The following is a 109,593-nucleotide window of genomic DNA, read 5'->3' on the forward strand; positions in this document are numbered from 1 at the left end:
CTCAGTTTCCCCATCCTCCCCCAGTGGGGTGGGGGGTACAGAGGAGTTTGCTTTGTTCCCCAAATCTGTGCTGGCCACCCCCTGAGCTGTTTCCAGCACTTTTTATTCAGCCCCAAATCCCTCCTGGTCCCTTCAGAGCCGTGGCCAGGCAGGAGAAGGACAAACCCCCCATTCCCAAGCAGCCTCTGTTTGCTGCTTCCCACCCAAATTTCAGTCAAATCTGCCCCAGCTCCTGCGTTTTGCATGAGGGACACCGAGCAGCCTTTGCCTCAACCAAAACAGCCCCAACAGCTCCTGGAGCCCTTGGCTGCTCCTCTGTGGGCTTGGAAACCTCCCCCAGAGCCTGGGGCACTCCTGGGGAGCCTTTGGGGTGCAGCTGAGGGATCAGGGCAGGACAAGGCACCAAAATCCCCATTCCCAGCCCAACGGAGCCCTCGGAGAGTGCGATGGATGAGTGGGATCTCCCACAATGGAAAAAAGAGGTGGAAAGTCTCAAGTACCAGCTGGCCTACAAGAGGGAGATGTCGTCCAAGACCATCCCTGAGTGAGTGGGAACTTTGCTTTCCCTTCCCTGTGCCCCCAAGAGCAGAACCCACCCCCAAATTCCCCCCTCAACTCCCTGGGGGTTCCCAGATGAGATTTCCTTTTTCTGGATCTCCAAGGCACAGGGTCAGAGCCCCCCGTGGTGTACCCAACCCTTTCCAGCTGCCCAAGCACCAGCACCATGGGACCCTCCTGACCCCGGGGTGCCCCCTGGGAGCCCCCCCAGGTGAAGATTCCCCCCTTTCCAGAGCTTAAAATACTTGAAATTATGGCTGCCTCTGTTCCCTCCGTGTTTGTCCCAGAGCTGGGGACACCCCTATGTCCCCCCCCCCGTGCATCAGGGGATCCCCCCAGCAGAGCAGAATTTACCCCACAGCCTGAGCCCCCCTAAATCCCCAAATTTTGCTGTCCTGACCCCCCTGGGGCTGTGCGCACCCCTCCCTCCCCTCTCTGCAGGTTTGTGAAGTGGATTGAGGATGGAATTCCTGAAGATCCCTTCCTGAACCCAGAGCTGATGAAGAACAACCCCTGGGTGGAGAAAGGCAAATGCATCATCCTCTGAGCATGGAGTTTCCAGGAGTTTGTTCCACTTCCAACATGAGAACCTGAACAAAAACCCTGAACAAAAATCCTGCCCTCAGCTCCTTTCTTCTCCTGTAGTTGTAGAAGGGGTTTTAGAAATGGGGGGACACAGGGAAATGCCCCAGGAGGGGGGCAGGTGCAGCAAAGGCTTCTCCAGGGGTTTGCTGCAGCTTCATCTCACCCTTCTGCCACCCAGGAAAGGCAGAGTTTGCAACTTGTAAAGAAGCTTTTTATAAAACCCCCCAGTTTTAGTGATTTTAGATATTTTTGTAGGATACCAGCAACCCAGGAAGAATCTGGCACCTGAAGGTTTATGACCAAAATAAACAGAGCAATAACTCCATACTGATTTTTTTTTAGATACATTTATTTCTTTTTTTAAACAAAACAAGTAGGTAATAAAAAACACTACCCCAAGATCATGGCCACACACCCATGGAAGGGTCAGAGAAGCAAAACCCAGGTGCTGCCCCAGCTGCAGCCCCAGGATTGCTTAGAGCAGGTCCCTGATGTAAAGGTTCCTCCTGACAGCGTTGGAGAAACCCTCATTGAAGCGGAACCAGACATCACTCCTGCCCACAGCCTTTCCCATCTGCACCTCCAGGGCCTCCTCCTTGCAAATCTGAGGGGCTGCAGCAGCAAAACCCACTTTTAAAACCTGCAAATGCTCAGCTGTGCCCTGCCTGGAGAGGGGAGGAGATCCCTGGGCTCTGGGATGGGGGGAGGGCAGTGCTGATGTTCCCCCAACAGCCCAAATTCCCTCTGGATGGGGCCACAACCCCTGGGTTTGCACCAGGAGCTCCCTGCCAGCTGCACTGGGGTCTGTTTGTCCCTGCTGCTGTCCCCTGGGGACGGGGCTGAGGGACAGGAGCCCCTCTTGGGTGCTGGCATTGGGAGGGGGGAGAGCCCCCAGGGGCACTGTGACACACCCAGGGCTCAGGGACACTTTGTCCCTGTGCCACCCACCTGGGGCTGGAGCCACTCTGTCCCTGTGCCACAGAGCTCAGGACCACCCTGTCCCTGTGCCACTCACCCAGAGCTTAGGGACGCTTTGTCCTTGTTCCATCCAGCCAGTTCTGAGGCCACCCTATCTCTGTCACTCACTTTGTCCCTGTGACACTCACCTGGGGCTGGAGCCACCTTGTCCCTGTGACACCCCCCTGGGGTTGGAGCCTCCCTGTGCCACCCACCCAGGGCTCAGGGCCACTCCATCCCTGTGCCACCCACCCAGAGCTCAGGGCCATCCTTGTCCCCATGTCACCCACCCAGTTCTGAGGCCACCCCACCCTGTGTCACCAACCCAGGGCTCAGGGTCACCTCACCCTGTGTCACCCACCCGGGGCCGTGGCCGCCTCTTTCCGCTGCAGTGGCCTCCCAAAAAAATCCGTCTCGGGCTGTGGGAAGCAAAAATCAGGGATGGAGCTGGGGCTGGAGCAGCTGCAGCTGCTGCTCAGAGAGGGACAGAAGCACAGCAGGATCCTCCCTGGGCAAGGCTCAGCCACCCCAGAGCAGAGCAGGAGCCAAATGCAAATCCTGCAGGAAGGGCCTGGGAATGCAAACAGCATCCAAATTTGGGGGAAAGACAAAATGTGAGGCTCAGGTGGGGTTTTACAGCCAGCAAAGGGAGAGGGGCAGTGATCCCAGCTCCTCTTGGAGCCCAAGGGTGTCCAGGGTGGATCATTCCAGAGCAGCTTTTCCAAGCCCAAATTCAGCAATTTCAGCCCAAACTCCCAAAGCTCTTCCCTCCCCCAGCCCTGAAAACTTCCTGGGACACATCAAAATGTCACCCAGATCCAATTCATGCCAATCCCAGCAATGCCTTTACAGGACACACGAAGCTGAGCTGGGCTATTAAAGGAAACTGGACTAAAACACCAAATTCCAGTGGAGCCAGGGAGTGTGTGGCAGCCCAGGAAAGGGGAATTGGGGCAGGAATGGAGCCTGACCTTGTCCTGCACTGCTGCTCTCCTCACAATGTGCTCCAGGCGCTGCTGGTGGCTGGGGGGCTCTGCTGGCTCCTCCCCCAGCCCATTCCCGGGCTCCTGTGGGGAGGACAGACCTGGGTCAGGCTCCCCTGGGGGTGGCTGAGCTCCAGCTTTGGGCACTGAGCACCTGCCACCCCCTTGTCCCCCATCCCAGTCACCCCCTGCAATATCCCAAAGATTTTTTCCATCATTTCCTGCCTTGTGGGATCAGCCCCAGCTGAAGTTTCTTTCCATGGGATTTCACATCCACACCAGGTAAACAAGGAGCCTTCAGTGATGTTTTTGAAGCCTCTCTTTGTCCCACACATCCCCTCAGGAGCCCTTCCCCTGCTCCAAGGGGCTCCCCAGGGATTAATTATCCTGCTGGCAGCAGGGCAGGGCAGGCATTGGCTACACCCAGGATGTTTCTCCACCTTTTCCACCCCTTCCCATCTTTTTCTGCCTCCAGGAGAGTGGGCAGAGCCACTCAGGCAGCTCTGGGACCTTTGGAAGTGCAGCAGCCAGGGGAAGAGTTCACCTCCCACAAACAGCAGCCCAAAAACTCCCACCTCAAATTCCCACCTCCTCCCTGCAGAGTGGAACTGTTCAAAGCTTGAACTCCCCCCACAATTCCTGCAAAAAGCTGAGCCCTCCATCCCAGCCCAGCCCAGCTGTGCAGTGAAACATCTGCAGCTGGGGGAGGTTAATCCTGGATTTCCACTCCTGCAGCTAAATCCAGTGGCTGCTTTGGGGAAAACACATCCCCAGGGATTTTCTCCACATGGCCAGCCCTGGCAGCCCTTTGGGAATGCCAACCTGGGCCAGGTTTCGTGCCTCTGCCCTCCTCATCTTCTCCAGCTCAATCTCCCTGGCAATGAGCTGCTTGGCCTGGTAGCTGAGCTGCCTCCGGGCTGGCAGAGCTGGGAAACGACACACAGCCTCCACATTCCTGCAAAAGAGAAAAACAGGGAATTAATCCCAAAAACACTCAGTTCTGCACAACCTGCAGCACAGAAAAGCAGGGGATTAATCTCAAAAAATCCCAGCTCCATACAGCATGCAGCACAGAAAAACAGGGAACTAATCCCAAAAAATCCCAGCTCTGCACAGCCTGCAGCACAGAAAAACAGGGAATATAACCCCAAAAAGCAGCCAGGGGTCCCAGAGCCCCTCCCCAGCCCTGGCACTCACGGGTCCAGCTTGAAGACGTACTGGCCCTCGGGCAGGCGCTCCTGCAGGTAGGTCAGGTTGTAGGTGAGCATGGTGCTGATGAGCTCAGCCAGCTGCTGCTTCTCCCTCAGGCTGTAGAGCTGGGTGTTCACCTGGACAGAGACAGCAGAGAACTGGGAAAACCCAACCAGCCCAAGCACAGGGTTTGTTTCAGGGTGAGGAAGGACCCAGATGGAGTTTAGCTTCTTTGGGACACACTGTTGGATTTTGTCCTTTTCTGATCCAGAATTGGAGTTTTTAAAAACTTCCATTTTTCAGTCTCATATGAAAAGTGAGACAATACAGATGTTTTAATTCACGCCATCACAATCACAAGCCAACTATTTCCTAATTACAATAAATGTTTCTTGGCCTATCAGCTTTTGTCACATCATGCTGTGAAATGCCTTAAAGCCAATCATTAAAAATTACCCCTCGTGGGTTCTATTACAATGCATCTTTCATAGTTCTATTTCTCCAAAGTATCTAGTTTTATTTGCAAGGCCATCCTTTGAAACCTTTCTTCTGGCTCTCAGCAATATTTGCCCTATTTCATGGCATTTCTAAGTCAGCATTTCTTATCTCCAAGATAAGATACAAATCCATTTCTCACCACACACACCCTTCCCAGAGCAGGGACAGATCCTCTCCTGGCTGGGGGTGACTCTGAGAGCTCCCCAAAGCCCAGCCCAGGTGCCCTCCCCCAGCTTCCCTCCAGGCACGCATTTGGGACAAACACAGGACAGCTCAGCAGGGATGGGTCTGCAGAGGGGTGCCAGCAGGGCCAGGGGCTGGGGACAGGCTGGGGACACTCACAGGTCGCAGCCTGGGGGCGATGATGTCCAGCAGCAGGCACAGCACGTCCAGCACCAGCGCCTGCTGCCCCGCGCGGCTGCGCGCGCCCGGCGCGATCCCCGACACCATGGACAGCACCACGTTCTGCATCTGGCTCAGCTTGGCCACGGCCTGGGGACAGCACAGGCACCTCAGAGAGCTGTCCCTGCAGGGCCACAGCTGTGCCACCGGGCCCGGCTGCACTTGCCTCGGGCTGGCTGCTGGGGTAGGCCAGGCGGGGGATGGAGGCGGCGGCGAAGAGCAGGTGGAAAGCCACGGGCAGGAAGGGCAGGTAGCGCAGCAGCTGGAAGCTCTGGCCCTGCAGCACGGCCCTGCCCAGCAGGTCAGAGAAGCTCAGCCACTCCAGGGCCAGGCACACGGAGCCCAGGCTGGAATCTCGCACCTTCATCTTCAGGAAGTTCTCAAACAGGCCCTGGAAGAGGCTGTGGCATCAGAGGGAACCCGCCTGGCTCGTCCCACCGAGCTCCAGCCCCCTTGGCTGCTCTCACCTGGGCCAGCTTCTCCTGCTCCCCCGAGGAGATGGAGAGCTGCAGGATGTGGTGGAAGCGCTGGGAGGAGGAGCTGAAGCCCCCTGAGCCCCCAGGGTGGGACAGCTCCTCGTCCCCCAGCAGGAGCTGGGCTGGCAAAGAGGGATCCATTCCTATCCTGTGCCTGGGAGAGCCCAAAGGGAAGAGCTGAGGGTTTCCCAGGCCTGGAGGGGCCAGCGAGGAATATTTGGATGCTTGGGAACTGGAGTGGAGGCAATGCCAATGCTGAATTATTGGGAGCTAAGTGGAGTGGTAAGAAAACATCTGGAATGGCTTCAAACTGAGAGAGGAAATGTTTAGAGGGAATATTGGGAAGGAACATCCCGTGGGAGGGTGGAAGGCCCTGGAATAGAATTTCCAGAGAAGCTGTGGCTGCCCCTGGATCCCTGGCAGTGTCCAAGGCCAGGTTGGATGGATTTGGGGCAGCCTGGCACAGTGGGAGGTGTCCCTGCCATGGCAGGGATGGCACTGGATGGGCTTTGAGGTTCTTCCAACCCAAACCATTCCAGGATTCCATGATAGACAAATCCCCTCAAGACCCTGCAGCTCATGGAATCACAGAACACTACTCCAAACCCCATCCCTTGAACACTTCCAGGGATCCAGGGGGAGCCACAGCTTCTCTGGGAAATGGGAACATCACCCTCCAAACACCCACCAGGTCTAAAATCTCCCTCCTCCTACCTCTGGAGCCTGGGCAGCTGGAAGATCTCCTGCCAGATGGAGAAGAGCCCCTTGTTCTGGTCCTTCAGGCCAATCCTCATGGTCTGCACCAGCTGCACACTGAGCTCCTTCTGCCCTCGGCCGTGCAGGAACTGCAGCAGGAGTGAGGGATGGAGGGGATGGAGGGGATGGGGACCCCAAACCCCTGAACAGCTGGACACAGCCACTCCCCTCCCTGCACACGTAAGGACAAAAACAGCCCAGGGGACTGGGTGATGTTCCAGGGATCTGCCTGGAAGGGACTTTTGTCCCCTCTGTCCCAGTGTGAACATGGAGCTGCAGCAGGAGTGTGTCCCCAGGCCATACCTGTGACCCCAGGCCATCCCTGTGACCCCAGGGCCATCTCCACTTCCTTAGGGACAGCCCCACATCCTCAGGGTCACTGCAGTGTCCCCAGAGCCATCTCTGTGTCCCCAGGGCCATCCCCATGTCCCCAGAGCCATGCCCATGTCCCCACAACCATCCCTGTGTCCCCAGTGCCCTGGCAGTGTTCCCAGGGCCGTGCCCACGTCCCCAGGGTCCTCCTTGTGTCCCCAGAGCCATCCCTGCATCCCCAGGGTCATCCCCATGTCCCCAGTCCCCGGCAGTGTCCCCAGCCCCAAGCAGTGTCCCCCAGAGCCCTGGCAGTGTCCCCAGCCCCCGGCAGTGTCCCCAGCCCCCAGCAGTGTCCCCAGAGCCCTGGCAGTGTCCCCAGCCCCCAGCAGTGTCCCCCAGAGCCCTGGCAGTGTCCCTAGAACCCTGGCAGTGTCCCTAGAACCCTGGCAGTGTCCCCCAGAGCCCTGGCAGTGTCCCCAGCCCCCGGCAGTGTCCCCAGCCCCCAGCAGTGTCCCCAGCCCCCAGCAGTGTCCCCCAGAGCCCTGGCAGTGTCCCCAGCCCCCAGCAGTGTCCCCAGCCCCCAGCAGTGTCCCCACACCTGCAGGGTGTTGATGCAGGAGCGGATGTCGCTGTCGGTTTTCTCGCACAGCGCCAGCAGCGCTCCCGTGTCCGCCCGCATTCCCTGCTGGACAGCGATCTGAGGGAGCAGGACAGGGCTCAGGGCCAGGGAGGGGACACAGCCAGGGGACAGGGGGGCCCTGGCTGTCCCCAGACCTCGCTGAGCCGCTGGGCGAGCCGGGAGGGAGCGGTGCGGGGGAAGCTGAGCAGGAAGGATTGCTGCCGGAGCGGGCGGAGCGCGGGCACGAACCTGGGGAGGGAACAGGGGTGAGATGCAGCAGGGAGCTCCCTTTTATCCTGGAACTAAATATTCCCAAGTAGGCTGGGAAGGACCTCTCAGAGCAATGAGTCCAACTGTTCCCCCAGTACTGCCAAGCCACCATGAAATGATGTCCCCAGCTTTTAAATCCCCTCAGGGATGGGGACTCCACCACTGCCCTGAGCAGCTTGGACCAATGAATACTTGACTGCCCTTTCCATGAAGGAATGTTCCTAAAATCCCACCCAAACCTCCCCTGCCCAGCCTGAGGCCATTCCCTCTTCTCCTGCCCCTGCTCCCTGGGAGCAGAACCCGACTCCCTCAGCTGTCCCCTCCTGTCAGGGAGTTGTGCAGAACCAGAAGTTCCCTCTGTTCCCCCTTTTCTCCAGGCTGAGCCCCTTTCCCAACTCTCTCTGGAATTCTCCATTCCCTTCCCTGGACACACTCCAGCCCCTCAATGTCCCTCTTGTGAGGAGCCCAAACCAAGCCCAGGACTTGAGAAGCTGCACTCCAACACAGACCCCAGCTGCTGTCTGGGGGCAGGGTGTGGTGTCCCTGTCCCCCCAGGGCTGGTGACACTCACTGGTCGTTGCAGATGCAGATGATGGGCCGGAGCAGGAGCCCCCCCTCGCGCCGCCGCCGCCCCGCGCCCGCCTCACCCTCCCCATCCTTCCTCTGGATGATGGCCAGCAGCACATTGATGGAGGCCTGGGGGGACAGAAGGATGCCAGAGATGGATTCTTGCTGGTGGAGCAGTGGAGAAGTCAGCAGGGTGATGGAGATGTCAGCAGGGTGATTGAGATGTTAGGGGGGTGATGGAGATGTTAGAGGAGTGATGGAGATGTTTGATGGAGATGTTAAATGGAGATGTTTGATGTTGCTGTTTAATGTTAGATGGAGATGTCTGATGGTTGATGGTGCTGTTTGATGGTTGATGGTGCATGGTGATGTTTGATGGAGATGTTTGATGGTGCTGTTTGATGTCTGATGGTGAGGGTGGAGCAGCCCCACTCACCGCGGGCGCGCCGTCGATCTCGTCAATGATGAGACAGTTGGGTCTCTCGTGGGTCCCCAGCACTGACCTCATCTGGGTGGCAGCTTCAATGCGGGTCCTGAACACCTCAGGGCTGCGGTCATCACTGCAGGGGACATGGAGACAGGTGAGCTTGGGCATGGGGACACGGCCAGCATCGTCACCGGGACAGTGTCACCTCCCAACAGCAGCACCTCCCAACAGCACCATCACCTCCAGCACAGCATCATCTCCACCATCACCTCCACAGCACCACCACCTCCAGCATCACCCTTAGGACACTGTCACTTCCCAGCATCACCTCCAGAACATCCCCACCTCTGGGACACCATCCTTCCCAGGATACCATCACCATCACAACAGCATCACTTCAAGCATTACCCCCACACCACCATCACCTCCAGCATCACCTCCAGAACAGCATCATCTCCAGCAACACCTGCCCCTGGTTTTGGGGGAGGGCATGGGCTCACCTGGCACCCAGGGCTCACTCAGGGCTCACTCAGGGCTCACCTGGCATTCATCTCCACAGCGTTGTACCCCGCGTGCCTGGCAATGACGTGAGCCAACGTGGTCTTGCCCAGGCCAGGGGGCCCACAGAGCAGGGCCACCTGTGGCACAGAGAGAGGGGAGGTGACCTCTGGAGGACTTCCTCCATGGAGGGGACACTGCTGCTCCTCAGCTGGTGGCAGCCACAGTGACCCACAGCCACGTCCCTTCCTGCTCACCTTGTACTTGGGTCTCTTGTGCTGGTCCAGCTCAGCCTCCAGGATCTCCTCAGTGAGCTGGACCTTGGTTTTCCACTTGTTGGGATGTTCCTTGGCATGGCTGAGTGGGGGATGAGCTGCAGGGCTGGGCTTGGGCTTCTTGCCAGCCTTGTCCTTGCCAAACACCACCGTGTCCCACAGCTTGAGCCACTTGAGCAGGCAGCGGTTGGTGTACTGCAGGGGGAGGAGAGCAGGGAATCCATGGAGCCTGGCAAAAATCCAGCTGAGGGAGAGGAAGGTTCTTCTCCATGAGAGGATGCTCAGGGCATCTCCCTGGGACAAGGTGGGAATGCCTCCCTTCCCAGCTCAGCCCCCATCCCTCAGGGAACTCCTGGAAAAGTCACATCAACCTCATCCCTGCTGGCCCTGCTCTGTCTTGGCTCAACTCAGAACTTCCCACACTCTACCAGCACATTCAAAACTTCCAATATTCCCCAAAAAATTCAAAATAGCCAACAACTCCTGACTAAAATCCTCCTAAGCTTTTTTTTTTGTCTTATTTTGGTCACTTCCCATAGTTTCTTCTGCCAGAACATCCCCAGTCTCCAATAAAAACCTGCCATCCCAAACTCTCAGGGACTCAGCACTGCTCCCAGCACAGACACACTGCTTCCAAAGGCAGCTCCTGATCCCATGGCACTAAGGAAGAGCTGCAGAAGTGCTGCCCCACCCATGCCAAGCACCCCTCTTGTCCCAGCACCTCACATCATCACTGAGCAGCTCCATGTAGCGCCGGGGTGTGAACTTGTCCACCCAGAGGCAGTGGGATGCAGATTCCTCCTCAGCTGCTGCATCTGTATCCATGCTGGGATCTGGGCTCTCAGCACTGGGCTCGCTCCCCAGGCAACTGCAGGATGGAATTAATTCACCCCAAAGCCCCCCAGGAGTCAGGGCAGGGTGGGAATTCCACCCAGACTCCCCAAGCTGGGGGTGATGAGGGCAAAAAGGCTCCTCTGCTTGAGGATCCTGAAACAGCAATGTGGCAGTGACTGGGGAGGGATTCCATCCTGAAATCTCACCTGTTGATGATCTCTGTCAGCTGCTGGGAGGCCTCCAGAACCTGCCTGCGACGCTTGAGCACAAACACAGAGAGGGGTCAGAGACATCTCCCAAATCTACAGCTGGGGAATAGGAATTTGGGAGCAGCAGGAGGGGCAGGTGTGGGGGATGTGGTACCTCCTCATCCACCTGCTCCTTCAGGTAGGAGAAGGGCACTCCCAGCAAGTGGAGTGGCCTGCGAGCGTTCCAGCCCAGGGAATCGGGGAGCTGCAAGGACACAACACAACCAGCTCTCCTGAAGCACTGCAGCCCACAGAGGAGCAAAGCTGACCCTCAGAGCCCTGCTCACCTCCAGCCCTGTCCCACAGGGATCATCCCTCAGCACCAGGAACACCCTGGTGCCCTGGGTGGATGTCACATTGATGTAATCCTCCAGGACTGGGGGTCTCCTCAGGACCCTCTTCTTTCCCACGGGTGGTGTGGTCTGCAGGGGGATCATCCCACTCATCTCCAGGTGGTTCGAGCTGGAAAACACCAAATCCCTTCAGTGGGGGAAGAACCCTTTCCCTCTCTCCTGTTAAAAACGGGGTTCAGCGTGGCCGACCTGGTATCGTGGGGAGCCAGAGGTGCCTCTGGGCCACCATCCCAGGAAACATCGGGAGCCAACTCCTCATCCGCACCGAAATCCAGCTTCTTCACAGCTTCCAGGCGCTGCCGCTTCGGCTTCGGGGCTGCAGCGAGGGGAGAGCATCACTGACCGCCGCTGGTACCCGGGGGACAGGGGTCAGCAGCACCCGGGAACCGGGTCAAACCTACTGCGGGGCTCGGCTGCTGCCGGGGACACGGCGGGGACACAGTCCCGGTCCCTGTCATCGCCGCTGGTGCCCCCGGGAGAATCCCCCGGTGGGTCGGGCTTCTCCGGCCGCTGCCTCTTGCTCCGGAACCGGGAGGTTTTGGGGCCATCGGCTGGGGATGGCTCATCTGTAACAGGGGTGGCACCACGGGGCCGGTCAGCGGAGGGGACCCGCGGTGGGGCGGGCGCGCCAAGCACGGTCCCGCCCGCTCCCTCCGTCCCTCCCGGTGCCGCAGCAGCGCCCACCTCCCAGCTCGGCCAGCACCTCCAGCTCGGCGGCGAAGCGCTCGTAGAAGCTATCCTCGGGGCCATCACCGAGCCCACCCTCGGAGCCATCACCGAGCCCACCCTCGGGGCCGCTCCCGGCGCCCGCCATCCGCCGCGCCCGCCCCGCCGCCGCCACCGGCCCCGCTTCCGCCCGCGCACGCCGCGCAGCTGGCGCTGATTGGGCGCGGCGCGCGCGGGCGGAGGCGGGGCCGGCTCTGATTGGGCGCGGTGCGAGCGCTGCCGGGAGCGCTGCGGGAGTGGGCGGGGCCCGGGTGGCGGGGGCGCTTTGCGGCTCCCCTCAGCCCTGCCCCGAGCCCCTCAGCCCGGTCCGGAGCCCCTCAGCCCTGCCCCGAGCCCCTCAGCCCTTCCTGGGTCCCCTCAGCCCTGCCCGGGTCCCCTCAGCCCTGCCCCGAGCCCCTCAGCCCGGTCCGGAGCCCCTCAGCCCTTCCTGGGTCCCCTCAGCCCTGCCCCGAGCCCCTCAGCCCGGTCCGGAGCCCCTCAGCCCTTCCTGGGTCCCCTCAGCCCGGTCCGGAGCCCCTCAGCCCTTCCTGGGTCCCCTCAGCCCTTCCTGGGTCCCCTCAGCCCTGCCCCGAGCCCCTCAGCCCTGCCCCGAGCCCCTCAGCCCTGCCCCGAGCCCCTCAGCCCGGTCCGGAGCCCCTCAGCCCTTCCTGGGTCCCCTCAGCCCTGCCCCGAGCCCCTCAGCCCTGCCCCGAGCCCCTCAGCCTTTCCTGGGTCCCCTCAGCCCTGCCCCGAGCCCCTCAGCCCTGCCCCGAGCCCCTCAGCCCTTCCTGGGTCCCCTCAGCCCTGCCCGGGTCCCCTCAGCCCTGCTCGGCTCCTCTCCGCCGATCGTGTCCGCGCCCCGCGTCTCCTTGTCCCATCCCCTCCGCCGCGGAGCCTCCACGCGTGACAGCGCGGCGGGGATGCGCCATCCCCATGGCGGGACAGCGGCGGAGCCGTGCGCTGTGACACGGGCATGGCGGCGGCTGGAGCGCTGCTGTAGCGGCCGTGCCGCTGTGGGACCTGCATCGCGTGTGACTGCGGTGAGGCTGGGGACAGGCAGGGGGACAGCGGTGAGGCTGGGGACAGGCAGGGGGACAGCGGTGAGGCTGGGGACAGGCAGGGGGACAGCGGTGTTGCGGGTACCTCTGCAGCAGTGTGACATCTCTATTCCTTACTGGGGTATCCCACCCTTACTGGCGTATCCCATCCCTATTAGAGTATCCTATCCCTATTAGCGTATCCCAGCTCTACTGGGGTGTCCCATCCCTACTAATATATCTCATTCCTACTGGGGCATCCCATGCCTACTGGAGTATCCCATCCCTATTAAGGTATCTCATCCCTGCTGGAGTATCCCACCTCCAGGCTCTGCTCCCTGGCTGTCCCGGGCTGCTGTGCCCATCCTGGGCAGTTCCTCCTGTCCTGCTCATCCCTCTTCCCCCTCTCTCTCTCTCCCCCAGGGCACTGGCCATGGAGCCGGGCACCATTGACAACCTGTCCATCCTGTACCAGAGCTCCGACTTCATCGTGGTGAACAAGCACTGGGACCTGCGCATCGACAGCAAGATGTGGTACGAGACGCTGACCCTGCAGAGCCAGCTCAAGCACCGCTTCCCCGAGCTGGCCGACCCCGACACCTACTACGGCTTCAGGTGAGCACCTGGGCCCCAGCCTGGCTCTGCCCTCAGCTGGGGACACTCCTGAGATGCCCAGGGTGCTCCTTTGCCCCCTGTGTCCTTGCCAGGTTCTGCCACCAGCTGGATTTCTCCACCAGCGGGGCCCTGTGTGTGGCACTCAACAAAGCAGCAGCAGGCAGTGCCTACAAGTGCTTCAAGGAGCGCCTGGTGACCAAAGCCTACCTGGCCCTGGTGAGTCCTCCCTGCCACCTCCTGGTGTTCCTGAACACCTCTGCCCTGAGGGAAAGCTGAGGGAGTTGGGGGTGTTCAGCTGGAGAAGAGAAAGATTCTGAGTTGGAGCCTAAAGGCACTCCAGGAGAGCTGGAGAGGGATTTGGACAAGGCCATGGAGGGACAGGATACAGGGAATGGCTTCCACTGCCAGAGGGTGGCGTTAGGTTGGATATTAGGATGGAATTCTGGCACAGGGTGCCCAGAGAAGCTGTGACTGCCCCATTGGTAATGTCCAAGGCCAGCTTGGATGGGGCTGGGAGCAACCTGGGACAGTGGAAGGTGTCACTGCCCCCAGCAAGTACTTGGGCTTGGGGAAATGGATGGGCTTTAAGGTCCTTCCAAGGCCAGCCTTTGTGTGATTCCATGATTGCTGTCATGGAGGGGTGGGTGAGGAGCAGAGGCTCAGTTTGCACATTCCTGCCCCCAGGTGAGGGGCCACGTGAGCCAGAGCCGGATGACAATCAGCTTTGCCATCGGGAAGAACACCAGGGAGGGCATGACCCACATGATGTGCATCGAGGGCACAGAGGGTGAGCAGCCCCTTCCCTGCCCTGCCCACACCCCCAGGGCTGAGCTGGGCCATCACAAACCCCCTCTGGATCTCCTTGCAGGCTGTGAGAATCCCAAGCCATGCCAGTCAGAGCTGGTGGTGCTGGAGCATGGATCCTACAGTGGAGACCCTGTCACCAAAGTGCTGCTGCAGCCACTGACAGGTGGGGACAGGGACAGGACAGCTCTGTCTGGGAGCAGAGCCTGGAAAGGGAGCAGGGAAGCTGAGAACTGCCGTGCTCAGAGGGACAAATGCCATTCGGTGTATTGTCACCATGCCCTGAAGAAAGGATTCAGGAATTTCCTGTCCCTGATTCCCATTCTCCCCTCAGGCAGGACTCACCAGCTCCGGGTTCACTGCAGCGCCATCGGCCACCCCATCGTGGGGGACTTCACCTACAGCCAGCGGCAGGACAGCAATCCCTACAGGATGATGCTCCACGCCTACTACCTGCGCATCCCCACCGGCAAGGAGCTGATCGAGGTGTGCGCCCCCGACCCCTTCGTCACCACCATGGACAGCAACTGGCTGCCCCAGCGCGTCACCCGGCGGCTGCAGGACGTCATCCAGGAGCTCAAGGACAAGGACACGCACGAGGAGGGGGAGGAGAGCCGGGAGGCTGCCGGAGAGGAGGAAGCGGGGAGAGAAGGCAGGAGGGAGGAGACAGAGGAGCAGCGGGCGCGGTGCGAGCAGTGGTTGGCTGAGTGGGCTCTGGAGTGAGCACAAAGCACGTCCCTGCATTTCCAGCTCCATCCCCACTGTGCCCAGCGCTGCCTCCACACCTGCACTCCCTGTACGGCTTCCCTCGCTCCTGGGGCTGGCTTCAGGTGGATTTTAGGAGTGGTTGAGGTGGGGTTATTGTGTAATGTCCAGTATCTATCTGGTCATGGGATGTCCCTTGCCAAACCCTGGGCCTCAGCAGCAGAGTCAGTGTCACATTCCAGCTTCCAGTGACCCCAAAGCTTTCCATCCCTGTCCTGGGGCTTGGGCACATCTGGACACTGCCATGGACATTCTCCCTGCTTGGATGTGGAATTGCAGCCCAGCACAGGGCAGGGAGAACCTCCAGTGTCCCTCATTGCCATTCCCTCACTCCAGCTGCTGTGTTGTGTAGGAGGTGGGAGATTGGGGGCTGGAGCACATTCTGGGGACACTGGTAGCCCCCCAGTCCTGGGGTGTCCTGTGAAACTGGACTGGAATGGGCATGAAGAGGTTCCTGCCCCTCGTGCCCTCCCTCCCTCAGCCCACCTAGGGTTTTTTAAAGGTTTGGTGGAGGTGAAGGAGTTGATACCAATGGATTTTAAACTTTTTTCAATTTTCTAGGAAGAGAATCTAGTCTTTTAGGGTTTGTACAATACGGGTGGTCTCAGGAATGAGGTATTTTTAATATTTCTGTGGTCAGAAAGCCAGCAGCCCAAAGCTTTTTTAATGGATTTTATTATTCCTTCTACTAGCACTACTTTTATCCCTGCTGAGACAGGTCAGAGGACACAAATCCCTTTCTGCCCACCCACATGAGGAGGGATCAGTGTCCTGTGTGGATCCCATGGGGTGGCTCCTGCCTGGCAGGTTTCCAGAGGGTCCTGCAGGCAGGTCCTTCAGCTGGGCACTTTGGGAAAGCTCTGGACCAGCAGGAAAAGGATAAAGCTGGAAAAACAGGCTGAGAACTGATAGGAAGAGCAGGCAGGAGCTCAGCTTTGACTGAGCCAAGAAAATTCCCTTGGAAGTACCCTTGCTTTGCTGGTCATCCTGCTTTGCTTTCCCCTTCCCTGCTCATCCTCTGCAGCCCTTGGGGGACATTTGGGAATGAAAACAGGACACCTGGGGAGGGACAGAGGGGCTGGAGCCACACAGCCCCATCCATCCCAGGGCTGTCTAGGACCACATCAGCACGTGCCCAGAGTTGTCACCTCACCTGCCCCATCCCATTGGAAGCACACCCGATGGGCTCACACAGCTGGTATTCACAGCCCTCTCCTTGTGGATAAACACACCCTGCACATCACCAAAATGCCCGGGGTGGGGGGAATTGGATCCTGTCCCGTGTGTCCCTTTTGTGGCTCGGTGCCACCACTGCAGGGTGGGACTGGCACTCCGCTGTTCGCCAAAGGTGCGGGGCGGGAGGGGCTGGAAATCCAGCGGGGATTCGCGCGTCACGGGGGGGACAGGGAATGCGGGGTGGGGACATGGGGACAAGGATGGGGCTGGCACCCCCAGCCCACCGTGTTTGCAACCCCGCCCAGCCTCTGCGAGCTGCTTTTCCCGACGCCGCAGGTGAAAAGGAATTTCCTGACCCTGCAGAAGGAGATTTCCAGGCGCCCATCGCGGCTGCATTCCAGAGCCCTGTCCCCGTCCTGTCCCCTCCTCTCGTGGCCTGGGTTGTGGTGTGGCTGTGATGTCCTGTGCACTCTGCAGTTCCAGTTTTGGTGTATTTGCTCTATTAAAACGTGTCTCTGCCCTTCACTCTCTGCTTTTTTTCTTTGATCCATTCCGTTCTCCCGGGGGTTTCCAGGAATGAGGCTGGACCGGACCCGAGGGAGCGGCCCCGGGGCTCCCCCCCGGCCAAGCTGTGGTGAGAGTGGCAGAATTATTGTGAGAGCCCCAGGATTGCTGTGACAGCCCCAGGATTGCTGTGTGAGCCCCAGGATTGCTGTGTGAGCCCCAGGATTGCTGTAAGAGCCCCAGGATTGCTGTGTGAGCCCCAGGATTGCTGTGTGAGCCCCAGGATTGCTGTGTGAGCCCCAGGATTGCTGTGTGAGCCCCAGGATTGCTGTGTGAGCCCCAGGATTGCTGTGTGACAGCCCCAGGATTGCTGTGAGAGCCCCAGGATTGCTGTGACAGCCCCAGGATTGCTGTGAGAGCCCCAGGATTGCTGTGACAGCCCCAGGATTGCTGTGAGAGCCCCAGGATTGCTGTGTGACAGCCCCAGGATTGCAGAGGAAAAAACTGATTGAAGACCTAAAGGATTATTGCAGTCTTTAAGACTGAGAGATTTGCTTTTTTAGATTATGAGCCAGACACGGGCAGAGAGCACCTGGTTAAGGGAGAGGAGCATTCCCAGCCCTCCTGGCACAGGGAAATGCAGTCAGAGCTCACAGCTGGCCTTGGAATGTTCCCAGGAACAGCCTGGGGCAGATGTTCCTCCACATGTTTAAGTTCAGGGTGGATCCTCCTGTGGCAGCTCCTGAGGGGGTTTCAGGGTCAGCTTTGATCCCCACAGGGACACGGTGACCCCCAGAGTGACCCTGATGTGTCCCTGCCCTCCTGTTGCAGCCACCTCTGTCCAGCCAGCCCGGGGCAGGGGCTGTCCCTGCAGCATCCTCATAGCAAACAAGTCTCTGTCATTTTACTGCCCCAACAGGAGCTATTTTTACAGTAAATCCTTCCAAAATAGAAACCAGCAACGCCCATGGGCGTCGACCCAGCCCTGGGGCTGCAAGACCGGTTGGGGGACGGGGCTGGGGACAGGATATGGCTGAGGGGTGACAAACCCCTCTTGGCACCGTGCCAGCAGCTCCAGGAACCCCCAGAGAGGGCTGGGACCCCCAAACCTGGCCGAGAGGGGGGTGCAGCCCTGCTCCAGCCCAGCCCACCTTCCCTTTTCCTGGGATAAACACTCAGATAATGTTTGTGCTCCAGGTTGTCATCTCGGAGCCTCAGGAGTTATTTTATTCCTTTGGTTTTGGGCTCCTTCATAGCACATTTTGGAATGTAAAAAAAGGGGAATGGGATCAGCTGTGATCCAGGGGAAAAGTAGAGGCACAGAAGAAGCAGCTCCCAGAGGGTGCTGAGCCCATCACTGAGCTCTCTCTGCCCTATAAAACAATCCCCTGAGCAGCTCTCCAGCTTCTCCCCTCACCAGGAGCACCTTGATCCCCCTCAGGAGCACAGAAACTCCCAACCCAGAGCCTTGAACTGCTTCTGGATTCCCTTAGGGTTCAGCTGAACCCAGAGCTCAAAGTGACCCTTTACCGAGAAGTACCAAGAAAACATTTTACCAAGAGCAAAACCAGGGAGAAGGAAAGGAGCCTGACAAAAGAGAGTTGAGAAACTGCCCTGTCACACCCCGTGTGCGGAGCAGCATCCCCACCCCGCACAGATAAAGTGCCGAGCACTCCTGGGCAGCCCAGCCCCGGGGGAGCCTTCCCACCCTTCCCATCCCTCAGCCAAATCCCCCTGCACAAGGAGGAGGAGAACGGCTGGGCACTGCCACGGTAGGATTTGGGGGGAAAAAATTATGTTTAAGCGGGGAAAATTCTTTGCCTGGCCATAGGGATGGCTGTGGGCAGCCCCGAGGGGATTTAGGGAGCAGGGATTGGTTTTTTAGCAGGATATCCCTCCTGAGGGGTGGGGAAGGGTGGGGAACACCTGCTGGGCTCCCCCACTGCCTTACACTGGATTTCTCCCAGTCTGTGCAGGTGAGGAGCTGGGGGATGGAGTGAGGCCCAGTCCCTGCGGGAAAATTGTGGGATTTCTTTTAATAGCAAGTGGGAAAAATCTTGTTTTCTGTTATGTAGGATTTAAAATCTCTCCCATGGTCAAGGGGGGTGTGTACAGCATAACAGCGATGGGGTGGGCACAGTGAGACCCCTGAGCCCACAGCTCCAGCCCCAGAGTGACAGAATCAGCTCCAGGACCTGCAGTGCTGTCCCCAAGCACTGACCCCGAGTGTGGAACAGCTCCAGCCCCAGAGTGACAGAATCAGCCCCAGGACCTGCAGCACCTCCCAGCAATTCCAAGGGTGGGACACAGCTCTCCAGCCCACTCCAAGGACGAGCCCCACCATGGTGTGGGCAGTGCCAGCCCTGGCAGCTGCCACCCTCTGCCTCCGTGAGTCACACCCTGTCCCCAAAATCTGCCCCGGGACCCCCAGCCACCCCCTGGCACCAGGGGTGCTCCAGCTGTGCTGCTCCTCATCCCAATCCTGCTCTCAGGGCTCCTCCTGCTTCCCTCTGCATCCTCAGGCTTTTCCCAGGGACAGATCTTCCCTGATTTCCAGGGATAGATTTATCCCTTTTTGTCTTCCACAGCCTCCTGGAGGGTGCTGTGGGTGCTCAGGGTGGGGGCTGCTCTCTTAATAGTGACCCACAGCATTTCCTAAATGTTAAATTAGCAAAGGAAAGGCTCTTTCCAGCCTTTAAACCTGGAACTAAAGCTTGGAACAAGCTGTTCATAGTCCATGGATGTTCCCTAACCTGCTCCTGCTTCCTTGCAGGTGTCTCCGCAGACCTGGTGAAAGTCACAGTGGTGAGTCCCTGCCAGTTCTGCTGGCTTCCCCAAAACTCCCCCAGTGCTCAGCCACCAGCTCCCTGCTGTCCCCCTGTGCAGAGTGTGGCCCTGTCCTTGTCCCATCCCTCACCTCCATGTCCTGCTCCAGGGACACCCAAGTGTCCCCACTCCTGGGAATGGCTGTGATGGTTTTTGTCCCCCCGAGTAACCCAGGGGCTGCTGCAGCTCCTGGCTGTTCCCCTGGAGTTCCTGCTCCTGTTCCCAGCTGGATCAGATCCCATTCCCTGCATCTCAATCCCTTTCCTTACCGAGGCTGAGCATCCCCCATCCTCTCCCCAGGCTGCCCTGGTTATTGGAGCCGTCCTGTCCAAGGCTGAGCATCCCCAGTAAGTATTTGGGGCTCTGGGGATTGGGGGGTCCCGGAGTGATGTGTGAATTTCTATTAATCCCACACCTGCTGCCGTGCCGGGTCGTGGGGTGAGGAGGATTTACAGCCCTGTGCAGCCGGTTCCGTGCAGGGTTGGGCTTGTGCAGAAACACAAACACTCCGAGAATTCTCCTTCCTCCGCGCGGCTGCAGAGGGAGCCTCGCCCCGGCTGAAACCCAGGCTCTGCCCTTTCCTCCTGCACCCAAATCCCGGGACAAGAGGCACCCACCCGGCCGTGGGGATGGCAGCAGCCTGGCACCGATTTTAGGGCACCACCACCCCTCGTGTGCAGGCTCGGGGCGCTGCTGTGTGACCTGCACTGATTTTAGGGGATATTTTCATGACACCCCGTGTGTGCAGGCTCGGGGTGTGTGACCTGGAGCCGGGCACCATCGGGTCGGATCCCAGCACCCTGGACCAGCTGAAGCTCTGCCCGGCGCTGACGGGGGCACAGCAGGATGCCCTCAATGCCCTGCTCCTCTCGGGGCGCTCCGAGTACGGGTGAGGAGCCCTCCTGCTCCTGCAGGGCTGGGGATCCACGGGGATGCTGAGCTGCTCCTTCTGCTGCCGCAGGGATCCTTCGAGCTGGGATTTACACACCCTGCAAGATTTGGGGCCGCTGGTGCTGGCACTGAACGAGACCACGCTGAGTTTGGTGACCCAGGTAAGGTCCCTCCTCGGGGGGAGGTGACCATCAGGCAGGTCAGCTCCGAGGCTGGGGGACCAGGATCCTGTGCCCTGCGGTGCCACCACCCTCTGTCCCTGTCCCCTCCGGACCCAGCAACCCCTGTCCTGTCCCTCTCCCTGTCCCTATCCCTGTCCCTCTCCCTGTCGCTGTCCCCCCGGTGCCACTCCGCTGTGCCCCTCAGGCAGCCCGGGAGGGTTTCAGGAGCCTCGCAGCCTCCTCCATCACCCAGGACCATTCCCAGCGGGACAAACCCCTGCTGCTCCCCGGGGCAGCCGCTGCCTCCCGTCCCAGGCTGAAGCGCAACTCGGACCGTGAGTTTCCCTTCCCTCCGGCCACTCCAGAGCTCTGCGAGGGGAAAATGCCCCGGGGCTGGCATCAGGGAGTTCCCGGATGGACCAGCAGAAATCTGGGATTCCCATAAACTGGGGAAATGTCCTTGGAGCACAGCGGGTGCTCTTCTCTGGGAGCAGGGGTGTGGTGGCAGCACCCAGGGGGACAGGGACACTGCCAGGGCAGAGGATGCTTCTGTAGGGGACATGGGGCAGTCTGAGCTGCCTTGAACAGGACAAAGCACCATCAGGCTGCAAAGCAGCACCAGGTTCTTCAGGAATGACTTTAGGGAATGGCAGCAAAAGAGGCACCTCTGTGGATTGGGGACCGAGGGTGGGAGCAGCATCCACGGGGGCTTGAGCCACGTTTTTATGATTCCCTGTCCTTCATCAGGGCTCCTCCGAGGGGCTGAGCCCTGTGGCAGGAGCAGGGCCGGGTGGGAAGGGGGCACACGGGACACACCCTCTGCTTGGCACAATTCCTTCCCCTCAGGCTGCCAGTTCAACCCCATCACCAACACCACCATCGATGAAATCATGATCCTCAGCCTTGAGCAGCTGGACCTGTGCCTGAGCAATGATGTGCTGATACAAAACCTGGAGGATGTGCTGGTTCTGCCAATCACTTTAGAGATGTCCCAGGTCCTGAAAAAAAAGGTGGATGAGGTAAGGGGTGCCAGCGGGCAGGAGCCCCCCAGCAGCCCGGGAGGGGCAGGACACGCTCTGGGAACAGGGATGAAGGTGCCTGAGTGGCTCTTTGCACCCATCCCTGCCCTGTCTTCCCTCTTTCCTCCCGCAGGTTTTCCCCTCGGGGCTCCCCGAGCAGCAGCTGAGGCGCCTGGGGACGCTGTCCCGCCTCTACACGGAGCAGGAGATCAGCCAGTGGCCGGTGACAACCGGTGACACCCTGTCAGCCCTGCTCAGCCCCTCGGGAGGACCGTGGGACGACTCCCAGGTAAATCCACGGCAGCAGAAGGGATGGGGGATGAGGAACCCAAACTTGGGCCAGCCCTGATCAGGGTGGAGGCACTGTGGGTTTTGGGGGGGCTTGGCAGCACTGCCATCCTTACCAGGAGCATCTCCCTTCCCTGCCTGTGCCCCCCTCAGGTGCAGCAGCTCATCAGCAGGTACTTGGCCCTGGAGGGCTCCTGGTCTGGGCCCCTGCTGCAGGAAATGGGAGGCAAACAGCTGTGCCAGCTGCAGGAGGAGCAGATCCAGCAGATCCCTGCTGCAGCCTTCGGGTGAGCTGCTTTTTGGGAATGCTGCCCAGCCCTGAGAGCCCCCAGGGCTGTGGGGAGGTGGGTGAGGGGGTGGAAGAGCCCCAGCTCTGCTGTGCATCTCCCCATTCCCCATCAGCACGGTGGGATCGCTGTGTCCCCATCCCAGATCCCACCTGAGCCCCAGGACCACGGGCAGGGACATCCTGCTCATCCCTCCAGAACAATTTATCTGCAGTTTGGGGTGCTGCTGACCTGTCCCCCCTTCCAGGACTGCTGGGCAGCTGGACATCTCTACCTGCTCCCCAGCCAAGAAGGAGCAGCTCTATGGGAAGGCTCGGGAGGCCTTTGCCAGCCTGGGCAGCTCCCCCAGCTCCTATTACTGCAGGATCCGGCCCTACCTGGGTAGGTGCTCCCCCTCCACCCTCCCTTCTCAGCCACAGGCACCTCTGGCAGTCCCCAGAACCTCCCAAATCCTCTCAGAAGGACTTGCAGGTATCCCCTGTGCTCTCTTCAAGGTGGAGCTCCAGCAGAGGATCTGAAGGACTTGGCTAATGCTGGTGTGGCCATAAACATGGATCTGCACACCTTCCTCGCCCTAAATCCTGAGGAATTGCAGGTACAGCCCTGGATGCTGCTGTCCCCCTCCCCAGGGCTGGCTGAGGGCTGTGAGGTCACCAAATCACCAATTCTCCACTTTCTCACCGTTATAAATGTTCTTCAGGAAGTTTTAGTTGGGGCTGTGATGGTGAAGGAAGGGCTGGGGTGTTTTTGTGTTGCAGAAACTCAGCGTCATGGATGTGAAACATTTGCTGGGGGAAAACCTCCCTGAGCTGAAGAAAGCCGAGCACAAGCCCTCGGTGGAGAGCTGGGTGCAGAAACAATCCCAGCAGGAGCTGGACTGCGTGCTGGGCATCGGCCTGCAGGGAGGGCAGCCAGGGCCCATGGGGACAGCCAGCCCTGCCCCGGCCACTGCCACCAGCCCTGTGCCCACCACCCCACCCACTGCCACCTCTGGGGCCACTGCCACCACCCCTGAGCCCACCACCCCAGCCATTGTCACCTCTGGGGCCACTGCCACCACCCCTGAGCCCACCACCCCAGCCATTGCCACCTCTGGGGCCACTGCCACCTCTGGGGCCACTGCCACCAGCCCTGAGCCCACCACCCCACCCACTGCCACCTCTGGGGCCACTGCCACCACCCCTGAGCCCACCACCCCAGCCATTGCCACCTCTGGGGCCACTGCCACCACCCCTGAGCCCACCACCCCAGCCACTGCCACCTCTGGGGCCACTGCCACCAGCCCTGAGCCCACCACCCCAGCCACTGTCACCTCTGGGGCCACTGCCACCACCCTTGAGCCCACCACCCCACCCACTGCCACCTCTGGGCCACTGCCACCTCTGGGGCCAGTGCCACCAGCCCTGAGCCCACCACCCCTGAGCCCACCACTCCAGCCACTGCCACCTCTGTGGTCACTGCCACCAGCCCTGAGCCCACCACCCCAGCCATTGTCACCTCTGGGGCCACTGCCACCACCCCTGAGCCCACCACCCCAGCCATTGTCACCTCTGGGGCCACTGCCACCACCCCTAAGCCCACCACCCCAGCCATTGTCACCTCTGGGGCCACTGCCACCACCCCTGAGCCCACCACCCCAGCCATTGCCACCTCTGGGGCCACTGCCACCTCTGGGGCCAGTGCCACCAGCCCTGAGCCCACCACCCCAGCCACTGCCACCTCTGGGGCCACTGTCACCAGCCCTGTGCCCACCACCCCTGAGCCCACCACTCCAGCCACTGCCACCTCTGGGGCCAGTGCCACCAGCCCTGAGCCCACCACCCCAGCCATTGTCACCTCTGGGGCCACTGCCACCACCCCTGAGCCCACCACCCCAGCCATTGCCACCTCTGGGGCCACTGCCACCTCTGGGGCCAGTGCCACCAGCCCTGAGCCCACCACCCCAGCCACTGCCACCTCTGGGGCCGCTGTCACCAGCCCTGTGCCCACCACCCCTGAGCCCACCACTCCAGCCACTGCCACCTCTGGGGTCACTGCCACCAGCCCTGAGCCCACCACCCCAGCCACTGTCACCTCCACACCCGCTGTCCCCACCTCTCCTCACCCTGCCACCTCAGCCAATGTCACCCCTCCACCCACTGTCCCCAGCACCTCGGCCAGTGTCACCTCCATGGCCACCAACCCTGTGCCTACCACCCTCCCCACTGTCCCCACCCCTCCTCACCCCTCGGCCAGTGTCACTGTCCCCACCCCCAGTGCCATTAGCAGCCACTCGACGCCTCAGCCGAGCACGGTGTCTCCCAGACCCCCCACCCCCAGCACCCCAACCTCCCCTGACACCCCCCCCACACACCGGGGGTCCCCCTGTCCCCCCTGTCCCCTCTGCCACCCCCTCTGCCCGTCCTGCTGTGACCAGCGCACCCCCCTGCCCCACCCAGCAGACAGACAGAGCCACCTCCCCCGCTGTCCCCGCCAGCAGCCCCAGTGCCACCCCAGTCCCTGCTGTCACCTCCGGGGCCACCATCGGTGCTGGTGCTGGCACTGACCTGGCTGGTGCCACCCACAGCACTGTCACCCCTGTCCCCAACCCTTCCTCTGCCCCCACTGTCACCCACAGCACTGTCACCCCTGTCCCCAACCCTTCCTCTGCCCCCACTGCCACCCACAGCACTGTCACCCCTGTCCCCAACCCTTCCTCTGCCCCCACTGCCACCCACAGCACTGTCACCCCTGTCCCCAACCCTTCCTCTGCCCCCACTGCCACCCACAGCACTGTCACCCCTGTCCCCAACCCTTCCTCTGCCCCCACTGTCACCCACAGCACTGCCACCCCTGTCCCCAACCCCTCCTCTGCCCCCACTGTCACCCACAGCACTGTCACCACTGTCCCTAATCCCAGCTCTTCTCCCACTGCCACCCCTGTCCCCAATCCCACTTCTGTCCCCACTGTCACCCCTGTCCCTCACTCCCCCTCTGCCCCAGCTGCCACCGCAGCCCCCCACACTCCCAGCCCCATTCCCACCTCCACCCAAAACCCCCTCGGCTCCTCCCCCCCCGTGCCGTGCCAGCCCAGCTCCCCTCCGGGATCCCCCAGCCCCAAACCAACACCTGGGAATGTTCCAGAGCCACCACGGACAACATCCAACGGCTACATCAACCTGCAGCCCCAGCCTGGTGAGCTGGGAAAGCCTGGGCAATGTGGGGAGAGCCTTGGGAATGTTGGGGAAAGAGTTGGGAATGTGGGGAAAGCTTTGGGAATGTGGGAAAAGCTTGGGAATGTTGGGGAAAGAGTTGGGAATGTTGGGGAAAGCCTTGGGAATGTGGGGAAAGCCTGAGGAATATTGGGGAAAGCTTTGGAAATGTTGGGAAAGCCTTGGGAAGGTGGGAAAAGCCTTGGGAAGATGGGGAAAGCCTGGGGAGTGTGGGGAAAGCCTTGGGAATGTTGGGAAAAGCCTTGGGAATGTGGGGAAAGGGTTGGGAATATTGGGGAAAACCTCGGGAATGTTGGGAAAAGCCTTGGGAAGGTGGGGAAAGCCTGGGGAATGTGGGGAAATCATTGGGAATATTGGGGAATGCTTTGGGAAGGTGGGAAAAGCCTTTTCCTTGCTTGTCAGTGTAGTGCTATGTATTGGATGGTAACAAATATAAATTAAGTGAGACATTCCCTGGAGAACAAGCTGGGGAATGCCCTTGCTGTGCTGTCCCTGCAGGATCAGGACCCGGGCTCTGCTCCTGCCCCCTGCCCCTGCTGGCAGCCACCACCACGAGCCTTCTGCTGTGGGGGCTGCTCTGAGCCCAGCCCCTGCACCCCCTCCCTGCACCTGCACCCAGACCGAGCCTGGAAATCCCTGCTGAGCCCAGCAAAGGGAGCAGAACCCCTCCAGCACAGGGTTGGGTTATTTCTGAGGCTGGGCAGTGAAGGAGGAGAGATTTTTGCAGCCCAGAGAAGCCCCAGAGGTTTTTAGTGATTTACTAGTGATCTAGTGATTTACTCCCAGCAGCGATGCTGAGTGCTCTGCCAAGGCAAGAACACCAGGCCCAGCTCTTCCAGGGATTTCCTGTCCTTCCCATCCCACTGGGATCTGTTAAACAGTGGGAAAACTCAGGGATTTGAGTCACACCACAGCTGAAAGATCCCCAAAAATCTTATTTAACTTTTTTTTTTCATGAGCTGCTTTTTGATCAATGTTTGTTCAAACCACACACACAGACTCTCAAGGGATGATTAGCTGGAGACAATTTATCTTGATTACTGTTCAGTGCTATACAATAAAACATCAATCTGCTGGTTTTTCCTAATCCAATGTGTTCTTTGAGGTTTTTAGTGCTTTGTGGGGAAGCTTTTCCAGCATACATCCAAAGTCTGCAGTAAAGGACAAACCTGCTCCCTCTCTACAAAGCTCAGACAATGAAGATTTATAAGATATAAAATATATAAATCCCTTTTTCCCTGCCAGACTCTCCTCCTGGAGGAAAGGGGGATGGCAGGAGCTGGACACAGGTTTCACTGAGGAGTTGAGGGTTTTTTTGACAGATATTTCCAAAGAGTGGGACAAAAATATGGAAAACCTTGTACAAAATTCTTTTCCCTCCACATGAGGAAGCTGAGAACAGTCTCAGCTCCTAAATGTTGAGCAGCCAAGCCTAAGGAACAGGAATAGGCAGATCCTGGGATTCTGAGCACTGAATTTGGGGGAATTCCTGCAGACAGGAAGGTGAGGGCAGCCTCAAGGAAGAGCAGACACTCATCAGTTTGCTTCTGGCATTTTTACTCACTTCCAGGATTTATTTACAAGCAGCTGGAAAACTTCACTCCCACCCTGAGGTCTTGGCAGTGTCATGAGGTCAGGCTCTGAGAAATATCATTTTTAACCTGCAGAACTCACCCTTAAACCCAGCAGTAAGAATAGGTTTAGCAGTGGTTTGGGGCTGAGCTGGGTTTGGGCTATCCCAAAGGCAAAGATCCTGCTCCAAAGAGTCTGGAATCTTCCTTTCAGACACAACTGGGGATTTTTTCCAAGCGATTTGAAAGCCAAAAGTACCTAAAAGTGAGTTCCTGGGCTGATCCCAGCTGCCTGGAGCTCTGGGCACTCCTCATGGCTCACTCTGAGCCAGGTCTGAGAGCAGGTCACAGCCTGGCCCCCCTTGGTTCCTCCTGGGAGGAGATGGTCAAGACAAGCTGGACACCACGAGGAAGCTGAGGAGCAGGGCAGGCAGGAGGGGCAGTGCCTTGGCCACGGTCCCCACAGGGGCTGAGGATGGTGCTGGGGGACAAAGAGAGGATTGGAACAAAGAAATCAGTGACTGAACCTCATTTGAGCTCAGGTTATATTATAACACTTTGAGAGACAAATTGGAAATCCAAAATATTGAGATTTTTGGGGTTTCCTCCATGGGGAAAACATCCCTCTGTGCCCCTCCAGGGATTCTCTTTGTCTGCCCAGCCAGGGACAGGGATCTTTATCTTTTCCACAGCCCATACTTCCTCCAGGAGCTATCTCCTGTTAATGGGTTAATTTTCGTTTTCCTAGTAAAGAACTGTTATTCCTATTCCCATATCTTTGCCAGAAAACCCCTTAATTTCAAAATTATTATAATTTGGAAGGAAGGGCTTTACATTTTCCATTTCAAAGACAGGCTCCTGCAAACACCTGTCTTTCAAAACAAGACACGTGGCAAACACCAAGCTGAGTCTGGGGGTTGCAATGGAGGATATTCAAGATTTCTTTAACCCAAACCACTCAGATTTTGCCTCTACACCCAAATCCCTGAGGAGGAAGTGCTCACTCAGTGGGGATGTTCATCAAGGATGCTCCCAGTGGGATTCCAGGCTTGCTCCTCACACTGCACCCAGAATTTGCCCTGTCTTCTTAAATGAGCTTTAACCCTTGCTGCAACCCGAAAATTTACCATTAAACCCCAACCACCAGGAGCCCAAAACTACCTGGGAATTTGGGGGTGACGAGGTTGATGTAGCCCTCCTGTGTGCCCCCCGTGAGCCCGATGTGGAGCTTGTCCAGCTCTGATTGCTTCTGCAGCAGGATCCAGTCCCGCACTGGGGCCCTGCCCTGCCACTGGGCCAGCTCAGGGAGGTTCAACCCCAGCAGCCCCTGGACCTCACGGGGTGTCAGGAGCTGGGAAAAGAATCACACAGCAGTCCAAAAAGCTTTGATCATCTTCAACCTGGTCAGTTTTCCCATGTTCTGGGTGTTTTCCTGGGATTCTCTGCACAGCACAGGAAAAATCCCAGAGCAGGGGTTGGATTTGACAGAATTGCTCCTGATTTCCATCAGCAGACAGCACAACCAGAGCCAAGCACTCAACACAACAAAATGCAGGGAATTAAAGGATTCCAAGGTGCAGCTCACCATCAGAGAGTCTCTCCTCAAAGCCACAAATGTGCTCACGTTCATGTTCACGTTGTTCTTGCTGAGAGCCTTGAGATCCACAGCAGGAGCCCCCTCTGCCACCAAAACAAGAATATCAAAGGATGGGAGACCCCAAAGGAGCTGAGCTGGGTCTCTGCACAAAATGAGCATTTCTCCAAAATCCATTAGGCTGGGGCTGATAACACAGTGAGGTGCAAAATATGTGGGTGCTCCTCCTTTTTTTATTGGGAGTTATTTTGTTGGGTATTAAAAATCTGGGGTGATGCCAGACAGTGGAAAGTAGAATTTGGAAATATTATTCTCTTAACAGGGGAAAAAAAAAAAAAATCAATTTTGTGACATGGAAAAGGGCTGTGAGATAAATCCTGAGTTTGGTTTTCCCTGTGATGGTCTGGCAACAGATTTGGGCAACTTAAAGCAGGCACAGAATCCTTCAACAATATTTGATGCTATTTGATGTTGGAAAAACAAATTTTTAACAACTTGACTTTGAAAATTCCCGAATCTTAGATGGACTGTGATACTCATTTAGTTTGTGGCTAAGAGTTCCCTTTCCCCACAACATTCTGTTTTTTTACATACCCAGGTAAGGTAAAATCAGCTCATAGTAGGCAGGTAAATGGTGCTGGTCAGAAAAAGCTTTTTTGGCTTTCTGGTACAAGATGTTCTTCGTCTCCTGTGAACAGGCTGAAGGATCCAGAGATACCAGCCTGCAGAAAAATAGAGATTTAGGATGAAAAAAGCTTTTATTATCTCCAACATGTTCAATTTTCCCACATTTTGAGTGTTTTTTGGGGATTCTCTGCACAGCACAGGTGATCCTTAATTCCCTACTTTGTGGAGAGAAGCTGAGAGGAGAATTTGTCCTTCAAGTGTTCATGGCTCTGATGGTGCCGAATCAATTTGTCTGTTTGCCAAGCGGTAATTAATTATTTGATTAATTAATTAATTAAATTTACCAGTCTTTCAGAGGAATTCAACCTGGAAATGCTTAAAAACTATAAGGATGTGGCACTTGAGGACATGGTTTGGTGGTGACTGTCGTGCTGGGTGATGACCTTTTCCAACCTTAACGACTCTGTAATTCTGTGAAATTTAATTTAATTAACTCTTGTGCAGATGAAAGCAGGCACCAAGTCAGATTTGCAAATAAAGAGAGTTAGATTGGAAATCTGAGCCCTGCCTGGCAGGATGGGCACCAACAGGTTTGAAACCCCAGAACAGAGCAGGTTCTGAGGTGCTTCCTAAATCCCTTTTCCTTGAGAGCAGAAAAAAGGAAAAGAATGGAAAAGGGCTTTTGGAAGAAGGGAAATTGGGAGTTTTTGAATTTTTTGTGCTGTCAAGCACTGACCCCCAAGAAAACACTGCTTTTGACCTGAAGCCTTGGAGAAGGCTTCCAAAATTAAATGTAGAATTAAGATCACGGGTGTGATCTTAGTAGAAGTGTGTAATATCACAACATGAAGAATTCAGAATTTAGGGTTTTGGAATGTAGCAATCTATAGAGAGCAAAATGGAAGTTTTAGGGTGGAGGTTTCTTTATTCTTCACCTTCTTCTTCATGGGTTTGGGTGGTATTTTGTAATTGGATAGAAAATTCCACATTGCAGGCCACAGGTGATTGGTTATTGGGTAAAAGTAAAAATTATTTAGGTGTTAGTTCTTAATTGGACCATTTAAAAGACCATGTAGAGAGAGAAATACATCTCCATTTTTAGCTTGTTAGCTTGAAGTGCTGTAGAAGTCACTGTAACATAGATGAGAATTAATAAACATCTGAATCCAAATAAGAAATTCTGTCCTATACATTTAATCCCAACCCTGGCAAAGAAAAAATATTTAAAAAGTCATTTAAATTTGTGACTCACCTGAGGCTTTGGGGGTCGATGGCTTCCAGCTCAGTGTCATTCAGCAGGCACAGGTATCTCGTGCCAATGGCCCTCAGGGCTGTGGCATTCAGGGCATTGCCCAGCTCCACGTAACGTTTAATTGCTGCTGAGGCCTGGAAACACAATTAATTAGATGAACTTAATTGAATTGAAGGCGTGGTTTCAACTCCATAATTATAAAATATAAAAATGGAGCCATGTCAAAGCTGTTGGTGTTGCTATGAATTCTGTGTTGGAGATAGAAATGAGATATTTGGGGTTTTGTGCAGAGTAGTTGATTTTTTACTGTGCACAGTTCCTTTTTATATGGTATTAGAAGGTATTGTGGTTGAATTTAATTGGCTAGTAATCCAGTGAAACTTAGTTCATTGATTGGTAAGGGTTATTTACATGTTTAATTAACTTTTTTAAAGATATATTTATATATTTTTATATATTTTTCTGGGATAGACTTCTTGTTTTTATAGGCGTAAATGGCTTTTTTACAATAATATTCTTATGATTTTTATTATTATGATTTTTAATGGCAATTTAATGGGTTAGCTTAGTCAGAAGAGAAAGCCCTGATTTTATAAAGCCTTTCTTTTATAAACTTTTAGGTAAATGCAATGTGTTCATTGGGCCACCCAAAATTATGGCACCAAAGATGCTTCAACCATCTCAGAACCCACTCAGTTAATCCCAAACCAGCTCCTAAAAACTGGAAAGCAAAGCTAAGCCCCTACCAGGGAATTGGAGGGTTCATTTTTCAGGAAGGCAGCCAACATGTCAGCTGAGCTCATCTTCCAGGTGGAAACATCCTCTGGGGTGATGAGGAGAAGGAGATCTCCCAGGTTGGAGAGCAGATTTTCAGGATAACCATTGGGATACCTCTGTGGAGACACCGTGGTTATGGGAACTGAGCAGGGCAGTGGGGCTGGGGGAAAGATGAAATGATGATTTCAGTGCTGTCTGCAAGTCCCCAATAGGGAACAGAGGGAGGATGGAGCCATGTTCCTCTCAGAGGTGCCCAGTGAAAGGCTGAGGGCCAACAGGTCAAGAAAAGTCTGATTAGACATAGAAATGAGAAATAACTATTTTCCCAGTAAAGGTGGTCAAGCCCTGAGAGAGGAGCTGAGAGACAGTGGAGTCAGACCCTTGGAGACCCTAAATTCACCAGCATGAGGTCCTGAGTGGTTCCATCAGTGGAAATTTGAGTCAGATCCTTACAGATCCTAAATTCCCCAGGACATGGCTCTGAGCAATCCCATCAGTGGAAACTTGACATTTTTGGAGATCCTTAATTCCCCAAGACAAGACCCTGAGTGATTCTATCAGTGGAAATTTGGCGTCCTTGGAGATCCTAAATTCCCCAGGAACAAGGTCCTGAGCAACCCCATCAGTGGAAATTTGAGTCAGATCCTTGGAAAACCTAAATTAACCAAGACAAGACACTGAGTGATTCCATCAGTTCAAGTTTCACATCCTTGGAGATCCTAAATTTCCCAGGACAAGGTCCTGAGTGGTTCCATCAGTAGAAATTTGAGTCAGATCCTTGGAGATCCTAAATTCCCCAGGAGAAGGCCCTGAGCGATCCCATCAGTGTAAAGTGGCTGTTTTGGGGCTGGAATTACCTCGTCCAGGTACTCCTTCAGCACAGCCAGCTGTGGGTTGCTGAAGGGGTAGGTGGTGATTTGGGAGAAGTGGCTTTCCAGGGAGGCGTTGCGGAGGCAGGCGCGCAGCTCCTCGGGGGTGTAGTCTGTGGGCATCAGCTCATTGTCCAGAACTGCCTCTGTTATCACCTTATCAGCTGGGCAACCTGCAGGAGTCGTGGCAAACTCAGGGTTAAATCCCTCCAAGAATCCCAGAATTGTTTTGGTTGGAGAAAGCGCCGAGGTTGACCGTGCCTGATTCCCACCTTGTCACCTGGCTGAGCGCCAGTCTGCCGTGTTGTATTGCACTGTTATGACTCTGCACTCTTATTGTTTTATATTGCACTGAGAAAAATGGTTTGTTCTGTACTGCTCTGAAGTTCTGTGAAGTTTGTTCAGCCCTCCCTTAGCCCCTCCCTGCCAGGGTAACCCACTGGCTGCAGCTCCGTTTCTCCTCCCCTCACCCTAGGTTTGAAATTCCCCACCACTCCTTCCTTCTCTCTCTTTTTCCCCTGGAAGCCTTCAAGAATAAACCCTTGGATTATCCCAGGAAAAAGAGTCTCCTTGGTCTTTGTCCATGCCCATCTCCCTCCATCTCTGACCCAGAGACAGCAGTTGGCGCCCAATGTAGGGCCTTGCATACGGTGAGACCCCACACAGCTGGATTATAAACCTTCTGCAGGAGTTCCTCCCAGGATGGGGACTCCAAATCTCCCTGGGACCCCTCCCAAGGCCTGAGGAGCTGCAGGGTGAGCAGGAATTCCCAGTGGGAATTGTAAGAGCCAAAGCGAGGGATGAGGGACTTCAGACTGGCTCTTTAAATGCTGATTATTTTACCCAGATAATAGAGTAATTATTTAAAATGCTGTTTATTGTATCCAAATAGTACAGCAATTTATTTATTTATTATTTTAAATGCTGTCTATTGTACCCAGATAATACAGCAATTTATTTATTTATTTATTTATTTATTATTTTAAATGCTGTTTATTGTACCCAGATAATACAGCAATTTATGGTTTGTGGGTGACAAGAGCCCAGCCCACAGCTGTAGGTTTGTCTGAAACCAACTCTGGTTCTGGTTACAATGCATTATAAACTTTTCTTTTAATACATAACAACCAATCAACACCTTTACTCTTACCTATAGCCTATCATACCTAACATTACCATATTCATGTGACTATTCTCCAATCACAAGAAGTTAGGATGCTACAGTTTAAGCTTGAAGTTGTTTTTCAGTTTTCTTGCAGTGGAATATTCTGAGACCTTTTTTCTATTTGCCACATCCTTGTTTGCCTGTGAAATCTCTTTGCTTGGTAAAACATCTTTTGTTTGAGCTGAGTTTATCCTTTTCTCTTCCAACTCATTTTACCCTTTGCCTTCTTAGTTACCCAGTACGACTGGCTCAGCAATCCTTCTATATCAAAACTCACTTGCATTTTTATTCCTTCTTCAGATTCTACATTCAAAGATCTTTCTGCTGAACACAGATATCTGTGAGACCTTCCTGTCAAACCCCATCCATCCCAAAAGGGAATATCTCTGGTTTAGGGGTCCTCCCTACCATCCTGTCTCTTGTGCCTGCGGGGCAGCAGCTCCTCCACGATGGTGGCCAGCTCCTTCCTGGACAGGGGAGAATCCCAGGCAAAGTTCCTCAGCCAGGTGCTTAAAGCCTTCTGCAAGGAAAAAGGATCATCAGGGACATTTGGGAATCCTGGATGTGCCTCTCCAGCACAACCCCTGCTCCTCACACAGCGGGCTCTGAGCCTGCAGGTGCTGGACCAAAAGAAATTCCTTAAATGTTTTAATTCTCCTTTTTCGTCCAGTCCATCAGTGCCTGGAGCTCCTCATAGAGCACAGGGAGAGTTATTCCTGCTGTCCCCATAGATCCCCATAGGGACCTGGATTTGCAGTTCCAGCTTTCATATTTCCCAGATTCTGCACTGCATTAGCATTTAACTCTGAACTCCATATAAAGTGTTACTGACTTCTCCTCACAGTCAGTCACACAAAACAATCCTTTTCCAGCCACCTTTACAACTTCAGGCCCAAAAACTGCAAACAACATAAATTGAAGAGAGCAATCTGGGAGGATGGGACTGCAGAACCTGGAGGTGGAATTGGACAATGAACCCCAAGATGGAAATGGACCAAAACTTATAAAAGTGTGAAAACTCGTGACTCTGAGTCCATCTTGGGTCCATCTTGGGTGTAGCCTTGACCAGGCTGTTATACTGCCCAAGGCCTTTTAAATGAATTTAATAAATTGAATAAATTTAATAAATTTAATAAATTTAATAAATTTAAACTTTGAAGGCCTTTTTAATAAATCCCTACTTCATTGCTTTAACTCTGCTCCAGCTCAGCCTCTCACAGCCCTGTCAACCCTCACCTCTCACAAGCCATCCCTGTGTCTCCAGGCTGCTTTCCAAAGGAGGAACTGCTGGAAGGAGGCTGGATGCACAACCCCCAGCAGATTCCAGCCCCATTCCCAAATTCCCAAACTCCCATCCCATTCCCAGCCCACCTTGGGGATGTGCTGCAGGATGCTGTGATCCAGCACGGGGATCAGCCCACTGAGCTCCCTCAGGGTGAAGGCTGACCATGCTGCAGGAGGCCTGCAGACAAATATAAATTAAAAAAAAAAAAGACCTTATAAAACATAATTTCAACCTTATTGTTCTATCTAAGCTAACATATTAAATTCCCATAAGAATTATAAAAATAAAAATCAATTTACGCAGCAATCTATTCTTGTAAGAGAGGTTTGCACCTACAAAAACAAAAAGTTTATCCCATGAAAATCCATAAATAAAAAAGATATGTTATCTAGAAAGAAAAAAGTTTAACAAACATATACAGTAACCATTATATAACATATATCATGATATGACATATACACAAAACCTATGCATAGCCAATCAACTGAGTCTCAATAATTTACTAACCTATTAAATTAAACCACAGCACCTTCTAATATCATATAAAAATGAGCTGTATACACTAAAAGTTCAGCTATTCTACACAAAAAACCAAGTGTCTCATTCATCTTATTTCTAACACAAAGCTACAACAAAAATGAGCAGGAATCAGCTCTCAAGGAAGAACAAAACTGAAAAAAACACCTTTAAATCCCCCAGGATTATATTCTTGTAACATGTAATGTTAAGAAAACAAAGGGTTTAAACCCTGAAACACCCCCATCGCTTCCTGGTGCACAAAACTTAATTGCAGCAGAGCAGGAGAAGTTGTCAGGGAATGAATCAGGGCAGCTGGGTGGGAAAATAGCCTTGAACAAATCATTCTATTCTCAGGGTTCTTTCTGGAACCCAAAGAATTTCTGTTGCTCACTGTGGCTCAATTCAGTGCTAAGATCTCAGGGAAACTGATACAGGAAGAAAAATATTTTTCTTCCTTCTGTGATAGAATTGGGGATTTAGCAAACATCTCACTGGACAGGTAGAGGCAGAATATTTCCTGGAAGTCTGTGTCTGACAAAAGCTTGAACTCACCTGTGATCACCAGGCCAGGCAGAGAAATTTGATTAATTAAAAACAGAGCAGAGGAAAAGCAGAGCAAGAGACACAGAAGTGAGCACTTATTATTCAGGAGAATTTCACCCAGGCCTTTCAGCTGAAATAATTTTAATTAACAACATAAAACACCCAATGTAAAGCTCAACAACAATAAATTTTGGGGGTTTTTGATCAAGCTGCTTGGCTGGAGCTCACTCAGGCCTTGGCAGGAACATGGGTTTGATGAAGGGAACAGTCCAGTGTGAGGTTAATGACCTCCAGTGCTCTGGGCACCAACTTCATTGGGTTATCTTCTTAAATGAACAAAGCAGCTGACAGTTCCTAAAAGGTCATTTAATGCAGAAGCACATCAGTCTCCAAAGGCACAGTCACAGACATCAGAATTCAGCTAAGTTTTGCTATAAAGTCTCAAAGAGAAGCAGAAGCTGCTCCTGTCAGGGTCCTGGGAAGCTGATGCTGCTGTGGCAGCTCCTGCCTTCTTCTTGGCTGTTGATGATGACAAAGAGAGCAAAGCAAAGCAAATGGCAAAAAGCAAAAAGCACCAGCTCTCCCCAGTGATTGCTCTTATGTAGAATCTTCCCAACAAGCTGAGACACAAACTTGGACCAGCACTCCTTAACCTGTTAGAATTCTAATTTCTTAACACCAGGTTATGTATAAACCACACAACCAACCTGTCTTGTTCTATCTGAAAAATGAAAGCAATATTCTTACTATTGCTCTATTAAGTCTAAAACTACGTTCCTGGAGCCTCCACTAAAATCATCAGTATGTTTTTCAGCCTTCACTAGAACTCACACTTTGGTATCTAAACCTTTTACTAACTAAAAGCATTAGAGCTCAGACTTACTTATCCTAAAATTTAGACTTACACTGAAACTTGAACTTCTACTTTATGTGTGAATGGCTTAATATCCTTCAATCCATCCAAAGCTTTTAATTCAATCCCTGAACTCTGATTTCTCCCTGAAGAATTCAATGAATCCCCCAAGTCACTGACTCCAACAGTCCAGGAGAAAACCCCATACCCAAAGGTGGTGTTGCCACTGCTGAGGACGTCCCTGATGGCCTCTTGTTGCTCAGGCAGGAAAGATGCACAGTGGCTCAAACCCTTCAGCAAGCTGCCCCCAGAGCTCCTGATGTACTCCCCCCCCAGATCACACAGCAGCCAGCCCAGAACCTCGGCGTCCTCCTCCCCTATTTGTGTGCCAGGAACCTTCTGGAATAAAGGCAGAGGTGTTAGCTGGGATGGAGCATCCCTGGGTCCCAAAAGCCCTGCAGGATCCCAAAAGCCCTGCACCATCCCCAAAACCCTGCAGGATTCCCAAAATCCTTCAGCACCCCCAAACCCTGCAGCATCCCCAAAAGCCCTCCAGGATCCCAAAACACTGCAGGATTCCCCCAAGCCCTGCAGCACCCCAAAAACCCTGCAGCATCCCAAAAGCCCTGCAGGATTCCCAAAAGCCCTGCAGCACCCTAAAAGCCCTGCAGCATCCCAAAAAGCCCTTCAGCACCCCAATATCTGTAGGACCCCAAAACCCTGCAGGATTCCCAAAAGCCCTCCAGGATCCCAAAACCCTGTAGCACCCCAAAAGCCCTGCAGCATCCCAATGCCTGCAGGACTCCCAAAAGCCCTACAGCACCCCCAAAAGCCCTGCAGCATCCCAATGCCTGTAGGACCCCAAAAGACCTGCAGAATTCCCAAAAGCCCTGCAGGATCCCAATGCCTGCAGCACCCCTAAAAGCCCTGCACCATCCCAAAATCCTGCAGGATTCCCAAAACCCTGCAGCATCCCAATACCTGCAGCACCCCTAAAAGCTCTGCAGCATCCCAATGCCTGTAGGACCCCAAAAGCCCTGCACCATCCCAAAAGCCCTGCACCATCCCAAAATCCTGCAGGATTCCCAAAACCCTGCAGCATCCCAATACCTGCAGCACCCCCAAAAGCCCTGCAGCATCCCAATGCCTATAGGACCCCAAAACCCTGTAGGACCCCAAAAGCCCTGCAGGATCCCAAAATCCTGCAGGATTCCCAAAAGCCCTGCAGCACCCCAGTCCCTCTCCTCTACCAGACAGGCCAGAGCCTCCAGGAGCAGCTGCTGCCTCCGAGGGGCCTCTCTGGGCAGAACATCCTCGTTTGCCTTCCCAACAGTGCTGAAGAACTGCCTGCAGCTCCCCGTGGCTGCATAGTCTGAGGGGCTGCAAAGGAATTCCGTGGATTTTAGGGAATGAGGTCCAGCTCAGCACACCCCATGTGTGATAAAACATCTTCCACTCTCAGCTCCAGAGGAGTTGTTCTTTCCCCAGTTTTCTTCCATGGCATTAAATTTGTTAAAAATGCCTTCAGTTTTAAAATGGTTCTTTAAAAATCAATTTTCCCCTTAAGGCATCTCTTGTGTGATTGTTCAAGGTTTGGGTACAGAACCACAGTAGGGGGTAGTGGAATGAGGGAATTCATTTTATTCCCTGTTTTCTTTGATGTTCTAATGCACATTCAGAGGCTTGGGAATGTCAAAATTTGGCCTTGGGCACTGCCTGGGCTGGGGCAGCCTCAGCTTCTCTGGGAATTCCCACCCTTACAAGGATTATTTATTCCAATATCTCATAAATCTACCCTTCCTCAGCTTTCTGCAATCCCATTTTTTATTCCCTGGAAAGAGGCCTAAAGAGCTCTGAAATATAAATCAAATTAGTTAACCAGGTTGTAAACTAATCCTTATTTTTCCCACGAAGTACTAAAGCAACACCATGAAAACCACAGCACAGTTACCTTAAAAACAGCAACAGGTCTTTGGGATAACTGTCCAAATCCTCAGGAATCCCGTGCAGTGTCACCATCTTCAGCAAGCAGCTCAGCTGGAGGGACACCAGGGATTGCATCAAAGAGAGGAACCACCACAAACACAAGGAAGAGATAAAATAATGCAAGGATTTTAGGGAAAAAAATAAAATAAAATAAAGGGGAAGGAAATTATGGAAGTCAGAGGGTTTGGATTTTCCTGTCTTCAGGGAAATTCTGAGCTGTGGGAGGGACATTTGCTCACAGGAAGGGACCCAGTGCAGCCCCTGACACCCCAAAACCTCCCCCTGTGCCTGGGTCACCCTCTGGGGGAAGAACCGTTCCCCAAACCCCATCCTAACCCCAAAAACATCCCTCCCCTGAACTCCAGGGGTGGTTCTGGCTGAACAATCCCCTCTGGTACCTCCAGGACAGCCCCAAACCCTCAGGAATGTGGGGATTACCTGGTCCTGGCCCAGCCTGACCTTCTTGCTCCTCATCACCTTGGCCAGCTCCTGGAACCTTTCAGCCCCCACAGCACTGGCAGCTGCACAGGTGAATCCCTGCAGGACAGACTGGGAGAGCCTGGGAATTCCCAGCAGCAAAATCAGCAGGGAAAAACCTTCAGGAAGCTGCATCCTCTGCTGAGCCCACTATATAAATCTTATTTTCATCATTTTTATCTCAGATATTTCAAAGGACGCATCAACCCCTCTGAATTAATCCCTGGAATTGTCCTCTGGAAAGCTTGGAAATGCATTCCCTGCTTGGAAATGCATTCCAGAGGCAATCTGGAGCAAGATTCCAGGTGCAGCCTGAGCCAGCAGTATAATTTTAGGAAGAAAATGTGGCCTCTGGATTTATTTTACAGCTGAGCCCTGGTAAATCTCAGTGTTCCAAGCCAGTGTTTGGGTTCACATTCCATTTCCCATCTGCTCCTGTGGATTCCACGGGGTGGATGTGCCACAGGAAACGTGGGAATTGCCAGGAAAACTGTGGGAACTGTCAGGAAAACAAACAGAAAATGGAAGGAGAGGAGGGAAATCTTTACCTGCTGAAGTCAGGCTCTGCCTTCACCACATCAGCAAAAAACATTGCAGCCTGGGAAACAAAGGAAGAGGTTTTCCAGGAGAAACTGCTCAGTTTCCAGGGGATTTGTGGAATTCATGGCCCCACAGAGTGCAGGGAGGGGAGGAGGAGCCCACCCCCCTTACCTGGTCTCTGGTCCAGGGCTTATTGTTGAGATCCTGCACATTTGGCTTCTCTTCCCCAAAAACAAGCAGGGGTTTTGGGATGTAGCTGGCCAGAGCATTGGGAATGAGTTTAACCAGCTCAGCAGGGTGGCCAACCCTGGAGGAAACCTTGGAAAAAACCCAACAGAACAAACCATGGCAATCCCACCCAGTTTTAATCCAAATCATGGCAATATCAGAGACAGGGAATTGTCCAGGTTGGAAAAGACCCCCAGGATCAAATCCAACCTTGAATTAATTCTGCTCCATTTATATTCTTCCCTGGGAATACCAACTTGGGAATTAGTTTCTGTGACCACCCCATAAAAGAAATGACCCTGCCCTTGTCCCCAGGAGGCCAAGGGCATGGACACAGACCCAGGGACAGTGACCCTGCCTGGCTGTGACAAATCCCACAGGGAATGCTGGCTGGCTGTGCCCAGGTGAGCAGTGCTCCCAGCCCTGCTCCTCTGAGGAGGTCAAACAAGGTCACCTTTTCCACCAGGATGGTTTTCAGAGCAGAGGGCAGAGGGTCAATGTGCTGGGCAAAGGCTGGCAGCTGGATGGCCTCCAGGACAACATCTGGGGACAGACTCTGCAGGGTGCTGCTGTTGAGGCCACCCACCAGAGTGCCCAGCTCTGCCAGGCTCTGCCCATCCAGGATCTGCAAGGGAATGCCAGAAAAAATCCAGTTGGAAAAGAGCTTTGAGATCCTCGAGTCCCAGCTGTGCCTGATCCCCATCCCAGAGCTCTGAGCAATTCCCTGGACACCTCCAGGGATGGGCACCCCAAACCTCCCTGGGCACTTCCAATGCCTGAAACCCTTCCCAGAGGAAACCCCTGGGTTTGTGGCTCTGTACCTGGTAGCCAGAGCTCAGCAGCTTGTTGACAATGGCTCTGGACTGCTCAGCACTCCAGCCATGGACACTGGCCAGGGCAGGCAGAGCTGCTCCCAGGCTCTCCCCAGGGATGCTGCTCTGGATTCTGGACACTGGGAGCCCCAGGGCAGCCTGGCCCAGAGCTCCCAGCACTGCTGGGGACAAATCCTCCAAACTGCTCACCAGGGAGGATGCCACCTGCAAAGATCCCAGCGAGACAGGGCAGAGTCAGAGAGCAGCACTGGATCCCACAGCCCTGGGATGGCTGCAATTCTGGATTTCTGCCCCAGGATATCCTGCTGAAGGCTGTGCATGGACCACAATTTACACAATGAAAGCCTGGGCCGGGGTTTTACCCCAGCAAACCCAGATAAAATGTTCTGAATAGACATCAGCCACAAAGTGCTTAAATGCAAGCAAAGCCTAGTGCAGGAGAAACAGGATTTCAGGACAGCAAACTAATATGATTATGCAGAAGCTGATTTATTGTTTGCTTTTCAGCTTTAGTTATACATTTTAAGACTACTGTCTACGTGATCACACATTTTTGGATTGCTGCTTCTATGCTACTCACGTGCCTTGCACGAGTTTCTCAGGTAATGATGATTGGTGTTGTTTAAAATGTTATTGCTAACTTTTATCTTGAGTCTTTTAATCTTGGTATTTTGTTTTCAGCTCTTTCTTTTTCGATTTAGCACAATTTATGTTTTAGTGGCTTTGAAGGGTTTCAACAAATTGCAGAAAAACACTTAAAAAGGGCTCATTTCATGCACCTGTTATAAACATTGGTTTAAACTAAGAAATACACAGAAAAACAGCTAAATATGTGAAAGTTGTATGTTGAAAGCTTTCCAATTACTTTAAGGTTTTAATAAAAATTACTCAGAAGAGATAAAGACCAATTAGAACCCAGCAGGTTTTGGGAGAATCCCCAGGGCTCACCTGCAGCTGCTGGGATGCCAGAGGGGAGGGAGGAGCTTTCCCTGCAGCCCTGCCCTTGCTCCAGGCACAGCCCTTCCCCAGCCTCTGGGACACTCCCAAAACCTCCTCCCTGCTCAGCTTTCTCACTGCCCTGGGGCTCAGGTAACAGATCAATCTGTCTGGGAGGCTGCAGGGAGAAAAAAGAAAAAAAAAAAAAAAAAAAAAAAGAGATGCTGCTGGTCACAGAGGGGCTCCAGAAGAATTTTCCCTCTTTTTCAGGCATATTTCCCCCAGCATTTTAGCTCTGCTGATGCCAAAGTTCCAGCTCAGAGAGCTGAAAAAACCCTGGAAGCACTGCTGGCCATCAGCTGGAGCTGGCACTGCAGGGAAATCATCTGTCAGGAAAAAGAACTTGGGATCTGGCCCTCCTCAAGACCAAGGGCAGTGGGATTATATATCTTATTATATATATAAAATATTATCATGGTATTCTATTATTCTATTATTATATTTTATTATTATATTATATTTTATTATTATATTATTCTATTTCATTATTACATTACTATATTTTATTATTAATATAGTATTATATCTTATTGTTAATATTTTATTATAATTTTTATTATTGTTATATCTTTTAGTGGGATTATTCGAAAATGAAACTTTTCAAGAGAAAAGCAATGGAACCATTCAAGAGGTCTAAATGAAATCCCCCCTCAAGCCCTTGTTGTGTCTCAGCCAATCCAGGAAATGAGATCCCATCAGATCTTTGGCCAAAATTCTTTATCTGAAAAAAACCCCAAATTTTTGCCAAAATTTCCAAAAAATTTGATCTAACTACATACCTGGAGAGAGGAAGAGCAGGAGCAGAGGTCAGGAGCAGGGTGTAGTACAGGGCAGTCTCCCTGAGCAAGGTGAGGTTCCCAACCATCTCCATGTTCACTGGATCCCTGGCAAATTTTTGAAGCTGAGGGGCAATAAAAATAAAAAGGGAAAAGGGATTCAGAGGGATCCTTCAATCCTGAACCGACCTCAGGGGCTGCAAGTTGTGCTGAGGTTTATTTTGTTTTGTTGTTTTTGGGTAAACATTGTTCAAAAAATTGATCAGGTTTGGGGTTACTCCCTGTAGAATTGATACCAACTTCTGTCCAAGTCCCTCTTATCACATGATGGGGGAAATAATTGCAGTGTTCACCTCAAATAAACTGGAGAAATATTCCTGCTGGCAGGAATTCCAGGAATTCCAATTGGTTGGACACCCTGGGATAGTGGGAGGTGTCCCTGCCCATGGGATGGGAGGGGATGGGATGGGATGGGATGGGATGGGATGGGATGGGATGGGATGGGATGGGATGGGATGGGATGGGATGGGATGGGATGGGATGGGATGGGATGGGATGGGATGGGATGGGATGGGATGGGATGGATGAATCTTCAATCCTTCCAACCCAACCATCCTGGGTTTCTGATTTCACTCAGGGCAGGGCTGGCACCTCCCAGGGCTCTCCACTTACTGTTGGCTCATCCCAAAAATGCTGCAGGTCCTCCACAGTGGCATGCTCCAGAAAGGATCCCAGATAATTCCTGAACCAGGCAGTGGAATTCAGGCTGGGAATGGCCTCACTGTAACATTTCTGGCTGGATTCTGCAGTGAGACAGGCAGGAAAAACAAACCCTGCAGCTCCAGCCCAGCACAGGGGCAGATATCAGTGGGAATTGGGGATTTCTCAGGGTGGAAGAGCTCCCTGCTCACACCTTCCACTCCAATCCACCACAAATTCCCATGGGACAGGACAAAAAGAATCCCAGCCCTCCAAATATCCCATCCCCAGCATTGTTCTTCCTCCCTCTAATTGCACCAGAAGCTTTTTGCAGGATTTTCAGTCAGGGAATAGAAGCTCTGCCTGGGTCCCTTTTGAGCTGGATTCTCCTCTCTCAGAACCAAACCCTGCACAAGCAGCAAATGCAGTGAATTTAAACCAGCATAATGACTAATTATTAATTAAACCAGCATGATTTAAATCAGCATAGCCCTGACTGTGCTGATTTATAAAAGTCCTGGTTAATAAAGCCTTCAGGCAGGGAAATGATTCCTGAATCCACTAATTACTGACATTCCCAGCCTGGTTCCATTGGAGAGTCACAAAATCCCTGTGAAAATTCAGATCCCAGGAAAATCAGCTCCTTTACCATCCTGGGTGAGGAAATGTTTGATCCCAGTGTAAATATTCCTCTGCTCCTCCAGGGAAAGCTGGGAATAGATTCCATCCAGGGCAGCCACTCTGGAAAAGGAAGGAAAAACAGGTTGGTTCAGGGTTGGGCTTTCATTAAAAAAAAAAAAAAAAAAAAATATATATATATATATATATATATATATATACTCAATCCCATCCTTTTCCAAAGGGATTTTCCCCAGGGTGTGGCTCTGGTGGCACAGAGGGGACACCCCACACTCACAGCAGCTGGAATTCCTCACAGGACACATCCTTGGCACGGAGGCAGCCAAAGACCTTGGGATCCACCAGGAATGGCTGAAGCCCCTCATGGAGCCACTGGAACAGCACTGGGGGGGTCTCAATTCCAGGCACTCTGAGCATCCTCTCCCACAAACCATTCATGAAAATCAGGCTCCACTCCAGGGAAAGGGGAACGTGGGAAAACTGGGAGTAGGAGAGGAGAAAAAAGCTGTGAATTCCAAGGAATTCTAAGCAGACATTGACAAAAATCCAAGGAAATCAATGTTAGGAAAAGAATTTGTTGTTTGGAATGGGGTTCTGTCCAAAATAAGGTGAAAAAAATTGAAATAAAGCATTTTCCAGGAGTGCAAACAGCAAAAATTTTATTTGAGGGAATTCCATTAGAGGGAATATTCACCCGCTGGCTGAACAGGGTCAGGGAGGCCAAAAGCTTCCTGGCATCATATTTGGAAAAGAACAGGATGGAATATTCTGGATCCAGAGCTCTGGGGGGTTTAGAGGCCAGGCAGGAATAGAAGGATATGAGGAAATCATCCTGAAGGTCCTGGAGCCAAGTTCCCTGGAAAAGAAAAGGGAAATGGAGTTAAAGATGATCATGGATGGGTCGTGTTTAAAGAAGAAATCACCCTCAGGGCATTTGGGAAGGGATTCCTACCATTTGGGGAGGCAAAACACTGGCACAGGTTTGAAAAAGTTTATCCAAAATAAAAAACCCCAAAATTTGGCCAAAATTTCCGATAAATTTGATCTAACTAGAAATTTTAATTTCCAAACAATTTTTCAGGCAAACAGCTTACAAACAGTGCAAGACAAAAACAAAACCAAGAAAAAAACCCAAAAAAATCTCCAAAACCCCACTGACAAATATTTGCAGAAATGCCAACATTTTATTAGAGCTATTTACTGAAAAACACAAACTGCTGTCGATTTAATTGCAATTACTGGCAGCAACTTAGGAGATAATGACAAAAGCAGGGAAGAAAGCAAACCTGGAATAGTCCAAGTGGCATTTTCCACACTGCAATCACTTCTAATCCTGCTTTTACCCTTTTTAGTTGTGGTTTTATCCCTTTTAATAGTGTCTTTACCCCTTTTTAATTGTGTTTTACCCTTTTAATTGTGTTTTTACCCCTCCTAGTTGTGTTTTATCCCCATGGCCCAGGATGACCCTCCCAATGAGAGACAATTTAATGCTATGATGCCAATTTTGAAGAGCAAATTTGATTTGGAAAGTCCCTTTGTCCCACCTTCCTTCTCACTGGAGAGGCTTGGAGCAGGAAATCCCCAATTCCCAAAGGTCTCTCTGTTGGTTTGGCACAGAGCAGGTGTCCCCTGGAAGGTGGCACTGCCACAGCTCAGGATTGGGGTGGATGAAAACCCAGGCAAAGCTTTGGCTGCTCCACCCACAGCAGCACCAGGGCTGCTTTTAAGGCAGAAATTAAAGAATTCCCAAGGAAATCAAATCCCAGGGGGATTTTTGCAGGGGTTGTCCTCACCTGGGCACAGGCGAGTTGGCCAAAGGTGAGGCTGCACGGGGACCTCTGGCCTTGGGTCACCTCCAGGAGCTGCTCCTGGCTGGCACTGGGGACAACAGGGACAGAGCTGGGGACAGCAGGGACAGGGGACAGAGCTGGGGACAGCAGGGACAGAGCTGGGGACAGCAGGGACAGGGGACAGCACTGGGGACAGCAGGGACAGAGCTGGGGACAGCAGGGACAGGGGACAGCACTGGGAGAACAGGGACAGAGCTGGGGACAGCAGGGACAGAGCTGGGGACAACAGGGACAGGGGACAGCACTGGGAAAGGGGCAGCAGCTGGGGCAGGGTGGGCTGGGAATGGGGGAAACTGGGTGGGGAGTGGGAGAGGATGGGCTGGGAAAGGCAGAAATTGCACGGGGAACTGGGGAAAACTGGACAGGGAACTGGGAGAAGATGAGCTGGGAATTGGCGAGAACTGGGCTAGGAACTGGGAGAGAACTGGATGTGCTGGGAATGGGGGAAAACTGGGTTGGGAACTGGGATAGGATGGACTGGGAATGGGGGAAACTGCATGGGCAAATGGGGAAAACTGGACAGGGAACTTGGAGAGGATGGGCTGGGAACTGGGGAGAACTGGGGCCAGAACTGGATGAGGAACAACTGGATGGGGGTAAAACTGGAAGGGAGCTGGGGCAGAACTGGGTGGGCAGATGAGAGCAGGACTGGCTGGGGACAGATCCAGCTGTGACCTGGCACCCCCCAGCTGCAAACCAGCCCAGAGCACATCTGGGCAAACAACCCAAAGGCACCTGAGTGCCCCTGAGCAATTTTTGGCTCCTGGCTGTCCCCCCAGGCAGGGCCAGAGCCCGGGGGGATCCAGCCCTCCCAGAGCAGGGCAGAGCTCTGTCCCACAGAGGGACAGCCCAGGCTGAGAGCCCTGGCAGCAGGACAGGGGAGGCTGCCCTGGGCACCCTCAGGTGGAAATCAGGTTGAATAAAGGTCTGGCCTGGAGCTGTTTGACCCTACTCAGAGCCAAGATAAGCTCAGCACCAGTGCCAAGGCTCTTGGCTGCCTCCCCAGGATTGGCCCTGCCTTTCTTTGTCCTGCACAGACAAAACCCCAGCAAGGCACTTTCCCTTCACTGTTTGAACAAGTGCAACCGGAGCCCTCCCTGCCCACAGGCAACCCTGGGGCTTTTCAGGGGAAAAAGTCACAAAATCTGGGTTCACAGGGATCTTGTTACCCCAAGAAACCAGAATCCCTCCCAAGGAAATGCTGCCAGAGTCACTGGGGGTGGCTCACCTACCTCTGCACTGAGGCACACACAGCAGACTCTGATCCCCAAAACAAAACAAAAAAGGGACAAAGATAAGGAATCGTGAGAGGAATTGGCACACAGACCCCTGTCTATGTTTTGCTGATATTTGGAAAGAAACTCACCATTGACAGGGAAGCTGGAGCACTGCAGCAGGAGGGAGAGAAAAGAGCTGAGTTAAATTCAGTTCTGACATTGTCTGTGATCACTGCAGACACACAGGAGGGAGCTGCAGCCCTTTGGGTTGGGATGGGACCTGGACACACCCAAATCCCAAACCCAGAGCTCCAGGACACGTCACTGGCTCTGTATCTCAAGAACCAGCTCATCCCATTCCACGAGGAGGGAATTCTCCTGGGGCTCTGAGCATGGGCTGAGCGTGATTCCAGATGAAGAGGGGTTGGAATGGATGATCTTTAAGGCCCTCCAACCCAAATCACTCTGGAAGGTTTTAAACACACAAATTTCAATTTTTTTAAAGTGAAAAAAGATCCTTACCAGCTGTGTCCCAGCAGCAGCTCCCTGCCACCCTGCAAGGCAAGTACAGGACAAGGTTGTAGAGCAAGCCCGGCCCAAGACTCAAGCCCTCCCTCAGCTCCCTGCAGCTTCCACAGCTCTTTTTGGGGGTTTCCAGAGCTCCTTTGGGCCGTGGTCCCTTAGGGGTGACAGCCACAAGGTCACCCCCCAGCTCAGCCTGGCTGTGTCCAGGTGATGTCCTGTGTGTGTCCCCAGAAAGGGACAGCAGGGGAAGGGCAGGAACCACCCTGGGGCTGCTCCTCTCTGGAACTTTCCTGCTCCACAAGCAGGATCAGCCCAGGAATCACCACAATTGTCCATCTGCTTTTTTAGCTGCTTGTTCCTTCCAGAATTGGAGCCTGGGATGGGATGAATTTCAGTGATTTCCCTTGTTAAGTCCCAAATAGATCCAAACCCCAGTGCTGGGGTGGGAACCAGCTCTGAGCCCAGCCCTGCCCCAGAACCTGGCAGGGATTTATGGGGAAAAGATCAAAATGCTCCTTCCTGGCAGCTCTGCACACCCATCCATTCCTGATTTCCCAATTTCCAGAGGGATCCTGGTGGTAGCTGGGGCTGGGAAGGTGGGAAAGGCAAAGGTGGGAGCCCAGGGGCAGCAAACTCGGGATGGAGTCAGCAGGAGGGAGGATTCCTGAGCTCAGCATCCCTCAGCACAGAAAAAAAGGGAAAGGTGGAGATCCCAAATGTTCCTGGAGGGACAGGAACATGGAATGAGGGCAGGGGAAGGGAGGGGACACCATGATGGGCTCTGCAGCCACAGTTTGGTGGCAAAGGAGAAGGGCAGTGCCTTTCCTGCTGTGGATGAGTTCCTTATCCCAAAAATCTGCTTAAGAAGAGAATTCTAAAGCAGCTTGGATGAGAATTCATTAGCACAACACCTTTCTTCATCACTGATTTTTAATGATTTTAATGTCACTAATTACCAGAACCTTCCCCTAATGGGGTGCAGGAGAGGGACTTTGAGGGATGGAGGAAGAGAGGGAATGGATTCAAACTGCCCCAGGGCAGGGCTGGATATTGGGAAGGAATTATTCCCTGTGAGGGTGGGGGGCTCCCGAATGGATTTCCCAGATTCCCCATCCCTGGAAGTGTCCAGGGCAGGCTGGATGGGGCTTGGAGGAACCTGGGATTGTGGAAGGTGTCCCTGCCCATGGCAGAGGATGAGATTTAAGGTCCCTCCCAACCCAAATTACTCTGGGATTTTTAAATCAATTAATACAGAGTTAATCAGATTAATGAATATTCCTTCAGTGCTTTCCCAGAGACACCAGGATAGTCCAGCAAGAGGAACAGGGAGCAGACAGGAGGAGAATCAATCTCAGTGGGACCTTCCCACCCTGTTTGTCACCAGAACTAAAATATTTCCCTCACAGACCCAACAACAAACAGGACAACAAGAGGCTGGGGATTTAGAGCAACCACCAAAGTGACATTCCGTGGTGTGGCAGCACAATTTCCCCTTTGGAGGATGGAAATCCCTCCTGGGACAGACTCACCCAGCAGGAGGAGGAATCCCAGCCCTGGGAGCAGAGGAGGCATTTCTGGAAAGCCACAGGAATCACCTTAGTTCAGCCAGGAAAAACCAAATAGGAATAAATTAACACCAACCCCAAACCCAGAGGAGAAAAATTAAAAGTTGTGTGGAAATCTGGACGCTCCAACACCTTCCACAAATCCCAAAACGAGCCCCAAAGCACAGGAAAAAACCCCTGGGGCTCTGAGAGAATTTGGATTTAACGAAGGCAGCTCCTTGCTGGCCACACCCTGAGCTGGCTCTGGTGGCAGAGGGACAGGAGGGGACCCTGCGACACTCACCCGTGCCTGCTGCTGCTGCTGGGCAGGCTCTGGGCATCGCAGCTCCTTTTGAGGCAGGCAGGCGGGCGTGGCGCTGGCACTGCCCGCATCCCGGGATGGAGCGGCAGCCCCGGCACACCCTGGAGCACAAAGGGGCTGCGGGACAAACAGCGCAGCCCGTGGGACACGCCCGCTCTGCCAGCACGGGACAGGCGCGTCCCTCCCCCCCTGCACGGGGAAAAGGCAATTTGTGCTCCCAGTGTCAGGAAAATTAATCCACAAAATTGATCCACGGTTATGTCCAAAAAGGAGACAGGAGTCCTTTTATTTTATTCGAATAAAGAGAGGCCGTGGGGAATTCCCCTGGGATCTCTCAGATTTTTGGAGGAAGCAGACTCCTTTTTATCCCAATTTCCCATTTGCGTTTCCTTCTCTTTTTCTCCACTGGCTGAGGTACTTGTGAGTTTCAGACTTCTGATACCTGAGATTCCCCTCTAATGTATAGCAGGACCCACAGCTGCTCTGTGGGTTAGAGAGGGTTAATGAATGAGGTTTGTTTTGAGAAGTTTTCCCTGACCAAGGTTGTTGGCCTGGAGACCAAGAAGAGAAGAAGAAGAAGATAAGCAAGAAGAAACCTGCAGCTGTGAAAAGTATTTTCAGAAAAGTCTTGTCAAGACTCATGCCTCAAAAGAGGCATGGAAGGGTTTTACACCAATGACTGTTAATGGTTTTATTATGAATGTTACTGGAGCCACTGATCTCAGTGCAAATCCAAGTAATGGATTGTAAAAAGCAATGGACTGTCTTGGGTTGCAGTTCAAGATGTGCCCAGAAAAGTGAATTCTGTCCCCATCTGTTGCAGCTGGGTGGGGCAGTGACCCTGAACTCCATGGTACACATTATCTGCTAATGGGCCAGCTTTAAACCAGCTGGGCAATCATCTTTATCTTTCTCATGACCCACCCTTCAGGAGGTATCACCTGTTAATGGGCCATTGTTAAGAACTGGGTGTGGCAGCAATTCTTATCCCTGTGGGAGATATCTCCTGTTAATGGGCTACTGAGTCCCAAACATTTCCCACCCAGATAAAAACTGGGATTTAGAACACCAAAGCAGCCTTTTCCAATGGATTCCAGAGGAAAACTGGACCTTTCTACATCATCCCTGGACCTTCAGAGGAAATTGCTTCAACTGAACCACATCTGCCACTGCAGGAGGATGCAGCCACCATTGAATGGGGCTGCTGCCAGCACCCTGACTGACTGATGGAGTGTCAGGTTGGATTCTGACTCTGGCAGTGTTTGGGATTGTTCTTTGTAATACTGCATTTCTATTTTAATTTTCCTAGAAAAGAACTGTTATTCCTAATTCCCATATCTTTGCCCAAGGACCCCTTAATTTCAAAATTATAATAATTTGGAGGGAGGGGTTCTCCATTTCAAAGAGAAGCTCCTGTCTTTCTTAGCAGACACCTGTCCTTCAAACCAGGACATGGACCTACCACTAGTCCTAAATACATTTGTATTACTAACCCCAGCAGCCTTTCCACCCCAATCACCTTCCCACTGCTCTCAGGCAAAAGGCTAATTAATATCTGTTTATTACAACATCACACTGTCTTTTATACCCTCTGCACAGTTCACACTTTGCTCATTGGCCACAATCAACCAACACAACATTTATTGGTGTAATATAAATATTAATTTAATATAAATGTTAAATATTAATATATAAAAATACTTTTCACAGCTGCAGGTTTCTTCTTGCTCTTCTTCTTCTGCTGCTTCTGCTTCTCTTCTTGGTACAACTAAAAAGAAACTTCTCAAAACCCTCTCAGTACAACTAAAAAGAAACTTTCATAACCTTGTCGTTTATTAACTACCTTGAGTTTCACAGCTTTACTATAATAAATTTATCTACTTATTACTTACTCAAAGCATCTTGTTTTGCTCACATTAAGTGTTACAACACAGCATTCTTTTTCCCAAAAAAACCCATCCCAATTCTGCACCAGAGCCACCACTCCAGCCCTGCACGGGTCTGCCAGGGGAATTACAGAATTGGATTTGGAATTGGAATTAGAATTGGAATTGGAGCTCACCTGTAATGAACCCTTTAGCTCCATGACACGCTTGTCTCTGCCTCCTGTAATTCTTCTGTTTTTACTCCAAGTCAGGATTAAAAACACAGGACTTGAATTTTCTCTTGTCTGGGCTTGGTTGTTTATTAAATCTTATCTAAAATACAGAAAGTTCAGCAGCACAACTAGCTAGAAGTGAGGAAAACGGAGAATAGAGAAAGATTCAGCTGCTTCAAGGCCTTTTTAAAGCGAAACAGCCCAATAAAGAACTAACAAGTATATTATTTGTGCTTTTGACCCAATAACTGAACTCCTGTGACCCTCAGTGCAGCACCAACTGTCCATGAAACTACCTGAAATCATGAAGAAGGAAGATGAACCCTGAAAAGAAACAACACCCCAAATCCTCCATCTTGTCCCATATCTATTAATATATTATAAAAACCTCAAATCTAAAACCCTTCACCATGTGAAATCACACACTTCTGTTTAACTACACACCAGTGATTTTAACTCCATCACTCAAACCTGGAAGCTTTCTCCAAGGCCTCAGGTTAAAAGCAGTGTTCATTTAGGGGTCAGTGCCAGAAAGCACAGACAGCCTAAAAACCCCAGGTTTCTGGGATCCAACACCTCCCTTTTCCCAAAAATCCCATCCCAGTTCTGCACAGGGCCACCACCCCAGCCCTGCAAGAGGAATTGTGGAGCTCACCTGGAATGAACCAGCCCCTTGAGCTCCATGGCACACCTGCCTCTGCCTCCCTCCCTTTTCCCAAAAATCCCACCCCAGCCCTGCCTGGGAGCAGAGGGTGAGACAAAAATGAGTCAGAGCCAGGCTGGGGTGGCCCCGAGCTGGGCAGGGACTGTCCTGGCTCAGCCAGGTGTGACAGGGACAGTAAATCACAATAAATCCTCCCTGTCCCACCTGCAGCAGCAGGACACGCCCTAGAGCCAGGACAAAGGGACTTTGTGTCACCAAAGCCGGGTCTAAGCCTGGCTCAGCAGCCTAAGGTGAGACCCAAGGCTCGGTTTTTAAATTTTGTACAAGTTTAACTAGGGATAAAAGGGATATTCAGCAATGGTGTGCCAAAAGCACAGCAATTAGCTGGAACAACTTTCCCTTTCTACTTTTTAATTGCACTGTTTAAATGCATATTAATGAACATTATTATTATTATTATTATTATTATTATTATTATTATTATTATTATTATTATTATTATTATTATATTGAATATATAATATATATTAAATATAATTATTTATATTATATTATATTATATTATATTATATTATATTATATTATATTATATTATATTATATTATATTATATTATATTATATTATATTATATTATATTATATTATACATAATTGTAGTACATAGTACATAGTATACATATATATACATATATAATACATATATTACTTTTACATTTTATAGAAATAAATATGAATATAAATATAAATATAAATATAAATATAAATATAAATATAAATATAAATATAAAGTTGTTATAGATAACTGGTGTACCTTAACCAACACCCCAGCACTGGACATTGTCCCTTTATCCTTTATTAAACTTTTTAAAATGTCAAAAAGTAAGCTTTGCTCCTCACAGAGTGAATCAGGCTCTCAGCCCCTCCCTGGAGCTGCTGGCTTTGGGCACCAGAGGAATTTTTGGGAAAACTCATCCAGGATTTTCCTGCTGAACCCCTTGGAGGACAGGGATGTTCCCAGCACTCAGGGCTGCTCCTTTCCCAGGTCCAGGAATGCTGAGCCTGGCACAGACCTGGAGCAGCTCCGTGACCTCGGGGGTGACGCAGCCACTCTTCAAATGTCACCACGGGGAGATTTGGATAAACAGGACAATATTTGCTTCACCAAGGAGCTTGTGTCACTCTGTTTGCTCAACCCTCCAATATGGGAAAAGGAACAATTTTGGCTCCAAGGCTGAGCCCACACCCAAAAATGCCAGAGGGGTCAGCAGAGGCTGACACTGAGGGTTTGTGCTTTAAAACTCTGTTTGTGCTTTACAGCTCATGCACAGCCGTCTGTGCCAGAGAATGAGGGACAGCACAGCAGGAAATGCCCTCCACTTGCACCAGGGGAAGTTTAATTTGGAGATTAATCAGGATTTCCTCAGCCAGAGGGGTGGCCAGTCCCAGAGTCACAGCCCTGGAGGATTTCAGAGCTGGATTTGGGGATGGGGGTTAGTGCTGGCCCTGCTCGTGCTGGGGGAATGTTGGGGTTTGAAGGTCCTTTGGAACCTCAGTGGGTCTGTGATCCCATCCTCAGCTGTGCCAGGGGAGGCAACAGGAGGGGTTTAAACAGGAGAGAGGGGAGCCAGGGGTGTCAGAGATCTTTTCTACCACCAACACCCCAACCCCTCTAAACCCAAGCCTGTTTTATCCTCTGGTGTGAGAACTGCAGAGCAAAACCACAAACACTCCAACCCCTCTAAACCAAATCTTGATTTATCTCCTGGTGTGGGAACTGCAGAGCAAAACCAACACTCTAAACCCAATCCCAGTTTATCTCTTGCTCTGGGACCTGCAGAACAAAACCACAAACTCTCCAGCCCCTTTAAACTTAATCCTGGTTTATCCCCTTCTCTGGGAATTGCAGAGCAAAACCAACACTCCAACCTTTCTAAACCCAGTCCTGGTTTATCTCCTGCTGTGGGAACTGCAGAGCAAAACCACAAAATCTCTAACCTTTCTAAACCCAGTCCTGTTTATCTCCTGCTCTGGGAATTGCAGAGCAAAACCAACACTTCAACCCTTCTAAACTCAATTCTCCTGGTGTGGGAACTGCAGAAAACAACCACAAACTCTCCAACACCTCTAAACCAAATCTTGGTTCACCTCCTGCTCTGGGAACTGCAGAACAAAACCAACACTCCAACCCTTCTAAACCCAGTTTTGATTTATCTCCTGCTCTGGGAGCTGCAGAGCAAAACCAACACCCCAAACCCTCTGAACCCTGTCCTGGTTTATCTCCTGGTGTGGGAAGTGCACAAAATCTCCAACCCCTCTAAACCAAATCCTGCTTCACCTCGTGCTCTGGGACCTGCAGAGCAAAACCAACACTCCAACCCCTCTGAACCCAGCTCTGATTTATCTCCTAGTGTGGGAACTGCAGAAAATAACCACAAACTCTCCAACCCCTCTGAACCCAGCTCTGATTGATCTCCTGGTGTGGGAGCTGAGATCAAACCCTGCCCTTGCCATGTACCCGTCCCACAGCCCCTCCTGTGTCCCAGGGACAATGGGGACATCACAAACATCACCAAACATCATCAAATATCACCAAACATCACCAAACATCACCAAACATCATCAAATATCACCAAACATCACAAACATCACCAAACATCACCAAACATCACCAAACATCACAAACATCACCAAACATCATCAAACATCACCAAACATCACCAAACATCACCAAACATCACAAACATCACCAAACATCATCAAACATCATCAAACATCACCAAACATCACAAACATCACCAAACATCACAAACATCATCAAACATCACAAACATCACAAACATCACCAAACATCACCAAACATCACAAACATCACAAACATCACCAAACATCACCAAACATCACAAACATCACAAACATCACCAAACATCACCAAACATCACAAACATCATCAACTATCATCAAACATCACCAAACATCACAAACATCATCAAACATCACCAAACATCACCAAACATCACAAACATCATCAAACATCACCAAACATCACCAAACATCCCCCTGTGGCTGCCACCAAGCCCCGGCCATCCCGCTGCACCTGCCTGCAGGTTTACACAAGAGATTTTCCTCCCTCTCCCCTCTGCAATGTTTGCATTGCACAAGAACCACCTCCAGGCCATTCTCCAAGCCCTGCAATACAAACAAGCTAAAAAAGGAAAGGTGGAAAAGGAAAAGGGATTTTTTTTTTTCTGACGTCTGCTGTCCCTCTGTGCCCAGCTTTGGTGACGCAGCTATTTACATAGCTCGTATTTATAGGAATATTATACTGTGTTGAGTTTAATTGGTTAACAACCCTTTGAAACTTAGTTTATTGGTTGGTAAATGGTTAGTGTTTGTGTTTGTTAAACTTTTTTTCTTTTGAGATAGTTTATGTATTTCTTTTACGGATTTTTATGGGATAGATTTCTTGCTTTTATAGATGTGAACTGTTTGGGGTTTTTTTAACCGATGTAAACTGATTCTTATTTTTATGATTTTTTCAAAATTTCCTAGTGCTGACACCTTTATATTTGCTTAGAACGCCAAAAGCCTTTATACAATATTAGTTTATTCCAAAAAGTTGATATCTGCAGGGCAAAAATTCAAAACGCGATATTAGAATTGCAGCGGGCGCTTTTACGACAGTGCTGCCATTCGCTTTGCGGCGGTGTGGCTGTCCCGTTGTACGACAGCGTGGCGCCCTGCTTTGCGGCTGTGTTGTAGTCCCGTTTTACGACGCGGCGCGTCGCTTGGCGGCGGTGTTGTAGTCCCGTTTTACGACGCGGCGCGTCGCTTGACGGCAGCCATGGCGGCGCGGTTCAGCGGGGTGCTGCAGCTCACGGACCTCGACGATTTCATCGCTCCCTCGCAGGTGGGGCCACCACCGGGGGTGACAGGGCTGGGGACTCCCGGGGCAGCGGCTCACGGGGCTGCCAGACCCTGCCCGTGCCCCGGGAGCCGCGGGGAGAGCGCGGACACGGCCCTGAGGGCGGGCGGGGGGTGCCACCCTCACGCTCTGGCCCATCGCTGTCGCCGCCCTCAGACCTCCTCCCGCTGCTCTCGGGGATGGAAAAAGGATAAATGGAGGATAAATGGGGAGATGGGGCAGGGCGAGACTCTGGGACACTGTGGGGACACTGCAGGGTCAGGTCCGCGGGATCTGAGGCTTCAGGCACTGCAAAAATGCAAAATATTCGTCCTGGATGTGTTTGAGAAGCACGGCAGGAAAACCGAGCTGAGATCGGTGGGAAGGGAAAAAACAAACCCTGTTAATTCTCCTGTGGGGTTTGGGCTTGGGAGGGAATTCTGCTTCTGTGTTTCGAGTGAAGAATCAGAGTGAGTCGTTCCTGCACAAATGGATTCATTTCAGGGGAAAAGCTCAAACTTCTCAGAGAAGTAGGACAAGGAGTCACGGGGTGGTAGAACAAGAAAAAAGTGAATAAAACCCGCGGGGCTTGTGCTGGACCAGCAGAGCTGAGCTCAGAGCTGTCCCAAACTCCAGGCTGGGCTGGGACCTGCAGTCGGGATTCGGATTTTGGGGAGGAGGAGGAGGAGGAGGAGGAAGGGGCTGGCCAGGCTCTGCCCCTGCCGGAGCTCCAGAAGCAGAGCTGAGCTCTTCAGAAGGAGCAGCATCCTCCTGAGGGGTGGCATGATGCTGGAGAAATGTTCTTCCTGTTCAGCAGCGGTGAGGAGCCTCTGCTCTGCCAAATTTCTTACAGTGCTGAAAGAATCTCAGAGCAATTCCAGCCTGGTTTGAGGGGGAGGATCCAGAGTCACTCCAGCTCTTTATTTTTTATTTAACCCTCCTCTATTTATTTTTTCTTTAACCCCCCCCCCTCTATTTTTTATTTAACCCTCCTCTATTTATTTTTTATTTAACCCCCCTCTATTTATTTTTTCTTTAACCCCTCCCTCTATTTATTTTTTATTTAACCCCCCTCTATTTATTTTTCATTTAAACCCTCTCCATTTATTTGTTTTTTAATCCCCTCCATTTATTTTTTATTTCACCCCCTCTTCCTTGCTCAGCTCCTCAATTCCAGGCTCTGCTGCTCTTTCAGGAATGCATCAAACCTGTAAAAGTGGATAAAAAGCCTGGAAAAGCAGCAGCCAAGATCAGAATTGAAGCTGATGGAAGCTATTTCCAGGTCAATCAGGTATGTGGGGTCTTTTGTTCAGTGTAAAAAACCCAGGAAAATTAATGTATTTTAAGTGTTTTAATTTTCTACATCCATTTATTGTCTCAAAGAGATGCTGACAGCATTTTTGAGTATTTTTTCTTTTTAATTTATAGTCAATAATTCCAGTTTTGTGCCACTTTTATGCTCTGAAGCACTGACATCAATTACTGATTATTAATATAAGAACAGATAAGTTGAGATTGTGTTCAACTTTAATTTATCAGCATTTTAATTTAGAAATTAATTTCTAAGCAGTCATTTTATAATCAGTAATTCTAATTTATTCCAGTTGTTTATGCTCTGAAACTCTGCCATTAATTGGTGATGATTTTCATAAGAGAGCAGATAAAATGAAAAGTTTATTAATTTTATCAGTATTTAAGGATTGACAATTCCAGGTTGGTTGTGACAATGTCCTTGTGCTCACTCAGAGATTTAATAAAGAAATTTTTAATGAATCCTGCTGGATTTCCTTAAAATAGCATTTCAAATTATTTCTTTAAAACCTTGAGGAATTCAGAAGCTTCCAAAATTCAGGCTGAGTTTTTCCTGTTTTCACCAAAAAAAGTTGGCATTGATCAGTTAACCAAGCTGGGAATTCCTCTAGAAATGAAACTTGGAACTTTAGGCAGATTTTAATTTTAAAAAAGGAGGATACAGCACTTCCAAAAGAGTCTGGTTCCTTATTTTCAGACTTTAATAGTGCCTCATTCCTTGGTCTATTCCTGGCATTATTGAGGAGTGATCAAATTATTCAGGGCACATAGAAGGGAAAATATTCCCTTCCAGTGTCTGGGATGAAACCCCTCAGCAAATTCCCCTTCCTGTGCCAAATAATCCCAAATTCAAAGCAGCCAACTTCAGGTGGCTTTGTCCTTACCTTATTAAAAATAAAGATTTTTTTTTTAAATTATAAACCAAGAGCATCAAAAGAGCAATATCATCATTATTTGTATCAAAGTGAGAAGCTGCACTTTAAATTCTGGGATGACAGCTGAGCCTGTTGTGGGGTTTTTTGGTGGTTTTTTTTGTAGGATGGGGAAGCACAAAAGCTGGAAAAGGCCAAGATCAGTCTGAATGATTGCCTGGCCTGCAGTGGCTGCATCACCTCAGCTGAGAGTGTCCTGGTGAGCCAGCAGAGCCACGAGGAGCTCTGCAAGCTGCTGGCTCTCAACAAGGTGAGTCCCCCTCCTCCCTGCAGAAAAAAGGGGGAAATCCACAGAAAAATAGGAATTTCAGAGCTCAGGCTGTTGCTGCTGCACTGTTGTGGTTTATTCTCATTTTTTAAGAGTTTGGAAGGGTTTGGTGTCAATTCCTGCCTCGGGGTGGGTGTGAGGAGCTCTGTGCTGCTGCCAGCTCTGCCTGTGCCACAATTTGGGGTTGTTGGGTTTTATTTTCCAGGCTGCTGCTGCCCATGAGCAGAAACTGGTGGTGGTTTCTGTGTCCCCCCAGTCCAGAGCCTCCCTGGCTGCAAGGTGCAAGCTGGGGCTGCTGGAGACAGCACAGAAGCTGACCATGTTCCTCAAGAGTTTAGGCAAGTGGGGAGTGGTGTTCTGATCTCTGGGGTTCACAGAAGCTGATGGGATTTAACCCCCCCATGGATCCCAAAGTGTCCAAAACTTCAGTCATGTGATGAGCTTGCAATGAGGGAAGGGGAGCTTGGGAAAAGGAGGGTGAGGGATTTTTTATAATGGCAAAGGAAAGGATTTAAACTGCCAGAGGGCAGGGATGGATGGGAGACTGGGGAGGAACTCCTGGCAAAGATTCCCAAAATCAGCTGCAAGTCTCCATGGCCAGCTTGGAGCACCCTGGGATAGTGGGAGATGTCCCTGCCCATGGAGCTGGCTGAGCTTCAAGGTCCTTTCCAACCCAAACCTGTAAAAAACCACTGAAGAAAACTACCTTTTAAATTTCCACCTCTCCTGTCACTTCTACCATGCTCAAAAACATTCCCTGCCAACTGCAGAGCTCAGCACATGTGACTGAGTTTGCCTCTGGTTGGAGGGAAGGTTTTTTGTTGGATTTTGCTGTACCCTGAGGGTTTTAACCCAGCTGCTGTCCTGGCCAGGTGTGCACCACGTGTTGGACACAACTTTCTCCAGGAACTTCAGCCTCCTGGAGAGCCAGCAGGAGTTTGTGAGACGCTTCCACAAACAAGCAGATGACAAAAAAGCTCTGCCCATGCTGGCCTCTGCCTGCCCAGGTATGGCTTCAGTTCCAGCCTCAATCAAAAATCCAGCAGCTGCTCAGAAATGGGTGGTTTTATTGCAGGATTTTTCTCACAGCACAGATCTTGGTGTTAAAGCAGCAGTGAGACATCAAAATGAATCTGGTCTTCCACTTGCTTTGCTTTTTGGGCTGAACTGAGGCTGGAAATGGTTATTAATGAGCACTAAACCTGGGGTTTGGGGAGAATGGGTAGACTGAAGGTCTGCTTCTTAATTTTTAATTTCATTTGTTAATTTTGTTCCTTGCAGGTTGGATCTGCTATGCAGAGAAAACTCATGGCAGCTTCATCATTCCCCACATCAGCACCACCAAATCCCCCCAGCAGGTCATGGGCTCCTTGGTCAAGGGCTACTTTGCAGAGCAGAAGGTAAAGCTCTAAAAATGCTCTTCTTACTGCAGAACTCCTCTAATTCAATCCTTTAGGCTGATTTTTAAAAATTTTGCTGTGTTAAACACATTGAAGGGTCTCTATTGCCTTGCAGAAGGCAGCAAATCTTCCTCACTTCTGTCTTAGTTGATAAGTGTAATTAGGGTAGAACATTTAAGCATGGGCTAATTAAATTAAAGCCTCTGGATTATTTGAGAAAGTTAGGGAACTTTATTTTCAGTGTCTCTGTGCTCCAGTTGTTTAAAGCTGGTGAATAATTCCAAATAAGTGACCCCAGCCAAGGCTGCAGTCGGTGCTTACGTGCAGATTTTGGTTTCTCTGAAAATGATCCCTCATTCCCATCTTGATGCTCTGCTGCTGCCCTCAGCCTGGGACCTCTGGAATGTTCCAGCTGGGGGCTGGATATCCCCAGGCTGCAGTTTGAACAAACAGCCTGGACTGGGCCAGGAAGGGGCTGCAGCACCCAGTGGGATTCACTGTGTGTTTATTGGCCCCTAACAAGCAGTGAGTGACACTTGCATGAGGCAGCTGCAGATTTGGGACAAAATTTGGCAACTTCTGGGAATATTTGGCACAGGAGACTGAAACAGTGGCCTGGGGTCAGTGACCTGTTTGTTATTGCTGGGATGATCCCCAGGTTTTTGTGGGAATCCAGATCATGTCCTGAGGGGCTGAGCTTTGGGAGCAGGGAGGAAGTTTATTCCCTCATGGCTTAATTAGGGATTGACTTCTCTGCCTGACCTTGGATCATTGCACAGAGTGAGGGAAACTTGCAGAAGCTTCAGAAAGTCTCAAAAAAGATGGAAGGAGATTTTTTCCTATAGGCCTGGAGTGCCAGGACACAGGGAATGGCTTCCCCCTGCCAGAGAGCAGGGTTAGATGGGATATGGGGAAAGGAATTCCCAGAGAAGCTGTGGCTGCTCCATCCCTGAAAGTGTCCAAGGCCAGGCTGGAGCAGCCTGGGACAGTGGAAGGTGTTTGGGTTGGAACTGGATGAGCTTTAAGGTCCCTCCCAACCCAAACCATTCCAGGATTCCTGTGGAGAATCCTAGAAAATAATCCTTTTTTTCTTTTGTGAGCCTGGGAAGGACCTGCTGCCCCTGACTGCAGCTGGAATTGGCTTCTAGGAGAGAAACCATTTCATTTATGCATCAACATATAACCATTCAAATACTCAGTAATGGTGGGGATTATTCCAGGGGCACTGTGGCATTATTTCCCCACTCTCCTTTGCTCCTGGAATGCTCTCCCTGAGCTCAGGGGGATTTTGCTGCCCCAGCCTTGTCTCTCTTGCAGCACCTGCCCCCTGACAGGATCTATCATGTCACAGTCATGCCCTGCTATGACAAAAAGCTGGAGGCCTCTAGGCCAGACTTTTTCAACCAGGAATACCAGACCAGGGATGTGGATTGTGTCATCACCACAGGTAAGTAGAGGGATCCCCACAGGGGATTCCCAATTCCAGCTAATTCTGGGAGCTTTAATAACCCTTTGTCTCTGACAGAGCTTGGATATTGATCTATATTCCCATTTAATAGTGCAAGTCATGCCCTGGTAAAATGCAGGTGCAGTTTAGGGACTGCTCTGTGGGGTTTGTTTTCCTGTATCCCAACAATAAGAACTCTTTGTGCCTGGTTCTGCTCTAGGAGAAGTGCTAAAGCTGCTGGAGCAAGAAGGAGTGTCCCTGGCAGATGTAGATCCTGCTCCCCTGGACACCTTGTAAGAGCAAAATCCCATTTCAGTCATGTTCCCTTTCCTCCAGGATTTAGAGTTCAGAATTTCCCTATTCCCTTTCCTCCAGGATCCAGAGTCCAAAATTCCTCTTTTCCTGCTGTTTTACACAAGTGTGTTTGCCCTTGCTTTGGTTTCTTGTGTCACTTGAACCAGAACAATTGGGAGTTAAAATATTTAATGCACAGAATGTGGTGAATTTCCACTGGACAATCACTCCAGCTCCTTTCATCCCACAAAAAGCTGCTGCAGGCTTTGGGAAGGACAAGATTCTGTCCCAGTGATAAAAATTTCCTGAAGCAGAAGCTGTTGCTCCTCCTTATCAGAGCCACTGCAGAGATCCCAGAACTAAAGCAGAAATAACAAATATTCAGGTCACTCAGTTAATCTGCAGAAGACTTGGTGAAAAATGGCATTGAAGTCGTGTCAGATGGGACTGGGGTTGTTGAACTGAGGAACTTCTGCTCCAGCTGCACACATTGGGGTGGGTGGGATCACATTTTGGGGTCAGAGGTTCTGCACTGAGCTCCCAGAGCTGCCTTTGCTTCAGGGCAAGGGGAACATCCCCAGGCACACCAAAAAGCTCCAGCAGCACCTCCCTGATTTACACAGGGTGATTAATTAGAGATTAATTAGAGAATCACAGAATCCTGGAATGGTTTTGGGTAGGAAGGACTTGAAAATCATCCAACCCCGGCAGCTTCCAGCATCCCAGGGATCCAGGGACAGCCACACCCTGTGCCTGGTGACAATTCCCTGGAGCTCTCAGCTATCCCAGGACAAAGGAAGAGCTGTTTGGCTGCTCCCATTGTCCTGAGCTTTGTTTGACCCCAAAGCCCCTGAAGCTGCTGCTGTGCCCTCCCCAGGCTCGGCGGGGCTGCAGAGGAGCCCAGCACCCACCCCGGGGGGGGCTCGGGGGGGTACCTGGAGCACATCTTCAGACACTCAGCCCAGCAGCTCTTCGGGATCCACGTGGACTCCATCCACTACAAACCTCTCAAGTAAGAAACTGAAATCCCACAGAAAACTCCGAAATTCTCTCCTTGCCAAGGGGCTGAATTTTTTTTTTTTTGTTAAATGTTAAACTTCACTTCCAGGCTGAGTTGGCTGCTCCCTCCCTGCTGAGCAATAAATCAGCCAATTCCATGCAGCCAGGGAGAATTCCTGGGAGGATTTCCCTGGGAGAATTCCAGCCCCTTCCCCAGCCACACCCTGGAGTTTGGCCTGATGGATTTGCCCACTGATAATTTTTAGAATAATTATAAAATATTAGAGTAATTGAGAATGCAGAGCTGTAGTGGAAATGGATTCCTCACCTTGTATCAGGCCAAGCAAGGAGATTTGGCACTATTATTCATCCCTGATTTGCCACTAATTATTGTGAGAGGGCATTGGGGCTCTGTTTAACTCTAGTGAAGCAAAAAATAAATCACCTGAGTTTGGACATTGAGGCTCAATCCACTGAGATTCCTTCTGGCTTCTCACTTCTAATTTAATGTATCCTTTGGAATTAATTTTATCCCTGATGAGCAGTTTCTATGTTTAGGATTCCCTGGTTTAGGAAGCAGAAAAAAGTCTCAGAAACTTGATAAAAATCATATTTCTTACTCTTTTATCAGGACCAAGTATTCCCACTAACCTTAGAAATTTGGAATCCTCAATCAGGGTTTGTTTCTATATTTTATGATCCAGTAGAAGTTTAAAATCCCCTCAGGGGCTCCATTAATGTTGGCTGAAGGAACTCAGGCTGAGCTTTTCAGGCTTTACCCAGCACAGACACCCTTCAGCAAACTGCTCAGGTGGCTCCAGCAATCCTGGAAGGTTCTGGAAGGAATTCCTTCCCATTTCCCTTGGATGGCACAGACAGAACTAGGGCAGCTCTTCAATGAGATTCATAAAGAATTTGGGTTTTGCACTTTGAAGCTGAAAATAGAAACTGATTTGGAGAAGCCATTTGCTGTGCTCTGCTCCCTCAGGAACAAGGACTTCCAGGAGGTGACCCTGGAGAGGGATGGAGAGGTGCTGCTCCACTTTGCTCTGGCCTATGGCTTCAGGAACATCCAGAACCTGGTGCAGAAGCTGAAACGAGGGAAGTGCCCCTATCACTATGTGGAGGTCATGGCCTGTCCCTCAGGTGAGCAGATCCAGCCTGGCAGCAGCTCCAGGCAATTCCAGACTGGAGATTTCTCACACCTTTGGAGAGATTTTCCTACCTCTGAGCCAGCAATTTCTCAGGGTTTAAGGAATTGTAGCTGAATTCCATCACACAAAGTTTCCATAATTATTAATTAATTGCTTTTAAAGAGGATTTCCTGAGCTCTTTGGTATCTGAGGGGATTTTCCCCCTGAAATTGCCCAAACCTGACAATTACAGAAAATGCTGCTGTGGCTGGTGGAGAAAGTCACATCCTGAATATTTTATTTCATTTTCCTTCTCCTGCCTGCTGGCTCCCCTGGGAGGTGCTGGGGGCAGCCTGAACTCCCCTCCTGCCCCCTTGCCAAGGATCCCCAGAGCTCTGGGAGCCTCCCAGTGTTCAGCCCAGCTCCCAGAGCACATCCCAGGCACTTGTGCCTTTCCTCCAAGGCTGGGCTGGGCTCTGGCTCTGTTCTGGGGGCAGGAGATAAGAGCTGGCAGATCCCCAGCCCCTCCCTGCTGCTGGCAGATAACTGGGAGTGAACCTCCACTCCTGAGCTGTTTTCATTGCTGCAGCTGTTTGCAGGAGCAGAATACATGAACTGACATTTTTTAGGATGTTTTCCCTACTGAAGTTCTTCATCCCTTTTTATCCCCACCAGGCTGTTTGAATGGAGGAGGGCAGATCAAACTGGAGGGGGAATCCAGCAAGGAGGAGCTGCAGAAGGTGGAGAGGTTGTATGAATCCCTGAGGGCTGAGATGCCAGAGGAGAACCAGGCTGTGAGGGAGCTGTACCAGCACTGGCTGGGGGGCTGGGGCTCAGAGAGGGCCCTGCAGGTGCTGCACACACAGTACCACGCTGTGGAGAGAGCAAACTCTGCCCTCAACATCAAGTGGTGAGGGCTGGCCAGCCCAGGAGATCCTCAGTGCCTTCTGAACTCTGACCCTGCAAGGACTCTGTGCCATTCCTGCCTCTGGGAACGTGCCTGCACTGCTCATTCCTTCAGCTGGAGGATGAGGTGATGGGAATGAACCCCAAAGTCTGACAGGAGGCACAGCAAGAGAGGCAGAACTGCACCCCAGGCTGGTGGGACAGACCCTGCCCTGCTGCAGCAGCCCCATTCCTGCCAGAACTGAGGAAACAAGGATTGAGAGCTCAGCTCCAGGCTGAGCTTTGTGCCACACCCCCAGATTCCTCCCCCAGGCCTTGCTGGATGGTCACAGCACTCAGTGCTGTGCCTGCCTCTGCTGGAGCATCCTCATTCCATCAGCAATGGTCTCACAAGGCCTGGAGTCCTCCCACCTCCCTGCCCTGCAGGCTCTGTGCCCCTGGAGAGGGGGATCCACACCTGGGATCAGCCCAGGGACTGCACTGAATGCTGGGCAAAACCTTGGGATTCCTTTTCCTTAAATTATAAATAATTTATACCCACGGTGATGACTTCTCTCTCTTTTCTTCCTAAACACACAGCAGGAACTCAGAGAATTGTCACATTCAGCCACCCCCAGCAGCCACTTAGTGAGGGACAAAACAGGCACTTACTGATGGCTAACATACCAAAATTACCACAAAATAATTCCTGACCTCAGGGCTGCCAGGAACCAAAGCCTCCTCTGCACTTCATTCCAATGAGTCCACAGAGCAAAATGTGATTTTCATGTTTTTAATTAAAAGCTTTCCATTTTTTCAGCTGCTGCTGATCATTAATGACCTCACAGTGTTCTAAGGCACCAACCTCCCCATGCTGCCCCCTCCCCACCCTCCTGAGGAGCAAATTGGTGCTTCCAGTGAACTCCCTTTTCCATGCAGGGATTTGGCTAAACCAGGAAATCTGGGCAGGGAGAGGCTCCAGCCTGGAATCAGTGCAGAACAGAGTCAGCCCAGAAATGCACAATCAATGAAGCTAAATTAGCTGGAAAGCAAATTACCAGGGCTCTGCACTTGGTCACTTCCCCAGTTCCCAGACACAGAGGTCACTGAAGCCACCCAGGACACCCTGGCATCCCTGCTCTGGCACCAGGAATTTGTCCCAGCTGGAATTTGTCCCAGCTTTGAGGTGTGGAGCAGTCTCAGGGCTGGTTCAAACCCACATCCCTGCTCCAGGATAAATAAAATTCCAAAGGAACACACAGGGGACACCCACAGCTCCAGCATTTCATGGAAACAGGAATTCAGGCCATGGTACCAAGGGAGGTTGGCAGCTGGAGAAATCCTTCCCCTTCATGCAAGGGAAGAAATCCAAAGTATAACTTAATAACAGGTAAAAAGAAAACCTTGGTCCAGTTTGTAGCACAGGAAAAAGCCCCAAACAAGACTCCAGTGGCAACAAAGAAGTTCACAGTCCACAAAGGCAAAATCCCTGAAATTAAATCTATCCCAGTGCTGGGAGCTACCATCAAACCCTCATGTTCTCCACAAAAAAAACAAACAAAAAAAATAGTAATTACTTCACTGGTGTAAAGTGCTTCCCCACACCTGCAAATAAAGCTCTGCTCCCTTCTCAGAGTTAAAAATAAATGAAACACAGCCCTGATTTTGCAGAAAGTGAAGGCTGGGGAGGCCTGGGAGCCCCAGCTGCTCCCTGGCTCTTGAGGACAGACAAGGCAATGCCCATGGAATTGGCACCAAGAGTTCTCCAGTTTTTATCTTGGGAAAAGCAAAAAGCAAGAGATGCCTGACAGCACTTTGTTCTAAACTCTGTCCCACCTTAGGAAATCCCTCCTGGGGCAGACCCTGGGCTCCACCTGGATACCCCTGGGTCACAAATCCCTACACAAATCCCTGTGGGACCCACTGGAAAAACTGGGAAAAAGGGGGAAAACCCCACCCAAGCCCTGCTGTGATGAGAGGGCTGGAGTTGGGTGAGTACTGGTGATACCAGTGCCACCAGTGCCCTCCCAGTTTCCTGTGGAGATCCAAGTGTCCATCCCCACCCGAGAGGGGCCCAGGGTGGCTGGGCAGGACAGCAGGGCCAGGAGGGCTCCCAAAGGCACCATCACACAAACCCTGGCATTGGTGGCTCCATGGGGCACAGCACCACAACCCCTGAGCATCCCACTTCTCCCTGGCTCCTTTCAGCCACAGGGGCATCCATGGACATCCATCCCATGGGCAGCTCCTGCACTCACCCCAGAACTGCTCCACGCCACATCCTGACCCTCTGCCAGCACCCAGGGGTGTCCCCAAGGCCGGGGGTCCCCAGAGGGATCCAGGTGCTGCTCCCCAGGGAAGCCCAGGAGCCAGAGGGGGAGCAGAGCAGAGCAGCCTCACACAAGCAGGTTAAAGACAGAACACAGGCCCCAGCTGGGGGTGAATCCGAGCTGGGCACAGCCAGGAGGGAGCCCTGGCACCAGGGGGGTCACTCAGTCCTTCTTCTCCAGGAAGGGCGCGAAGAGCCCCCAGTCGAAGGCCAGCACGGCCTGGGGGTTGGGCCTCTCCTTGGGCTTCTTGAAGCTGTCCCTCTGGGAGCGCAGCACCCTCAGCACCTCCACAGGCTCCGTCCTGCCCGTGAACCTCTGCACAGGCTCCTCCCTGCAGGGGACAGCCCCGCTGTGCCCGGGACAGGACGGGACCCCCAGCCCCTGCCACGCACTGGGCTGGGGCACCCCAGGGCCAGCAGCCTGCCCCGCTGCAGGCTGGCATTCCCAGCAGTTCACTGGGAAAAGGGGAGGGGAAAGGAGCGGGTTTGGGGCAGCAGAGCTCACGTGAGGCGCAGGAAGGGGTTGTAGAGGAACTCCTCCTGCAGCGTGGAGGGCACCGTGGGCAGGTCCTCATCATCGCGCCGCTGCGAGGGAGCAGAGCTGTGCAAACCCTGCTGCCACCCCACAGCCCAGCCCCACCCCAGACAGGGCACAGCCACTCACCTTAGCCCACAGCAGCTTCTCCTTCACCACTTCATTCTCTGGCTCCACCTTCAAGGCGAATTTGAGGTTTTTGACGGTGCATTCGTGGCCACAGAAAACCTTCTGCAGGAGGCACCTGGTGTCAAACCCGCTCCCACTGCCAGGTCCCACCCGGGACCCTGCCCCGAGCCCAGGCTGGCAGCTGAGGGACACTCACCGTGTCCTTGGGCAGAGTGCCCAGGATTTGGGTGAGGTTGGTGTGCATCTGCTCTGCTGTCCCCTCAAAGAACTGCCCGCAGCCCCCCACGAACAGGGTGTCACCTGTGGGAAAGGGGTGCTGGGTTCACCCAGTGTGGGGGACAGGCAGCACATGGGGACTGTGTCCCCAAAGCCATGGGGGCACATGGGCAGGGTGAGTACCTGAGAAAAGAGCTGGAGCGTCCGGGGAATTGTCCTCCCACATGAAGTAGCACATGTGGCCTGAGGTGTGGCACGGGGTGAAGAGACACCTCACCCTGATGGCCCCGAACTGCAGGGACAGAGCAGAGGGTCAGGGTCCCACTGAGGGGGACAAACAGACCCCCCCCAGACCCTGCCTGGGGCCCTGCAGGTCACAGATCTGGTGGGGTTTGGGGTGGGTCCAGCTGTGCCTGCCCCGATGGCATTTGGGACCCTCCAGCATAACCCCAACCAGGCTGGGATGGGGATGAGGCTTCTCCTCCATCCCAGCCTTAAATCTGTGGGGTCAGCCCCAGGACATAAAGAGCTGAGCACGGCCCAGCAGCATCAACCCTGCTGGGGACCACTGGGGACAGTGTGACCACCCCACTGGCCATTCCACTGGGAACAGTGGGACCATCCCACTGGGGACAGTGGGACCACCCCACTGGGGACAGTGGGACCACCCCACTCTGCTCCCCATGGGGACCCCAGCAGCACTCAGCCCAGCAGGTGGGTGGGCTCTGAGCCCCCCGTGCCCCCAGGCACGCACCGTGAGCTCCTGGCCGTGGGTGACCTTGTGCGTGAGGGCCCCGATGCGCTGGTCAGCGCCGAACACCTGCAGGCCTGGCAGCAGCTGGGCCAGCTCCTCATTGCCCCTGGCGTGGTCCCTGAGGGCACAGCAGCGCTTGGGAACAGCCCCGACCCTCAGGGGACACGGCCACCACCCCCCGGCCCGAGCTGGCCACACTCACCAGTGGTGGTGGGTGGTGAGGATGGCCCTGAGCACCACGTCCTCCTTCCTGATGATCTCCAGCAGCTGGAAGGGACCCAGAGCACGGGGAGAGGACACAGGAGGTGACACACACACACACAGTGTGACCTGTCCCCTGTGGAACCTGGCAGGGGACAAAACCCCAAAACCAGGTGCTGGGGAGCCCAGGCTGAGGGTGGGACAAAGGTGTGACCCCGAGTGGAGCAGGGGGATGGCACCATGGGGATGGGACAATGATGTGACCCCGAGCAGAGCAGGGGGATGGCACCATGGGGATGGGACAATGATGTGACCCCAAGTGGAGCAGGGGGATGGCACCATGGGGATGGGACAATGATGTGACCCCGAGCGGAGCAGGGGGATGGCACCATGGGGATGCCATGGAGATGGTGGCATTTTTGGCCGGTGCTCTCTCAGGAAAGGCACAGCAGGGACACGTTGTCCCTTGTGCCACCCACCCTGGCCACAGCGAGGGCCACATGGCACTGCCAAGCCCGGCACGGCTGCCAGGAGGCTCCGGATGCCAAATTAACATTCAGGAACAAACCCTGGGCTGCTCCCAGGACTGCGCCGCTCCGAGAGGAAGGAAATGCCCGAGGCGGCACCGAACGCCCAAAAGCCGCGACAGCGCCAGGGGGTGGCACAAGGGACACCGGGCACAGAGACAGCGCCAGGGGGTGGCACAAGGGACACCGGGCACAGGGACAGCGCCAGGGGGTGGCACAAGGGACACCGGGAACAGGGACAGCGCCAGGGGGTGGCACAAGGGACACGGGGCCATCCCGGCTCCGGGAAACGGGACTGGGCTGCAGATCGGTGCGGGGTTATCTGCGCCGGTGTAGGGTGTGCGGGGACAGGGAGTGCGCACCCCGAAACCCATCGGGATGAAAGGCTTGAATCCCGCACCCCAAGGGGATGGAGGGTCTGGACCCCGCACCCCGCGGGGATGGAGGGTCTGAACCCCGCACCCCAAGGGGATGGAGGGTCTGAATCCCGCACCCCGCGGGGATGGAGGGTCTGAACCCCGCACCCCAAGGGGATGGAGGGTCTGAACCCCGCACCCCAAGGGGATGGAGGGCTCTGTCTGCCTGGGGGATGCTCCAGGTGCGCACGGATCCCATCTCCCCCCACCCTGGGGACCCGCTCACCCTCTTAGGGACAGCGGCGTCCACGGCCACGGCCTCGCGGGTGCTCTCCTCGATCACCAGGTACATGTAATTGTCCTCCAGCACCGAGATCACCTTCACCTTCATGGCCCCGGCGGGGACAGGGCGGGGACACGCGGGGAGGGGGTGCGGGACCCCGGCGTGTCCCCAGCACCACCCCCGGGGCGGCGCCGCCGTGTGCGGGGCGGGTCACGCAGCGAGGGGCGGGGAGAGCCCGCACGGCCCGGCCCGCGGGGACAGGGACAGTCCCTGTGCCACCCTGTGTCACTGTGACACCCACAGCCAGCCCTGCCCCGGCCCGCGGGGACAGGGACAGTCCCTGTGCCACCCTGTGTCACTGTGACACCCACAGCCCGCACGGCCCGGCCCGCGGGGACAGGGACAGTCCCTGTGCCACCCTGTGTCACACTGTGTCACTGTGACACCCACAGCAACCCTGCCCCGGCCCGCGGGGACAGGGACAGTCCCTGTGCCACCCCGTGTCACTGTGACACCCACTGCAACCCTGCCCCGGCCCGCGGGGACAGGAACAGTCCCTGTGCCACCCCCTGTCACACTGTGTCACCCTGACACCCCACAGCCAGCCCTGCCCCGGCCCGCGGGGGACAGGGACAGTCCCTGTGCCACCCTGTGTCACTGTGACACCCACAGCAACCCTGCCCGGCCCGCGGGGACAGGGACAGTCCCTGTGCCACCCTGTGTCACACTGTGTCACCCCACAGCCAGCCCTGTCCCCAGTGCCAGCAGGTACAAGGGAGGGATGAGGGGGTGCTGGCACTGGTGGCACTGGGGGAGAAGGCACAGAGTGGTGCTGGACACTGGAATTGCTGATGAGGGGTCTGGGAGGGTCTCTGCTCCAGGACAGGACCCAGGAAGCCCCCAAGGCACAGGGGGAAGAGCAGAGCTGAGCTCTCCCAGCCAGACACCAGGGCTGGGGCAGGGCTGGCCATGCTCCTCACATGGAATTGCTGAGGGTGGAAAAATGCTCTGAGATAGAATCCAACCGTTCCCCCCAAAAGCCAGAGCCACCACTGAACTGCCACATGCATAGAGCTGGTAAATCCCCCCAGGGATGGGGACTCCAGCTGTACCAGGGCTCCTTCCCAGGAGGAAATTCTCCCAAAATCCACCCTGAGTTGGCCCAGCCTGAGGCCATTCCCTCTCCTCCTGCCCCTGTCCCCCCTGCTCCCCATTTTCTCCAGGCTGAGCCCCTTTTCAGCTCCCTCAGGAATTCTCCAGCCCCTTCCCTGGACACCCCAGCCCCTCAATGTCCCTCTTGTGAGGAGGGAATGGCACCCACAGGCAGCAAAACCAGGACTGAACCCTCTCTGCTATTCTTTCACAAAAATACAGCTGCCACTAAAACCCACAGGGTCCCCAAAATGCCACCCACTCACCCCAGGATTAGGCAGAGAGACACTTCCAGTTGGTTGACTTCAGTCTCTGGTCCAAAACCAATAAAATAATTTATCTTAATTTCCCAATAAATTAATCAGTTAAAGAACCTCTGTTTCCATCTCTTCTTTATTTCCCCTCTGCCCAGCCCTCAGTACAATCACTCTGGTGTGGCAACACAGCATTCCAGGAGGCACCACAGCTTTAGGCACCACTTCTTTCTGAACTCCACAAAATTCAGCATTTGAAAGCAAATCCAGACCTGGTGCCACCCACCCCACCTCCCTGCTCACCTGGGGACAGTCACTCACCAGGAGTGGCTGCTGCTGCACCCTGAGGCACCAAACAAATCCCTGGCTGGTTTGGGGCTGGCACAGGTCACACACAGGGCACAGGGAGAGCAGCTTCATGCAACAGGACTCAAAGGGTGCAAGCACAGCAATGCCTGGGGATGTCCCTGCTGCCCATGCCAGGGACAGCAGAGAAGCTGGAGGGGCCCCAGAGCCACTGGCAGAGCCAGAGCAGCCCAAATGCCACCCTGAAGCAGCACTGGCACAGCTGGGCTGGCCCTGGAACTGCTTTCAGTGGAGCCAGAAGAGACACTCAGAATGTTGAAGTAGCAGCATGGAAGAAACATTGACATTTTCAGCTCCTGCATTTGGTCTCTGCTTTAAATAAAGACATCTCAGTCCCACCTCCTGCATCCACAGCAGGCTCCAAATGACAAAAAGGACAGGAGCTTCTTCCTAAACCTCCAGGTTTGATCCTGCCCACACCAACACTTGCACAATGATCTGCAGGTGACACGTGACAGCTTGAGAGACAGCAAGAGGAGAATAAATATTCTTCATCATCATATAAATATGCTGTAGAACATCTCAACAAGGGCAAAGTGCTTTTTTTTTTTTCTTAATTAAGACAAAATAAAACCCTAAATAAAACCTGTTTCAACCACAATAGAAGATTTGACTCCTAAAACATCTGAATGGTCTAAATGACACTTGAAGTGACATTAAAGTGGTGCAGGCAGTGCTCAGTCCTTGGGCACTCTGAAGTTGTCCTTCTCCTTCCTGATGGCCCCCATGGTCTGGACGGGGTCAGTCTCCCCAGCGTGGTCCTGGACTGACTTCTCCCTGCCAGAAGAGAAGAGCAGGGTCAGGATGGAACCCCAGGGTCAGGATGGAATCCCAGTGTGTTCCAGGATGGAACCCCAGCTGTGGAGGCACCAGGATCAGGTTTCAAGGCTGCACTTCAGCACCAAAGACTGGGCTTTGGCACAGCTCATCAGGTCTGGTTTGAAGGCTCAGAGGTGAAGGAGGAAATTGCACTTTTGTGCCCCAACAGCATCTTCTGCTGGATGAAGGATCAGGACACAGCAAAGCCTGTTCTGTCTCCTGAGACAGGGAATGATGCTCAGCACAACCCTCAAACCCAGCAACTTTCTGCCAGTGAGAGTCTTGGAGGCATCCAAACAGGAATGAGGGAGGCAGAAGAGCAATTCCCACTGGGAATTCCCACCTCCTCCTCCCCACAGCCCCTCCCAGCAGGGCCCCTCCCTACCTCACTCTCATGAAGGGGTTGTAGGTGAACTCCTCAGCAATAGTGGAGGGGATGGTGGGCTCTCCTCTGTCATACTGTTCCTGCAGTGAGGGACACAGTGCTGAATCCTGCACCACACAGACTTTCCAGGTAGGGAATGTCTCCCCCACACAGAAAACTGCTTTTTTTGCCAAACCCTATTCACTGGAACACAGCATCCTGCAGCTCCTGCCTCTTAACTCCCCCCCGTTTCTGCCCAGCATTTCCTCCTCTGCTCCATCTCCTCAGCAAGGCTCTGTGCCCAGGAAAGGATGAACAGCTCACCTTGGCCCAGGCCAGTTTCTTCTGGATGCTGGGGTTACTGGGCTCCACGTGCCGAGCAAACTTGAGATTGTTGATGGTGTACTCGTGGCCACAGTAAACTCTCTGGGAAGAGGAAGGGACAGTGACACTGGGGGGACTCCAAAGGTGCCACCAGCACAGCAGGGACAGCACACTCAACCCAACACCCCCCACTGGAGACAGGCACAAGTGGCAGGGCTTAGTAGGCAGGACAAGCTGCCAGTTTAAGAGATGAGAGAGCCCCATGTCCCAGCTCAGCAGCCTTTAACTCCCAGCCCCTGCTCTTCCCCCACAAAGCACAAACACATTTGGGGCAGGCAAACTGTGCAATCACTCATTCCCTGCACACACCAGAGTCTGCCCAGCAGCACTGCCAGGGAGTTTGTGTGCTGTGTGTGCTGCTTTGGGATGGCTCACTCACACAAAAGGAGAGCTCTGTACCGTTTGGGGGTCCAGGCTGCCCAAAATCTCAATCAGTGCCTTGTACATCTCGTCCGGGGTGCCCTCGAAGAACTTGCCACAGCCAGCCACAAACAGGGTGTCACCTGCAGGGGTGACACTGCATCAGGATCCCACAGCCAGCCTGAGGCTCAGCCCTGCAACTGCCCCCTCAGCACAGCAGCAGGAGCACAGGGACAGCCAGCCTGTGCCACACCAACGTGGCTGCTGGGGCAGGAAACTGCAGAGCCTCACCCTGCCAGCACCTCCTACCTGTGGGCAGCCCCTGTCACCTGCTGTCCCTCCTGGAGGGGACAAGGAACATTTGTTCTTTGCTGTGAAACTGAACAAAGATGAGTTGACTCTGTTTTCTCCTCAGTGCTCCCTAAAATCTTGTTTAAGCCTCTTTCCATGCAGGAGCTTCTGTGAGCTCTGGAGAGCACAGGGATGAAGCACAGCCCAAGGAAGGGGAATCCTTCTCCCCAAACCAGGATCCAGGCCCTGGCCATCAGCAGTGGAGCACCAGCCCTCTCTGACTCTCCTATTCTCTCCTCTCTCTGCTGTCAGATGTGAGCACATATGAGGAAAAGCAACAGGGTTTGGGATCAGCCAGTTTGGTCTGAGACAGGAAACCAACAGCTCTTTTTTCCAGGAAAAAAAATGCTCAATGTAGGACTCATCCAGGGCTCACTCTTGATGCTTCCTGCAGGGTGTGCAGCCCTGGCTTACAAACCCAGAGGAGTTCCCCCAGCTCCACCTCCAATTCCTGCTTGCAAAGGTGAGCAAGAGGTGGATGTTAAGCAGCTGCCCTGGCAGGAATGGACAGATGCCCATCCAGAGGCACTCAGGCAGAGGGGGAGTTTCTGTTTTGGCAAGGGAACCTCCCAACTCCTCACCTGTAAAAACTGCAGGTGGCTCGGAGCTATTTGGCTTAGTCACATAATAACAGATGTGGCCCGAGGTGTGACACGGCGTACTGAGGCATTTCACACTTAGAGATCCCACCTGGGAAAAAGGCAGAACACTACAGCTGAAGCTGCTGTTTGCTGGCAATGGCATGGTTAGAAAAGAATTGCTACTCTTAGAGTTCTAATGCTCCTTAATTTGTCCCAGTCTGGCCAGGAAATACCAGCTCTGCTCCTGGGAGAGCCCAGCAAGGGAGGTCTGTGGCTCCAAGCAGGTGTCCTGACAAAGGGAACTGCCAGATCCTTTCATTTCCATGCACAAGGACTCAAAGCCTGGCTGGCAGCAAGAGCCAACAGATCCAGAGCAACAGAGAATCCTAAACAAAGCTAATGGAGCGTGGAAAAAAGCTCCAAACAAAAATGGAGCAAAGGGGAGAAGTGAACAACACTGAGGAAAAGGCAAGGACTAAACACAGCCTCATCTGCCCACCTTCCTCCTCTGCTGCTGCCCCTCCAAGGCTGCACCCGAGGCCAGCAGTGCTGTTCACACCTGCCTGCACTTTTCCCAGCCCTCTGTGTCACCTGCCAGCTCTCCTGCAAACAAACAGGCTGCTCCCAGGCAGCACAGAGCCACACAGGCAGCTGGCACTGCTCTGCTCACCCCACATTCCAGCTGGCATTCCCACAGGAACACCTGGATCTGTTCAGTGCTCACCATGCTCCCGGCAGAGCACAGCCCCTGCCCTGTCACACAGCCCCTGTCACAGTCTCTGTCCCCACAGCTGCACAGGGACACCCAGCACATCCCATGTGCTCAGTGCTGTCCTCACACAATGACCCAAACAAGGCAGAGCTGTTGCAGTTCCCAGAGCTGGAAAATGGGGAAAGCTTCATTTCAAGCACCCACCACATCCCAGGGGTGCTCAGAGGCAGCAGAGCTGCCCAGCTCAGGTGGGAACACACCTGTGCAGCTGTGACACAAAGAGGGGATGGCCAGAGTCCTGCAGGTGCCTCCCTTTACCTTGAGGGCTGTCAGGTGGGACACTCTCTGTGTCAGGGCCCCCACCCTGCTGTCCCCCCCGTACACGTGCAGCCCTGGCTCCATCTTCACCAGCTTCTCATTGCCTCCAGCATGGTCCCTGGAAAAAAAAAAAAAAAAAAAAAAAAGCATTTGGGGAGGAAAGAACACAGATTTATGGTCATTGGTAGTGCAGTGGTGATAATTTCTGATCCACTCCTCTCCCAGGATCTGTCACTCCTCATATCCAAGGATAAGCCACAGCAACAGGAGTGGAGATCATTTCTCCAGTAATTAGGGCAGTGAGAGGAGGAATCAATCCCTGACAAGTCCATCCCCAGTTAGGAAACAGCAGCCTTAGGGGCTCCCAGTAAGCTCTCCAGTAACTGGGGCAGGGAGGGAATGGGGTGAGTGGAAAATGTGCAATCCAGCATCCCTGTGCTGCTGGTTTGTCCAGCTCAGGCCTGATTGTTTCACTCTCCAGCCACAGAGGCTGCTCCACTCTGACCCATGGACAGGTTAAACATCCATTTTACACTCCTGGCAGAGCTGATTTGTACCTGGGGTGATCCTCCCACAGTGCTGACTGCAGGATGCCTCATGGGCTTGTCCTGACACCTCAGCAAAATGTGCTCCCTCCCACACCCCAGAGCTGCCTCCACACCCAGTTATTGCACTGGCTCCCTGGAAAAACCAGGATTTTAAAGGTGAAAGGCACTGGCACACAGCTCATGCTCTGCACAAGGCCAAAGGAATGAGCTCTGATCCTTCTCCTCAGCCTCAGCTGCTGCTCAGACATCAGCTGGAAGCAGGAGAGCAGCAACCCTGGCTGTGTTTGTGGGAGGGATGCAGGGCAGGGTGGTTACCAGTGGTGGTGGGTGGTCAGGACAGTGGTCAGCTTCACACCGTGCTTTTTGACTGCATCCAAAACCTGCAGGGACACAGAAGGAGAGTCACACCTGCCATGGAAGGAGTGGCAGCACCCCTGGTGTCACCTGGACATGAGCATGAGAGCCACTCCACTGCAGGGGGCTCATCCCCATCCAGGCTGGGTTAGAGAGAAGCACATGATCCAGCCAAGCCCCAAACCCCATTTCTTCCTTGCTGCCCTACATCAAATTAAGGGCAAAATACCAAACCAGGTCAGCAATCCCTGGAGTAAGGGAGAGACACAGCAACCCCTGGAATTAAGGACACAGCTGAGGCAGTGTGTGGCTCCTTCCCCCTGGCCACAGCAAGCTGGCAGCCCATCCCAGAGCCAGGGGAGTGTTACCTTCTGGGGCTGCACAGGGTCAACAATGGCAGCCTCCCTGGTGTCCTGGTCGATCAGCAGGTACATGTAGTTGTCAGTGAGGGCTGGCAGGATTTCCACCTTCATGTCTGCCTGGCTCACTGTCTTGGCCTCCCTCAGCTCGTGCTCCGTGTGCAGGAATTTAGCTTGCAGCTGTGCTGGACCTGGGCACCCAAAAACAGCCAAAGCTGAGCCCTGGGAGGGGGACAGGTGGGACAGGGCATGGCAGGGACCCCCCAGCTCACAGGACAGCCCAACCTGCCTCCTTCACACAAGAGGAGTGAGGCCAGCACAGGATAAAACCTTGTGGCCCTCAAGGTGCTCCACAGCAGCCCCAAGAAGGAGAGGAGGCTTTGCTTTCCATGCAGGAAAAAATCTGTACTTGGAGCAGAGAGAAGATTTCAAGGGGCAGGAAAGCAAAATGGAGCTGGCCAAAGGTCAGTCTGGAACAGTGACTTTGCAAAAAAGGCACAAAGGGCACATTAGGGCCAAAAAAAAAAAAAAACCCCAAAAAAAGGAAGGAAAGAAAAAAGAGAAATACAGAAATATACACACTGCTCTGACAGAAATATCCAGTTCCTTACAGGAGAAATGTCATCCTGCACAGCACAGGGAGAGAAGCCAGGCTGTCCAAGGGAGGAAGGCTCCCTGCCTGGCCAGGTAACAGGCACACACAGGGCTTTTGCTCATGCCTGCCCTGATGCAACAGCACTGCTTCCATGTTTGCTTTTGGTTCAATGTTTAATCAGATCCAAGAAGCAAATTCCAGATGCAAACAGCCTGGGCTCCACTGCTCAGTGCACAGGCAGCTCTTGAAGAAATAACCAACCAGTTCAGAGCTGAGCTCAACCACTGGCAGGGAAAGAGGTGCCAGTCCCTGCAGGTCAGGAATTGCTGTCAGAGCAGCCCTGAGGTGTGTGCACACCCCAGAGGTGCCTGTGCTGGCTCAGACCCATTTTATTCTGCACCACTGACTCTCCCAAAGGCTCCTGACTTTCCTGCTTGGCCACCTCCCTCCGTGCCACAGGGAGGGGTCTCTGTGCTGGTGATCACCCTGTCCCACTGTCCCCAGCCTGATAACAGCAGTCCCCACATCCAGCAGATCTGCTCCTGCTGAGCTGGCAGAGCCCTCTGGCACAACCATCCTGTCCACAGCTTCTTCCACTTCTACCTCCACCATCCCAGTAAAATTAAACACAGTGCTCAAAAAAAAAAACCCCAAATAAAAAATCCCAAGGCAGAACAAAACAGGCATGCACTGGGTATTTACAGAACTGGGAGAAGCATCCATACCTGCAGAGTGTTCCTCTGGAGAAGACTCCTTTCAAAAAACAGAACAAAAAAAAAAAAGCCCTTACTATTCTTTGATGGGGAAAAAAAATGCCCAGAAAACAACTGCTCACCAACAGGGAGAACTTTTGGATGCTGTCAGTCACAAGAGTTATCTATACTAGGTGTTGAAAAAAAAAACACAACCAAAAAGAAAACAACCCAACCTTAACTTCAACTTAAAGGAATTATTAACGTGATTCTAATGTTTCTTTCCTATGAACCATCTCTAACCTGGCCCGGATCCCACAGTCTCTTTGCGTGTGTAATTCACAATTCCTACCAAACAAACAAACAAGCCGCACCACATAAGGAAATGTTTTCAAACATGTAATTTCAACAGAGGAATGAGAAAACATCCACCAAGAATGAAACTCACGTGCTGCGAGCTGCCATCTGCAGCTCAGCTGCACCTCGGGAGCAGAGCAGGGAGAGCAGGGAGCTTCTCACGCACTGCTCAACCCAAAGCAGCTCCCTGGATGTTCAGCCCCTGCCCCGGAATTATCACCCAGTGCCTTCATTCTCAGCTTTGTCCCTGCTGCCTGGGGCAGAGGGGTGGGAGAGCAGAGCTCTGAATCACTCACTCGGGCTCTGGAATGGTTGGAGAGCACAGCTGGGAAAGGCTTTGCAGCTGCAGGTGTCAGTGTCAGCACAGACACGCGGCCGGGCTGCTTCCCGCACTGCCTCCGCAACCATCGGGGTGACGCTCTTTATTACATAAAGGAGTGGAAAATTCCCGTTTCCAGCAGGGCTGTCACTCAGAAGTGACGGCAGGCCCTCACAAGAGCCGTGCTCAGTCTCTGCACTCTGCAGGGATTTTCTGGATACCCAGCGAGTTCACGGCTCCCAGAAATGTGTTGGAAGCTGGGCAGATCCCGGGATCGCTCTGACATTCCCACCCTGAGCCGAGCAGCGCTCCCGGCTCCGGCACAGAGCCCCCGGCCCTTCTCCCTCATTACAGCCGCGTCTCAAACCCGAGCGGTGCAAAACCACCTGGGGAGACTTCCCAGAGAGCCGGGCTAGCCTTGGAGGAGTTAGGCCCGAAATGCAAGCGCAAAGCTGGGGCGGTGTGCGGCCGGCTCCCGCCGCAGGAGCAGCTGTCACCCGCCGAACGCAGCCCGGCCCCGCATCCTCCTCCCGAGCACTGACCGGGGCTCCGCGGGGCTCCGCTCCGCAGCCCGGCCCTGCTGCCCTGCCCGGGCCGCGGGTCAGCCCGGAGCCCGCAGCCTCAGCCCCAGAGCCCCAGCGCGGCTCCGGCAGCAGCGCGCGGGCCGCAGGCCCTGCCGGGCGCACCCGCCGCACGTACCGGCTCGGAGAGCGGCCCCGAGGACAGCCCCGGCTGCCAGGGCGGTGCCGAGCGCTCGCCAGCCCCCGCCGAGCATGGTGCACCCCGCCCGGCCCGGTTACCTTGGCTGCCCGGCCCGGGAGGGGCCCGGCCCGGCCCGGCGTGCGCGGGGGCGGCGCTGAGCCCGCCCGGCCCCGGCCCGGCCCTCAGCCCGCGGGGGAGGAGCCGCAGGAGCGGCGGCGCCGCGCAAGGACGCGGCAAGGGCGGTCATGGCCGGCTCCGCGCAGCTGTCCCGATTTTGGGAGTGGGGCAGGAACATCGTGTGCGTGGGGCGCAACTACGCGGAGCACGCCAAGGAGATGGGCAGCGCCCTGCCCGCCGAGCCGCTCTTCTTCCTCAAGCCTTCCTCGGCCTACGTGCGGGAGGGATCGCCCATCGTGCGGCCCTACTACTGCCGGAGCCTGCACCACGAGGTGGAGCTGGGGGTGGTGATCGGCCGCAGGGCCCGCGCCGTGCCGCAGGACGCGGCCATGCAGCACGTGGCGGGCTATGCCCTGTGCCTGGACATGACGGCCCGCGACACGCAGGAGCGCTGCAAAAAGAACGGGCTGCCATGGACTTTGGCCAAGGGGTTCGGCTCGTCCTGCCCCGTCAGTGACTTCGTGCCCAAGGAGAAGATCCCGGACCCGCACAAGCTGCAGATATGGCTGAAGGTGAACGGGCAGCTGAGGCAGGAGGGGGACACCTCCTCCATGATCTTCTCCATCCCTTACCTGATCAGCTACATCAGCCACATATTCCCCTTGGAAGAAGGGGACTTGATCCTCACGGGGACTCCCAAAGGAGTCGGGGCCGTGGAGGCCAACGATGAGATCGAGGCAGGGATCAGGGACGTGGTGACCATGAAGTTCACGGTGACACAGGGCACGGAGCCCGGGAGCCCAAAAGGGGTTTGATTGCCATTTCCTCCATTTCCATGAAGCAAACCCGGAGTCCGGCCCAGCCAGAAGCTCCAGATTGCAGAATTTACTCCCAAAACCAGACCTGGCAGTGGAGACACTGGGGAGGGGAATGTCCTTCTGTGTGTGCTTCTCTTCTGCTGATGCTTTGAGTTTTGCCAATGTATTGCCTTAAAATAAAAACCACTGATCAAAACAATTCAAAGGATGACATAGGAGCTAAGACTCAGCCATGCTGTGGGAAATCAAAGGTGTATGTGTAGATAGATGTGCAACCCTAAATCAAGAATTGCAGCTTCACAAAGAGTTTCCTCTGTAAGAGAAAGATGTTTGATTTTTTCGATTAGTTTTGTGATTCCTCCCTGCTTTTTTCAAACATACAAATTAAAGGAGGATGGCTTTTCCTCCCACTCCAAGGGGTGAAGTGTGCCAGATGTTTTGCAGATTGGTTTTTCCTAAACTGAGCTTTAAATATGTTCAAAAAGTGAAATAATGCAAAAGGATCAAGAATAAAGAAGCATATGTGTAAAGATCTCCATCAAACTTGTCTTTTGAGTGATTTCAGTGTATTTTTAGTAAAACTGTAACTGCAGCAGTTGGAGTTGTAAGTATTTCCAGCTGCTAAAAGCCATGCTGGGTAACTTTCCCCAGTTCCCAACTCCAGCTGATCCAGCACTCCCCAGTTTGCATGACAGTGAGTTCTCTTTCAACAGAACAACTTGTAAAATATAATTTAAAAAATCCTCCCCATGCAAACATCAAAACTTAAGATGTTCAAAGGTTGCACAGAACTGGCTCATTGCTAACAAAAACAGATGGATTTTTAAGGTTTATTTTTTTACACAGATGCAAAGTACCAAAGTTAAACACTTCCATTTATCAGAGCCAGATCCTAATAACTGCTAGGAAAAGCTTTGGTTTTAAAAGCTGGGAGTTTCACAGAGAAAAATCCTTCCAAAGAGAAGCAGCTCTGTGAGAGCAACATGGTCCAGGGTGCTGCACACCACACTGGGAGAAGAAATTAAAGGATTTTTTTAGAATTTCTTCAGAATGAAAATACGTTAGGGTGAACAGATCTGGAAGAGGAAGGATGGAATTGAAGTGTCTGTACATTTTGCATTTCCTCCTGCCTGTCAAACATTCTCTGGCAGCAGCAGCAGGGCATCATTTGCAGTTTGTTCTCCAGCCCTGGGTATTGACAGAGTTGGGATTAAGTTATTGGAAACATTCCCTTCAGAATGGGAATTGTTATGGCTGGAAAATGTTGAATTGTTTATTGCTACAAGAGGGATGTCGTGACCCAGCCCTGGCAGCATTTCTGGGATCTTTTATTCCCACCCATGAGTCAGGGATGCAATCTGGGATTGCTGGTCAGGATTTCCTGTCTGTGCTGCTTTTCTCTGTGCCATGTTGCTTTAAGGGGTAGGGGGATCCACTTCTGGCCTAACAGATTCTGACCTAACAAAACCTTAGCCAGAGCAGGGCTGGGGATCTCCCTCTGTTTGAAACAGTCCCAGAGTGCTCAGAAAGAGAGAATGTGATAAATACACCAGCAGGAGAGGAAGATAAGGACAGGAATCTGTTAAAGAAAGGGGAAAAGTAAATGGAGAAAGGCACAATATACATACCTGGGTTCTGTAAATCCAGCTTTGGTGAACAGAGTCCTGCTTACAGCCTCAGCTTGGTTTTTGCTTGTCAGAAGTCACTGCTAATTGATTACTCTGCTCTAATTAGACTCAGTCTGCCCAAAGAGAATCAGCCTTGCTGTTGCCCACAGTTCCATGTTTAGCACAAACCCAGGCAGTGTTTCAAGAGGAGTTTTTATTTCTTTAACACAAAAGCAGCAAAACAGTTAAAACCACAGCAGTTCAACAGATCTCTTGTGACCTATTTGTTATTTCTGATTTTTTCAAAGATCTCAGCTGAGTGAGGAAACCTTCCAGCCTCCTTAAATGGTGTTGAATTCGGTAGGATTAAAACTTTTAAGCTGAGGCTCAAGTACACTTTTTAAAGTACAATCCCCCCAAAATATGAACTCGAAGGCCACTTAGAGGGCTTTGTAATGCACTGTAAAGTGCACTCCTTTACCATTTACCATTGGCAAAATCCAAGAACAGCAGAATTCCATCTCTTACAGCAGAGTGAAGGAAATCTTTCCTAGCATTTATTAATAATTCCAGTCTCTTCCCAATAAGCTCTGACTTGCCTCTACAGGATCTGCCAGTTTGCAGGAAAGAAGATTCACTTTTAATCCAGTTCTCCAATTGGGTGATGAAGTGACCTGGAAAAATTATTAAGGATCTTTGTTATCACAGCACCTTGACAGAGAGTATGTTCAGATATCACACAGCATGTTTGACAGATTTATTTGCATTATTTCCTGTGTGAGTACACATTTATGTCACTGCTGAAGTCAAACACTTCCATTTTGTCCTGGAAATAGGTACAAAGAAAGGGGAGATAGGAGATTAAGAAGAGTTTTGCCCAAAAGAACAAGTTTAAAAGTGAAAATCAGCCACTGTTTTGAATTAAACATGAAATACTAACTTTGAAGTAAATCTTGCTGCGTTCCAAGAGGAGCTGCCATTTCAGTGCAGTCTTCTGGTCTTCTTCCAGCATGAGGAATTCCTGCACCTGTTATCAGGACACACAGAACACTTCAGCACGTAGTTAAAACATCTCCACAACAGAATGATGCTGACAAGAACATCTTACATGTTTTTATACATTTCTAAGCTGTATTTTTTTATTTTAACATAGAGCTTGGTGTGATATGTGCCCCAAGACAGTCACATTAACCTGATAAATTGCAGGGTGTTTGAAAATCAGAGTTAGGGGTTTCCAGCCAGTTTCTCAGAAAAGCAGTGTTTTGAATTGGGGTCACTCGTACACTGAATACAATTCCTGTTGGCATCTGCTGACTTCCAACTTGTCAAACAGTGTGTCTGTCCATCCATCCATCCATCCATCCATCCATCCATCCATCCATCCATCCATCCATCCATCCATCCATCCATCCATCCCTCCATCCATCCATCCATCCATCCATCCATCCATCCATCCATCCATCCATCCATCCATCCATCCATCCATCCATCCATCCATCCATCCATCCATGCCATTTCTGTCACTCTTGCACACACACACAGAACATTTACAGATATTTGTCATTCTCATCAGGCTCCAGAGCTGAGCTCAGTAAGAACAGCCCAATTCCCTCCTCACTGTGCAGCCCAGGGTTTCCTCAGCGACACAGTCAGACAGGTAACAGGAGTGCAGGGTGCCTGTGTGATCTGTCACATCCACCAGGATGTCAAAGCTGGCAAAGGTGGACTTGGCCTCTGGGGAGACATCACTGCAGAAGGTGCAGGTGTTGGACACTTCACTCACGATGAACCGACAGATTGAGCTGAAACACAAGGAGAGAATTCGTGCAGATGTGCAATTTTTTCTTCCTGAAACATTTTTCTAGACTGAGATTCCCCAAGAGACTTTGTCTTTAAAAAAAAATTTCATCTCCTAAACTCTTGAGTCTCTCTGAGACAAAGTGACCTCTATTTTTCACTCTAGCTCCACAAAGAGCCTTTGCAGAGCCCACAACAAAAACCCACGTGGCTTCCTCCAGAGGAGTTTTATTTCTTCTCTGGGATGGGACTAAAATCTTGCTCCATCTCTCTGGCTGTGGGGAAGAGGGACGGGCAGGTTTCAGCAGCCACTCCAAGCAGGCAGTTGCTCACCATCTGTTGCGCAGGACTCTGGACACGTTCTCGTCGATGTCCAGGGTGGAAATGTAGCCATAAATAATTCCATGGAGAGGCTCCAGCTTCCCATCACTCTGCAGAGCTTTTTCTTTCAGCTGTTCCACTGTGTAGACATTCACTACAGCCTCCACTACAAGTTTAAAAGACAAGCTAAGTGTGTCTGAGCCAGAAATTATTCTAAGATCAACAGCAAAAATGGATCTTAAGGCAATAAAAATGAGATTTAAAGCAGCAGGAAAGCCCCTCCTCCCCCAGAAAGTAAAACAAAAGGGAACTCAGATCAGGAATATATCTATTATTTAATCTTTGTGTCCTCCAAAAGGAGATTTTGAAAAAAGCTTTCCCACACTGGTTCCATACACAAAGAGCATACTGGACAGGCACTGAAGATACATAAAGGTAAAATAAGGGGCAGCCCCAAGGAACCATCCAAACTTTCCATATTCAGCCAGGCTGGAGCTGAGTTTTGTTTCTCTGAGCACACAGAGCAGAAGTTTCAGCTGCACTATGAAATGGCACTGTCCAGGTAAAGAAAATCAAATGCTCACAGTTAATGGTTTCATTTGCCAGCTCCTTCACTGGGCCGGGCAGAGCTCCTGCCTGGGCACTCTCCTTGATGAAGCTGAAGAGAACATTTGCTTCTGCTGTTTCTGAAGATGCATTTTTAAAAGTTATCAGTAGATGTTGCAAGTAAAAATCACAGCATTTTTATATTTTACAAGTTTTTATGCTGGTAGGACAAGCACGTTGGAATTAGCCAAGATTTGCTTTTCTCTTTTTTATTTTAACTGTTAGTCCTGCATGGAATAAACATATGAAGGCTGCTAAAATAAAATAAAAGAATATAAAAATAAAGTAAAATAAAATGCCAGAGACACTGGCCATCACAAAGCAGACAAAAAGCAGGGAGCTTTGTAAGAAGCTTTGTAACCCAGCTCTTACCTGGGTTAGTTGTAATGATGGTTTTGGATATCACAGTTGCAGTCATGCAGTTCCTAAATTTGTCAAAATTGATTCTCACATCTGATGCAAATATAACTGTGCACAAAAACACATGAATAAATGAGAATAAATGTCACATGAAGAACTACAGTAAAACCATACACCAGAACTGTTATACCTGTTTCTTGAGGGATCCAAGTCTGTGCCAGCTGGATGGATTCATTATCCCAGCTAAATTAAACAAAAGTGGATGTATCAAAACATTTTTGAAACAGCACTCCAACTGTTTAGTACTAACCTACTAAATAATGGAGTTGTAATAAAATTTCAAAGGGGACATGACTCCTTTGTGACACACTGAAATTCCACGTGCCTGTTTGATCCCAAACAGAATAAAATAAAGATGGGTTTAAATGCAGAATGTACCTGGGAAAATGCTGTTTTTCAGCTTTTATTTCTAAGTAAAGCAAATGCCAGTGAGAGGAGCTGTTTGTGCTGAGCTGTCATTGCTCAGATCCCCAGCACAGATGTTCAGCCACTTCCAACACTGGGGTCATTGTGGCTGGGGATGATGAGACTGGAGTGAGGTCAGAAGTATCCCTCAGAAATGGTAATTTCATGGTCTCTTGATAAAATCTCATTCAGCTCCTCCTAAATTTGGCCGGCAAGAGCACAGCCAAAGCACAGATGTGTTCTGCTGGGTTTTTTCCTTAATCCTTGGAAAAGGATTGAAGATAGTTCCTTTTCATCTGATGTTGCTCAGCCACCTCTTCACTTGGGCTCTGAAACCCCCTGACAGTGCCCAGGTCTCAGCCCTGCTGGAGGGGAAGCTCCAAAATGAGCCCTGGGCTGGAAGGGCTCCCCCCAGGCATGTTGCTTTTGGGTTTGTGGGTGTGAATTGCGTTATACATCCCATGATAAACACCCCTGGTGATAACACAGCTCAGTGCAGGGCTGGCTGCCTCCTTCCCCTGAGGGAACAAAGGTCACTGAAGTAATTTTTTAACCACCAAACAACAGTCCCAGCACAAGGGAATACCCATACCCCCACATGGCCCTGCACGTGGAAAAGCCACAAGTTTATTGAACAAACTCTGGGCAAAATGCAAAGTTCTTCTGTGAACAAAGCAGTGTTTACAGCAGGGATGGGGTGGGTGCAGTTGTGTTTGTCACAGGACAGAGCTTGAAAATCCAGCCAAAGTCGTATCAAAATTTTTCTGTATTATTTTAAATATTTTAAAACTATTTTGAAACTATTTCAACCTATATCCACTCCACCTGCAATTCTGCTTGGCTTTAAAAATAGATCATGCTCCTCATTTTCCTGCCCTCCTGTTTGTGGAAGAGACACAACAGCCTTTGCAGCTGGTTTTAAATGCCATTTCCTGAATTAGCTCAAATGTCACATTAAAAAAGAAGGAATTATTTGGATCTGAGCTTTATTTTGCCATCCATGAGCCAGCAAGCTGTCAGCAAGCCATAAAACTACACAAGATATATAAGGCCACTCTAATGAATCTCTTTTTTAAAGTCTCTTTTCAGTGTACATTGCTGCCTCATCTCAGTTGCCTGCTAAATAACAACATATTTAAATTAAAAGACAGGCTTACAGTTAATTAGTTTGTGTTATAGCTAATTGCTCTACTTGTGTTTGCATTAATTTGTTTTTTTTAGTGAATTAAAGAACATTTTACCATACTATTGGGAAAGACCTCTCTGTCTCATCATACAGCTTTACTTCACACCTCTGGCCTTTCCTTTTGTCTGAAGTCATAAAATACTTTGGTTCCCCAACCTGTAAGAAGAAAGAGAAGAAGTCACTTGTCCTCTATTCAGTGTTTAGGAGAAAAAAACCTCATAACCTAGAAAATAAAAGGGTTAGAAAAGGGAAGAAAGATTGTAGTCTACTAAAAATGGGATAACTTTATTTTTTTCTTCATTTTGTTGAAAAAAAACCTCATCAAAAGGTGTGTGGTTATTGTCACTCAGCTGCCAAGCTGAACAGAGTCCTGGCCACTGTGAGGCCAAAAAATCCACATTCACACAGATTTACAATGAAATTACTGATGGTAGAACAGAGAAATCTCCTCACTCAATGACATCCCAGCCCAAAATCCACATTTCCACAGATTTACAATGAAGTTACTGATGGTAGAGCACAGCAATGTTCCTCTCTTAATGCCATCCCAGCCCAAAATCCACATTTGCCCAGATTTACAGGGAGGTTACTCACTGCCATCACAGCTGCCAGCACGTTGAGGACTCTCCCATGGAGGCTTTGTCCATTTGCCACAATGTCCCCCAAGGAATAATAATCCTGAGGGTCCTTGACAGGCAGGTGCAGCAGGGACAGGAGCTTGGTGTCTGTCTCGTAGCAGGAAGAGGTTTTAACCACAGAGTGATTTTCACTCAGCAATAATTTGTAACCACTAGAACAGAACAAATCCCTTGGATCAGCACTGCACTCACTCAGGTATCAACAGTGTGTAAAATGTTCATTCAATTCATGTGAAAAAGCAACTTGAGTCCATTATAGTTTTTCCTAAAGGTACAAAAAGTTCCTATATATTTCACTCAAAGAATGAAATTTGCTCTGTTAAGTAATAAAGAACATTATGATTTTCTATTTATTAAATATATTCTCCTTTGAGATTTAACCAGACATTGTTAAGCACAGGAGGAAGGTACAGCTACACAAGAAGGAAACACCAAATATTTCTACCAATTTCATGTTGCTGGAAATTAAAGCAAGTATCAAGTTTGATTTTTCTAGAAAGAGCTACCACTCCATGCTTTACATTTACCTAGGAGTTACAGGGTTGAATTTTTCTTCTCTTTCTGCTTCCTTTGACTGGATTAAAGGATTTTCAATTGTAACTAAAATAAAGCATGAATAAATAATGTTAGAAATTGATTGTAGATATTTTTGTTTAAAACTCACAAGTTTTACCCAAACAACCACGGGCAACAAAATCCTTCTATGAACTTAAAAAGATAAAAGCACATCCTGTAAAGAAATACAGGATTTTTGTTGTGGTTTTATCAGCAATCACAGCCACATCTATAACTGAGGGAACACAAGCACCAAACTGCTTTACAGTTTATTTTTCATCGTTTTTAAGAGCTCAGTATAATGCAAGATTTGACATTGATTAACTGCAGGCCAGTTCTGAGCTGCTGCACTCAGTGGGTTTCTTTTGTTGACATATTTACTGGGCTTGAGTTAAAATCCTTGGAATCTTGCTCCTTTCCTCTTTAAACTGAACAGAACTGAACAATTTGTTTCCAATTAAGCTGTTTGTGAGTCCTCAGAGCAAAACACAGCAGAGCCACCAACTCAACCCTGATTTCCATGCAAACAGAAATGTGGTGAGAATAAATAAAATAAATAAACTTACCACAGTCACCAACCCTGAAGCTTTCTGAGAGGGATTTGATGTACTCTTCTCTGCCCCAGGACTGGACATTAATGAAATAACTTGGGGAATCACGAATGGTAAAACTGAAAGTGTATCTTTCAGTGCCAATGTCTGCAAAAAAGAAACAGGGCTGGAGCAATTGCTCAGCACAGCTTGATTTCTAACTGGAATAAGTGCATAAAAATGACTGTTTTGAGGTTTTCCTGGTGTGAAAAACAAAGTTCACTTTCTTGGTAAAATTTAAAAAGTTTCATAAAAGACAATAGGAGACAAAGATAATAAAGCAAAGGGTTAATGGCCAGGTGCTTGGCATTCAGCCATGAGCACACTTATTATCTTTGGAGTTATTCTTTAAATACTTTATTTATTACATCAGCTTGTTGCATATTCATAAACTATTATGGATATTTAAACTTTTTTACAAACTAGTTTGCATAATCTAGGAATTGTTTAGCATGGCTACTTCTTGGGCCCACCTTGTTAGAGCATGTGTGTTTTTTGGCAGTGGTTTTAGTCCTTTATTATCATTAAATATTAAACTTTTAATATTTCATTTACTTTAATATTATTAAGCTTCCTTATTATTTAAGTTTGGGCCTTGGTTTATACTTTTTTTAGACAGCAGGTGCTGATAGTTGGTGCATCAGTAGCAGGGTCTTCATCATGTGTTCACTGGATGTTATCCCAATCAATCAGGTTAATCAAGCATAATTATATATTAGCTATCCCACTACCATGTCTAAGTTTTGTTAATAGCAGCAATAAAAACTGTATTTTTACAGCAAAGTTATTTTAACATTATACATATAGTATTTTATATTTGAAAAGCTAATTTTCTATTTATTGTATATATATAATATATATATATTTAATTTATAGATAAATATTTATATGTTTAGAATATTACTATTAATCTATTTCTATTTTGTATTTATAATCCTGGATTTTGACAGGGATTTGCTCCCACTAGAGGCCAGCAGGTGGTGTAGGAACACTCTGGGTCACTGCCCAGGGGGGTTAATTGGATAAAGCAAAGTGTTCCCAGTGCTGTGGAACATGCAGGATATCAGTGGCTGTAGCCCTGCTTTACCTCATCCAATTAATTCGAAAAGCTTTCCAGGGATCCCAGCACCATGCAATAGGTTGGAAAATGCAGAATACCCGTGTCTGTGGCCCTTTCCAGGGATCCCAGCACGATGCAAGAGTGTTACTAAATTCTCAAGGAAAACTGCAGTGATCCCTCAGAGTCCCCTGATGCAGGTCCATGGAGCACACACCATCACCCCACCTGCAGACCCTGCACTAGGGGGGCACTTTGGGGTGACAGTGATGACTTTCCCCTAAAATCTCAGCCCTCCAGCAGCTCAGCAGGAGCCAGTGGCAGCAGAATTTCTCCTGGAGCTGGAAGGGCTCTGCAGGGCTGGAGGTGCTTCCTGGCAGTGTCTGTACCAACCCTGACTGTAAATTTGTTATTTCAATTTCCAATTAATGCTGTATCAACAACATACAATTCCCATTTTGTACCACATGAAGCTGTTGCTACTCAGGCCAGAAATTACTTGTGTCACTTCACAAGACATATCCTCAACATTTCTGTTTTAAGAGAGAACAAATATGAAGGCACCAGCTCCATTCCAGCAGTATTTATGGAAGAGTGGATTCATATTGGTTCCATCTTCAGAGCATGAAACACTCCCATGACAGAGTTTTTCCAATTTCTAATTGATATGGTTTAGCCAAACCAATGCTGTTCTTTCATCTTGGTTCTCCAACAGACACAATTTTTTTTGGGTGCATTTTTATTCTATCCATTTGACACTGAGAAGTCTGTTTATCATTCACATCTTGATTTCAGTCATCTCTGCCAAATTGCATCTTGAAGAAAATGAAGGAAAAAGAGTTTAAAGGGACTGTACTTTTTCGGTCTGGAAAGCTTCTGACATCTGTTTTCCCAATAACCACCCCGATTACATTCTGAAAAATAAAAAGATTATAGAGTACAAATATTAAACCCATATGTAGATGATGAATTAGATTTCATGGAATTATACTATGCTGATGATAATAAACATATTTCTGACTGGTAATCATTTTAATCTATTTATTCCATAGTACTGTATGAGCTGAAGAGTAAAACATAAACACACACGTTTACTTTAGGAAAAAATTGTGACTAATAAAAATATTAAAATAAATACATCTGTTTCTGTTTGTGAAGAAAATGAGAGGACAAAAGTTCACCCCAAACCCTCACGATTTTGGCTGTTTTACAGCAATCTCTCCTCAGGTAGGCAGCAATGTTGTTGTTTCATGCTCTGTGCACAGGTCTCACATCTCCTCAAATGCTCCATGGAAAGTCTGGACAGGATTTATTTTACAGTCAAGTGTCCAAGGTTTTCCTGGCTGTCAGCACCACGAGCCACACGTGTGCAGCCACAGGAGCTTATCCTGGCCTCAGCCAAGCAGCCTCACTTTCTACAGGTGCCTCTCTCTTGCTTTCAGTCTTTCAACTGACTCCAAGTGAGCTGAGGCAAGGAGCTTTCCTGTTAATTCAGACCAAAATGAATCCTATTCTGCTTTGCTAAACCTGTGTTTATGATGTGAAAACATCCTGTTCTCAATTGTCAAACACAACTACTGGGAGCAAACACACACATGTAGATAGAGATATATTATTTATCTATATGTAACATAATGTAACAGCTGTGTGGTGGGTTGTGGTTGGTCTTTAGGTGGTCCTTGGTGTCAGAGAAGAGTTTTGCACTTTCTTTGGGATTTAAGAGGCCAGCAAGGAAAGTCAGAGTGGGCCAAGGGGTAAAGAACAGACTGACAGTGCAATACCTCCAGGATCCTTCAAAACATGAAGCATTGGGTATTAATTCCACTTCACAGAATCCTGGAATGGTTTGGGGGGATCTTAAAGCCCATCCAATGCCACCCCTGCCATATTTAGGGACACTTTCCAGGATGCTCTGAGCCCTGTCCAGCCTGGCCTGGGACCCTCCCAGGGATGTGGGAGCCGCAGCTCCTTCCCACGAGCCCTTCTGGCAGTCCTGACTGCAGGGTTACAACTCAATAACCCAGCCAGGATGCATTTTGTGAATATTCACAAAGCAGCGTGATCTGCCTGAGTTCACTGCAGCGATCTCGACACGCGCTCAAAAATCAGCTCTGTAATTTCCTTGGGATCGCTAGAGGGAGCACAGGAACTGCCTTATCCTACAGGGAAAGCAACACCCAGGGGAGGAAACACTTGTGCACAGCAGTGGAATATCCCCCTTCCAGACTAACTGAATGCTTTATGTCCACTGCATGCAGTGTTCCTGATTAGGATTTTGTTCTTCTATTTTGAGTTTTACTTCTTAACTTAAAAAAACCCTATTAAATTAGAGAGCAATGTTGCCTGTCTCTCACCACCAAATGTCAAAAGAACTGACATTTAGGATGAGTGCCTGCAGAAATTGGGCTGATTGTGCCTAATTTCTGATGTAAATATCCAGTTTCCCACAGAAATCTGCCCCAGCCCTGCTGTAAATGTGTTCACCTCTGTGTCTCCAACACCAAGCCTGCACGGGGAGCTGGCAGAAGGAAGTGATCTGGCTGGAAACTATTTTGGACTGAGGAAGGGAGAAAAACTTCCAGAGATCATTTCCTTGATCAGCTCATTGTGCAACTGCCCAAGCACTCATTTCCCCAAAAAAAAAAAAAAGGATGGGAACACCCCCTCCACCCCCCACTCTACGGTGCCTGTTTTGGCAGAGCACTGCTTGAGGCTGCTCAACCAACTCATGAACACACTGCAAGTGTTTACACTTGAATCTCTTTCACTTTTTAAAATAAACAGCAAACTCATAAACTGTGCCATTTTGATACTTCAAGCTGTGTGTTCAGCTGTTTTAACGTCCTAGCACAACACACACTGATCATTCTCTCATAAATTATTATTTTAGAAAAATACTTTCATTGCTGTGTGTCGCTAACTGCAATACTCAAGAACAGTTTTATTTGTAAAATAAAAGTTTTTATTTTTAAAATAAAAGCTTTTGTTTGTAACAGAAAAGCTTTTAACTGGGTTAGTGGATCATTATTTGGGAAGAACTGTGAATGACAGGTTAAATTAGCATTGATGAATATCAGTTTGGATCAATGTGGCTCTAAGGGGATAGAAAACTTCTCTTAGATCATCCCTTTTCTGTGATTCCTTTTTCATTTGTTTAAAGTAAATGAGAAAAAAAATTAAATTGTGCCATCCCAAATAAAAAGCTGTGGGAATGGGAACACTCCATGTTTTCACTCTTCAGGAGCATCAGGAGTTCCCTGGGGCAGGGGAGGGGGGATTCTCTGCTCAGGTGAGACCCCCCCACCTCCAGCCCTGGGATCCCTGCACAGGAAGGATGTGGAGATGTTGGGGTGAGTCCAAAAGAGGCTCCAAGGTGATTGGAAAGACTGAAAGAATTGGGATTGCTCATCCTAGAAAAAAGAAGCTTTGGGGTCACCTAATTGTGACCTTCCAGTGGCTGAAGGAGCTGACAAGAAACATGGAGACACTCTTTACAAAGGATGGAGTGACAGGGGACAATGGCTTCAAACTGAGAGTGGGTTTAGGATATGGGGGAGAAATCCTTCCCTGGAGGGTGGGGAGATTCCCAGAGAAGCTGTGGCTGCCCCTGGATCCCTGGAAGTGTTCCAGGCCAGGTGGAACAGGGCTTGGAGCACCTTGGGATGGTGGAAGGTGTCCCTGCCCATGGCACTGGATGGTATTTAAGCTCCCTTCCAACCCAAACCAGTCTGATTCTATACAGATCTATTTTTTATCCCAAAGAACCAGAACCAATCCTGCCATAGAATTGTGAGATTTTTACCCTGCCTTCCTAGCATGCAGTGAGAGACTGCTGAGGTCCCAGATTATTGTGGCTGCATAATGCTGACTCTGTAATGTCTTTAATAATGTCTTCACTAATTCAGCATCCATTTAAAGTGCTACAAAGGAGCCTCTGATACATTGAATTGTCCAGTCAATATCTGTGCCTGTGGTACCCACAGGCTGTGGACAACAACAGCATCAATTTTCATTTTGCTGCTTTGCACACAAAGAAGGGAAGGTGCTTTCTACCCAACAATTGCACTAATGCTATCAGTACCTAAATACACATCAATTACATAATTTTGCAGTAATATAAGACAGTCAGATACAATTTCATCAGGGAACAAAAGGCTGTGAGACTTACAGGACGAGCAAGGTTTGGATGCAGATCTGAAAGTGCAACAAAGTCCCGTGCTGAACGAGAATGAGCCATTCTTTATCTGAAACTTGAGGAAACTCACTTAGATTTTGTAAAAATCCAAACAAATCACTTAAGACCATTCACACTGAGAATAACAAGTTATTTTTTAACATAAATGTTTTGACCTAATAGCATCTGTTTTCAATAAGAGGCATTTCAAGCCATCTGAAGTAGACAATTCTTTATTGTTTGGATTTGGCGATGGAAGTTGTGAATTTTACTGTGACAGCTCTACCTAAGCTTCTCAAATAAAGGCCTGTAATTTTTATTTATTATTCATCATTAAATGACTCCATTAGCACTAGGCTTTGAAAAATATTTACCCTCCTTCTCTCTGGGAAGCCCAACTGAATTTAATGAGGCAGCTCATATATAAAAGGCAATTTATATGTGAGGAAAGAGAAGTGTTGGGTTGCAAAGCACCTTTAATTGAGGTTTTGGACTAAATATTAAACTACTTTAAAATGTGAGTGTACTCTTTCCACAAAATAGAAAAGTTCTGAATTTATTAAAGAAAAATTTGTGAAAACTAGTTCTTTTCAGGCTGCCAACATGGTATTTACTGCCCAGCCCTGAGAGCACCCAGGTTCTCTCTAAAGATGCCAAAGTGGGGCCATGGATGCTTTGTTAGACCCTCTGAATGCCTCTTATTATTTCATGGTTCCTCAGAGACATTTAGATACTTAACAAATAGTTGTCAGATTTTAGTTTTTGTAGTCAAAGGAACCATCACATTGTCCAAATCTTAATAACCTTTAATAGGAGAGAAGTGCTGACATTTTTCAGAGGATGTCTGTTGAATCTTTAGAACAAAATCCTGAATGGCTTTCACAGTCTTTATACCTGGTGTGAGAATTGTTAACCATTTCATCAAGCATTAGGATAAAGGTCTGTTGAACTAGAGAATAAATAAGCTTACATTTTAAACAAAAATAAGTAGTTGTCTGAGAACCAAGTGATTTTTGTAAAAGGGCATTTCAAGCTACACTCTCACAGAGTGACAGCCCAAATTTGCCTTACAGAAACCATTGAACAATGGGGCCTTCCAACCTGTTCCCATCCCATTAGATGGAAGAGCTTAAGTTTCTTTCTGTAGGAAAGTCACCTCAGCATCCCTCCAAGGCAGGGTAATATGCTCACCTCGGAAGAAGTTAAATATTGTTACCTGCTGTGCCTCACACCAGGTTGTGTCAAATGAACCAGCACTGGAATGCCTTGATCAGAGGAAGACTAAAATGGTAATTTAGGATTTGAAATGCTCTGGGTTTTGACAGCAGAGCAGAGCTGCCCCACCCAGGGACCCCTTGGGAACTCCTCAACCCCATCAGGTGCTCCTCAACCCCATCAGGTGCTCCTCAACCACCCCTCAGCCCATCATGGATCCCTCAGCCCTCACACACCCGCCATTCCCCTCAGGGACCCCTCAGCCCATCATGGACCCCTCAGCCCATCATGGATTCCTCAGCCCTCACACACCCGCCATTCCCCTCAGGGACCCCTCAGCCCATCATGGACCCCTCGGCTCTCACACACCCACCATTCCCCTCAGATGTTCCCTCAGGAACCCTTCAACCCCCTCAGGTGCTCCTCAACCACCCTTTAGCCCATCATGGACCCCTCAGCTCTCCTCACACACCCGCCATTCCCCTCAAGAACCCCTCAGCCTCCTAAGGTGCTCCTCAACCACCCTTTAGCCCATCATGGATCCCTCAACTCTCACAAACCCACCATTCCCCTCAGGAACCCCTCAGGAACCCCTCAGCCCATCATGGATCCCTCACCTCTCATACACCTGCCATTCCCCTCAGGGACCCCTCAACCCCCTCAGGTGCTCTTCAACCACCCCTCAGCCCATCATGGACCCCTCAGCTCTCCTCACACACCCGCCATTCCCCTCAGGAACCCCTCAGCCCATCATGGACCCCTCAGCTCTCCTCACACACCCGCCATTCCCCTCAGGGACCCCTCAGCCCATCATGGACCCCTCAGCCCTCCTCACACACCCGCCATTCCCCTCAGGGACCCCTCAGCCCATCATGGACCCCTCAGCTATCCTCACACACCCGCCATTCCCCTCAGGGACCCCTCAGCCCATCATGGACCCCTCAGCTCTCCTCACACACCCGCCATTCCCCTCAGGAACCCCTCAGCCCATCATGGACCCCTCAGCTCTCCTCACACACCCACCATTCCCCTCAGGTGCCCCTTACTGACCTTTCCCTTGCTCCTGGACTCTTTGGCCCCTCAGGTGCGGCTCAAGCCCCTCACAGGCGCTCTGTTTGTGAAGGACACAAAATGGCGCCGGCGCAGTGGCGGGAAAAGGCTCCGGCTCCCTCCTCCCTCAGGGCAGACATTGCCCATCCCAGCTCGTTCTGTGGCATCTCCAGCAGTCCCTGACGAGCAACAACAGGATTAGATGGGATTTTGGGGTGGAATTGTGCCCTGGGAGGGTGAGGAGGCCTGACATATGAATGGCTAGCTTCTTTTTCTTTTTAAATCTGCCTTCAGTCAGGGTTGGGATTGAAGCACAAGAGACAGGATTTTTGTGTTCAGAGCCAATTGTTTATTAATTCTTATCTACAGTACAGTGAGTTCTACAGCACTTCTAGCTAACAAGCTAAAAGCGAGAAAATGGATCTTGCTCGTTGCAAGGTCTTTTAAGGCCTAACTATGCAATTAAAAAGTAACATCTATATTATTTATATTTTTGACCCAATGACCAAACTCCTGTGACCCGCACTGCGGGATTTTCTATCCAACCAAAAACTGCTACTTAAAACTAAGAAGAAAAAGGAGCAAGAAGGAAGAAGAGACAACACCCAAGAACCTCCATCTTGTCCCATACCCGTTACTATATTTTGAAACTTCGAATTTCAAACTATTTACTGTGTGATATTACACACTTCTGTTCCAACTACACACCAGTGATTTTAGCTCCATCACTCAAATTTGGAAGCCTCTCCAAGGCCTCAAGTCACAAGCAGTGTTCTTTTGGGGGTCAGTTCAGAAAGCACAGAAAGTTCAAAATTCCCAGGATTGAGGGTTCCAACACCTGGAAGTGCCCAAGGCCAGGTTGGAGCACCCTGGGATAGTGGAAGGTGTCTCTGCCCATGGAATTGGATGAGTTTTAACCTCCCAACCCAACAATCTTGTGATTCTTTGACTTACCAGATCAGCAATTTCAAGTCAGGTTCATTCTACAAGTATAAACACACTAGCAAGACAATGCAAATTGCAGAAATCTCTGGAGAAAACATTCTCTACTTCCTTTTTTTTTTTTTTTTAAATGTTGGCTACATTAATCAAAATTTCTGGTTTAAAGATATTATTTGTATTGATTCGCACCCAATACTCCTATATTTTCAGGCTCTGCAGAAGGCTGGCTTGAGTTGTTCTCTCCATTTATATAGAATATAAAATTATATTTTATAAAATCAATACCCTTCACTTCTGCATCATAAAAAATTTTACTCCTGATGGGTAATTTTATAACCCCAAGGTCGTCTATTGGAAGTTTTTAGCATAGCCTGACAAATTCTCTCTGTTGATTCTGTATTACAGGATCTTTCATTTCTTCAATTAAACAGCTGAAAATGGATCCCACCTGTGCTCTCATATTTATTGTGTCACAAAAATCCACGATAATTATCCTGTGCTGATGACAAATGGGATGCCAGGGAGCTGACAGCCTGGGTGGGTCACCTTTTATACAGTATGATCCATGGATCTAACTTTGTTTCATGGGTTTGAATCTCCACTAAACTGAATATGGCTTTTTTTTTTTCCTCTCAGTTCTGTTGTTTTCTTTATCTCAAGCTAATGAACAAGCAGAAGATAATGAGCCTGGTGATAGGATCCTAATGGAATGGGAAGGAGAACCTGGACACTGGCTGGGAAATGCTGGCAAAGGCACAAGTCTCATTTTTACAGCCATGACTGCAATGCAAAACAGGAAAAAATCATCCCTGAAATGAGACCTGTGGGGTGTCCACTGCTGCAGAAGGTGACAGATCAGGAGCACAGCCCAGGGGCTTGCAGGAGCTGAGCTGGCCCAGTATCTCAGCAAGGTTTTGGTGGGACACAAGCACTTGCTGCAGCAGAGGCTTGCAGAACCCACCTTGTGCATGGGTTTTGTCCAGGTGGATCTGCTTTTCTCCCACAGGCACCAAAGGCAGGTGAAACCCGACTCTGCCGTGTCCCCTCCAGGCCTTTTGTTGCATTTCAAAGCCACCAGAACAAGGGTGCTCTTGTGCCTCCCCATAATCACCGGCAGGGTTTGCTTTGTGGTCTGCTCCCACTCCTATTTTCAATGTACATTTGGGGGGAAAAAAAGCTGCTTTTTGCTTTCCCAGGATAGCTCCTGCTGGGAAGACGTTATCAGGGCCATCGTGACAGGATGCACAAAGGCAGGGAACAAAGTGAGACCACGATTCTTTCCCTCTGAGATGCCTGATTAGATGCTGAATTTCTGACTTGCAGATACTGAGCCAAGGACTTGTTTGATGTCACCTGTCTCAGGTGACACTGTGAATTCTGCCTTTCATACAGCACATGGCACCTCGGGGACAGCCAGGGGCTTCTGCGGTTACTGCAAACAAATAACACCTTTTTGGTGTTTATAACCAACAAATGTCTAACCTGCCTTTATCCCACTGATTTTATGGTGCCAGCTGATTCTCCCAGTCAGGAATTTTTAACACAAACACTGGAGAGCGTCAGCAAAAACAAATGTTACTCAACTTGTATCTCACTTTACAGAATCTTTCCTCCTCAGCTGACCTCAAAGTGGTCTCAAAAAGCAATCAGCATCCTTATCTCCTTTTGACAACTGGGAAAACAGAGGTGAGAGAAAGGCCAGAAGAGGTTTCCTAAAATCCATGTGGCACACAGAACCAACTCCCCTCTCCAGCCCCGCGGGAGAGCAACAGTGTTGATTCAGTGTTTTTCTGATCTAGTGTTTGATCCCTGAAAGCTCCAAGTGATTTTAACTCTCCAGCACTTCAGCAGCACTTAACACTCAGCCTGTGATTGGCAGAGCCTTCCCATACGGCTGCAAATTGCCCAGTCCCTGCTAATTAGGCCTTCATGAATAGATTTATTTAAATTACACTCATTGGCATGGTCAAGGAGTGCAAATGCCATTTGGTAATTCACGTTAGCAATTTGTTACGTGACCACTTTGCCTTCAGGGGAAGAAAGTCCAGCACTAGCAGGGACATTTCAGAAATCACTTCCAAAACCAGAGTAATAGAAAAATATTTGCTCTGTGCATTTTCCGCTGCCCGCAGCGTTTACTGAGAGAGCTCATTGAATATTTATACATCCTTAGGATCCAAAGAACTGGTAAAAGGGAGAGGCCAGACGTGTAATTTTATGTAATTGGTCTGGCTGAATGCATTAAAAGCAGCAAATTATTAAAGGTGCTCATTGCTCAGTGGTTTTGGCTGATACCTGAACTGGCAGAGCCTTGGGAGTGTTGATGGGGTAACAATGGACATCTTCAGCAGCAATGCAGGTGCTGATGCAGCCAACAGGTGCTCAGTGTGTGTTTAGGGATATTTAATCTAAATTTCTCTGAGCTTTTGTTCTGCTCTCACTCCAGTCTGGCTCTCCCCCATCCTGGTCCCCAGCACTGGAACCATCCCAGTGCTGTTTCAGTGGGATTTCCTTGCTCTGAGCACCACCACCACCTGAAGCATGGAAAAACACAACAACACAACAGAGCCTTGTTGCAAAATTAACATGACCCATGGTTCCCACATCATCTGGGCAAATTCTGCCTTCTTGGGGCCAGGGAAGATGCCAAGACCTGAGGCTGGTGCGTGCACGTGGCAGCAGCACGAGCCTGCAGGGAGTTCAGACTCCAACATGGGCGTGAGCAAACAGAACCAGTGCCAAGGGCTCTGCTGGGAATGCCAACAGCTCCCTCTGCACAAGAAAAACTCCATTTCTGGCAAAGACAAAAAAAAAATTTTAAAAAGAAGCTTTTTTTTTTTTTTTTTTTTTTTTTTTTAAGGTGTAAATCTCTGTGGCATGTAGCTGCTCTTCCCATGAGCAGGGAGGGATTGGCATTCCCAGGGCTGCAGCCTGGCACGGCATTGCTCCTCTCCCTCCCAGGCAGAGTCTGGGTGCCTGCTCATCAGCAAACTCAGTTCCTCGTGATTCCATCACTAATTAATCCCCTCTGCAGCACTGGTGGAGCAGAAATGTCACGAGAAGGATGTGGCACAACCCAAAGAGGAACAGGAGCCATTGACGCCAGCCCCTGCACCAAAATCAGCTCCCTCAGGTGCCAGGGCAGAGTCACAGCCAGTGGAAACATCACAGCTGAAATCTGAGACCTCCTGGATCATCACTAAGCAGTCAGTTTATTTTCAGTGAATAATTACCAAATAAACTTACCCCAGAACTAACCTGTGTATTTTTCCTATCAAAAAAGGCAGAGTGAGATGCCTGTGTAGGAACTCACTGCTCCAAAGCATTGACACAAGGCTTTTTTCTTCAACTTTCTCTCTTGTTTGAAGCACAGGCTTTGACTGTCCAGGATTTAAAGCCCTCAGTCTGCTGTTTAACTTGACTGAGACTACAGAAATTCAAAATTCTTCTTTTTAGAGCCTTCAGGCTATGGAGAATAACTTTTCCTGCACATAATTCCAAAATAATGTGAACTCAATGAAATGACTTGGATTTTCATCACTTTCCCCAAGACCAGAATTTCCTCCTCCCTCTCTGAGCAAACAAGTGATGAATATTTTCCAACAAAACATCATGAATTAAAGCACACAACAATTAAAAATAGTTTTAGTGACAGCTCCCTGACACAGAGGAAGAATGCGTTGAGGGGGGAAGAAAAGAAGATATTTAGCATTGTTGGCTGCTATTCAGACACTTCCAGCTATTCAAATCCATGAAACCAAGCCCAAATTATATCTGGATTTCGGCTGGGGACACTTGAGACTAAGCAGGACCAATTAGGACACATGGGATGAGCATCTCCCAGTGACAATACTGGAAAAAACTCTTCCAACCTCCAGTTGCTCCAGTGTCCAACCAAGCCTAAATCTTGATCCCTGCACGAGCACTTCACAAGGAGGAAAACTTAGGATATGATTCCCAAAGATGTATGAGGGCTGTAAAAGAAAACTGGGATCTTAGAGTAAATCAAAATTTTCCCTCACCACAGAATTCAGTGAAGGGAGCACCAGAGAAATCCAAAGGGCCCATCCAAGCTAAACTTTCCAGTACAAATCCACCTTTGATCTCCTGGCTGAGGGTTTGGCCCTGGCCTGGTGGTGGCAGGGCTCCCACTGCCTCCGAGAGCCAGGACTGCATCCAGCCCTTCCCAGGGAATCGTGTGTCAACATTTCCACAGCCCTCCTGGCTGCCTGTCAGGCAGCTCGTTAGAAAACTCCTGCAGACCCACACTGACATTTGGAGGGTTTATCCATTAGAAAAACAAAACCTCCCCTCAAAGCCTGTTCAAAGTGCAAAGGTACGAGACTTGATCAAAACAGGACTGGATTGTGGAATTCTCCCTTAAGAAAATGAACACTAGAGGTCAATCTAACAACTTGTCCCGGAAATATATATCCCTGGAATAAAATATTACAGACTGCTGTGTGCTGCACAGCTCTAACTACCTCCAGACCCCCTGGCTGGTCCTGATCTAACAAGGGTTTCCTCTGTTCTTTTGGATTTGCTCTTGTCTTGCTCTCCATTAGCGTTTCCTTTCTGGAGCTCTCCTGTATGGTCACTGTCCCGAGTCACAGAGCTCCCTAAAGCACTGAACTCCCTGTTTGTGGGAGCAAAGGGGCAATTGGCCTTGTGTGAGGAGGCTGGAGGATAAATGTGGAGCTGGAGCTCCACTGCAGCTGGAGTTCCATTAAGGAGCAGGGCAGGAGCAGACATGCAGGTGGAAACCCCTCCAGCTCAGCATCCCAGCTCATGGATAAATCCTGGAATGGTTTGGGTTGGAAGGGATCTTAAAGCTCACAAAATTCCACCCCTCCTATCATGCAGGGACACCTTCCACTCTCCTAGGTTGCTCCAAGCCTTGTCCAGCCCAGCCTTGGACACTTGCAGGAACGGGCAGCCACAAACCCAGGGAACAGGGCTGGGATGGGTTTGGGACTTCCAGACTTCAAGTCTGGTTCCATTCCAATGCATCTCCCATCTAACAGCAGCAGAGTGACTTCATTCCTCATGCTTTCCTCAACTCATCTGCCATACTCAGATACTGGAGAACCTTGAGACTACAAACTCCCACAGACTAGCTATGCTTAAAATCAGTTTTGGATGGGCTTTTTTTCCTTTGCCATTCTGAAATGCCCAATATTCCAATTCCAGTGAGTTTCTTCCTCCTCCTTCCCTGCTCTTATCACCAGAAATGAGACACAACCCTGCCAGCCTGTATCAGCCTCCCCACTGCCACCTTCCTCAGCAAATCCCAAATTCTCCTCCACAAACCTCCTGCACAGGAGGCTGCCTCCACTGGGAAAGCCAAGGGTGATCCAAGGCACAAAAATCAAGCCAGATGAAAGCTCAGCCCCAGCAGAGAGCGAGTTTAAGCACAAGATTTCTGCCGGGGACTCACTCGTGTGCGAGCACTCTGCTGAAACGAGGCCAAATCCCGGCTCTTGCTGCCTGCAGCCGGATCCTGCAAGCCGAGTAACACCGCGAGTAACATTGATTCCCACCCGGGGGCTCTGCAGCGGGGCTGCCAAGCCCTGGCCCCGGCTGAGCTTTTCGTGAGGAGCAGCTCCATATGGCAGCGCCGGCTCCTCACTCAGCGGCTCGCCCGCTGCCAGCTCCTCTCGGCCCAGCGCAGCAGAAATGTTCCAGCTCCACCTTCGCATTACAATTACCTTTCCAAACCTGCCAGATGAATTCCTTAAAATTCTTCCAGGGTGTTTCTTGCTGCCTGAGTGAGCGCAGCGGTTCTGGCTGCAGCCAAGTCGTTCCCAGGTGGAAGTGTCTGCCAAGCCATATCCAAAGGGTGTCCAGCCTTAGTGCCCAGATCCTCAGAGCCCAGGTGCACCCAGAGGCTGTCACAGAGGTCATGGAAATGTCTCATTTTAAAGCAAATCAGCCCTAACACAGAGCTGAAGCTTCTGCAGGGACACATCTCTGAGCTCTACCCAGATAATGCAGGCACAGGAGAGATTTGGGATCTGGGCTGGGATAGCAAAGGATGCCTCGTGCCACTGGTGTGCATGAACACCTCAAGGCATAGAAGCTGGGCAGAAATGAACAGGAAATCTCCATTTTTGGGGCAGTAGATGCCTCACCTTCAGTTTTTCATTTATTAAAATGCACAAGCTGCAAATCCTTGGCCACAGGAGCTGCCCTTCCCAATAGCCCCATTCACCCCATCTCCTTGGAGGTGGTTCCCCCAAATTACAGAGGCCCTTCCAAGGGAAGGCAGCACAGCCCTCAGTGCCACCACCCAATGGCTCTGGGCATATGGCAGAGCCATCAGGGACACCTGAAAGGTGAAAACCACACAAGTACCTCAAATGATGTGGCCTTAGCCCAGGCAGGGCTTCACACACAGCCCCGGGTTAGCAGGGAGCCCAATTTCAGCCTCAGCCCTGCCATGGCACGTGCAGTCCCTGCCAAATCAATATCTGTGTCTTCCTGGTGAATCATTGTGTCAGTGGGATGTTAATGGGGCACAGTGCTCGTCGTGGTGTCGAGGATTTTTTAAAATTTTTTTTGTCAACGAAGCAAAGTCATTCATTTTCCTTTCCCTTCCCCCCCACCGCCAGCCTTCCCAAATGCACAAAATGGGCTCCAGACCCACCTCCTACAAGGAAATGAGAACCAGCCCCAGAGGATCACCCAGCAAGAAGCCTCTGTTCGGAGATCTGACGCCTCTTCAAAGCCAGGGGAGCAAATGTGCTCCTACCTCCGCTGATTTATGAGGAACGGCTGCGTCACCGATGCGGGGGAAACGCTTAAACGCTACCAGAGGGAAGGGAAGGCAGCCCTGGCTGCCTGCTCTGAGCAACCCCGCTCTTCAGGAGAGTTTGTTTTCATCTAATTCGATCTCTATTGCATTTTAAAGGAAAACAAACAACCTGGAGACTGCAGCACATGCTGCTGGATGTTTCCCTCGCTAGGAAAATAAACACCGGGGTGGCAGCGCCGATGGCAGGGGGGATGTGCCAAGGGGGGCTCTCCAGTGACACCAGCCAGCCTGAGACCGTGCCCCCACACATGAGGGGATGTGGGCAAAGCAGGTGGCTTCCCAGAAACCTCCAATATCCCCTCAGCTGGAGACAGGAGCAAAGCCAGAGGCAGCAGCACTCCAGGAAAGGCAGGAGCAAGGTTTAAGTGAGGGGCACAGCCCTGAGGTGGTTTTTTTCCCTTCCTTTCTGTGTTGAAAAATTCTGGGTGTAAATCGTTCTGTGTGTTTGGTTTTAATTTCTGCTGCTGCCCCACTGTTATTTATGCTCTTGAAATATAACAGCAGGCACACGGAGAGTGTGGTGTTCATGAAATACAGCCCCGTGCCCAGAGTGTTTATCGACCAGTGCAGTAAATAATTCCAACAAGCACAACTCATCCAAGAGAGCAGGGCCATGGCTGAAGGCTGCCCATCTGCCAGGGCCCTTCCATGCCTGCCAGATCTGCCCCAGAAATGCTCTTTTCCATCTAAAATGAAGCCAAGAAAGCCAAGTGCAGCTCCCAAGTGGGTCCTGGTGGCAGCTGTGCCCTGGGCTGGCAGGATCCTGGGGACACCTTTGCCCACCATGGGATGCTCCCAGTTCATGCCAGAAGGAATTTAACAGAAAGCAACTGCTTGACTGCATCCAAGCTGGAGCAGAGGCAGCCAAGGGACACAGCCACACCAGGAGCTGGACCTCCACAGCATCCCCAGCACTCCAGGACAGCCAGGAGGTCACTGCTTGAAATAAAAGCTCTCTGCAAGGACCAGATTTGGTTTGATGGTTGAGGAAAAGGCAGCAGTAACAGCCCTGGATAAACAGTCACACAATTAGCATAGGTAATGTCTGTGGAATTTATTCAACAAATGAATTCTTGCTTTTTTTTCCAGGGGACAGGCCAGAGGGGACTGTGCATGATGCTTTCATACAGAGCTGGGTCTCTCAGCCGTCCCAAGGATTTCCCTGGAATCTTTCCCTGTCCTGGAGCACAGAGAGCCCTGCAAAGCCCAGCACAAGGCTGAATAGATTTAGTGCTGCTGCACTGGGACTCATTTATCTTCCCTCCGAGGTGAGCCCACACTGTCCTCAAGGACGGGAGCTTAACAAGCAGAGAGGAAGATCTGAACCAGATCTTGACCTGATCTCAATCACACAGCTGTGCTGAACTGAACAGGGCTGATTTATGCCAATGTCCTGGCTCCAGCTCATTCCCAGCTCCCTCTGCCACCCCAGGCAGAGCTCACCCAGCAGCACCAGCTCTGCCAGCAGCCCAGTGCAGAGCCATGAAGGGACAGCAACACTCAGATTCCATCCTGGGACACTCACACCAGGCATGGCACCACTGACATTGGCAGCATGAAGACCTTCAGGGTACACTTAAGGTGCTGCAGCAAACCCTGCCCTGGGTGTCCAAGGGCTGCCCATCCCTGCAAGGCACCAGTGTTTAGGGGAGATCTCCACACCACAGGGTACCTGTGGGACTGATGGAACTCACAGCCAGCTCCTCTGGGCTTTGCTGCCAAAATATCACTGCTCAGAGGGGATAACCTTGCATCAAACTCATGTGTCAGCCACGAAGCCAGGCTGGGAGAAAGCCCCTGATCAGGGGCTGCAGGAACACCCCCAGTGCTGCTGAGAGCTCTGCTTCTGCTGGTCCCAGTTCATCTCAGGGCAGCATTTGCCAGCAGGGTGGTGCCCAGCACACAGCACAAAGGACACTTTCAGCACTTTTACCCGTGGGCAATCCCGATATCCCAACGGCCTCTCAGCAGGGAACAGCTCCTTCAGTTTAGCTGGAGTCTGAGACACCCTGGAAACCCGGAATCCTCAAGCTGGAATCCCCAAATCCAGGCAGCATGAGGGGCAGGGGCTCTGCCTCATTTTGCAGCACTGCCTGCACACACCAGAGCCTTTTCCCATCCCAGACTCCTCTTGCTCCACAGGGAGACAGCAGCAGACACCCACTGACCCCATTTCCAGCTCAGCACCTGCTCCTACCCACACCCAGGAGACTCTCCCAGCCACAAAGAGCTGCAGCACCTTCCACTCCCTGCAAAACATCCCAGCACAAGTCACCCCCACACTCCTGGAGCTGGCAGGATTGGGGGGGACCAGCACTGCAGCACTCCCCAGCACCCCAAGCTTCACAGATCCCAAGCACAGCCACTCCACCTTGGCTCTCTCCCCACGCAGGAGCCGCTTGCCAAGTCCAGACTTGGATCTAGCAACAGACTTTTGTGCTTTGGCTGATGGATCCTGCAAACAAGAGCTTTAATCACTGCTTGCTTTTATGCACCGAGAGCCAAAATTGTCTTGTTAAGTACAGTAAGTGATCGGTACTCTCAGCACAGAGCGTTTCAATGGCTGCTTGTGTGGGTAATTATTCCAGGCTTGCCTCTCTTCCCCTCTTGAGAAAAATTACGGAATGTGGAAATTATTGCGAAGCCTCTCTGGACTTGGAATGTTTTCCGCTGGTTACTTCAGCCTGTGCCTGGGTTTTGCTGCCTGGTTGTGCCCCTTGCTGAGGGATGCCCAGCCCTGGGCAGGCTGCTCCAGGATCTCCAGGATCACACCTTCCACAGGCAGGTTCACACCTGGGCCTTCCTCACACAGAATAATCCCAATACCTGTCCTAAAGGTAACAGGAGGCTCAGTTTTGGCTCCCCCTCCCACCCAGAGCACAGCACTCATCAGCCAAGCCTAGCAAACATTGATTTAATTTGTTTTTTCCCCATTTTCCCCATGCATCCCTAAATGGAAGCGTGGATCTGTGCTTGGGACCCCAGCTGTGCCACAGCCCCAGGCAGGAGCCTTTCTCTCCCAGCCCTCTCTAATATTACACTATTAAAGTTGCCTTTTGGCTTTTATTAGGATTTTTTCCAGAGATAAAAGCAGGCTGTGGGAGCAGAGGGAGCCCCAGCAATATCCATGTCCTTGGAGCTGGCAGAGTGGGGAACCTCAGGCTGGGAATGCTGTGGTGAGGCTGGGACATGCAGAGGAGGAGGAAGAAGAGGAGGATGGTGCTCAGCTCTGCATCCCTCAGCCCCAAATTGGATGAAGGGAGCAGGAGAGCAAACTGCAGGGATGCTCCCTGCTCCAGTGGCCAGAGGATGCTTTTCTGGAAAAAGGAGAACAAAACACTCTCAGCACACTTGGAGCTGGCTTTGCATCACCTTCTCCTCTGCAAATGCAGCTGGAGGCTCAAACCTCAGCAGGTTTCAGCACCAATAAATCTGGTGAAACAGGGACAGAACCCCAGAGTCCCCATCCCATTCTCACAGCCCATGGGCAGCTCTGCTCTTGTCTCCAAGAAAATTTTGTAAAGGGCAATTCCAGCATGGGGTGGAAGCAGGAAAGGCTCTGGGAGGATTAGGGCAAGCAGATAAAGCCATAAGAGAAGGGATAAATCCCCAGGAAGTTTCAGCAGTAACACCTCAGTGCAGGTTTATGTGCATAGCAAAGCCTGGCCCCAGCTGGCAGGAGGGAAATGCTGCCACTCCCAAGCTCCTTTCTGCAGCTTCATTCCAGCAGGAGAAACAGGACAGAAGCTCCAGAGGAGCTCTGGGTGCCCCATGGCACCCCCAGCCTGTCCCAGGAGCCCACAGCTGCCAACACCTGCACTGCAGGTGAAGCTTTGCCTCAGAGCTGCTCACAGCCCAGGGCTGGTTCCTGTCACCGATCTCCACCCCAGGGCTGGGTCAGGCATTCCCAGAGCAGGGTTTGGGTGCTGGGTGACACTCACTGTCCCCACAGGGACTGCCAAAGCCACACACCCCCCTCCAACTGCTACTTTAAAGATATTTAGGTGTAGCAACTAGCATAGAAAAAAGAGCTTCTCCCCTGGGAGGGTGGAGAGCTCTCCTTGTCCTCTCCAGCAAGGCATGAACCCGTTTTTCTCTGCCCCATTTTTCCAAAGGGGGTGAGGCCCATCTCACACGCACAGGGCTGACAGGAAGGGAGTCACTCCCGAGGAGCATTGCTTCTAAACCACTGCAATATGGCAAGGCAATGTTAACCAGCTGGGAAAGCTCTTTAAAGACCCTTAATTAAAGGCTGGCTGTTGCACAGGCCCCTTTCCCATCCCCACCAGGAGTGTTTCCCAGTTTCCCGGCCTCTCTCCCGCTGCCCTCCATCCCTCACACTTTCCTTCCCTCTGGCATCTGCCAGCAGCGTGCTGTGGCTGCCAGGGGGGGTCTTCAGCAATCAGCCATCCGATGGGAGTTTAAACTCAGAGGAAAAGGGAAAAAAAAGGGGGGAAATTCCCTCGTTGTTGATTTCCAGGCGTGGCTGCCAGTGCTGGGGCAGAGCTGGCTGGGCCAGCCTGGCTCAGTGAGCTGCACCAGCACTCCCACCCACATAAACTGGGGAAAATGGGGCTGGATCAGCCCTTACAGCTCCATTCTCTCCTTTAATACCAGTTGTGGCATCACCATGAGTCACAAACGCTGCAGCTGTGCCCTTTCCCCCTTCCCATTCCATGTGTGCCCATTCCCTGGGGAAGGAGCAGTGGTGGCAATGCCCCATCCCCTGTGCCCCCTCCACCCCTTACCCATGAGGGGCTCACAGTTAGGGCCTGGGCTCACCTCCTGCCAGAAAGACATCAATATATTCTTTTGTGTGATGTGAATTAAATGAGGCAACACCTTGTGGAGCATTTGCACATGATGGCTGCACACAACCACACTGCTGCAACCCCAAACTCCACCCTGGCCCTACAGCCCCCCAAAACAGCAGCCAGGATGCCCAACATCCCTGGCAGCAGCCCCTGCACCCTGCAGAGCTCAGGGAAATCCTGCAGGGAGCCTCCAGTGCCTCCTCCCAGCTTTGAGAACCCACAGGTGCCTCAGCTGAGTAATGTGGTGTGGAACAGGTGCCACACACGTGGCAGCCGGGAATGGGGATGGAGATGGATGGGCATTTCCAGGGAAGAGCTTGCCTTCCCCTGTTACAGGTTCTAAATACTCAAGATGAAATGTGGGACTGAAAATCAGCCCTGCTGCTCTCCTCATCTCCAGACCCACGCAAAAGCAGGAAAGTTTTAACTTCTTGCTTTTGGAGCTTTTTTTTTTCCTTCTTCCCTATTTTTGTTCTTTCCCTTCTGTCCTCCTAAATCTGGTATAACAGAAAAAGGAGTAAATAAAAAAATTTGGAAAGCTTTTCCAGCCCTGCTCTTCCTGGCTTATGGAGAGGAATGGAGAGCGAGGCCCAGAGCACAGGAACCACAAAACTTTGGAGAGCTGGATTTTCAAAACAAAATTAGGTCTAGAAATGGAAACTTTGGTTAACTGAGATGGGGATGAAAACTTCATTTCATACTTGGCTGCAAAGCTGGATCTTCATCATCCTCTTGCTCTGGCACTTCCCCAACTAACCTGGTGCTCCAGAGACATTTTTCCAGCTCCATGAGCTCAGAGTGTTTTGCCATCATCCCCTGAGCAAGCAGCTGCCCAAACTCCCTCTGTCCCAGAAAACACCAGCACAACTCAGCATCCTCTTCTTATAACTTTATTCCCAGAAGTTTTGAGCAGGAAGATCCAGCAGTGACACCTGTCCCCGAGCTTCTGTGGGAATTTCAGAGCAATTCCTCCCAGAGAAGCTGTGGCTGCCCCTGGATCCCTGGAAATGTCCCAGGCCAGGTTGGAGCACTCTGGGACAGTGGGAGGTGGCCCTGCCCTGGCAGGGGTGGCACTGGATGAGTTTAAAGGTCCCTCCAACCCAAACCATTCCAGGATTCCATGACCCTCGAGAATGAAAAGTCCCAGTGGAAAGTGCTCAGTGAGCACTCGGAATTCCAAGGAATCTCTGCTTGAGCTGAACCCTCCACGACAGCCCGAGTAGGACAGGGCTGCTGTCACCATCCTGCACTGAAACACTTTTTTTTAGGAAACACATCGCTCCACTGGAGCCCTTGAAAGCACCACAAACTGCACCGAGGTGGACTTAAGCCTGTGCTTGGCTCAGAGCAGGAGCCGGCAGATTTCATCCCCTTCCTACCAAAGCTGCTTTTATTGTCTTGATCTAATGAAGTGCAGACTTCACCTGGACAG

The 109,593-nt window shown here is 51.1% G+C and overlaps 9 protein-coding genes across 18 annotated transcripts in view; 4 read left to right on the forward strand and 5 right to left on the reverse strand.

The window, feature by feature from the left end:
* The window catches only part of GNG13 (G protein subunit gamma 13), a 1,491-nt gene extending 326 nt beyond the window's left edge, over positions 1 to 1,165 (forward strand). The window contains exons 2-3 of the mRNA XM_079321228.1: positions 422 to 544; positions 1,000 to 1,165. Coding sequence (XP_079177354.1) covers positions 447 to 544; positions 1,000 to 1,105 — 204 coding nt within the window. The 5' untranslated portion in view covers positions 422 to 446 and the 3' untranslated portion in view covers positions 1,106 to 1,165. The remainder of the gene's footprint in view (positions 1 to 421; positions 545 to 999) is intronic.
* Positions 1,166 to 1,477: 312 nt separating this feature from the next.
* On the reverse strand, positions 1,478 to 11,674 carry CHTF18 (chromosome transmission fidelity factor 18). The gene is made up of 22 exons (XM_079320861.1): positions 11,494 to 11,674; positions 11,211 to 11,375; positions 10,999 to 11,125; positions 10,744 to 10,918; positions 10,572 to 10,661; positions 10,415 to 10,467; positions 10,101 to 10,242; positions 9,357 to 9,569; positions 9,142 to 9,239; positions 8,611 to 8,734; positions 8,179 to 8,303; positions 7,493 to 7,586; positions 7,317 to 7,415; positions 6,365 to 6,495; positions 5,642 to 5,804; positions 5,341 to 5,565; positions 5,115 to 5,264; positions 4,281 to 4,411; positions 3,906 to 4,038; positions 3,072 to 3,167; positions 2,462 to 2,519; positions 1,478 to 1,755 (listed from the first exon to the last, which is right to left on the reverse strand). Exons 1-22 carry the CDS (start codon positions 11,621 to 11,623, stop codon positions 1,619 to 1,621), a joined length of 2,859 nt encoding a protein of 952 aa, XP_079176987.1. The 5' UTR covers positions 11,624 to 11,674; the 3' UTR covers positions 1,478 to 1,618.
* A 724-nt stretch (positions 11,675 to 12,398) lies between these two features.
* On the forward strand, positions 12,399 to 16,060 carry RPUSD1 (RNA pseudouridine synthase domain containing 1). Its single transcript, XM_079320862.1, has 6 exons — positions 12,399 to 12,554; positions 12,975 to 13,166; positions 13,259 to 13,382; positions 13,851 to 13,953; positions 14,035 to 14,136; positions 14,305 to 16,060. The coding sequence occupies exons 2-6, from the start codon at positions 12,985 to 12,987 to the stop codon at positions 14,691 to 14,693; spliced, it is 900 nt and encodes a 299-aa protein (XP_079176988.1). The 5' UTR covers positions 12,399 to 12,554; positions 12,975 to 12,984; the 3' UTR covers positions 14,694 to 16,060.
* A 10,224-nt stretch (positions 16,061 to 26,284) lies between these two features.
* MSLN (mesothelin) lies at positions 26,285 to 46,433 on the reverse strand. Its single transcript, XM_079320893.1, has 25 exons — positions 46,411 to 46,433; positions 45,122 to 45,206; positions 44,023 to 44,184; positions 43,606 to 43,808; positions 43,339 to 43,430; positions 42,663 to 42,793; positions 41,994 to 42,115; positions 41,167 to 41,332; positions 40,207 to 40,422; positions 39,840 to 40,010; positions 39,329 to 39,475; positions 39,166 to 39,215; positions 38,579 to 38,699; positions 38,106 to 38,191; positions 37,405 to 37,534; positions 36,363 to 36,553; positions 34,326 to 34,416; positions 33,363 to 33,474; positions 31,778 to 31,962; positions 30,890 to 31,036; positions 30,144 to 30,277; positions 28,859 to 28,986; positions 28,256 to 28,350; positions 27,832 to 28,021; positions 26,285 to 27,151 (listed from the first exon to the last, which is right to left on the reverse strand). Exons 4-25 carry the CDS (start codon positions 43,764 to 43,766, stop codon positions 27,057 to 27,059), a joined length of 2,961 nt encoding a protein of 986 aa, XP_079177019.1. The 5' UTR covers positions 43,767 to 43,808; positions 44,023 to 44,184; positions 45,122 to 45,206; positions 46,411 to 46,433; the 3' UTR covers positions 26,285 to 27,056.
* Positions 46,434 to 55,297: 8,864 nt separating this feature from the next.
* Positions 55,298 to 64,679, forward strand: CIAO3 (cytosolic iron-sulfur assembly component 3). The gene is made up of 11 exons (XM_079320633.1): positions 55,298 to 55,455; positions 56,645 to 56,740; positions 57,799 to 57,942; positions 58,166 to 58,298; positions 58,833 to 58,967; positions 59,242 to 59,360; positions 60,678 to 60,807; positions 61,028 to 61,100; positions 61,979 to 62,113; positions 63,089 to 63,246; positions 63,909 to 64,679. The coding sequence occupies exons 1-11, from the start codon at positions 55,390 to 55,392 to the stop codon at positions 64,145 to 64,147; spliced, it is 1,428 nt and encodes a 475-aa protein (XP_079176759.1). The 5' UTR covers positions 55,298 to 55,389; the 3' UTR covers positions 64,148 to 64,679.
* A 1,422-nt stretch (positions 64,680 to 66,101) lies between these two features.
* HAGHL (hydroxyacylglutathione hydrolase like) lies at positions 66,102 to 69,664 on the reverse strand. Of its 2 annotated transcripts, none has more exons than XM_079320630.1 (8): positions 69,452 to 69,664; positions 68,284 to 68,348; positions 68,082 to 68,199; positions 67,511 to 67,619; positions 67,308 to 67,411; positions 67,112 to 67,159; positions 66,953 to 67,032; positions 66,102 to 66,779 (listed from the first exon to the last, which is right to left on the reverse strand). In XM_079320630.1, exons 1-8 carry the CDS (start codon positions 69,554 to 69,556, stop codon positions 66,611 to 66,613), a joined length of 798 nt encoding a protein of 265 aa, XP_079176756.1. In that variant the 5' UTR covers positions 69,557 to 69,664; the 3' UTR covers positions 66,102 to 66,610. The 2 variants fall into 2 exon arrangements, with proteins under 2 accessions (XP_079176756.1, XP_079176755.1); XM_079320629.1 differs by having other exon boundaries at positions 67,112 to 67,213; positions 69,452 to 69,661.
* A 1,311-nt stretch (positions 69,665 to 70,975) lies between these two features.
* LOC306809276 (hydroxyacylglutathione hydrolase, mitochondrial) lies at positions 70,976 to 79,173 on the reverse strand. Of its 7 annotated transcripts, none has more exons than XM_079320617.1 (9): positions 79,134 to 79,173; positions 76,380 to 76,561; positions 75,973 to 76,037; positions 75,110 to 75,227; positions 74,080 to 74,188; positions 73,187 to 73,290; positions 72,728 to 72,829; positions 72,425 to 72,504; positions 70,976 to 71,997 (listed from the first exon to the last, which is right to left on the reverse strand). In XM_079320617.1, the coding sequence occupies exons 2-9, from the start codon at positions 76,482 to 76,484 to the stop codon at positions 71,898 to 71,900; spliced, it is 783 nt and encodes a 260-aa protein (XP_079176743.1). In that variant the 5' UTR covers positions 76,485 to 76,561; positions 79,134 to 79,173; the 3' UTR covers positions 70,976 to 71,897. The 7 variants fall into 7 exon arrangements, with proteins under 7 accessions (XP_079176743.1, XP_079176742.1, XP_079176748.1 ...); XM_079320616.1 differs by having other exon boundaries at positions 79,033 to 79,172; XM_079320622.1 differs by having other exon boundaries at positions 76,380 to 76,585; positions 79,029 to 79,172.
* Positions 79,174 to 79,186: 13 nt separating this feature from the next.
* Positions 79,187 to 80,285, forward strand: FAHD1 (fumarylacetoacetate hydrolase domain containing 1). Its single transcript, XM_079320632.1, has one exon. It carries the CDS (start codon positions 79,281 to 79,283, stop codon positions 79,965 to 79,967), a length of 687 nt encoding a protein of 228 aa, XP_079176758.1. The 5' UTR covers positions 79,187 to 79,280; the 3' UTR covers positions 79,968 to 80,285.
* Positions 80,286 to 81,774: 1,489 nt separating this feature from the next.
* On the reverse strand, positions 81,775 to 95,781 carry MEIOB (meiosis specific with OB-fold). 3 transcript variants are annotated; one of them, XM_079320609.1, is made up of 15 exons: positions 95,592 to 95,780; positions 94,543 to 94,607; positions 93,321 to 93,402; positions 90,009 to 90,066; positions 88,072 to 88,203; positions 87,478 to 87,550; positions 86,907 to 87,102; positions 86,368 to 86,468; positions 84,852 to 84,904; positions 84,674 to 84,769; positions 84,280 to 84,381; positions 83,708 to 83,861; positions 83,196 to 83,379; positions 82,518 to 82,604; positions 81,775 to 82,251 (listed from the first exon to the last, which is right to left on the reverse strand). In XM_079320609.1, exons 3-15 carry the CDS (start codon positions 93,387 to 93,389, stop codon positions 82,138 to 82,140), a joined length of 1,419 nt encoding a protein of 472 aa, XP_079176735.1. In that variant the 5' UTR covers positions 93,390 to 93,402; positions 94,543 to 94,607; positions 95,592 to 95,780; the 3' UTR covers positions 81,775 to 82,137. The 3 variants fall into 3 exon arrangements, with proteins under 3 accessions (XP_079176735.1, XP_079176736.1, XP_079176737.1); XM_079320610.1 differs by lacking the exon at positions 95,592 to 95,780 and having other exon boundaries at positions 93,321 to 93,396; positions 94,543 to 94,606; XM_079320611.1 differs by lacking the exon at positions 81,775 to 82,251 and having other exon boundaries at positions 82,571 to 82,604; positions 83,129 to 83,379; positions 95,592 to 95,781.
* Between the last annotated feature and the right edge of the window lie 13,812 nt (positions 95,782 to 109,593).

Source organism: Erithacus rubecula (assembly GCF_903797595.1).
Source record: "Erithacus rubecula genome assembly, chromosome: 17".
NCBI lineage: Eukaryota > Metazoa > Chordata > Aves > Passeriformes > Muscicapidae > Erithacus > Erithacus rubecula.

Coding starts and splice junctions, on each gene's coding strand:
- CHTF18 (XM_079320861.1), bottom strand. CDS start 11,623: ATGGCGGGCGCCGGGAGCGGCCCCGAGGGTGGGCTCGGTGATGGCTCC. Junction 10,919..10,998: donor CTGGCTCCCCACGATACCAG/GTCGGCCACGCT, acceptor GGTGTTTTCCAG/CTCGAACCACCTGGAGATGA. Junction 10,243..10,414: donor CTGACAGAGATCATCAACAG/GTGAGATTTCAG, acceptor TCCATCCTGCAG/TTGCCTGGGGAGCGAGCCCA.
- RPUSD1 (XM_079320862.1), top strand. CDS start 12,985: ATGGAGCCGGGCACCATTGACAACCTGTCCATCCTGTACCAGAGCTCC. Junction 13,167..13,258: donor GACACCTACTACGGCTTCAG/GTGAGCACCTGG, acceptor TGTCCTTGCCAG/GTTCTGCCACCAGCTGGATT. Junction 13,383..13,850: donor CCAAAGCCTACCTGGCCCTG/GTGAGTCCTCCC, acceptor TCCTGCCCCCAG/GTGAGGGGCCACGTGAGCCA.
- MSLN (XM_079320893.1), bottom strand. CDS start 43,766: ATGAATGGTTTGTGGGAGAGGATGCTCAGAGTGCCTGGAATTGAGACC. Junction 38,700..39,165: donor GCAGAGCCTGACTTCAGCAG/GTAAAGATTTCC, acceptor GGGAATTCCCAG/GCTCTCCCAGTCTGTCCTGC. Junction 31,963..33,362: donor CAGGCACAAGAGACAGGATG/GTAGGGAGGACC, acceptor CGACTCCTGCAG/GTTGCCCAGCTGATAAGGTG.
- CIAO3 (XM_079320633.1), top strand. CDS start 55,390: ATGGCGGCGCGGTTCAGCGGGGTGCTGCAGCTCACGGACCTCGACGAT. Junction 58,968..59,241: donor GCTGGCCTCTGCCTGCCCAG/GTATGGCTTCAG, acceptor TGTTCCTTGCAG/GTTGGATCTGCTATGCAGAG. Junction 59,361..60,677: donor GCTACTTTGCAGAGCAGAAG/GTAAAGCTCTAA, acceptor TCTCTCTTGCAG/CACCTGCCCCCTGACAGGAT.
- HAGHL (XM_079320629.1), bottom strand. CDS start 69,556: ATGAAGGTGAAGGTGATCTCGGTGCTGGAGGACAATTACATGTACCTG. Junction 67,214..67,307: donor GCACTCTGCCCAAGGACACG/GTGAGTGTCCCT, acceptor TGCCTCCTGCAG/AAGGTTTTCTGTGGCCACGA. Junction 66,780..66,952: donor AACCCCTTCCTGCGCCTCAC/GTGAGCTCTGCT, acceptor TGTCCCCTGCAG/GGAGGAGCCTGTGCAGAGGT.
- LOC306809276 (XM_079320616.1), bottom strand. CDS start 79,108: ATGCTCGGCGGGGGCTGGCGAGCGCTCGGCACCGCCCTGGCAGCCGGG. Junction 75,228..75,972: donor CTGACCACCCACCACCACTG/GTAACCACCCTG, acceptor TTTTTTTTCCAG/GGACCATGCTGGAGGCAATG. Junction 74,189..75,109: donor CCCACCTGACAGCCCTCAAG/GTAAAGGGAGGC, acceptor CCTTTTTCCCAG/GTGGGATCTCTAAGTGTGAA.
- FAHD1 (XM_079320632.1), top strand. CDS start 79,281: ATGGCCGGCTCCGCGCAGCTGTCCCGATTTTGGGAGTGGGGCAGGAAC.
- MEIOB (XM_079320609.1), bottom strand. CDS start 93,389: ATGGCTCATTCTCGTTCAGCACGGGACTTTGTTGCACTTTCAGATCTG. Junction 88,204..90,008: donor AAGCTTTCCAGACCGAAAAA/GTACAGTCCCTT, acceptor TCTTTTTTGCAG/ACATTGGCACTGAAAGATAC. Junction 86,469..86,906: donor TGCTGGCAGCTGTGATGGCA/GTGAGTAACCTC, acceptor TTCTTCTTACAG/GTTGGGGAACCAAAGTATTT.